This window comes from Mauremys reevesii, linkage group 23 (genome assembly GCF_016161935.1).
Source record: "Mauremys reevesii isolate NIE-2019 linkage group 23, ASM1616193v1, whole genome shotgun sequence".
NCBI classification, from domain to species: Eukaryota; Metazoa; Chordata; order Testudines; family Geoemydidae; genus Mauremys; species Mauremys reevesii.
Window position 1 is genome coordinate 7,602,118 of NC_052645.1, and position 144,179 is coordinate 7,746,296.

General features: G+C 50.1%; 1 non-coding gene across 1 annotated transcript; it reads right to left on the reverse strand.

Annotated features, from left to right (window-relative positions):
- Nucleotides 1–116,250: 116,250 nt before the first annotated feature.
- Nucleotides 116,251–116,358, reverse strand: LOC120389456. Its single transcript, XR_005590930.1, has one exon. It is a non-coding gene; the product is annotated as a U6 spliceosomal RNA (small nuclear RNA).
- Nucleotides 116,359–144,179: the final 27,821 nt, after the last annotated feature.

The window sequence follows — 144,179 nt, forward strand, 5'->3', positions numbered from 1 at the left end:
GCAGTTGGAGCTCACTTGGGTACAGTTGGGTACAATTTCACACACGCCACATGCATCTCTTTCTTCTCACTAGCTGATAGGTTCATCATGGTGAGGCCACATCTACCCAGATACGCCACATCAACCTGCCGCTGCTGCTGGGTCCTGGGTCCTCCTCCCTTGGAATCTTTAACAGAGCAGAACGCCGTGGACTAAATGGCACTTGGATGCTTATGTTTGTCTGACGTCCTGTATGACAGAACCCACCATCTTCACTTCACCCAGAAAATACATTGCCATTGTAGGACAGTCACATCACGCTATCCAGGAGCCGAACTCTGCATCAAACAGCCATTCCTCTCGGAACATACAGGTCTGCTTCACGCTCTTCCTATTGGGCATCAAATGCAAATGCATGGCCTCACTTTTACATCCCCCGGAGTGCCCTTGTGGAAAAGACCTGTAGAATCTAACAGCATTATCCCCAATGTACAGGTGGAGAAACTGAGGCACAGAGCAGGGAAGGGACTTGTCTGAGGTCACCCAGAGGGTCGGTGGCAGAGCTGAGCCGAGAGCCGTGGTCACCATACCAGCTGTCTACCATGGTGCACCTCCTGGTGCCACTTCCCGTGGAGCATCCCTTGCTACACCTGATGTGCTGGGCACCGCTTCCAGAGTCCACAGGGACCCTTACCAATGTCCCAACTGCTTTCCATGGGGTCCCTGCATTGTTCTGCACAATGGACTGTGTCCCCAGCAGCGCTGCCCCACATCCCATGGCCCAGTCCCGTGCTGGGCACTACACACAGAGCACCACAGTAGTGCAGATGGATGTGCCAGGCACGCAGTGCCGTCCGCTCAGGATGCAGCACCCTGGGGGTGGGGGTTAGGTCGGGGTGAAGCAGGTAGAGAAAAGAGTTTGTAAAATGGGACAAGCTGGATGTTGTACCCCTTCCTCCTCCCCCAGGGCTGTCTCTCCAGGGCGGCAGGCAGCGATCTGTGTCCTTTCAGCTCCAGGCTGTGCCCTTGCAGTGTGGGGCAGCTGGGAATGGCCCCTCTGGAGCAATCTGCAATGTGTGCTGCTGTTAATTGGAAAGGGATGCACGCCCACCTGGAAGTCACTGTAAATCTGGCCTCTGCTGCACAGAATGTCCTGAATTTAAGTTGTAATTAGAACTTCTATTGATGGCGCAAGGCCTCATTTTTCATGTGAAGCTGCTCATTGCTCGCAGTCAAGAAATCAATCTGAGTCTGTTGATGAGATGAGGCTGTCAGATTTGCAGAGTGGATTGATGGTAGCAAGCAGGGAGCTTGGTGACCTTAACTCCTCTGCTGCCCTGGTTCTAGCTCGGGTCTGGAAGGAGGCTCTGGGCAGAAAAGGGGACAGACTGGGCTCTTCATGGAGGACAAGTGTCCAAATCCCATGAATCCATTAACCCAAAACAAACATCATGCAGGTCCCAAGGAGCCTAAGGCTGTGTGTGCATGTGTATCCCTGTGCGTGGAAGTGTGGATGCAGAAGGGTGTGTAAGTGAGTCAGTGTGTGCACAGGCATGCGTGTGAGCATATGCATGTGTATCTGTACATGTATTCACTCCCATGTCAGTATGTGCATGCGGTGTGTGTATATGTGTGTCTGAGCACGTGTACGTGTGTGAAAAGATGACTGGGCGACATCACTGATGGCTGAGCCCCGTTCAGCTCTATGGGTAGCGCTGGCCCTTGGGACAGTCAGCGTTCTCCCTCGGCCCTGTCCTGGGGAGCGGATGGGAACGCCAGGCTGGGCCTGGGGCAGAGAGGACAGCAGAAGCACATGGGCCCTTTGAATGTTGTTCTATGGCCAAGCGCCCTATTATCCATACAGCACTGTCTGGCTCTCACTAAAACACCTTGTAGCCGTTTGGCCTGAGCCTGCCTGGAGGGGACCCCCTACCACTGATCCGGGGAGAGGAACATACAGTCGCTGAGACACGGGAGCGTGGCGTCCCTGAGCTGCAGCAGCTCTCACATGCGGCCAGCTCCTCCCCATCAAACATCCCCGCTCAGGACATTCAGGGCCTGGCATTCTTGCCCAGGCCACATGAGTCTCCATCTTGGCCCACAGGCAGGAGAGCTGCTTCCTAGGGTGACTGGAGCTCTTCTCCCCAGTCTGAGCAAGGGAGACCTGAGGTTGAAAAGGATCCTAAGAGGAGCAGGTAAGAACCCTTTGGTCATCCTTCATGTGGGAACGAATGACACTGCTAGATTCTCGCTAGAAAGGATCAAGGGAGACTATGCCAGGTTGGGTAAGACGCTCAAGGAAATTGAGGCTCAGGTGATCTTCAGTGGGATCCTACCTGTCCCTAGGGAAGGGCGCCAAAGGGGTGACAGGATCGTGACGATTAATAGTTGGCTGAGGGAGTGGTGTTACAAGGAGGGCTTTGGGATGTATGGGCACTGGGAGTCTTTTGGGGACAGACAACTGTTCTCATGGGATGGGCTCCACCTAAGTAGGGAAGGAAGTAGACTTCTAGGAGGGAGGCTGGCTCATCTGATTAAAAGAGCTTTAAACTAGACACTGGGGGGAGACGGTTGGGAGAGGTCCTGGTGCTCTCCACGCCAAATTTATACATTGGGAGTGAGAACAACAAGATAACAACAGATATAGCCAGAGGGGGACGGTTAGGTGTAAGGAAGGGGGGGGGGACGGATACTAGATCTACAAGTCACACTGGAAGTACTGTGTCCCTACCGAGTTGGGTGAAAAGAGTGAGAGGAGCCCAACAGGAAAAATTAGGATGTTTGTTCACCAATGCAAGAAGCTTAGGTAACAAAATGGAGGAACTGGAGCTCCTGGTCCGAGAATTGAAACCGGATATCGAGGAATAACCGAAACATGGTGGAACAGTAGCCATGACTGTAGTACAGTTATGGATGGTTATGTGCTGTTTAGGAAAGACCGATGCAAAGGTAAAGGTGGGGGAGTAGCATTGTATATCAATAATGAGGTGAAATGTAATGAGATAACTAGCAATGCAATGGATAATACAGAGTCTGTCTGGGCAATGGTCACAGTGGGGACAAAAACTACCAGAGCCTCACCCGGGATAGTGATTGGGGTGTGCTATAGACCGCCGGGATCTAGCTTAGAGACAGATAGAGAGCTCTTTAATGTTTTTAAGGAGGTAAATACTAATAGGAACTGCTTGATCATGGGGGACTTTAACTTCCCGGATATAGATTGGGAAACAAATGCTAGTAATAATAATAGGGCTCAGCTTTTCCTAGACGTGATAGCTAATGAATTCCTTCATCAAGTGGTTGCTGAACCGACGAGGGGGGATGCCATTTTAGATTTGATTTTGGTGAGTAACGAGGACCTTGTTGAGGAAATTGTTGTAGGGGACAACCTTGGCTCGAGTGATCATGAGCTAATTCGTTTCAAAATAAATGGGAGGATAATCAATAGTGCATCTGAGACTAGGGTTTACGATTTCAAAAGGGCTAACTTTACTAAATTAAGGCGACTAGTTAGGGAAGTGGACTGGACTAACATATTTAGGGATCTAAAGGCAGATGACGCCTGGGGTTACTTCAGGTTGAAGTTGCAGGAGTTGTCAGAGGCATGTATCCCGAGAAGGGGAAAACGGCTCATAGGTAGCAGTTTTAGACCGAGCTGGATGAGCAAGCATCTTAGAGGGGTCATTAAGAAAAAACAGAAAGCGTACCAGGAGTGGAAAATGGGAGGGATCAGCAAAGAAACCTACCTTATTGAGGTCAGAGGGTGTAGGGAAGCAGTGAGAAAGGCAAAGCGACGGGTGGAGATGGACCTAGCGAAGGGTATTAAAACCAATAGCAAACGGTTTTTTAGCCATATAAATAGGAAGAAAACCAAGAAAGAAGAAGTGGGACCGCTTAAAACTTTAAGCGGAGTGGAGATTAGGGATAATCTTGGAATGGCACAATATCTGAACGAATATTTTGCCTCGGTCTTTAATGAGGCTAATGAAGGGCTAAGGAATAATGATAGAGGGACCGATGGGAATGAAGATATGGGGGTAGACATTACGATATCTGAGGTAGAAGCCAAACTTGAACAACTTAACGGAAGTAAATCGGGGGGCCCGGATAATCTTCATCCTAGAATATTAAGGGAATTGGCGAGTGATATTGCTAGCCCGTTAGCGATAATTTTTAATAAGTCTCTAAATTCGGGGGTTGTACCGTTTGACTGGAGATTAGCTAATGTAGTTCCTATATTCAAGAAGGGGAAAAAAAGTGACCCGGGTAACTACAGGCCTGTTAGTTTAACATCTGTAGTATGCAAAGTCATGGAAAAAATCTTAAAAGAGAGAGTGGTTCCGGAGCATGAGGCCGATGGCAACTGGGATAGATTACAGCATGGATTTATGAAAGGTAGATCGTGCCAAACCAACCTGATCTCCTTCTTTGAGAAAGTAACAGATTTTTTAGACAAGGGAAATGCGGTGGATCTAATATATCTGGATTTCAGTAAGGCGTTTGATACGGTACCGCATGAAGAATTACTGGTTAAATTGGAAAAGATGTGGATCGAAATGAAAATCCAGAGGTGGATAAGGAGCTGGTTAAAGGGGAGACTTCAGAGGGTAGTATTGAAGGGGGAACTGTCAGGTTGGAGGGGGGTTACCAGTGGAGTTCCTCAAGGTTCGGTTTTGGGTCCGATTTTATTTAATCTATTTATTGCTGACCTGGGAACCAAGAGTAGGAGTGGGCTGATAAAGTTTGCGGATGACACCAAGTTGGGAGGTATTGCCAATTCGGAAAAGGATCGGGATATCCTCCAGGGAGATTTGGATGACCTTGTAAACTGGAGTATTAGTAACAGGATGAAATTCAATAGTGAGAAGTGTAAGGTTATACATTTAGGGATGACTAACAAGAATTTTAGTTATAAGCTGGGGATGCACCAGTTGGAAGTAACGGAGGAGGAGAAGGACCTAGGAGTCCTGGTTGATCGTAGGATGACTATGAGTAGGCAATGTGATGTGGCCGTTAAAAAAGCTAATGCGGTCTTGGGATGCATTAGGCGAGGTATTTCTAGTAGAGATAAGGAGGTGCTAGTCCCGTTATATAAGGCGTTGGTGAGACCTCATTTGGAGTACTGTGTGCAGTTTTGGTCTCCCATGTTTAAGAAGGATGAATTCAAACTGGAACGGGTACAAAGAAGGGCCACTAGAATGATCCGAGGAATGGAAGGCCTGTCGTATGAAAGGAGACTTGAGGAGCTCGGTTTGTTTTCCTTAACCAAAAGAAGGATAAGAGGAGATATGATTGCACTCTTTAAATATATCAGAGGGATAAATACCAGGGAAGGAGAGGAATTATTTCAGCTCAGTGCTAATGTGGACATGAGGACAAACGGATATAAATTGTCAGTCAGGAAATTCAGGCTTGAAATTAGACGAAGGTTTCTAACCATCAGGGGAGTGCAATACTGGAACAGCCTACCGAGGGAAACAGTGGGGGCGAAGGACCTCCATGACTTTAAGATTAAGCTAGATAAGTTTATGGAGGAGATGGTATGATAGGATAACGGGCTTAGTCAATAGGTCAATTAAGTGCCACACTGGTAAATAGTACAATGGGTCAATGATATGATATAACCTTTTTCCAGAGGGTATGGCTGGAGAGTCTTGCCTGCATGCTCGGGGTTCAGCTGACCGCCATATTTGGGGTCGGGAAGGAATTTTCCTCCAGGGAAGATTGGCAGTGGCCCTGGAGGTTTTTTGCCTTCCTCCGAAGCATGGGGCAGGGGTCGCTTGCTAAAGGAGTGGGTGGATCGGCTTATGTGGCCTGCATCTAGCAGGAGGTCAGACTAGATGATCATAATGGTCCCTTATGATCTTGAATTCTATGATTCTATGATTCTATGACCTCTGGCTCCTGCAATCAGGGCCGGCTCCAGGCACCAGCTAAAGAAGCAGGTGCTTGGGGTGGCCAATACCAAGGGGCAGCCCTCTGGCCACTATAGGGGCAGCATGTCCGGGTCTTCGGCAGCGGGTCCCTCAGTCCCTCTCGGAGTGAAGGACCTGCTGCCAAATTGCCGCCGAAGAATGGAGCGGCGCGATCGCGCTACCGCGGCTTTTTATTTTATTTTATTTTATTTTATTTTTTGCCGCTTGGGGCTGCAGAAAACCTGGAGCCGGCCTTGCCTGCAATGCCCCATCCCCTGCCAGACCTCAGGCCTCTCTGCTCCGGCTGTGAGCAGTGTGTGCAAGGGGATCCTGTCCCCTTCACCCTGCCGCTAGGGCCTGGAAATCACTGCAAACATCCCGCCTGAAGCACCTGGAACTGGGAAGAGAGAACGCAGGGGAGGGGCTTGTGTGTGAATGGGAACCTTGGTGGAGGGAACTCAGGGGAGATGGGGGAGGGGCAGGTGGCTCCTGTACCCCCGCAGAGAGAATTTCTGGGTGCAGCAGTGCTTAAAACGTTGCCCAGAGCCCTGGCCAGCGCCGCACACACTCGTGTGTAAATTGGTAAGTGCACACGTCCCTGAGTGTGTGTGCACATCTCTTTGTGTGTGTGAATCCCTGTTATGACTTGTGTATGTGCATACCGCTGTCTATGTGAGTGCACGGCTCTGTGTGCGATTGTCTCTCCATAGCAGTGTTGTGGTCTGAGTCTGTGTGTGCTATGCGGGTGAGGTGTGTGTGAGGGGAGGGTGAGCTGCATCGGGGGCGGGGCGGGGGCTACTTTTGTAGCTTCCCAACTGCCCACCTCCCCCGTGAATCTCAAACAGCTCCAGGCCCCTGGCATTTGCTGGTGGACTCAAAGGCAGACCCATCAAAGGGCAGTGTTGTGGGGGGGGAGGTTTCGCTGGGGCAAGGCAGAGAGACACCCTCTCCTCGGCGTTCAGGTTGGAACCAGGCAGTTGCGTGTGGGAGAGCGAGGCCCAGCGGCCTGAGAATGAGCAGGGAGCCTGGCTCCGCGTCCACACACGTGGCTGGCTCTGGGAGGGAGACACTAGCCTGGCAGAGTGTTCGCACTGTTCCATCGGGAACAGAGAAGGGCCTAAGCAGCCTCAGACTCTAGGCTGTTTGAAAGCTGAAGCAAACTGTGCTAATGGCCTGTAAGCAGGTAGCGTCCCTGCCCGACTCCTAAGACGCACAGCAGGTGCACACAGCACGTTCATCCACACACAGCCTGCACGCCCACATATACACAGCCCAGCCTGCACACACACATAGCTTGTGCATGCACACAAAACACCCCAAGTGCACACACTCCCCCACGCACAAAGGGTCTAATCCCATCTTACCCTACCCCCACCCCCTGGGGGTTTGCCTTGATTGATAACTTAAGCGACAACAAATATAAACCTCAGCATGAACTGGACTGTTTCTCAGGCTTCTCCCCAAAGGGCCTCATCTCCCTCTCCCTAGTTCCTTCTGCCTCAGAGAGATGCTCAACCCTGTTTTTACTCCTGGGTGCTAATAAGACCTTCCTGTTCCAGCTGCCAGGGGGAGTCAGCAAAATAGTTCTTCATCTCTATTCAGGATCCTAGTACCCAGTGTCCTGTCATATGGGCCACTTGCTTGGACGCTGAGCACGGCACGGAGCTGTGCTGATCTGACCAGTGTTTTCCTGTTGTCTAGAGGTCCCTGTTTCTGAGATGGCCAATAGATCGCCCCCTCCCTTCTGTATTATGGCTGCTTTTGGAAGTAGCTGGGATTCTGCTTCATACAGGACCCAGTCAAACATCCCCAGCTACCAGCAGAGAATCTCTGTGCTAGACTGTGTGTATGTAGGCAGCTCTCCATTTACTGTTACCATTGCATTTGGATTCCTCCTGTAGCTTACAGCTGTTCCCCATCTACTGACTGCACCTTCCATCCACACCCTTCTGGGCCCAGGAACACCAGATCTCTCAGAATACAGGCCTATTCTAGTCGGACCATCCACAGGCATCAGAGGCAATGGCCTACTGGGGCTGTGTTGAATCATTAGCCATATTGTTTGCATTGCAAAGTTGCTACACGCCTGTTTCTTTTCGAAAAGAAGTAATTTCCCTCCCTTTGTCCCCCTTCTCTTTAAATGTCTCCCCCCAGTGCCTCATGCCAGCAGCTCCCTAGGCCTGACCTTCCGCTGACCTAAACCTTGGGTCATCTTTTACACACGTGCAAAGTGAATGTGAAATATGAGCATTGTGATCTGGAAGCCTTGCACACCCACTTTGCACAGGGGTTGTAAATGGCTGCACAAGGTGCAAGGTACGGAAGAATTGGGCCCAAGGGAAGCAGGATTGGTTCGTTAATCTCTTGGATGACTAGGGAGATCTGAATGGGGCAGTCCAAGGCCTGGACAAACCTTCTACCTCAGAAACAAGCTGCTTTGATCATACTAATTAAGTATTATGATTATTATTGCATTCACGCTTTCCATCCTTAGGCCTGGGCCCACAGTACCAGGTGCTGTACGAACACAGAACAAAAAGACATGTTTTGACGCAAGTTTATAATGTAACTCCACCCCTCTCCCGCACACCTGCACATACATGGGGCCTTTCTTCTGCAGGGTCCTGGGACATCCAGGCGTGGGGCAAATCCTGCTTTTCGGCTGCAGAGTCCTCAGAACAGGAGAGAATCCAAATGTTCTTCATATTTAGCTTGTGCCTTCTGGATGGCTCATGTGTGATGATTTCAGCAGGGCCGTGGAGCCAGTTCTGCTATCAATTAGGAAAAAGAGGCCGCAAACACAGGACATGGTGAAATGTGCATATGCAAATGAGGCACTCCAGATAGTAGTTACTGGAGCTCTAAGGGGCTCTGAGCTGGAGACATTCAGTCTGGTGCAGAAGCATTTGGGGGATTTTATAGTACAGGTGTCATAAACAGCTAGTTAAGGGTTAATGTCTCTTTTACCTGTAAAAGGTTAAGAAGCTCAGTAAACCTGGCTGACACCTGACCAGAGGACCAATAAGGGGACAAGATACTTTCAAATCTTGGTGGAGGGAAGTCTTTGTTTTGTGCTCCTTTTTTTGGGTTCGTTCGCTCTCGGGACTGAGAGGGACGGGACATCAATCCAGGCTCTCCAAATCTTTCTAAATCAGTCTCTCATGTTTTAAACTTGTAAGTAGCACAGGCAAGGCGTGTTAGTCTTATGTTTGTTTTCTCAACCTGTAAATGTTCATTTTTTGTTGGAAGGATTTTTACCTCTGTTTGCTGTAACTTTGAACCTGAGGCTAGAGGGGGTTTCCTCTGGGCTATATGAATCTAAGTACCCTGTAAAGCATTTTCCATCCTGATTTTACAGAGATAATTTTTACCTTTTCTTCCTTTAATTAAAAGCTTTCTTTTTTAAGAACCTGATTGATTTTTCCTTGTTTTAAGATCCAAGGGGATTGGGTCTGAACTCACCAGGGATTGGTGAGGGGGGATGGTTAATTTCTCCTTGTTTTAAGATCCAAGGGGTTTGGGTCTGTGTTCCCCAGGGAAGGTTTTGGGGGGACAGAAAGTGTGCCAGACACTGATTTCTGGCTGGTGGCAGCTTTACCAGATCTAAGCTAGGAATTAAGCTTAGAAGGGTCCATACAGGTCCCCACATCTGTACCCTAAAGTTCAGAGTGGGGGAGGAAACCTTGACAACAGGGGAAATGCAAAGAGGTGCGTTACTCAGTCCCAGACCAGGCTGGAGCAAACGAGTGCAAGTCTTCGGGTGCTGCTGCCTCTGCTGACCTAGGGGACTTTGTGATACCAACACGGTCCCCTCAGCACTTTGCACCTGTAGACCTGAAGGCAATTTATAAACCTAGGGAAGGAGAGGGGGCAGGACTGGGATTAATCTGCCTTCTATTCCTGGCTCTGCTAAGGACCTGCTGGCTGACCTAGGGCAAGTCACGTCACCTCTGTGGGGCAGGTGGGGCAGGCAGTTCACCTCAAAGCAGGAAAGCTCTAATTTCAAACCAAGAGCATCAGGCCATGCCAGCAAGTTTGTAAAAGTTGCTCCAATCTGTGGGTCTGCACTGCTGGCCCTGGCTAACAAGACAAGGTGAAGCAAGCTTTCCAGATCCCCTGTATACAGAGAGGGAAACTGAGGCACCGAGAGGTGACACAACATACCCAAGGTTTCAGAGGGAGTGTTGGAATCAAGGGTTTGATCGTCATCAAAGGGAGCCAGCGATCACAGAACTCTCACTGGCTGCTCTTTGGGCTCCTCCTCCCTGTGCATCAATGTCATGCAATGTACTCGCAGTGGGTTTGGCCATCCCCAGGGGGCATGACCCAGGGTAGCCCCCCCACCCACCCCAAGGAGGCCACAGTCTGAAAGGAGCCAGTATAACTGCCTCACAAAAGTGAGTCTTGAAGAGAGATTTGGGGGCGAGGGTGAAGGGGGGCCTGGCTCGTTGGGATGGGGGAGGGTTCCACGCAGAGGGGGCAGCATGGATGAAGGTGCAGAGATGAGAGGGAGAAGGAAACAAAGGGAGTGTTGCAGCTGGCATCACTGGGAGAGAAAAGGGGGTAAAGGAAGTGAGATTAAAGATCAGATCTGACTCCTGGACTGGGACAGAGCTGGCAGAGTCTTGAAGACAAGGAGGGTTCAGGTTTGACACAGTGGGCAAGGGGGAGCCAGTGGAGTTACCCAAAGAGGGGCGTGATGCAGTTAGATCCTCAGCCAAGAAAGATCATTTATGCTGCTGCAGTTTGGATGGAGAGGAGGGGAATGAGCTGGGCGAAAGGCTGGCCAGACAGGAGTGGCAGGGGATGACCGGGCCAGGGCGAGTGTCTTAGCTCCTAGACCAGGAAGGAGCAGATGGATCCCTGAGACGGAGAAGGGAGTGAAGAGGGAAGGTCTAGGGAGAGTGGAAAGCAGTGGAGAGATGGCCAGGCTGGCTGAGCTTGTCTGCAGGAGGAACATTTGGGAAGTGAGAGCGGATGCTGAGGGCAGGGGCCAGGCAGGGTGTGGGCAGCCCTCACTAATGGTGCCTCTTGAGGGCTCTTTCGTTATTGTGTAAGTATCAGATACGGACTGTCTAGCCTGAATGCACAAAAGGAATTAGGCGCCGTCGTCTCAGTTTGGGGACCACTGTGATGCGCCGAACCCTGCAAGTGTTTGAACTCACACCTACATTTTTGCAGTAAAAGTTCCCTCGGCACAGTGTTGTATCCAGTAATATTCAATAGTTTCATTAATAACTTGGATAATGGAGAAGAGAGTAAATTTATAAAATTTTCAGATGATACCAAGCTGGGAAGGGTTGCAAGCACTATGGATGACGGGATTTGAATTCAAAACAACCTTGACAAATTGGAGAATGGGTTTGAATTCAACAAGATGAAATTTGATAAAGACAAATGCAAAGTACTTCACATAGGAAAGAAAAATAAAATGCACAATTACAAAATGGTGGTAGTACTGCTGAAAAACAATTGGGGACTAGAGCAGATCACAAATTGAATATGAGTCAACAATGTGATGCAGCTGAAAAAAAGGCTAATATAATTCTGGGGTGTATTAACAGGAGTGTTGTATGTAAGACATGGGAGGTCATTGTGCCGCTCTACTCAGCACTGGTGAGGCCTCACCTGGAGTACTGTGTCCAGGTCTGGGGGCCACATGTTAGAAAAGACGTGGACAACTTGGAGAGCAACAACAATGATAAAAGGTTTAGAAAACCTGACCTAAAAAAAAAAAAATGGTGTTGGTTTGGTCTTGAGGAGGGAGGAGGGACTAGACCTGTAGTCTAAAATAGGGTAAGGTTTTTTATAAAAAGGATGGTGATCAATTGTTCTCCATGCCCACTTAATGGGCTTAATCTGCATCCAGACCATCTTGTTGAATTCAAACCCATTCTCCAATTTGTCAAGGTTGTTTTGAATTCAAATCCCGTCATCCACAGTGCTTGCAACCCTTCCCAGCTTGGTATCATCTGAAAATTTTATAACTTTGTCTCCCTTCCTGTTCCTTTTCTACATTTGATGGAAATGGAAAATGGGGCCCTATCGAGAGGAGACTGGAAGAGAGCTGGCTTTTTTGTTTAGTCACAAAAAGGCTGAGAGGGGGATATGACTGCTGACTGCCTTTTTTTTTTTTTAAACTAACTGTGGTGGGAAAGCCAGCAGCTGCAGCACACACACAGTTTGGAAAGAAAAAGTAGGGGGAGAGTTTATTAAAGGAGATATTCTATATCCCAGTCAAGAGGAGAGCATAGAAGTTGATAAAGTACAGGTGGGAACTGAAGAGAAACAGTCAAACGAAAAAGAGTCCCATTCAATTACATCACATGAAGGCAGACAACTAAACATTGTAGAAGTCTAAATGATAATGTGGGTGAACTTGAGTGCCTGATATTAAATAAGGCTATTGATGTAATAGGCTTCACAGAAACTTGGTGGAATGGTGATAATGGGACATGGTAATACTAGCGTACAAGATATACAGGAATGACAGAGTAAGTTGCGCTGGTGGGGGAGTGGCACTATATGTGAAAGAAAGCGTACAGTCAAATATAGTAAAAATCTTAACTAAATCAAACTGTACCACAGAATCTCATGCTTGAACAACAAGAATATAGAAGCAGGGATAGATTACCGACCACCTGACCAGGATGGTGATAGAGACTGTGAAATGCTCAGAGAGATTAGAGAGGCTACAAAAACAGAAAATGCAATAATAATGGGGATTTCAACTATCCCCATATTGACTGGGTAGAAGTCACCTCAGGAGCGGTGCTGAGATAAAATTTCTATACACTGTTCCAGGAATGACTGCTTCTTGGAACAGCTAGTCCTGGAACCCCCAATTCTTGCTTTAGTCCTGAGCACAGAATCTGGTCCAAGAGGTGAATATAGCTGAACCACTTGGTAATAGTGACCATAGTGTAATTACATGTAACATCCTTGTAGGGGGAAAAATACCAAAGAAACTCAGCACAGTAGCATTTCACTTCAAAAAGAACTACACAAAAATGAGGAAGCTAGTTAATGGAAATTAAAAGGAACAGTCACAAGAGTGAAATGCCTGCAAGCTGCATGGAAACTATTTAAAAACATCATAAGAGAGGCTCAAACTAAATATATACCCCAAATAATAATAAAAAAAACAGTAAGAGGACCAAAAAATGCCACCATGACTAAACAGCAGAGTAAAAAGAGGCGGTTAGAGGCTTTAAAAATTGGAAGAAAAATCCTATGAGGAAACTAGAAAGGAGCCTGTGGCAAGACAAAAGTAAAGGTAACACTGAGCAAAAAAGAATATAAAGGGTAACTAGCAAAAGACACAGAAAGAAACACCAGAAGCAGGAAGCCTGCCAAACAATCAGCTGGGCCACTGGACAACCAAGGGTCTCAAGGAGCACTGAAGGAAAACAAGGACATTGCAGAGAAGCATAATAAATTATTTGCTTTGGTCTTCACCGCAGAAGATATGAGGAAGATTCCAACACCTGAGTCATTCTTTTTAGGTGACAAATCTGAAGAACAGTCCCAGATTAAGATGTCAACAGAGGAGGTTTTGGAACAAATTGCGAAATTAAACAGTAATATGTCACCAGGACCAGATGGTATTCACCCAAGAGTTCTGAAGGAACTCAGATATGAAATTGCAGAACTACTAATTGTGGTATATAATCTATTACTTAAATCAGCCTCTGTACCAGATGTCTGGAGGATAGCTAATGTGATGCCAATTTTTTTAAAGGGCTCCAGACGTGATCCTGGCAATTATAGGCCGGTAAGCCTAACTTCAGCACCAGGCAACTTGATTGAAACTGTAGTAAAGAACAGAATTATCAGACACATAGATGAACACAATATGTTGGGGAAGAGGCAACATGTATTTTGTAAGGGGAAATCATGCCTCACCAATCTATTATAATTCTTTGATTGTGTCAAAAAGTATGTGGACAACGATGATCCAGTTGATATAGTGCATTTGGACTTTCAGAAAGCCTTTGACAGATGCCCTCAACAAAGGGCTCTTAAGCAAAGTAAGCCGTCATGGAATAAGAAGGAAGGTCCTCTCAAGGATCATGATTAAAATATAGGAAACAAACAGTAGAAATAAATGGTTAGTTTTCACAATGGAAAGATGTAAATAGAAGGGTCTCCCTAGGATCTGTACTGGGACCAGTGCTATTCTACATATTCATATATGATCTGGAAGAGGAGTTTGACAGTGAGGTGGCAAAGCCTGCAGACAATGCTAAATTACACAAGATAGTTAAGCCCAAAGCTGACTGCGAAGAGTTACCAGGCAATCTCGCAAAACTGGGTGACTGGGCAACAACATGGCAGATAAAATTCAATGTTGATAAAAGCAGCAAAGAGTCCTGTGGCACCTTATAGGTAAGTGCACAGTAATGCACATTGGAAAACATGATCCCAACTATACATACAACATAATGGGTTCCAAATTAGCTGTTACCACCCACGAAAGAGACCTCATCACGAATCTCTGAAAACATCTACTCAATGTGCAGCCACTGCCCAGAGAGCGAACAGAATGTTAGGAACCCTTAGGAAAGGGATAGATAATAAGACAGAAAATAACATAATGTCACTCTATAAAGCCCCGGTATGCCCACACCTTGAATACTGCGTGCAGTGCTGCTTGCCCTATCTCAACAAAGAAATATTAGAATTGGAAAAGTTACAGAGGGCAACAAAAATGATATGGGGGATGGAACAGCTTCCATACGAGAAGAGTTTAAAAGCCTGGGACTGTTCAGCATAGAAAAGAGACAACTAAGGGGGGATAAGATAGAGGTCTATAAAATTGTGAGTGATGTGGAGAAAGTGAATAAGGAAGTGTTATTTACTCCTTCATATGACTGAAGAAGCAGGGGTCACCCAAGGAATTTGATAGGCAGCAGATTTAAAATAAACGAAAGAAAGTACTTCTTTACACAACACAGAGTCAAGCTGTGGAACTTGTTGCCAGGGGATGTTGTGAAGGCCAAAATTGTAACTGGGTACAAAAAAGAACGAGATATGTTCTTGGAGGACAGGTTGGTCCATCAATGTCTATTAGCCAAGATGGTCAGAGATGCAACCCCATGCTCTGGTGTCCTTAAACCTCTAACTGCCAGAACCTGGGACTGGATGACAGGGGATAGATCACACAATGATTATCTGTTCTGTTCATTCTCTCTAAAGCATCTGGCACTGTCCAGTGTCAGAAGACAGGGTACAGGGCTAGATGACCCAGTATAGCCATTCTTATGTTATATGTTCTATAAAATCATTAGGGGATAAATACCAGGGAGCGTGAAGAGCTATATAAGCTTAAGCTGAACATAAACTGACCATGAACAAATTCAGACTGGAAATTAGAAGAAACTTTCTGACCAGAAGAGGAGTGAAGCTCTGGAGCAGCCTTCCAATAGGGGTTGGGGGGCACAGGACAACGTCATTCGTTTTAAGAGAGAGCTGGACTCATTTATACTGTGATTGTATGATAGGGCTGCTTGTGAAGGTAGGGGCATAGCTCAGCGGCCCTGGGGCTCACTTCCGGTTTATGTCCTGTGTTCCTAAAGCTCATATGTTGGGGTTTTAGCCAGCCACCTACAGGGGTCAGGAAGGGATTTTTCCTCCCAATGTATTCTGGGTTTTGTTTTGTTTTATCTCTTTCCTCCAAAGTATCAGGGATGGGCAGAGATGGAGATGGGGCATTGGGCGGGGAAGGCCAGGGCTCTGAGGTGGCACCAAGCATCGTCTCTCTCACATACTTGGCTGTCTGCTTCTTGCTCACATGCTCAGGGTCTAACTGATCACCATATGTGTGGACAGGAAGGAATTTCCCCCAAGTCAGATTGGAAGTGACCGGGGCTGGGGGTCGCCTTCCTCTGCAGCGTGGGGTGCAGGTCACTTGCCAGGATTGTCTGGGTATAGCTCACTTAATCATTTCCCTTCCATTGCAGGGACTTCGGATACTGGTGCACCATGGCCCCCACGTTCTCTTCCTGTGGCCCATAACGGTCTAGTCTCCTGTGGGCTGGGAGACTTTGGTCTAATTTCAATTGTTGGGGTTAGTGTGTGGGTGCTGGGTGGGGTTGGCGTAGGGTTGCCAGACGTCTGATTTTAGACCAGAACACCTGGTCAAAAAGAGACCCCGGTGACTCTGGTCAGCACTGCCGACCAGGCTGTAAAAAGTCCAGTTGGTGGCACAACAGGCGCCCGGGGCTAAGGGGGGCTCCCTGCCTGCCTGCCCTGGCTCTGCGCAGCTCCCGGAAGTGGCACCAGGTTCCTGCGGCCCCTAGGCAAAGGGGCAGCCAGGGAGGCTCCGTGCGCTGCCCCCACCCTGAGTGCTGGCTCCGTGGCTCCCATTGGCCAGGAACCACGACCAGTGGGAGCTGTGGAGGCACTGCCTGCAGGCACGAGGGCAGCGCATGGAGTCTCCCTGGCCGCCAATGTGCCTAGGGGCCACAGGAACCTGGCAGCTGCTTTCTGGGATCTGTAGAAAGTGCCACCAGGACCTTGCACCCACGCCCGCACTCCGCCCCCTAACCCACCCAGAGTCCCCTCCAGCACCCAAACTTCCTCCCAGAGCCCTCACCCCCACACATTCCAACCCCCTGCCCCAGCCCCGCGCCCCCACCTGCACCCGAAATCCCTCCTCCCCAGACCCACCCACACCCCCAGCCAGAACCCTCACCCCCCTCCTGCACCCCAACCCCCTGCCCCAGCCCCGTTAAAGGGAGAGCGAGTAACGGAGGGAGGGGGGATGGACCGAGCAGGGGGTGGGGCCTCAGGGAAGGGATGGGATGGAGATGTTCAGTCTTGTGCAATTAGAAAGTTGGCAACCCTAGGTTGGTGGCCTGTGATATACAGGAGGTCAGACTAGATGGTCTTGTGTTGCCCTCTGGCCTTAAACTCTATGACTCTTCTGCATGGCCAGCCTCATGTGCAATATGAGGTAAATCTGTGAGTCCTTCTTCAGTCTAACAAATCTGTGCTGACTGTAGAGGAAGCCTCAACAGCTCAGATGACCTCAGATTTCATCATCTGAATCTCTGGCATGTAAGTTCTACTGCAGCTCTTAATCACTTTTCTGCAATTAACATGCCTTTATCAGGGATCTGTGTGATCTTTAGATCATATTTCTGTAACTGAAGTAGCATGCATTGTCACCTTGCAGGTGCTTTTCCAAGAGGTTTGGTGTATATAGCCTCCAGTGGTTTATGATCACACTGTACCACAACCTGTACACTCCATATACTCCAAATGTACTGTGACATTTTTTTGTGGCAAACACAGTAGTCAGTAGTTCCTTCTCAATTTGGGCATAATTTTGTTCTGCCTCAGTCCGAGCTCTTGATGCATATGAAACAGAGCCTCTGTCTTGCAGCTGACAAGCTCCTAAACATCTTCGGATGTGTGTGCTTGAATGGTGACTGGCTTTTTGGGATCATAGAATATGAGCACTGGTGCATTACAGAGCACTAGCTCTAGTTGTTGAAGTGTCTTGTCATGTTTCCATGACCATTGCCACATTATGTTCTTACATAGCAATTGTCTCAATGGAGCAGTCAAAGGGATGTACTGTGCAAGGAATCAAATCATCCCCAGGATCCTCTGTAATGCCTCTTGTCCTGTGGAGGTTTCATGTGAGCTATGGCTTCAACCTTACTGTTATCTGGCCTGATGCCTGGTGATGGGGATGTAACTTCAGCGCCCTCGTGGCCAAGATGGAGTCTGCTCTGCAGGCAGCTCTGGCCAAGAGAAGGCGCGTGCAGGAAGGCAGCAGGAGAAATCCCTTCCACCCCAGGGGCACCTGTTCCAACCCCCCCAGAGTGAACACACCCACCCACAGGAAAAGTACAATGGCTATAACAAAGGGAGATATTTATTTACAGAGGGATGAGAGGAGAAAAAGAACAAGGGGAAATATAAGGGGAGCAGTAAAACAGGGCTGCATCCAAGCCAAGGCCCCACGGGCCCAGCGGTAGCACAGTCTGACAGGGCAGACACCGAGCAATGTGTCTGCGCACAGAGTTCAGGAGGCCTGAGCAATGTTCCAGTCCAGTGGTGAGTCTTGGGGGCTTCTTGTCGTCTTCGGCGCCAGTGAACTCTCCCCAGCAAACCCCTCCGGTGCCCTCTCCTGCCGCTCTCTGCAAAGCCCCACAGAGCGACCACCTCCCCACTTAACTAGCTACAACCTCCCTCCCTGTTCCCAGTGCAGAGTCACCAGCCCCAGTGCTCCCAGCCCCACGCAGCCCTGGGCAGCCGTGATCCTGGGTCCAGCTCCGGCCTGTCCTTCTCGGACGATTCCTCCCGGCACAGGGCTGCTCCGGGCTCCTGTCCTGGGCTGTCCCCGATCGGGCCTGTCCTGCTCAGGCAGGTTCTCCCTGCTTCCTTCTCCAGGGCCTGCCAACCGCCCCTCCCTCTCCCTGGAGCTCCAGCACTGCCCCCCTGGAGTGTCCTTCCTTTTTTCTTACTCTCTCCTTCCCCACTGGGAAAAAGATTTAAAGGGGCCATGCTCTCTAGACCCCAAAGGGGTTACAGATAGAATGCTTCCCATGCATTTGACTTCATGTAGCATGAGCTGGATTTCATCTGGGTTGAACTTGATATTCTCTGCTTGAGCCTTTGCCATCATTTTCCCCTGCGTCTGATCAAGTTAAGTTGATGCTGCTATTATCATGTTGTCTGCTATTATAATGACCCTGCAATATCTCCAAATGTTTCATTATTCTTTTGTTGAAATATGTCACTAGCTAACTTTACTCCAAAAGTAGATGAAGAAACTTGTATCTGCCCCAGGGTGCATTGAAAGCAGATGACCCCTTATCTAAGGTGGCCTGCCAATTTCCATCTTTCTCATCTACAGTAGTAAATATGCTTGCTACCAGCTACAGCTAGTTGGTATTGAACAGGCTGGAGTAATGTGGCTTTAGTAGAGATTTATTAAGGTCTCTAGGATCCACACAAATCCCAATTGTAATATATGGAGATATACCTATCTCAGAGAACTAGAAGGGACCCTGAAAGGTCATTGAGTCCAGCCCCCTGCTTTCACTAGCAAGACCAAGTACTGATTTTTCCCCAGACCTCCTCAAGGATTGAGCTCACAACCCTGGGTTAGCAGGCCAATGCTCAAACCACTGAGTTAGCCCTCCCCCCACTGCTATTTCTCTGCTCACTTCTCACCAAACTGTTTACCCATCGAGTGAGTATGTTCAATTTGGCTAAGACATTTTCTTTTTCTACCTGCCTAAGTGCATCTTTGAGTTTGTCTGTCACTGTAAAAGGTATATTCGGTATCTGTGTGTGACAGGGATGACTGATGGATTCATAGATATATGGTGCTTCCCATGGAATTCGCCTGGTCCCCTGAAGATCTCTGGTATTGTGCAATCCATTCTTCTTTAGTTCTGTGTGCCTGGGTGTGCAGCCTGGGTTAGCTTCCCTCCGAACAGTGGTGTTGTGGATTCCTCATTGGTGAAGAACTGAAGACTGAGCATGTTCTTGACTGTTGCTGCTGTTAGAGTGACTTCCTTCACAGTGTGTTCTGGAACTGCCTGTATCCGTATTTAGTTGGGACCTGGTATCTTTTTCAAAAGGTGAATTGGTAAAATATTAGCTTCAGCCTCGGTATCAAGCTTGAACTTTATTGGTACATTTCTTACATACAGTGTAGAATAGCAGCGTTTGACTGAGTGTGTTATACAATTTCTATTATCCGGTGATGTTGTATCTACCAGGAGAGATTGTGTTGCATTTAAGTTTGGCCAGAGATGTGTGGCTTTGTCTTTTGGGTTTGTTTGCTGCTCTGCAGATAGAACAGTAATTTAAGTTTCCACATTTGTGACACATTTTAGCCTTGGCAGCCTCTGGGCAGTTGTCTTCCCACAGCCCATGCAGTTTCTTTGCTCTCTTACGTGGCTGGGCCCTGCCCATTGTGCTCTGAATACTCTTTTGTCCAAGAGCCTGTAGGAACTTGTCACGATGTAGCCCAGACATAATCTCTATTTGTGTCTTTATGGCTTGTGTGGCTCTGCAAATGTCTATTGCTTTTTGCAAGCTCAAATCAGATTCTCTCCACAGCCTTTCCTGCAGCCCTGTATCAGTGACACCGACCAGTCATTAGCAGTATTTCCAAAGTCACCACTTCTTGCTTTTTGCCTCAGGTCTATGACATACTGGCTATCTGCTCTTCTAGGTGTGGGGGAGACCAGTACTGGTTTCGTTCAAACACCACGGTTTTCTTAGGGCTACAGTAGTTCCTAGGCATTGTTAAAACCTCATTCAAAGAGGGAGGATTTTCATTTGGTTGCTGTAACAACGTGTGATAAACCTCCAGAGGCTCCTCCCCCACTGTTTGCAGTGAAATGGCTACGTTCATGTCCTCTTCTCCTTTATCTACCCAGATGTTGATATTCTCAGCGATTACCAAGGAAAGAGAAAGGCGGGGGTGGCTTGCAACCCTCACATTCTGAACTAGTCTTACTATTATTTTCTATTTTAACTGCATTCCTTTTGGGTTCACTCTTGAGTACTCACGGGGTCCTGTGTCTCAGAACTGTTCCTTCCGTGTGGCTCCTGCTGCTCTGCGGGTTGCAGTTCTTGTCTGTGTGTAGCCGTTTACACCATTTGCTGGCCCGCTGTTTTCCTGACAAAAGCAGCCACTTCTCGCGTCATACAGAAGGTGGTAACTGCTGACACCATCTTGTGCTTTCTAGCATGGCCCAGGCATGGCGTCCTTGTGAGTATGCTGTAGCCTCTGCACTCCAGGAACCCAGAGGGGGTCGGGGATCGGTGGACCAGGGTTATAAAGTTTAAACCGCAATACAAAACAAGATGGCTTCTACATGAGCTCTCTCATGCTGATGAATATGCATGACTAATTTTAAATAGACGATACCACAATACACTACAGGCCTGCCCCACAAAATCTCTGCTATTCCAGTCCTCAACTGTTCACAGCTCTGCCAATGCACCTTGGTCCCGCCCCCATAGGAACCCTGCCGCTCCAATCCCACACGGTCCATGGCTCTGCCAATAGGCCTTGATCCTGACCTGGTATTGCAGCCGGGCATCTCTTCCAGCACAAACCGTTAGTGCAGCACAGAGCAGCAGAGTTACAGTGTCATTTTTCCAAAATAGGAGAATTTTAAAAAAAGTCACAGAGAAGTGAGAAAACCACCTCAGCCCCTGGAAGTTGCTCATTTCATTGCCCTGAATGGTAACAAGCGAAAAAATGAAAATCTGACATTTCAAAAATTAAACATTATTCACTTTTTTTTTTTTTGAAAAAATGAAAACAAAATATTGTTTCATTTTGCACCCTACAAAATGGAAACAACTTCAATAGTCTGACACATTCTGGCCAATAGTTCTTCCATTTTCCCACTAGCTCCACTCCACCCAGGGCTTTGGTGTTGTGGAAAACAGCCATGATGTGCGACTCGTCTGAGACCACTGAACTCTTTTCACTTGTGACTGAAGGCAGCTTCTTGCCAAGGCCCTGAGGCAATGCTCGCGCATGAGCTCACAGTGCCACCTCCCCTGCCTGCCCTCAGCAAACAATATTACCTGGGAGCTTCTGGAGCTGTCAGCCTTCAGGTGGTGGATACAGATTCCCTGGGCACCAGGAGACCGCCATGGAGAAATTGGCAAGGGGCAAACCAAGGGGGTGTCCCAAAGATGCCCCCTCCTCACACAGCTCCCCCATGTGTGCACTGAGCAAGCACCACGTGGCAAAGTGTTCAGGGGAAAAAGCCCAGCATCCTCCTAGCAACATGGTCCCTGAAGCAGTCTCTGTTGTGGAGCAACCCCAGCCCTGGGGCTGGCTGTCAGTGCTAATGTATCCCCGGGAGGAGAGGCAGAACCATGCAGCACCACTCAGAGCCCATGGGGTCAGGGAGAGCGCTGTCTTTGGGAGCTGGTGAAAGGCCCAGGGCTGGAACTCGGCTGAGACCGTCTCTAATCGGCAGGCTGAGGCGGCTGCAGTGCGAATTCCCTTCCCAGCTCCGAGCTGAGCAGAAAGAGTGGATTAGTCATTCTTTCCTCTCGGTGCTGGGCTGGCTTTGAGCTCCTGCACGCTGCTGCTAATGCATTGGCTCCACGTCGATGTGCTGGGAAATCCCAATTCTGTGGCCTTTAAGGAGCTGAGAGCTGGTGGGGTAGGGGGGGCAGAGTCTAAGGTTGCTGTCGCCAAGCCAGCAATGGGATCCGGGGTTCCCTGGGCACTTAACCCTCATGCCTAGGGGAGCTGTGTGAGCACAATGGTGCAGAGAACCAATGGGGCTTTGCCATCTCCCCCTCAGCCTCATGCCAGGGCAATAATCCCAGGCAGTCCCAACCAGGGGCCCCCGCTGGCAATGCTGCAGGGGGATGGTGAGGGGAGAAGGTGGGGCAGAGTGGGAAGGGAATGAGAGGGAGATTGGGGGAGCTGGGGGGCAGATGGTGTGGGGGGAAGGTGGGGCAGAGTGGGAAGGGAATGAGAGGGAGGGAAGTTGGGGGGCTGAGGAGGAAGTGGTATGGGGGGAAGGTAGGGCAGAGGGGAATGAGAGGGAGGTTGGGGAGCTGGGGGCAGATGGTGAAGGGGAAGGTGGGGCAGATTGGGGAGCTGGGGGCAGATGGTGAGGGGGAAGGTGGGGCAGAGTGGGAAGGGAATGAGAGGAGGGAGGTTGGGGACTGAGGAGGAAGTGGTATGGGGAAGGTAGGGCAGAGGGGAATGAGAGGGAGGTTGGGGAGCTGTGGGGCAGATGGTGAGGGGGGAAGGTGGGGCAGAGTGGGAGGGGAATGAGAGGGTGGTTGGGGGAGCTGGGGGGCAGATGGTGAGGGGGGAAGGTGGGGCAGAGTGGGAGGGGAACGAGAGGGAGGTTGGGGGAGCTGGGGGGCAGATGGTCAGTGGGTGCCCACAAGCACACCCAGCCGTCTTCTCTCTTCTCTGTGAAGGAGGCAGCTGTTCCCCTGGGGCTCTGCGATTGTCCTGGGCTGGGGCACTGGTTTTTGCCTCCCCGTGAGGCGCCAGAGGAAAGTAGCAGGTTGGCCGGCCTCCCCCCGCCCCGCGAAGGGAGCCTGCATCCTGTGCAGGGAAGGGGTTCAGTTACAAGGGGCCCCTCCAAAGGGGTCTGATTTGGGTGAGCATCTGGAATTCACACCTTTGTGAGCCCTGACAGGCCCAGATTAAAGAATTTAGGGGCCCTGGGCACTATATAAATCACCCCCCCATACCTTCCATAAACTAGACAGTAAAGTGCCTCCACCCCATACGTTTCCCAGCCCACACAGACCCCCGAATGCCACTCCTGCCCCTTCCCACACATATCTTACCTCACAGAAACCCCTGAATGTCCTTCCCACCCCAGATTCTCCAGCAGTGCTCCACCAGCCCCCTCTTATCCCGACAGTCCCCCCCACAGCTCAGCTGCCCTGACACCCCCCCAATACCTCAGCCCCCAACATCCCCCACTCAGCCACAACTCCTTGGCCCCAACCCCACCACACCCCAATATCTGCAATTCCCCCCACAGCCCCCACAACTCACCCCACCTCCAACATTCCCCACATCTCATCCCACTACACCTCAAAATGCCCAATTCTCCCCACAGCCCCCACAACTCACTGTACCCCACAACATTCCCCAACTCATCCCACCCCCAAAATCCCCCACATCTCATCCCACTACACCTCATACCCCCAATTCCCCTGACAGCCCCCACAACTCACTTCACCCCCAACATCACCCCACCTCTCATCCCACTACACCCCCCACCCCCAATTCTCCCATAACCCCACAACTCACCTCCCCTCCCCTCCCCAACATCCCCCACCAGGGCTGACTCCAGGGGTTTTGCTGCCCCAAGCGGCAATTCAGCGGGAGGTCCTTCGCTCTGAGCAGGAGTGAGGGACCCTCCGCCGAATTGCTGCCGAATAGCTGAAAGTGCCGCCCTGCTCCGGAGTTGCCGCCCCAAGCACCTGCTTGATAAACTGGTGCCTGGAGCCAGCCCTGTCCCCCACATCTCATCCCACTACACCTCAACATCCCCAATTCCCCCAGTGCCACAACCTCAACCCACCCCAATTCTCCTACAACATCTCCTACACCTCACCCCACCCCCCAATATTCCCCCATCTCATCCCACTACACCTCAACATCCGTAGTTTCCCACACAAGCCCCACAACTCACCGTACCCCACAACATTCCCCACAACTCACCCCACCCCCCAACACCCCCACATCTCATCCCACTACACCCCAACATCCCCAATTCCCACACAGCCCCCACAACTCAGTCCACCCCCTCAACATCCCCACATCTCATCCCACTACACCTCAGCATCCCCAATTCCCCCCCACAACCTCCATAGCTTACCCCACCCCTCAATATCCCCCTCTTCCGCCACAACTCACCCCACCATCTCCCAACTTCCCTCCTCACCCCGGGACCTTCTGGCCACTCACCAGCTCAGCTCCCTGCTCCCACCCTGGGCTAGGGCGGCTCCTCCTGCTCCTGGCGCCCAGGTCCCCTGGCTCTGTTCTCACACTGCCCCGTGCCGCTCAGGTTTGGTGCAGCCGCCCCGGGCCAGACCTCAGTGAGTGGCCTGCGATCTGGCACATGGGGTCACAGCACTAATCAGATTTGGCCCCGCTGCCCTCCATCATGATGGAGAGGCAACCAGGGCAAATTTGAACTCAGGTTTCCTCCCTGTCTCGCACCCCGGTCGTCGGGGCCCCCATGAGATACACAGAGTGCCCACTGGTTAATCTGGGCCTGATCCCAGAGAATTTGGAGCCTGATCTTGAATCCCTCAAATTTCAGGGCATGTTTGGATCCAGGATTTTGATTGGGCCCAGCAGAGGGATAGACACCACTCCCACCCCAAACCATTGGGAGCTGGGATTCTGGCTTGGGCCTGAGTCTACCCAGCCTCTGAGCAGGACATGGTGGCTGAAGTGGCTCTCCCCAGTATGGTGCAGCAAGACCCATCCCTGCTGCTCTCCAAGCCGGTGACCCCGATAGCTAAAGGCGGAGGCTCAGCAGCAGCCCTGTTCAGGCCACCAGCCCCTCGTGGCACTGACTTGTGTGGCACGTGGTGGAGGGGACTGAACCATTCTCTGAACCGCAGGGCAATCAGTTGTTAGCAGAGCGTCCCATAGCACCGCCACACGTCCCATTTACAGCAGCGCCTCCTTGCCGAGCAGCACGCAACGTAACCACCTTGAAATAGACACAAGGAGGGCTTCTTCCCAAAGCCTATTATCTGCCCTGAATGCCGGATTAGAGAGCAAAGCCTTCCTTGGACTGTTAGAACACGCCGCGAAGGAGGGAGAACTGTCTCCCTCAGTACCTCAGGGCACCGCTGCGGAGGAGCCAGGAGCCAGCCGCCACTTCCGCAGCCATTTGACATCAGCAGGAGTTGGGGTGGGTGTGGGTTTGTTTCCTCAAGCACCTTCACAAAAAGTCAAGCAGTCCTGGAGCTTCCCAGCCAGGCGCCCAGTTGTTCAGGCTCTGTGCTCACTGCCATTCACCGTTCACTCCCCAGCCTCCTCAAAGCACTGGCTCATTCCCGTGCTTTCCCCCGGCACTCGAACCCAAGACCAGGGTCATTGCTCCAGCAGAGGCCCCAACTCCTTCAGCCCCAGCCTGTCTGGTTAGTCGCTCACCTTCCCCAGACCGCTCTAACCTCATGCCCCCTGCCCCACTCCCTCACTGTACATCCCCTCTTTCCCGCCCCACAGAGTTGCAATACAAGCACCTACACCACGCTGACTGCATGCCCATTCCTGCAATCATACACATTACCCCTCAGCATTTGCCCAGTGGTCTGATGTGTGATTTTCACCCTACAGGTTCCTTTTGACTATTAACACCGTGCGACTGGTCACCTAAGTCACATCGAGTTTTTCCCACTCATTGATTGGATGGATGAACTGTTTTTTAAACAGGAAAGTGACTCATGAAAGGCAACAGGCAGGAGCTTTCCAGAGAGACGAAGGCCCGTGGTGAAAGTCCTGCGGATTTGGGAAGTGGCTGAGGATCGGTGTATGAGATTAGCTGTAGTGCTGACGGAGAGGAAGCGTGAGCCCAGGCCCTATGCATGCAGAGCATGTGGCCAAGCAGCACCTCTCCCATTTCTCTGGGCCTTGCCCAAAAGGGCGACTGGGCAGCCGAGCCAGAGGGAATTCTAAGAGGATTGAATGCTGGGGAATAGCATCAGGCTGACAGTGCCTGCGTTCCCCATACCACACGCTGGGCAGAAGCAGTATAAGCTCCCAACTCAGCACCTTGGTCAGCCTGGCCCTGCTGGGACCCTCTGGGCTTCAGTGACACAACTCCACAGGGCCTCTCTGGATTTCTCCTGGCGGTGCCTGTAGCTCCCAAAGGACAGATTCCTTTCTCCCCCGTCACAGAGGGTGCTGGCTTGAGCCCAAGGGAGCTGGCATGGCAGCAGGAAGCTGGCTCAATCCACCCCACTGTGCTCTGTTTGCCCCTCATGCCCTGGCACAGTCTCTGCCCAGTAAATTCACAAACCAGGTCAATTCGGGAGGCAGGGGGTGGGTGGAGAAGCAGTGCAGGCGCCCGCACACTCTTTCTCTCTCTCTCTCTCTCCTTGGTTTCTCTTTCAGCCACAAATTGGTGTGTTTAGCCTCCCTGTAGCATCAGCACATTCCCCTAATACCATGGAATAAACAGAAGGCTGACTTATGGACAGGTGGCTTTATTTCAAGTACGGAAGATCCCCTAAGCCAGAGCACATAAGATGTGAGCAAGTTAAAGGAGAATCTCTGCTGGGCCTTGCTAAGCTCATTACTCATAACTCACTCCTAATCATGGGATATTCATGGGCTTTTTGGATTAGATCTCCAGGCTGTGTCAAGCACACGCACAAGGCTGGACTAGACATTTTATAGGTTACAAAGATAGAAGGGTAGGGGGAACCTCAGTCTTTATGGGGTAGATTTCCTGCTGTGCAGTTAATGCACCACATTTTTATTGTCTACAATCCTAAACCCTCTCAGTCCAGATCTGCAGAGGGGCACATGCAGCAGGGACATTGCTATCCCAGGGGGTGCTGGGGACAGGGGCATATTGGGTATGTCTAGGATTAACAGCAGGGGCGGGGTGGTTACTGGGTCCCCATCCACTTTGGACACAAAAGAGAGTAACCCCTTGCCACTCTGGATGAATTCTTCTGCTGGCTCCATAGGAGCTAGAGCTAGGGGTACAGGGAGTGCTGGGGGTGCTGCCACCCCCTGGCTTGAAGTGGTTTTCATTATATCCAAGGTTTACAGTTTGGTTCAATGGCTCTCAGCCCTCCCTCCCGCACTGTACAAATTGTTCCAGTGCCCCGGCTGGCTCCTTCAAGGAGAACAGCTACCGATGCATAGTACAGCCGAGTGAGCAGCCCAGAGGCACTCAGGGATCTCGATGGAGCAAGCGCTTGAAGACAAGATTTTAGGAAGCGAACTCTGGCTGTGGCATGTGGGAGGGAGAAGGTTCATTATTACTATTAATTGATTGTGGTTAGTAAGATGGTGCCTAAGGACCGGCCAAGAACAGACCCCATTGTGCGAGGCACTGTGCAACTGCAGAGAGGTAGGCAGTCCCTGCCCCAAGGAGTTTGCAATCTTCATTAGTCTTAATTACTCTTCAGGACGGATACACTGAGAGCGGGCTGGGCTGGAGCACAGGAACCATCATCCTCACATTGGGGTGGACCTGGGATTTCGGATCCACCTCAACTCAACAACAAATAGGCCACTTGGAAGCCTGTTCCAGACAAATTCTACACTGAGCTTGCATGTTTACGCATTCAGAATCAGGAGCTAACAAAAGTAAGGGTGTCAGGGCAAACCGGACTTTGCCCTTTGTCCATATGCATCATTATGATACAGTCTTCATTTACTTGATCACATACTATTTCCACGTACATTGTAACATATCGTTTCTCAGCTCTGACAATAAAACCTCACACAGTTTGCTTGGCAACCTTTAGATACACACATCTTGCAATGTTTTTTTCAGAATTACTAATTACTAATTCCCTTGCCATGATGGCCCAGTGTATCATTATTGATAGACTTGAATATCCGTTCTCTACTCTCTAAAAGGAATGCATTTTAATGCATTTTCTTTTCAGCCAGCAACACAGCCTTCCAGTTCAGGGGATGAGGCAGTTAGCTGCAAGGCCAGTTTAGTTCGTGCTCCGTACATGCGCCGTAGCTGTGCACAAGTGTGCACTAAGTGAGCTCTGGAGCGAACTGCTTCATCCCAATGAGCTGGGAATGAGGTAGTTAATTATGCAGCTAACTCAGTTACAAACTAAGAGCTTGTCTACATGGACTCTTAGTTAGTGGCAAGCCGGGGTATAAATCTACCCTGCACTACTGCTGCACACTACGTGTTTCTGTGGACCCTGCTGCTGTGCACCAGAAGTCCCCTAGCGTGCTTTGACCTACTCCTGTTTCAAAAAGGGGTATGGAACTTTTCGTCCACATAGACACTTAGAGCGCAGCAGGCTAGGGCGAAGTGGATTGACAGCCCAGCTTGCCGCAAACTAGTTGGCCATGTAGACAAGCTTTAAGGTCCTGTAAGCTCTCCACATGCATGTCTCCCTGCATACCCTCTGAGCCCCCTTGCAGTGGCTGGGACTCCATGAGGATGTAGGGATCCATTGTCCAGAACTTCTGGCCCAACCAGGGCTGTCTATGCCAGTGCAGTGTCACCCTGACTCTGCATAGTGTGCAGTGGAATTATGCGGCACAGTTTGCACAGACATGACTTTCATGCCTCCTGTCTGGCTCACACAGACGTGTGCTCGGTTCTGGGATATGCCACATGTGTATCTAAGCTTGTGATGTGTGCTGCTGGTTGAGCTGTAGAATGTCTATCACGTGAGCAAAGACTGTCATATAATGAGGGATATTCACAAGGGGGAGAGTAGACGCTGAGCATCCAACCTTCATTTTGGGATTTTCTGCCTTTTGAGTGCTTAACCGTGCAGTCTCAGTGCTCCATTGATGTAGTTTTTTGTATGGACAATGGCATGGATCACTCAATAACTGCCCTGTTCTGTTCATTCCCTCCGAAGCATCTGGCACTGGCCACTCTTGGAAGACAGGATACTGGGCTAGATGGACCATTGGTCTGACCGCATGTGGCCATTCTTATGTTATGTTCTTATGAAATTGCCCAGCTACTTTAAGAAGAGACTCCCCCCCCCGCGCCAAAAAAATAAAAAAACAGTTAAAAAGAGGCGGTTCAGCCAGGTTCGCTCTTCGGGACTGTGAAGTCCTGCTAACGTGCCTTCGTTTTCTTTGTACTGTACCTTTAAATGTCTGTAAACTCTCCCAGGTTGCAGAGTTCAGTAGCCACCTTGTTGTCCGAGTTGCCTCAACCTGTTTCAGAGAAGCCACACCAGGGCATGCCGTCTGTATGCAACGTATGCATTGAATGCCCCAGAAATAATTTCTACAAGAATATGAAAGCCTTGACTATGACTTCCTGGCTGGCTGTGCCCATGGCACAATTCTGTGCAGCCCCTGAATATGCATGTAGAACAAAATGGAGTCCTCTGTACAGCGTGACCACGTGTGTACAGTGCATGTGAGGTCATGCCTTTGCATAAGTGTAGACTTGCATGCCTGACTAAAAATGTCACAGCATGCCACTGAGCCACACACACTGCACTTTCTCCTGGAGGCTTTATTTCGATGACGGAAAAGGACGAGAAAGAACTAAAGTAAAGTTAGTTTAGCTTGAAAGCACCTGGTTGATCTTTGCACTTGGAAAATTACAAGGAGGGGTTTGGGGAGGGTTCTCAGTGACTCTGGGAGGTGCACAGGAACATATCACTCTCGTGACTGTAGCACTGGAGCCCACACAGCACAAAGTCCCACCGACCTCAGCACATGGCCGCTGTTGCTGTTCGGTAGCAAGGGCAGCTGGTCAATGCCTGTAATTCCTGGCCCAGTTTTTCCACCTTCATAAGACAAGCACAGCCTCATTGTCCGCAGGGCTCTGAGCCCTTGGTTCAGAGGCCAAGCCACTGAGCACTGCACGGCTTCTTAGGTGGCTGTCACTTTGAGACAGCAATGACGATGCAGCAGCTCAGGAGAGCCATGAACTGGGAGTCAAGTGGCAGATTTTCAGCCCCAGAAATATGAAATGCGAGGGTTTGGATGCGGTTTGTCACTGACATCTCCTTGACAGCAGAATCCACCAGTGACAAGGCAGTTATTGTAAGGGTTGTGCTGCCACCCTCCTGCCGCTCAGCTTTGCCGGCCCTGGGAACTCACTGATCCCTGCTGTGCATTTGTTCCAATGCAGCATGTTTCTCAGGTCAGAGGAGCTTAGCACTTAGTCCTGTCCATATTCCAGCATCGTGAAGGATAACAGGTCACTTAGGTAGATGGATTTATTTATGTACTCTAATAATAAAGGCTACGGAACAAGAGAAGGACAAGCAACGTATTGCGGATATTTATGCTCCAAAGCAAGAACATATTGGACTCCTTTTGAAGTTCCTGGCTGTCTCCAAGATGTGTGCTGTGATGCTAGGAATTCCACCTCCCCAGCAGGGATAGAAAGCACATCCTTCTACCCCACGGGACCAGGCTTCTACACTTGAGCTAAAGGAAACCTCTGCTTACCCCTTGGCCCATAGGATCTATGACACACTGCTTAGCAGTTCTGATCCCATCCAGTAGAGGGCAGTGGAACAAACACACTAGCCAGCACTTTGCAATATATTGGACAACATGGAAAACTAGGATTAAATATATAAGAATGTAACAGTGACCAGACTGGATCAGACCAGTGGTGCATCTAGCCCAGTGTCCTGTCTTCAAACAGTGTCTGGTGCCGGATGCTTCAGAGGGAGTGAACAGAAAAGGGCAATTTATTGAGTGATCCATCCCTGTCGCCCAGTCCCAGCTTCTGGCAGTCATAGTTTAGGGACACCCAGAGCAGGGGGTTGCACCCCTGACCATCTTGGCTAATAGCTATTGATGGACCTGTCCTCCACGAACAGATCTGATTCTTTTTTAAACACAGTTATTTTCTTTTGGCCTTCACAGCATCTCCGGTCAATGAGTTCCACAGCCTGACTGTGAAGAAGCACTTCCTTAAGTTTATTTTAAACCCGCTGCTTCTTAATTTCATTGGGTGACCCCCGGTTCTTGTCTCCTGTGAAATAACACTTCCTTATTCACTTTCTCAACACCCTGCATGTGTCATAGACCGGTATCATATCCTCAGTCCCAGTCTTTTTAATCTCTCCTCAAACGGAAGCTCTTCTATACCCTTAATCATTTCTGTTGCCCTTCTCTGGACTTTTTCCAATTTTAACATATCTGTGTTGAGATGGGGCAAACAGAACTGCACGCAGTAGTCAAGGTGTGGTTGTCCCATGGATTTATACTGTGGCGTTATGATATTTTCTGTCTTAGGAAAATATAAACTCATTCTGGACACGCACACAATGTCGACCAGTGTCTCAGCGTAACCAGCTTCATCCAGCTCTCACCTGCCACACACATCTTCCCTGCTGTGCTTTTACTTCATGAGCATGTCTCTGCTCTGCATCTTCTGCAGGATTCATGGTAGCCGAGGCCCCATTCCGCCCTTCCATGAAGCTTCTTCTTTGCGCTCCAGGTTGCTGAACTCCATCCCATCACAGGAAAACGCAACTTCCTTCAGCTCTGCCTTGATCCCAGCTGACTTCACTTCATCCTCAAAATACTGGAACATTACCTGGCTCTTACCCAGGGCTGGTGCAAGGATATTTTGCGCCCGAGGCGAAACTTCCACCTTGCGCCCCCTCCCTCTCCCCTCAGAGCATCGCTTATTATAAGCTTTCAAAAATGAATACTGCATAATGTGGCATTGTTCATTAGCGTTACTACAGGGGGGTCAGAGGAGATGATCACAACGGTCCCTTCTGGCCCGGGGGAACCTATGAGCAAGGAGGAGGCTGAGAATGCCCCCAGCTTGCAGGGTCTCTAAACGTTCCCAGGCTCTGAGTACTTCTCCCTCTGGGGGGGACCCAGGGGCATGGAGGGCAGAGCCGGGCTCTCCCAGGGAGCAGGTGAGGATCTCCCTGGGGATCAGGGCCGGCTCCCCGCATTGGCACAGTGCCAGCGGGGGCAGGGGGGTAGTCGGTGTTTGGAAGCGGCACCTGCGCCAGCCCTTTCCCCCCCGTCTCTCTGTGGGGTTTGGTTTCACTTTCCCTCGCCCCAGGAGGCAGCTGCGCCCGGCCCCAGGCGCGGCGCGTTGGAGGGTGAAGCTCACCTGAGCTCAGGACCGCGTCCTGCCTCCCCCAACGGCTCCGTCCCTCGGCCGCGCTGGTCGCCGCGCCCGGCCGGCTGTCTCCTCCTTGCTCCGCCGCAGGCTCCCACTGACTGTCCTGCGTGGCGCCCCTCGCTGTGGGGGCGGGTTTGTTATGGAGGCCTCGCTCCCCACCCTACCCCACTCAGCTGACTCCTGTGACGCCGGACACCGGTGCCCCCAAATCTTGGTGCCCTAGGTGGCCGCCTAGTTCGCCTAGTGGTTACACCGGCCCTGCTCTTACCCCTCCCTCTGTCCAGTGCGATAGCTTAGGCTGTTCCCGGGCTGCGTGCTAACCCAGTGCACAGGCAGGGCGTGGGGCCAGAGGTGTTAACATAACCCAGCCACAGTCCAACATCCACCAGTGTTAAACAAGGTCTGGGGTTTGATATACAGAGACCGCAGCCTGCTTGGTACCATGGCAAAAACCCCAATAAAATCCTTTTAAATCTTTTACTAAACATACAAAAAAGAAGGAAAAGCGTGAAATCGTTTGCAATGTGAAGTATTAAGTGAGGCTTTCGTTGTAACAACATTTCTTGTTCCCTTTCCCTGTAGCTGGAGAGTTCTGGAAGGAAACCTCCTGGTCTGATAGTCTCTTCGACGGTGTCCTTTTGGGGAAAAGAGAAGTTAGTTGAGACGGGCTGGAGATGCTGCTGGTGCCATTCCTGTCTCATACCAGGTGGTGCCTGGGATTCAGCTGGAGCTGGTAGGGGTCCCATGGGACCCTCTCTCTGGCCCAGTCTGGTCAGGACACCTCTCAGGATTAGGGTAATGAAGGATTCAAGGAGATGGTGGGGGTAGCAGCCATGATGGTGAAGCTCACCTCAGTAGCATCCCTCTGTTCCTCTATCTGCTCTTTCCCTCCCCACGTCTCTCTTTTTAAAGACCCAGCAGATGCGTGATCGGTGGAATAGCCCATCCTCTTATTACGGTGCCCACCAATTAGGCTTAATATCTAACACACCACTTTTGGTTCATTAATTTCTGGCACCATATCATCTGTTTTTAACATGCATAATTTCAACAGTTTTTGGATTATATCAATGGGGCCTTTTTGGTTTAGACTAATCCAGTTCCTCTGTCTGGTTTCCTTGCACCTAATCCCATCAACATCTGTTATTACAGTTGTGACATTTTGTGAACATGTACTCACTTTTTAAACCCACAACTAGGGTAAAGTTGTAGGGCCACTTATCACAACAGGGATCATTCCTCCTGTGTTCAGTCACCCAGGGTTAGCCATGTAGAGAGCTGAACAACTACACAGCGGATTAAAATGAAGGGTGAACTTTTCAAAGGTGCCTAAGTGATTTAGCACTCGAAGTCCCATTTCCAAAAGTGACTTAGGCACTTAGGGACTCACAAATGTATTCAGGTAGTTAAAGATGCAGATATTCGGGTTTTCAAAAGGGCCTAAGAAGATTAGGTACCTCCCATTGGAAATCAACAAGACTTAGGCTCATAAGTGCCTATGTCATTTTTGAAAATGATACTTAGGTTCCTAAGTCACTTAGATGCTTTTGAAAATTTTACCACAAATGCATTACATGCAGAAAAACCTGTGCTGGCTCAAGGACAGTTTTCTGGGCTGGCTGCAGGAATCACTGGGTGGGAACTCTGGCCTGGATTCTGCAGGAGATCAGACTGGGTGAGCAGAATGGTCCCTTGAGGCCTTGAAATGTAGCAATCTCTGTCATTTAATAAACTGATTGCATGTAAAATACAACTCTCACTCCTGAAGGCAGGCTAAGGTGCTGAATTGCTGTCAGTTCACAAGAGAATATCTCCTAATGGTATACAGGGCTAGCGCAGTTTGTTTATGTTCTGGAACATGCATTTGGAGTTTGGGTTTTTTTCTTTTAATTTAATTGCACCTGATTACGTATTCTTCTGTTTAGCTTCTAACGGTGAAGAACAGCAAATTTCTCACTAAAATACTGCCGTTCATTGCCACACATTACACAAAGCATGACTATAAAAGTGCGTATTGCACTGTTGCTATTATATTTGATTCTGGTTTCTATGTGACCTCACTGGTCACTTATGCAGGGCAATTATGCTGGAGCAACCTTTGGGACTCAATTCAATATTCAAATAACCAGTGTGGAGTGGGATTGCAGGCAACCTAATTGGACAGATCAGGACCATGTGACTCATGCACATAGGCAGATTATGCAATTACGTGATGAACATTTAACTGGAATACACAATAATTTCCTGGCTGGTTGCATTTTCTTGAAGGGAAATGAGTGAGAAGTGGGTCAATATTTTGCTAAAGGATCTGCTGTAGTAATTATTTTGGGGTAGGTCTCTGGCCTGAGCTATACAGAAGATCAGACTAGATCATCACAATGGTCCCTTCTGGCCTTGGAATCTAGGAATCTATGGATCAGCTGACTGAGAATGGGATCTAATCCCATTCACCTCTAGGTCATCCCGGCTCAATTCCTCTTTGTAGTGATTGGGCTTGTTTACAGGCCAGAAGTGCACCAGTTTCATTAAAATCAATGTAGTGTGAGCACTTTACAATTGGCTAATACTGACTTAGATCAATGATGTAACTTTTTAGACCAGGTCTAACTGTTGTTTCCAAGTGAGAGGAGTCATTATCGGAAATGAATACGCAGGTTTCCCAGGCCAGTTCCCAGGAGACAGAAGCCTCTCTCGCAATCCACCAGCCACGCTGACATGGATTGTCACCCTGGCTGACAGCCTCAGCAGAGCTTTGAGCAGGGTTTGAATAGACTTGGAGAACAGACTCAGCCCAGCTAGGCACTGATTGGGGAGGGGACACTCAGAGCGCCATGAAATCCACACACACAATGGACCATTCCCTAGATTCATGGACTCCCAGGCCAGAAGGGACCATTGTAATAATCTAGTCTGACCCCTTGCCTAACACAGGCCAGAGACCTGCCCGGCAATAATCCCTAGAGCAGAGCTTTTAAAGAAACAGACAATCTTGACTGAAAAATTGTCAGTGATGGAGAATCCACCACGACCCCTGGTAATCTATTCCGATAATTAATCACTCTCACTGTTACAAATCTACACCTTCTTTCCAGGCTGAATTTGTCTAGCTTCAGCTTCCAGCCACTGGATTGGGTTAAACCTTCCTCTGCTAGATTGAAGAGCCCAGTATTAAACATTTGTTCCCCATGTAGCCATTTATATAGTGTAATCAAGTTATCCCCTAACCTTCTCTTTGTTACGGTAAATAGATTGAGCTCCACCAGTCTATCACTAAACTGATGGCCTCCCTTTACTCACAAATCTCCTTTGCCTGACGCGTCAGACACTGACTGGGAGGACCCAGCATACTGAGAATGCTGAGGATTGTCCCAGTTGTATCTTTCTAGCAACACCGTGGACCCATGTTTTCTCCTGCAATCTGCATAGTCCTAGTGTTAGCCAATGCCCAGCCAGAATGGCCTCTGGTTCGTCTGTGCCTGGGCTCATTCCTGAGCTAGATCTCCTGCTTAGTATATCACATACTATTGCTAAGCTAATGTTCAGCCTTTTCATTACCTTCCTACACACCCTCGTGTGTCCTCATGACCAAATCCACAATGTGACCATAGGGCAGGAGCTACTGCAAACTCTTATTTATTATTATTATTATTATTATTATTATTATATACACAATTGCTAGGAGAACCTGAAAAGGTCTGGCAGTTCTGTTTAGATACACACTCAACTGTTCCTTAGAACCTTCTCTGGATCTCCACTTACACACCAGACTGGGCAGACTGGATGCTCTTTGGGACAGGAACTGTCCTTTTGTTCTGTGTCTGAACAGCACCTAGCATCACCAGGTCTTGGTCCAGGGCTGGGTCACCTACGTGCTACCATAATTCACCTAATAGCAATCCAGGTGTACAGAACAGAACAGAATGGATTTCCTGGTCCATGACTGGAGCTTCTAGGTGCTACCACAACAATGAGGATAGATCACTCTCCCCAGTGAGCACCATAATTGTTTTATAATAATAATAATTCACTTCTATACCTCTTGTGTCCTGAACATCTCAGAGTGCTTTACAGCATCAGTTGATGAAGCCGAATGACCTGGAAAGAACTTTACAGGAGGGGAAACTGAGACAGAGAGTAAGCAAGATTTGCCCAAGGTGTCACAGCAAACAAGTGGCTTGATCTAATCTATCTATCTATCTATCTATCCCCCCACCACATCCCTCTCTTCCTCTTCCTCCGTCTCTCGCTTGTGCCCATCACTTGGCAGTTAGGTGCCTGCTGGACTAGCTGAGCTCCTAGAATACCAGCGCTCTGTTTCCCAGGCCTTGATCTCATCTCTAGAGGATGGTATCCCAATTTTCAGTGCCCTGTTTTCTGGGGATTTTCCAGGTTATCCCGAGGCCTCTGCCACCATAACCAGAGCCTCTGAGAAGCAAAGCCTGGCTTGGCATCCTTGTACACCAGGGTCTCTGCTTGTCTTGCCATTGTCCACCTCTTGGGGCCCAGAGATGGGAGGCATCACTGGGGCGGTGGGAGGGATTCATCGGCACAGTCCATTGCTACTCATTAACTGGGGACATAGCATCACCTTTGCTTAATGCACCAAATGGCATTTGTGCTTGTGTGTCTTCCTAGGCTCAGAAATGAAGCTGTAAAGGGGAATATATGAGGATAGGAAAGAAATTGCCTCAAGCCTCTGCTCCCTGCCTCGGTGATTGATGGCTGAAACGGTTAACGAAGGCTGAGTCAGCTCCCAGGTGACCTTCGCAGAATTCTTCCAGGTCCCCAAATTCCCCATCTGTTGCTCAGTGTCACTCAGGCTCAGCAGATTGATGGCAGCTCACGGTCAATTTCTCTGATGCACTTTAGCTGAGAGACACTCGTACATCTTCCTGGTGTCGTCTCTCCATATCTGAGGTCAGGCTTTCAACAGGCAAGAAATGTTCCGAAATAAATCACCAGCCGTCCCCCTCCGAGGGCTCTGCTGGCATGGAGAGAGAGCAGCTCTGTGTGGGGAAGGGGCACGCAGAGGGGGGCTAGTGGGGAATGGGACCCCAGGCATTTGAGTACAGGACACTGCAGAGCTGGAACGACACTGCTGGATCTGAGACTTGTGCAGAGCATGAGACAAGTCCCCAGCTAGGGTACATCAGCAGAGCTCCAGCGTAGTCAGTGCAGCTAAACTGATTTCCTCCGTCTGGGGATCTGGCCCTGTGTTTCCAGGGGTTTCTCCGAGGTCCCTCACGTGTGGGATGGGGCTGAGCTAAATGACTGGCGCCCACTCTGGGGCCAGCGACCTGGGGCCAGGTTTTCACACGAGCTCAGCACAGAGGGGGCATGAGGATAAACTGGGCCCCAATTGTGGGTGCTGAGCCCTTGGCCTGAGCTTAGTGTCCACAGCTTCAGTGATGGAATATCCAGCCAGGGCCTCCACTTGGCATATTGCACCCGGCCACTCCCTGTGCTTCTGTTTCCTCCTAATGAAATGTTGGCTGCTTCTGAAGTTCTTCTACCAAAGTCAATGGGCCGGGGCCCTATTTGCCTCCTATGGACCCACAGTCTCATCACTGGCCCCAGGCATTCAAAAATCATGAGTCAGGCCCCCCAGAACATGGGTTTTTTAAACACAGCATGTTGGGGGCTCTTTGTATCTGCCTCCAGGTCCTGAGCTCAGGACGCCTGTTCCAGGGTGACTCCGCTGACACTGCGCCTGATTCACAATGGGGTGAGCAAGAGGGGAATCCAGCCCTGGGGTTATTCTTCGCCAAGACCTGATGGCAGCCAAAGGGCCTAACACGGAGAATTTCCACTGCGTCTTACCCTGCTTCAGGTGCTTGCACGGTCATTAGGCCAAGTTCATCAACGGCCTGACTCCACTGGCTGCACTGCTTCCTGATTGTCAGTGAGAGATTCAGATTTCTGCCCTAACTCCTGTTGCACAGCCCTGGGCCATCCAGTGGCCAGCTCCGGAGCGCGCTAGCCAGACAAGATAAACCAGTGGAGGCCCCCCCGCCTCCCCCCAAACTAGAGATGGTTGGCTGGTGTACGCTGCCCTCCCCCACCCCCCAAGAGGGCCAAAGCCAGGAGTCAGCTGCTCCACTGTGCAGCCAGGAGACGTCCCAGCCAGGCCAGATGGAGCCACTAACCGCGGCTGCTTGTATCATTCTCGGAGCCCCTCCCACCTGCTTCTGTCTCCTTCACTGGTGCTGGTTCCCCCCTCGATGATGACAACAGCCAGTGCAAGGGCTGCCACATGCACCATCTGCCTGCCAGCCTCTGCCTTTAGCTGGGTAGGTGTTTTTGAATGTGTCCAGCATCGTGGCATCTTGGCTCCTTCAAACGGTGGGTGTTTGTGAAGGCTGGCGCTGGCCCCCTGTGGGAGGCTGGGTGCTGGGAACAGCGAGGGGTGCTGGACACGAGAGGTGTGGAGACGGGCAGGGCAGAGGACTGGCTGGCAGCGTCTCCCCAGGAGAGGCTGAGCGGAATGTAGCACCTCAGGAAAGCAGCCCAGGGCAGCTCGGCTCTTCGGGGACAGTTTGCTGCTGTCTGCATTTCTGCTGGAGACGCCTATGTACTATATTGGCTGAAGATGGACCGGCAGCCTCAGCTGGCACCAAGCCCCCTCCCACATCACTCCCCCTGCTCTGCGTGTGCGTCAGGGGGATCCTGGCCCTCCTGGCATACCCCAGGCACGTGCAGTAATTTGTGAAACTTTAAGGAAAAGGAAAAGGACACCCCCGAGAGCTGCCTTCACTTCACGCCGGGGGCTCCAGTGCTGGTGCTGCTGTACCAGTGGCTGACTGTCCTGCAGCAGGAACTGTTCTCCAGCGTCGCACCCTGCAAACACTCCCAGTCCCGCGGGGCCTGGGGCTGGCTGGAACTCAGGAGTGACCAAGAGCAGTGCCCATCAGCACAGTCCAGCCCAGAGCCGTGAGAAGAGAGCGTTCAGGAGTCTCTGAAATGGCCCCCGAGCACACTGTCTCCTGCAGGCGCACAGGTTAGGGCCCGAGCCTAGGACAAGGGAGACGGGTTGAAGTCAGCAAACGGGGGTGGGGTGGCACTGCCCTCCCTCCCTGGAGTGCTGCGAGGCTGCGTGTCTAGAAGATCGGCAGGTGCCCGGCTGCACTGGTGTAAGTATGGTGCACGGGTGTGAGATGCGGTTACCGGGACAAGCAATGTAAGGCATGAACTCCATGGATGAAACACTGGCTCCCACGGGGCTGTTCCTTGCGGCAGGCTTGGCACCTGGCAGTAAGTGCCCGTGGGCTCAGCCCCAGAAAGTAACCAGTACAGGAGGCCTTGTATGTGCTCCAGAGAGCCTGGGCATGTTTGCTGCACTGTCTAAACCCCGACGAATACTTTGCAGCATCTGAGCGGCAGAAGCTGGCTAATCTCCACTCATGGCTGGGAGTCCCAATGGGAGCCACTGAGTTTAGGGAACGACGCCTGTGCACGCAGCAAGGGCGATGCATTGCAGCCCGCACTTTGCTCAGCGTTAGTCCCAGTGGCTGGGGTATGCTCAGAAAGGTGCTGTAGTTTTTGTTCGGGAAGGGGAAGGAAATCTCAGTGCCAGGAGACCATGTGGCTTTACTGCCCATTAAATCTTTGCTGAGCAGCGGGGAGAGGCCAGCAACCCGCCCTGTGGGTTAGAAGGTGGGTGGAGCAGTGCACTCACTCGGGTGTTTAAACCAGCCTGCGGGGCAATGATCCAAGCCCGTGGGATTAGCATGGCAGGACTGCAGGCCTCTGGTGCCGCTGCCATGGGCTGCGGAGGTAGCTGGGGAGTTCCAGCGGCACCTGTTGCTCTTGCGCGTACTCTGAGCCTCAGTCTCTTCCCACTCCCTCCACGTGCATCTGGTTGTTTTGACATGGCAGGTTCTGGGAAACTCTGTGCTTTAAATCAAGGGCTCCTGGAAACCTCCGGCACACGTCCTGCACTCAGCCCTCCGCTGCGCTGCACTCGCAGCTGCCTGCCCTTTTGATACACTCACAGTGCCCCCTGGTGGGGCCAGCTCAACACTGTTGCTTCTCCTGGGCCCAGGCAGCTGGCCCAGGCTGAGTTTGCTCTGAGAGCAGCAGCTGGCCCGGCTCCGGGATTTGCCTTCGTAGTCTGGGCTCTGGGAGCTCATTTCACCCCAGCCCTGCTGGCTGCCCCTCGTCACTAACCCCCCTCCCACCAGGGTGGGAGGCTCAGCAGCACTGGCTGCTGTCTGCAGTGGGGCCCAGACAGCTCGTTTGCCTCTGGCTGGCACCATACCTGCAGCTCGCCGGGCAAGGCTGTATTACGGCTCCATTGCTCCAGTGCTGCAGACTTTTATTTGGGGGTGTCCATCTCACTTCTCCAGCGCCTCAGGGCAGCACCCTGGTCTGAATGGCCTCTCTCCATCCCACTGCCCCCCTTGCTCCTGTCTCTCTTTCCCCCCACCTCCCGTTCTCCCCCACTCTGAAATCCCACAGTGCTGGCTCAGGAATTGCCTGCCAGAGCCCAGGTGGTTTGTACCAGGACTGGATCCGAGAGACAGCTCCTCAGCCAGGTTCCTACTAGCATTGCCTTTTCGTACTCCCCTGCCATAGCAATGAAATCTACGACATCTATTAGGAAAAACTTTTTCACTAGTAGGGTGGTGAAGCACTGGAATGGGTTCCCTAGGGAGGTGGTGGAATCTCCTTCCTTAGAGGTTTTTAAGGTCAGGCTTGACAAAGCCCTGGCTGGGATGGTTTAGTTGGGGTTGGTCCTGCTTTGAGCAGGGGTTGGACTAGATACCTCCTGAGGTCCCTTCCAACCCTGAGATTCTATGATTCTATGACACCTGCACTCGATCTCCCAGATTTAGAGAGTGTCTATGGCCCAAGTGCAGGCTTAGGTGCTCACTCCATGGGTCTGGGGGGAGGGGCGGGGTGGGGTGGGACGAGGCGGAGCGGGGTGGGAGCTCAGGGAAGGGCGGGGTGGGGTGGGAAGAGGCGGAGCGGGCGGGGTCTAGGGGAGGGGCGGGGTGGGGTGGGAAGAGGCGGAGCGAGGGCAGGGTCTGGGGAGGGGGGTGGGGGGGGACGAGGCGGAGGGCGGGCGGGGTCTCGGGAGGCGGGGTGGGGTGGGAAGAGGCGGAGCGAGGCAGGGTCTGGGGCAGGCGGGGTGGGGTGGGAAGAGGCGGAGCGGGCGGGAGCTCAGGGAAGGGACGGTGGGGTGGGAAGCGGAGTGAGGGCGGGGTCTAGGGGAGGGGGGTGGGGTGGGAAGAGGCGGAGCGAGGGCAGGGTCTGGGGAGGGGCGGGTGGGGTGGGAAGAGGCGGAGCCAGGGGGCGGGGTGGGGTGGGAGGGCGGGGTCTCGGGGAAGGGCAGGGGTGGGGTGGGAGAGGCGGAGTGAGGCGGGGTCTAGGGGAGGGGCGGAGTGGGGTGGAAGAGGCGGAGCGAGGGCGGGGTCTCGGGGGGAGGGGCGGGGTGGGGTGGGAAGAGGCAGCACAAGGGCGGGGTCTCGGGGGAAGGGGCAGCGTGGGGGCAGGGCCTCGGGGCCTCGGAGCCCCCCCGGGGAAAGCTAGAAGTCAGCACCTGTGAGTGTGGGTAACAAGAGCAGTGACGACGTGGTGGCACGAGCTGCGGCCTGGGCTATCCGCCCCAGGACCAGCCAGTAGGGACCCTCGGGACGTACTCTGGTTGCTGGTCTGTGCTGGACTCTGTGCCAGCACTATTGCTACGCATGATTAAATGACTCATGCTAGATTAAAGCTATTGTGGGCATGCCGCATCGCTGTTGCCAGCTCTCATGATTATAGCATGAGTCTTGCAATATTTGCTGCTTTTCATAGAGCTGCTGGGATCATGTGATGGCAGCAGACTCTCAGCTTTTATTTAAAATAAGTCACTCCCTAGCCCTCCTGGTTATGGAGAAAAGCTTGGAAATGTGAAGCGAATGAGACCTACCAGCTCAGAAACCCAGGAGGCAAAGGAAAAGAACACAGCATTGAGTCTGTGTTGTAAAAATCTCATGATTTTTAAGCCAATCTCATGATCTTTGGGGCCTAACTCCTAGTTTCTGAATGCTGGGTGTTGGCCATAGAGTAAGTGGAGCCTTTCCTGTGATTTGTAGATTACAGCCAGGCAAATTGTACATCCAGCAATTTCCCCTCTTTTCTGTTATCATCAAAACAGCTAATATTATTCCCATGTGGATTCTGTTACTATCAGCCTTGTACCCGCTGAGACTGGGGCCTCATGGTGCTGGATGCTGTGCAGAGTCAGCCCCTGCCTGGAAGAACTTACAGTGAGAACACAGACACAGGGTGGGAGGGGAACCAGAGGTTCAGAGAGGGGAAGTAACTTGCCCAAGGTCACTCAGCAGGTCAGTGGCAGAGATGGGAACAGAGCCAAGCTTTCCTGACTCTTAGTCCACCTCTCCTGGTAGTCAGCATTATCCTGTGAATAACAAGTGCCCTGCAGATCATCCACAAAGCAGCTCATTGTGAATATTTGTTCACTGAAATTCGAGCTTTGCTGGTTAGTTTTGCCTGGATACAAAGATCAAATGGCATGGTTCTGTTTCTTGGTTGGATAAGCATAACTCATAGGTTTAAATGTCTGGCATGAGTGCTGTGTAATGGTTTGACACCATTTGAAGTTTTTTCTTGCATAGGTATAACCTGTATGGAACAGTTTCTAAAAGAACTGTACCGCAATTAACAATAAGTGTTTCTCCAAGGCCTAGCTGCCTATATGTTCAGTTAAACAGAATGGGACTGTCTGCAATAGTGCCATCTGGTGCCTACAATAATATTACAGAGTTGAATTTACAAATTGAAGATGTACTTTCCTTGTACTATGTTCTCCAGCAGCTGTGGCGCCGGTCGGTGAGCAGTCCTGCCTGTGAGTCGTTGGCTGGCATGTGAGCAGAGGGCAAATACAAAAGGGACACGAACACCATCAAAGTGAGATTGTTCCAATAATCTCAAACAAATGTGCAGAAAACACACTGCAGCTTTTGCCCAGCTCTGGAATCAGAACAGGCAAGACATGGCTGATGCAATAGAGATTCTGTTAATGGGAGACTCAGACAACTAGAATCTCTCCACGAGGTTGCAGTGCTAGTAGCAGCTGTTTGTTTAACACACAAGAGGGAGCGAGCTGAGAAGGCCCAGGGGTGCCATCTAGGCAGAGCCAAGGGGTAGTTGATACCAGAGACACTTTTCTGTCTGTAGTCTTACAGAGGACAAAAGGACTCTGTGTCTGCGGGGGCGAGAGGTGCTTCTCGGAAATCTCCTGAGGGGCTTCTCTTCAGTCAGCTGGAGATGGGATGAAGTGGGGAAGGGCTAGTCACTCCTAATAATGGGTCTGAGCTTGAGTCGAGATACCAGCAGTGTATGGCGAGCAGTCGGCGTGCTGTCCGTGGATGCCCCCAGGACAATGCTGGCATCCTTCGCATGTTCCCATCAATTGGTGTTAGAATTAATGATCATTTGCCCTTTCAGGGCACCTTTCACCCAAAGATCTCAAGGCACTTCAGAGACATTAACTAACGACTCCGCCCCATTTCCCTTTGAAGTAAGCAAAGGTAACAATCATCAGTGACGCCAGCCACTAGCCCCGTCAGAAGACAGAGAGGCAGTGTTGCCCAGTGGCTGGAACTCAGACCCCTGCTTCAGTTCCTGGCTCTGCCACTGATTTGTGACCTTGGGCACGTCACTTCACCTCCGTGCATTGCCCCTTTGCTGGGGATCCAAGGGAAGAGGCAGAGGTGGGCTCCTTCCAGTCAGCTGGAGACGCAATGTCTAGTCACTCCTAACAATGGAGCTGAGCTTGAGTCAAAATGCAGGCTGTGTGCGGAGAACGACTCACCCTGCGCTGCCGAGCTAGCTTAGCCCTGTCCCAGAAGACATGGCGGCGTGGCCTGGTGGAACGAGCACAGTGGCAGGAATTGGGCTGGCCTCAGTTCTGCCTGGGTGACTCGCCTCATTTCCCCATCAGTAAAATGGGGATCCTCCCAATCCCCTCCCTTCCCAGGGTGTTGGGAGGGTTCATCTGCACAGGGCTTTGAACACGTGGAGGCTTTCTGCCTTCTGGGGGGTGTTACTAAGAGAGGGAGGAAGCAGTGTCCATACCGGTGTGGGCATAAGGCCAACTCTTCTCCTGGCTGGCTGTGCGCAGCCGCTGCTCACTCGGGGACTCATCCTTCCCAGCTGTACGACGCTGAGAGACCTGCTGGTGACGGGGGCTCCAGCCGGGCACAGAAATCTCATCCCGTGGGGGGGATCTGTAAAGTCAAAGGATGGTCACAGAGCCCGAGATGCCAAGGCCAGAAGGGGCCACTCTGACCATCTAGTCTGACCCCCCCTGCATAGCACAGGCTGCAACCTGCCCCACAGGCATTCCTAGAGCCGAGCTTTTAGACAAACATCCCAGCTTGATGTAAAGCTGGTCAGCGACGGAAGAGCCACCACAAACTGAGTAGGTTGAATTTTAAGAGTTAGAATTGTATTTTATCAGCAGTTTTAAAAATGGTTTTCTCTCCTGTCTATCGCCCCCCACACACCCCAAACTCTCAGTCTCCCAGAGGTAGGAGCACTCTGCATGCTCCAAACAGGGCATTCTCAGCATCTGTTTGCTAGAGAGCTGATCCCAGAGGTTTTATCAGTGTCCCACAAAATGTCAAAATCTCTTGTTGATTTTCCATTCCGTTATCTGGCTCCCATAGTACATGAGCACCTCACAACCTTTACTGTACGTATCCTCACACCAGCCCCACGAGGCAAGGCACTGCTATTCTCCCCATTGTACAGATGAAGAACTGAGGCACAGAGAGTCTAAGTGACTTGCCCAGGGGCACATGGAAAGTCTGTGGCAGAGCAAGGACCTGAATCCAGGTCTCAGGATAGCGTCCAACCCACTGAACCACCCATCCTTAGCATGCTCATACAGTCCAGGACAAAATGAAAGCCTCCTTGAAAGAGCGCAGTGTGGCTACCTCCTGTATAACAGACTGCAGCAGCTCTGAGAACAACATGGCAGCTGGGTCTGCTCACAGGAGAAGCGCTCAGCAGGGTAAAGCTGCATGGTACAGTAAACAAAAGGTTCATACATCCAACCTAGGGTGACCAGATGTCCTGATTTTATAGGGACAGTCCCAGTTTTTGGGTCTTTTTCTTATATAGGCTCCTATTATCCCCTACCCCCATCCCGATTTTTTACATTTGCTGTCTGGTCACCCTACCCCCACCTAAGCCCGCTTGTATTGGGCACGTCTGAGCTGGTTTGGCTGTGAGCACCAGGACCCTCTGCTGGATGGAATCACACAAGGGCGAGAATGGCTTTGGGCTCTCCTGGCTGCAGGCCAGCAAGACTTCCAGCAAATGGGAGGCTGCTGCAGCTCAGGTGCTAGAGGCCCCTGGTTTTCAGGCAAAGCTCCTGGGCTCCGTTTGCCATCCTGCAGGCTTCCCACCCAGCTCGCGTCTGCGGATAAGCAGCCAATGACTGTGCTAAACATGCCAACAGCACCATCGTGGGGGACCCCGGCTGACAGAGCCAGGACTCTGCCTGCTGAGGCTGATTCACAGCCCATTAGGCAGTTCAGGTTGGGGGACATGCTTCATTCTCCCAGCTGCTGCTTGAGACACGGCTGCCGTTCCGTTGCCTCTGGCCCCCTCCTGTGCCGGGGCCTTCAGTGCAGGATCACTTACAGCTGCTTAGCTCTGCATCGCCCCACACAGCGAGTGGGGAGCAGCAATTGGATTTTCTTGAAGTCACCTTGTGATGATGAGGGGGCAAAGCACCGATCGATAGTTATTCTGGGATTGATTATTCCGCTCCCAGGCTGCCAATCTCTCCCCGAGTCTCTGGGCAAAATGGAATCAAATAAAAAACAGAAGCCCCCCAGACTCCCAGGGTCTGAAGGGTCCAGCCCCACAGCCATCCACTCAGTGCTAGGAAGATGCTGGCCAGAGTGCCATCTAGTGGCTGGTCCTCCCCAGAGGGGCCCACGCCGCTTTCCAGCAGAGAGGCGCCAGGCACCCCTGAGCCTTCGCCCATCCTCCAGAATTTTAACCAGTCGGAGGAGGGTTTTGAAGTTGGTTCAGTGAGACGCTGTGTCTCAGACCTTCTCTCAGGGCCTTATTAAAATGCAGACTGCAAATTCAGATACTGTAAACAAGGTCACTGGAGAATGAAGATCAACAGAGTGCAAGCACAAGTAATGCAGAGTATTAATATTCTGATGCGCGAGCCCGTCCTAAATATTTTATCAGGCTAAGCTTTTTTGTATTGAGGCATCCTTCCCTGGCTCTTCCTCCTCCGGCTTATTCATCTCTTTTCTCTCGCATTCAGCGCCATTTCACAAACAGCACTTTGTACTTCGGCTAAGGCTTGAAATGTATGCACGTAAATAAATAAATAAATAACAGAGAATAAAAACCCCTACCCCTCTTCCGGTGGCGGGGGAAGAGTTCCTGATGGGATTTCTTTTGTTTGTGTCAATGTCTCAGCTTTTCAGAGGGCGACGGGAGTGGGACAATTTACTGAACGCTGTTTGTCTCTTATTGCCAGTGCCCCTCCCTCACAAACTGCAGGGATCCCGCCAGTAACACAGAAGGCGTGTGAGGCACACATCCATTGTGTTTGCATGTCACTGTTAAGGAGGGTGAAACGTTTCATATTACAGTGAGCCGCGATCTGCTCTATGTTATTTTGACACTAGGGGTGAGCCAAGATTCTGTGATCTGGTCTCAGGTCATGGGGTCAGAGTACTTAGCCCAGCTTCTGACAGTTGTTAAAACCCCGACGCTTCAGGGGAATGTGAAAAGAAAATCCCGCCTGTGCAATAGTGTGCAGAGTGGGGAAAGGGTCCTTCCTGACCCCTGAAATGATCACCTTGTGCCCTGAAGCATAAGGTTTGATTTTCCTTATCACTTCTTTAGCTGCACAGGTACAAATATCAAATGGTCATGAATTTATCTTTAAAACTCCAGCTACAATGTTTGTCTCCATTCGCTATGGGCCCAAACTGGGAAACATGGACCTGGATTTCAATTCCCCCTTCACTCACTGCAGCTATATGTGGGAGTTTAGGCTCTAACAGTGCTCCCTGTGTTACCATTTGATTCACAATATTTCCATTCAGTTTGCTGTGATTAGTGCGGTTGTGTTATTTGCTGTTTGCGGTTATTCAGCTGGCGGCCACGGAATCGTGAAAATGTATCCAAAGCCTGAAAGTTTCACAAATTTTACCCCGGACAACTTGATTTATTCATCAAACTATTCCATCAGAAAGTGTATTCGTCCTTATTTGCTGGTCACTCTTCATTAGTTTCTCTTGTTAAAAGAAGGCAATTGTCCAGTCAGGAAGCAGGACTAATCCCATATGATTTCAGTGGTCAAACACACAACTCAGTACACAGCCAAGGGTTGAAGTGAACAGTTTGGGAATAGCCAATGGGTTGAAAGTTATTCATGCAAACTATATGGTGAATTCCTACAAATATCAAATGCATTCCAAGAAAATAAATGCATTTATGTAACGTTAGTTAGTTAGTTTAGTTTAGTTTAAAAACATAAGAAAATGATTACTGGGACTAAAAATGGCAAGATAATTAAAACATATATTTTCCCAGCACAAGTTTCCAGAAAAGTGGTAACATTTTCCCCATAGGTGCATAAACTGCGTTCCTGTTGCCTGGAAAGGATCTCTTGTGCATGAATCAGAAAGGAGAGTTTGGCCCAGAGTGAGCATTTAAAATGTAATTTGGATTTATGGACTGGCTTTTTAATAGGTGAAATGTTGGAGCCTGTACAAATTGACCTGGTCGATCATAAATAATCGTACACATTCAAAATCGCTTTATAATTGAAATGTCCTGGATATATGAGTTTCTTTTCAATGTACAGTGTGGATGTGTTTTTTAAATAAAAAAATAATAAGTGTCCTAATAACATCCCCAACACCTGCTCAGGATGGTGTACAAAATACACAAATAAACATAAACATTAATAATAATAATAATAATAATAGCTTCAATCTGACACATTCATCCCCAGGTCTATGGGGACCATGTAGTAATCTGTGTTTTGCACACTGACACTTCAGCACCTATCACAGGATTTTTGAACATTTCTTAGGGTGAGCATTTCTATAAGTAGCATGTTGATGAGCATAGTATACAGGCTAAGTAAATAAGACAGAGACAGACAGATAGACAGACAGACAGACAGACAGACAGACAGATAGATAGATAGATAGATAGATAGATAGATAGATAGATAGATAGATAGATAGCAAAAGTTTTCAGAAGACGTATAGTACAATGAGAGAGCTGCCAAAAGGGAGACAGGACTCATGCAGGCACTAGGAAAGGGGACGTTTTTCAGACCAACTTTCAGTCCGGAGGAGCAGATGTCAGTTTTTCTGCCACCTTCTGTGTGCAGCCAGTGCATTCCAAGTTCTCCTCTCTCAGCCATATTTTCTTTCCAAACTTCCGTCCCTTGAATGTTGGAATCCAGATTGTCATAGCAGCAATGACGGCTAGCTGGCCAATCTGATTGCTTTGTCATTCAAAAGCTGTCTGCCAGCTGGGCACACACCCTCCCTATCTAGCTCTGAGACTCGTTGATATTGGGATGGCTCCCCTAGGGGGAGGGAGTTGTTCTCATAGGAGGCAGATTTTCAAATACAGGCACCTAAGTTGTGCAGTGAATCATGCAGGTACAGGAGCCCAGAGGCAAACAGGTGTTTATATGCACAAAACCACAACCCTCTCTCTCAATAGGCTCCCTCTCCTTCCCCAAACTTTGAGACAGTTTGGATCCAGATCTGGATCCAAATTTTGCAATCAGAGCTCGACTTATCTTATTCTAGGGAAATGCAACTTAGATGGAGCTACCATAAGATGGGTGCAAAACTGGTTGGAAAACTGTTCCCAAAGAGTAATTGTCAGTGGTTCACAGTCATGCTGAAAGGGTATAACGAGTGGGGTTCCACAGGGATCAGTTCTGGGTCTAGTTTTGTTCAATATCTTCATCAATGATTTCGATAATGGCATAGAGATACACTGATAAAGTTTGTGGACAATATCAAGCTGGGAGGGGGTGCAAGTGCTTTGGATAATAGGATTAAAATTCAAAATGATCTGGACAAACTGTAGAAATGGTCTGAAGTAAATAGGATGAAATTCAAGAAGGACAAATGCAAAGTGCTCCACGTAGGAAGGAACAGTCAGTTGCACACATACACAATGGGTAATGACTGCCTAGGAAGGAGTCCTGCCGAAAGGGATCTGGGGTCATAGTGCAGGGTTTCTCAAACAGGGGTCGCCGCTTCTGTAGGGAGAGCCCCTGGGAGCCGTGATTGGCCAGACCTGCGGACGGGGCAGATAAACACACCGGCCTGGCCCACCAGGGGCTTTCTCTACACAAGCGGCGACCCCTGTTTGAGAAACCCTGTTCTAAGTCGTATGTGTGTTTCCCTCAGCTCTACCCAGTGTTTTTAAAGGGAAATGTAAGAAGCAGCATGTACTGATCTGCCACCACACTCAGTGGGAACCCACATGTGCAGACACAGAGGCCTGTTTGAAGGAGATTCTTGCTCAGCTTCTAGGATGATTAGGCATCAAAATAAAAATCATGCAACTCACCCTTTGCCAGAGGCAGAGCGAACTCAAACTTCCAATAGCTTGCGCTTGCTTCAAGAACCCGAGTGCCCCCCATTCTAGAGCTGGTGCTAATTCTTTCAAAACCAAATCTCTCCTTCCTTCCTTTGCTGCCAGAGGAAGAGACTTCCCTTTGTTCTCCTTTGCAGCCAGGGCGGCTTTAGGAAGCACGGGGCCCAATTCGAACAGTTTCGGCGGGGCCCCAGCAGAGATGACTTAAAAAAAAATGTAAAAAAACACCTGGGGCTTGTACTCACCGGGTGTTGCTCTGAGTTTTCGGCAGCACTTCCACGGCGGGTCCTTCGCTCACTCCAGGTCTTCGGCAGCACTGAAGGACCCGCCACTGAAGTGCCGCCGAAGACCCGGAGCGAGTGAAGGACCCGCGGCTGAAGACCCGGAGCGCCGACAGGTGAGTAAAAATTAAAAAGGCACCTCTAGCCAGGGAAGGGATTCTCACTGGGCACGGGGCCCTCTTAGGCGCGGGGCCCGATTCGGGGGAATTGGTGGAATAGGCCTAAAGCCGGCCCTGTATTGCAGTGCACTCAGAGCTGGCTGGAAGGTGCTGACAGGCAGCTCCTCTATTTATCCACAGAACTCCTACATCAGTGGTGGGCAAACTACGGCCCACGGGCCATATCCAGCCCGCGGGACCCTCCTGCCCAGCCCCTGAGCTCCTGCCCTGGGAAGCTAGCCAAAATGTTTGCCTCCCCCTGTGCTACATCATGGGTAATAGTGCAAGCTGCTCACACGTGCCCGCCCCCTGAATGCATTAGCTGAAGCTTTTTGGACTCAAATAAAGTCTCCTGGTGTCCCTCTCTCCTTACATCATGAATAACCCTGAGGGCAGACAGGGTGAATTCAGTGAAGGCTGCATAGATTCAAAATATAGGGTGTTAAATCTACAGTGTTTCTCTCTACTTGAGCACCTTTTCTTTGGCACATGTATGTGCTGGGGTTCCTAGGAACGATACAGGTGGGGGAGTTCACGTATCATGTTTGCCAGCCACAGGAGTGACATTGGGGCAGTACAAATATCCAGTGGTCCTGTACATCGGACCAGTAAGGTGTTTATAGCCGGGACGCCGAATTGGAAAGACACAGGAGGAGCAGAACGTGGGGCCATGTGAGACCCCACACCAGCAGCTCCTCCAGCGCGGCTGTACCGCCCGCCCCAGCCCTGCCATGCAGCTGCATCTCCTGAGTCCTGTCTGGGGTCTGTACAGGAGCCCTCCCTCCCCCCCCGGAGCACAGGGCTGGGGGTGGTACAGCTGCGCTGGAGGAGCTGCTGGCGGGTGGCCCCATGTTCTGCTCCTTTCGGCTGCTGCAGTAGAAATCTCTGGTGCAGTGGGAGGAGGACAGAGACCCCCCCAGGTAACGGGGTGGGGAGGAGTCACATGGGGGGCCCATGGGGAGCTCACGTGCCCCCTCTTTTAGCTGGTGCAGCGTACCAGTAAGAAATGAATTCTACTTGCACCACTGCAAATCTCTTGTGGTGCATTAGCATTCCAGATAGATAAGGGCAAATCACAATCCGCGCAGGGCAGCTAAGTGCCGCAGATAGACGGGAAAGGGCGTAGACCCACCATGCTCAGCGAGTACTTGATATCGGAGTCCAATTCAGGCTGCTGTCTTCATACAGGAGAGTGCCCCTTTGATATACTATCCCCCGGAGATATGATATACACCTGTGATTATCCTGACTCGCAATCCCATGTCATGCGCTGCCCTGAGCCGGCTCAGTGAGCGGCAGCATTATTTATTGGGCAATAAACAGCCTTCAGCCTGCAAGCCGTGGGCTTCGGCGGGGAATGTAATGGGCGGTTTCAGCTCAGGTGAACCTGGCGAGGAAGGGAGCGTGTCCCCGGATCTGAGTGAGAGATGCCCTGTGACTCCTGCCAAGGGTGCTTTGACAAGACCACGGCAGGGACATGCCAGGCTTGTTCTGCTCTCACAGGAGCAATGAGCCAGCCACAAGGCTGGACTGTTTCAGTGCTGGGCTCATACAGGGACTGTCCTGCCCCATGGACCGCCAGAAAGGGCCACCTAGACTCTCTCTGGGCACAGGAGCTGTTAGCAAGGCCTGGGACTGGCCTCCCCCTCACACTTTCTCCCTTTGTCCCTGTTCTTTCTCCTCCTGGTGCCCTTGCCCCTTGCCTGAGCTCCCTGCCCCTCCACCTGCAGCGTGAGAACAGTGTGTCCTGCCTTGCAATGGGAACTTAGTGGTAGCAGGAGCAATGTGAGCCAGGTTCCCTCCCCCACGGTCAGACCTGCCAGGGGCTGGGCAGCACCTTAGGGACCCTGGGACTTGCTACGGGTGCATCGAACTCACTCTGCTCCTCGGCACAGGAATGAATTTCACCCAGACCTGCAGGGTTTACTCACCCTGCCCTGGGTGGGTCTGGGATGACCAGGCTTGGTTTTCAGCAGTGAAGGGGTTAACACCAATGTACTCTGGGGCAGGAGGCAAGTGGGAGACTTGGAAATCATCAACTGATGGGCCTTCGTGCCATTCCCATTCTGCAAAACCGGGCCAATGGTACTGACCTCCCTTCACTGGCCACAGATGAAACGGGCTATCTAAGAGGTATCGTACTATTACTTACTAGTATTCCCTAGTCAACCCCTTCCACCTTGGATTGCTGCACAATGGAGCTGCTGGAAAAATGTTTCTTTTCCAACCAAAAAGATTGGCTTTTTGACTAAACAGAAATTCTTGCAAGAAAATTTCCATTTTCATTGACCTAAGGTTTCCAGCTGAAAACTGGAACACTTTCCATCCCCCCAAAATGTTCCATTTTCGGGTTTTCTTGTTTAAAAAAAATCCACAAAAAATTTCAACAAAAACAACCCAAACCAGGTCATTTTCCCAGATGTGAACAGCCAAGTATGATTTTGACCAGCTGTACTGGCAAGGAAGCCAGAACCCCATGAACCCACCAGAGAGGGGTGACCCAGCTCAGGGGACAGAGGAAATGACCCAAACTCCACCACTTCTGGGGTCTAGGATTGCTCAGGTGACTTTGCTCACTTGAGGAGAAGGACGATCTGATGGCGAATACACTTGCCAGGGGATCTGGGTCCTCTTCCTGACTTTCTGGGTGACCCAGGCTAAGTCACTGTCCCTATCCATGCAGTGGTGAGAACAGCGATTACCTTTCTCATAAGGCACTGGCAGGGTTAATTAGAGTCGGCTCAGTGCTTTGTATAGGTAAAGTGCTGTCGAAGTGCAAAGTGTTGTGATTAATAATACCCTGCCTGCTAAAGCAAAGCACTTAGTGGGATTCCACAAGGGTTAGACATTTGTATGAATATACGGAATTGCTACAGTTACAAAGTTACATTAAATAGCATAAAAATCTGCGTGGGATTGAAACCCGCATGCGTCAGGGCACTAGCTGCCTGGGGTTAGGAGGAAACTTCTCAGTGGGCAGGTTAGTGCATATCTGTTCACCCTGTTCTAAGAAGCAGCCAGTGCTGGCTGCTCAGGGACAGACCCTGGCCTAGAGGGACACCTGGTCTGACCCAGGTGGGCAATGCCTTTGGTGCTGTTATGTACATTGGTACCTTCCTCATATTATCACAAAACCCTTCCCTGCTCTTCTGAACACATCCACCCAGCACTCACCATCATGGCCATTCACCTGCTCCTGTAGCCCGTCACACCTCCTTCCCCAGGCCGTTCGCTCGCCACCCTCCCACACGGGTGCCACTGGGGGGCACTGCAGCTGCCCTGAGAAAAGCTCCCTCTCACTGCCAGCTGGCAGGTCCCATGCTGACACTCAGTGCCACGTCACCAGGCCCAGCAGTGCTGGGCCAGGAGACACACGGTCCTGAAGGATGGACACTCCTTTCCCCATTGGAATGACAGGCCAGACTAAAACAGGGAGCCCAGCCCCTTTCTCCCACCCGCACCCACGGCAGCTCTCAACAGCGTGGGAGGACGCTGGTGCCTTTAACACATTGCAGCAGCTGTAAATCACTCGTGCACTCATGTTGTTGCTTAGTTCGGAGTCCATCAATAATGATGCCTGGCTGCGTTGGTATAAATACCCCCTCTTCTCCAGGACTGGGTGTATCGCGGGCACTCATTCCTATCAAAGAGCGAATCTTCCTGTCGGGACCTGGCCCTTCCTGGACACACCCCTTGTTCTACAGCCCTTATCCCTCTACGTTCCTCCCAGGACACTTGCCCGTAAACACGAGGTGATCCTGGCTGCTGAGCCTGGCTCTATTTCAAGGACCCTGCCGAGCTCCTCAAAACCCACCAACTGACTTGGCCTCTGCCTGCTGGGTTTGAAAAGCCCTAAACTTATAACAATAACCCTCCCCTGCCACTAGGGAAAGCCTGACCCGACAGAGCGCAGCTGGGTTCCCTTCCTGATCACAGCCTCGCTCCCCAATCCCCGCTGTGATCCAGCTGCCTCTCTCCTCAGGACGATCGTTCCCACTGAACCCACACCCCGAGTTCCAGACGAGCTGTCTGGGTAGTTTCCAGCCCGGAGTCCCAGCCCTGGTGTCTCCATGTGCCCAGCTTTGGTCCTCATCCCACAGCACATCCCATCAGACCGTTTGGCGTAACACATCCTATCACGACAGCTCAGATTAACCAATTTCAGGTGAATGTAGTCCCCTCCCCACACTGTCTGGTGGGTCATTGTCTGCAAGACTTAAGTAGTGCTGAGGCCTGGTGCTGGGCCTGTGTCCAGGGGTGACTTTCATGCTGATTGAGTAACCCTGGGTCTGAACATTGCAAATCTGGTGAAAAAAATCTTAAATTTCTACATTTTTTGACAAGCAGAGGGACTTCCCCCCCCACCCTCCACCTTTGAAAATGTGCACAGGAAACATTCCCATCTTTCAGCTAGCGCTAGTCTATTGTTTGCCAGCAGTTAGCAGCAAATGCTCAATATTCAATTTTTCTTCATTATTTTTACTTTCTCGCCTCTGCATTTCCTTTTGGAAGTGAAAATGCCTCAGGAAAGGCTGAGGTTTATGCTGGTTGGTTTGTGGTATTTTGAGCCCACGGGGTAAGCAGGAAATACCCAGGGTGGGGTGTGAGAGCCGGCTGAGGAGATTAGCCAGGTCATGACACAAGAAAGTTAAAGACAACACATTTACAGTTGGTAAAAAGAACTGTGTTTTTATACCCTGTGTTGTTGGCCTGTGGAACTCATTGCCACAAACCATTTAAGAAAGGTTAGATACATCTGTGATTATCATCATCTGCAGTTACCCTAGTTAAGGTTAAAGATCAATGAGGCACGTCGACGCTCATGCTTCATGACACAGGCTGAGCACTAGCTGCTTACAAAGACATTTCCCATGTCAGCATCATATTGCAAAATTGACCATGAACAAGCCTCCTCTGAAGTATCTGGCACTGGGCACCGTCAGGGACGGGGATCTTCTAGGGCAATTCCTACATTTCTGTGATGTCTACAGCCCAGTTTTTGCAGGCTCAAGAGGCTGGTATAAACACATGGGCCTACATTTCCAAAAGCGCCTCGTGATGTGGAGTGCCTCGGTTTACCTTTACAACAGCCTGCTTTTCAGAGGGCAGGCGCTTGGCACTTTCGGAAAACCAGGTCTCTTTAAAGTATCTCATGTTGGACCCCAGAACATCGAGGCACCTAGAACCACCCCTCACTGTTGAGCATTTAGAGCGAAGCCCAGAGTGAATTCGGACCCCTCTGAGTGTAGCTCTCCGTGACGGGGACATCTGCCCTGCAGCTGGGAGTTGTAATTCCCAGCTTGGCTAGACATACGCACAGGCTTGCCCAGCTCCGTACCTGCGACCTGGGATGGGATTGTACTCAGGTAACTAGCTCAAGCGGCTGCCCGAGCTGCTGAGGACACATTGTTACTTTTACAGCTGTGAATCACACGTCCAGCTGCAGCACAGACACACCCTGAGGATGTATTTCACCCCTACCGGCCCCTGCACCCTCCTGCCCTGCTCTGAGGGTTTAAGTGGGACTTAAGTGGCACATAGGCCTCGTGCTGGTGAATTTGGCCCTCAGAGCTCACTGCCCCTTCAGGAACAGGGGCTCATTGTCTCTGGACAAAGAACCCAGAGTACGTGTGTCCTCTGTGTATTTCCCCTTTGCTGCGCTCCTTATAATAACAGGGGTGTATTTATTCACTGAGAAAGAGCGATGCCCAGTTTGTGTCATTATTACAATGGAGACTCGGCAATCCAGTTAGATAATGGCAGAAAAGGGTGGGGTCTGATTTCACTTGACTTTCCTTGCTCCTAGTGAACACATGCGCAGTCACAGGCTGTCCTGTAGATGTCCCGAGGACTCCCTTGCATCGGTTAAGTACTGGTTAATGTGCACTTAACATAAAGTGGTACCTGAAAAGGCTCCTCAGTAAGATGGAGTAGACACAATGCAGTATCATTTATTTCTTGAGAATAGCATCCTTCATAGGCATTATAACAGCACATTTTGCAGGGAGACAATTGTGAGCTGCAGCAGAGAGGAAGGGTTTAAGAGGAAATTTAAAGAAGGGAAGCCAGTGAGTGTCTGCAAGGAATGGGAGATGAGAAAGACCTGCCCTTCAGCTGTGCAGGGAGCAAGGGGAAGAAGGGAGCCCACGATTTAGGGAAGCCTCAGTCTTCATGGCAGATATTCTCCTTTGTTCAGGGGGCTAGCAGTGGGGGAGAGGGGGGTTAGTTTCAAGATGGGTAAATTTATCATTAACCAAGGGCTGATCCCTCTTCAGGGACCTTCCAGCAGGTTTACATGAAAACTGAGATAAGCTCTACAGGCAAAAGCGTGGCTTTGCTGGTATCTGCCGCGCCTTGCCGGTGTAGTGTACCCATATAACCACATCAGCAAAGTGCTCCTCGTGTAGAGATTTGGGCTAGCTTCCTAGTTTGGCTTGTGGGTACCATTCACCCCTGGGCAAAGGCTATGAACCACTCCAGTGCCACTTGACCCCTCAGTAATAACAGCCCACTGTCATATGGCAGCACTCTGTAGATCTCCGGTGTTGCATTAGCCTGCTGATGGCCCTTGTAAAGGCCTGGATTTCCCTTTGAGTGGGTGACAGCTGAGTGTGAAGGCCTCCAAGCCTATTGTAGAGAGGCCACCCGCTGTGGAGGCTTAGCCGTGGGTGCCTTGCTGAGCAAGCCAAACGAGGGGCGCTCTCGAGGGCACTCAGCGTGTCTCCGACAGAGCGACTGATGACCCGTCTCAGTTTATCAATGGCCAGGCAGGCAGGGCTGGGCCAGCAGGTGACAGCGGAGCTGAAAACATCAGCAAGTGTCCAAAGACCCTGAGGAGCGCGCTGGGGAGAGGCCTAGGAATGGGCGATGAATTTCACTAGCGGACAATGCAAAGCGATGTCTCACCTTGTGCCCATGCAGGCCACTGCAACCCTCATCTCAACATACTCGGCTTCCAATGGCACTTACGCCACTTTGACACCATCGTTACCCTAGCGACTTCATTCTCAATTTACACCACTCGGAGGGGAGAGGAGAACCAGGAATTCATGCCAGAAAACCAGATGAGGAGAAGGAACCCCCCACTGTCCCCATGTCGTCTCCCCTCTCCTCATTGTCCCTGTGCACAAAGCAGGTGCTGAAAGTGTCTGGTAACCTGCTGCTCCCCTCTCCTTCCCACCTGGCAGGAGGCAGCCGCCACCAGCGCAGCTAAAGCCACACTTATAAATCCTCTTTGCAATTTCATTCATTTCAAAGCTCCCTGTTACCAGCTCTAGCCCTTAATCTCACACTCCATAAATCAATCAGCCAGGGAGCTGGGTGGAATAGGAAATCAGCTCCCTTTGCCCAGAGCCCTCTTCAGCTGAGCAGAGCGGGGCAGTGAGTGACAGCGTTGTGTGTGTGTGCATGGGGGGGGGGGTCTCCTACTGCCACAGCCCACCCTTTATGAGAGCTAACAGGCAGTGGAGAGGGAGCAGGGGCACGTGCAGCATCGCTAGAGAGCAGGCGTGGGTTTCTCCAGTCCCCAGAGCCAGTCCTGGAGTTGATTTGCTGAGACTAATTAACTCTCCCTGCTCTTGAAGTATTGATAATTGGAAGGCACTTAGTCATTTTTAGTATAAATTCCATCCCAGCTGAGGTGCACAGGCTGCAGCGTCTCTCCCGCCTGCGAGCAAGGCTGAGCCGAGCGTGCCCAGCCATCAGCCTCCAGAGCTCACCCTTAGCGCTTCACACTTGCTGCGGTGATAGATTTGCTCCAAAGGAAAATGCCCCTTTGGCGCCCATTAAATAGACACATTGTTTAGATATGTGCTGAGGAGTTTTACGGCTAGGCTGGGGCTGGCAGGGAAACAGGGCTGATGGACTTGGTGCGGCTCTCAGAGAGGAGAGGCCAGGTGATTTTCGCTAGTAATGCACAGGGATGTTATTGCAAAAGGGCAAGTGATTCAACGCTCCAGCTGCGAGGGCAAGGCTCACGGTTCCAACACGAGCACGAGCGGGGCAGCGATGCATCCTCTGCATGTTTACTGGGGATGTTCTAGGACATACATGGTGACATACATTCAGCCACAAACATCAGGCACAGGAGATGGTATTTATCTGCAGCACATATGAGTAAGGGGCTCAGTGTTTGTGTTTCTTGACTCTTTGTGATGTTTTCTCTGCAGTGCGGGAATCACCATGTAATTTCTGAGGCTTTGTAAAAGACAGAAAACCCAGTGAAATGCAAGGAACATCCTGCTTGCGAAGGACAAGGCGGGTAGGTCGCACAGTGTGGATAGCTGCAGGCCGCACAGCAGGAGCTCTGAAAAGGCTCTCAGAGTCATGGCGGGTAACAAACTGAGCACTGTGAGCTCCCAGTGTGACCAGTAGGTCTGCTACTATCCATAGCTGTATCTCAAGCAGCAGTGGGGAGGTGGTGTGACCTCTTTATACAGAATGAGTGAGACCATCCCTGCCTTCTGTGCCCACACTTCAAAAAAGATGTTTGAAAAACTGGAAAGAAGTTGAGAGAAGAGCAACAAACACGATTCAAGGTCTAGAAACCTGCCTCCGGTGAGAGAGACTGGGAAGCTCAATCTATTTGCTTGTCAAAGAGAAGGACAAGAGGTGAATCGATCACGGTCTGTAAGTACCTACCTGGGGAGAAGGTTTCTTACTCTATCAGTGGCTGGAAGTTGAAGTGAGGCAAATGCAGACTGGAAATAGAATTCAGGTGTTTAGGAGTGAGGGTGATTAGCACTGGACCAACGTAAATGAGGCTATGTTGGCCTTTCCATCCCTTCGAGTCTTTCAGTCTAGGATGGACGTCTCTTTCTGAAAGATCTGCTCTAACTCAACCAGAAGTTCTGGGTTGGACGGGAATCAATGAGTGACGCCCTCTGGCCTGCGTTATAGAATCAGAATCATAGGATTGGAAGGGATCTCATGATGTCACCTAGTCCATTCCCCTGCACTCATGGCAGGACTAAATATTCGGAGTTATATAGGAGGCCAGACCGGGTGATCATAATGGTCCCTTTCAGCCTTAAACTCTCTGAATCCAAGAAAAGACAAGACCAGTTGCTCTGCTGGTCATGGAACTCATCAGTGTCATGGAAGCTGACTCGGGAAATGCATCTCTCCTCTTATCTCAGTCCCAGTGTTTATATTGTGTGTGCGCGTGTGAGACACGCACACACATCTGTCACTCCCACCTTCACCTACAACACGATGGTCCAGAGAACAGTGCAGCCAGCCTGCCTCCATCTCGCAGGTTTCCCGTGCACAAGGTGTTATTGAGGAGTGCTGCTTTGGAAGCACCGTCTCTATGTTACCATCTCTGTGTGAGCAAATGGCTGCCTGGAGGTGAGTTTAACGCCTGTGAGAGCCGTGGGTGGCCATGGGACAGAGCTTATGGCTCCACTGACCCACATGGGAGCTAACCACGAGCATGAGGCTGAGGTGTCACCTGCTGCCCTCCCCTGGCTGCTGATCCCTAAGGGTTGCACAAGGCTGGAACCATCCTCCTCCCACCCCCACCCCCCTCCTTATAAACGAGCAGCTTCCCCCAGCCTTGTGTTTTGCAGCCTGGTGCCGCGTGTCCTGTAGCAACGCTGCATAGATCATCCTTGCCAGCCACGCTGCTGCACTCGGCGCGCCGATCTGTTCGAGGGAGTTACAGCGCGGCGGCCGCAGCTCCCCCACCCGCCTGCCTCTCGGAAGGGCTGAGCTGGAATTACACTGGTGCCGAATCCCAATTTCAAACTTTGCACCTGGTGTCTGTGATGCGCTTCCTGTGACTGGCTTTGGTGCTCCCTGCTCTCCGCAGCCTTCCCCCCACCCCCATTGCCTCTGCAAAGTGCTCCTGCCCTGAGCTGCAGTGTCCTGGCTGGTGCCAGGGGGGGTCTGGTCTGGTCTCCTGGCCCATTCACCAAGGCGGGCAGGGGACCTGTACTGGGGCCGCTAACTCTTCTGCCCTGGCTCCTGAGAAGCCAGGAGGAGGCTGCAACTTCCAGTCCCGCCCAGCGTGGGATGGGGATTGAACTGGTGACCTGGAGGCAACAGGCCCATCGCCCATTCCCAGTGCCTGAGTGTCGTGGATGCAGAGACCCTCCTCAAACTTAGCACAGCAGGTGGCATTTGGGGGATGTGTCTGCTCGCTCCTGCTTCACATTATCCACCCATGCTGTGGGGACGTCTACGCAGCCCTGGCAGCGAGCTGCCAACCTGGGAAGAGCCTCGGCTAGCAGGGCTGGTGCCAGCGCTCTGAAAATAGCTGCACAGACAGTGCTTTGAAGTTACAGCTGCGGCTGACCTCGGCTCTGACACCTGGGGATAGGGGTGTGCTTCATGGCTCAAGCTCCAACCCGAGCTGCTCTCCCAGGCTCCCCAGGGCTTTCTGCTGGTGGCCTAAATCCTGCTATTCGACCCTAGGCAAATCTTTTCTCCAATACTTGCTGGGAGCAGAACAGCCAGCAGGCATCGTGGCCTCCCTCCCAGCTACCCATGGCATAGGCAGCTCAGCCCGTCCACCGCCTCCACCACTGGCCCAGTTCATGACACACCCACGGGCCCTGGTGTCAGACTTTCTCCACCCACTCCTTTGCCATCCCTCCCCACTCCCACTGCCGGGGGTCTCCTTCCCCCCAGCCCTGTGATGATAAGAGGGAACTGTATTATTGTTTATTTTGCAGTAGCATCCCGAGGTCCTAGGCAGGGCTCAGGGACCTGGGGTGCTGGGCATTGTACCAACATCTGCTGAAAAGGCAACCGCTGCCCCAGGGAACTAGCAGGCTCAGTATAAGATCACTGCTGACGCCAACCAAGTCACTAGAAAATATTCGTTGGAAAAGTTTCAGACCTTCCCAGGCTGTGATGCTTTTCTCGGTTTTGCAGCATCTTGCCTGTACGTGTTAAATGCTGGTTAATAAACAGTTTGCTTTAACAAGCCTCCAAAATACCCCATGCTGATCTGTGGCTGGGGAGTGAAAAACAATCCTTGCTGTGTAGTCTGCACCTACCCTTTGACCTCCAGTTTCAAATCCGCTCTCACTAGCAGGACACGTCATATCTAACTGCTCTGCTCTGTCTGGGGAGGCTGGGAGGTTAATTATTGCTATTGCTTTTATGACTCCCGTCCAGCTGTACTAAAGGGTTAAATTCAATATATGTAACGGCATCACTTACTGCGCTAACTTCTCTTTGGGCTCTAACTTGCTTTGGCTGAATATGTCCTTGGCACATACCAGATGGAAACAGCTCGAGATAGCAGTGTTGGAGCAAGTCCTGAGGGTGGGAGTCACTTTCTTGGGAGATGGGAGGTGATGGACTGCATGCCGCTGACTCTGGGCAGCACGGCTGGACAGAGGGGTGGCGCTGCAGCAGGGGACAGGCAGCTACAAATACGAGCTCACTGAGCTAAGTAAAGTAGCCGGCTTGTGACACAGAAATAACACACTGCACCTGTGACAGCTGCCATGTTGGATCCCGACGGCCGAGGCAAGGCAAGCTACGCATCCGCCTGAGAAGTGTTCATTCTGTCTTTGAGTCTGGGCAGCCATTAAACTATTACACGTGACCACCCTCTGCTTTATCATTCCCACTTCCCTTATGGCCAGTGCAGCGTGCAGCTAACCTGAGCAAAGGCGGGATTTTGTGCTTTCCCCCTTTAGTCACTCACTCACGGCTGTCATCTTCCTGGCCACCCACCCGTGGCCTTTCCCCCTGGAAAGGAGGCTCTGTTCAAACGCCAGCAGCAAGGTCCTTCTGCTGCCCAAATATGTCCCAGAATCCTCTGCAGCAGCGCTTCGAAGGAATTTGGGCAAATGATTCTAGGGTGTGTCTGTAAACAGGTGCCCACCATACACAGCTGAGCAGAGAGAGAGCAGGCAAAATTCATGCCCCTAAATGCAGGTCCCAGGACCTGTTTGCTGGGGACTGAGTAGGACAGTTCAATGGTTTGATGAACACACTGAGAGGTCACATGGGAGTATCTCTTCCTTGACCGGATAAGTGTAACACTAAGGTCTTGCTACACAGGGAATGTTACCAGTCTAATTACCATCCAGTGCTGGTCTGATGCTGCCCCCTTACGTGTGACACCCGGCTTTCTCTGTGCCTAATACTGTCTCTGGTGCTCTCACCTCTTCCCCAGCAGGGAGACAGCCAGTCAGGTGGTATTTTTTCATCAGAATATTTTTTTAATGAAAATGAAAATTTCCGTGGGGTCCTGAGGGTCTGGGTCATGAGTGCTCTTTGGGGTCCAGAGGAACCTAGGGCTGGATAAGGAAGGAATTGAGTAACTGTGTGCTGGGAGGAGATCCCGCAGTCCGGGGTGAGGTTAGCCCACCCTCAGACTAGCCATAAATCAACCAGCAGCCCCCGTGTTCTCACTCCTCATGAATGCTCAGTTGTGCCTCTCATTTGCAGGGAACGACTGTGCATCAGACGTCTCCTTGCCCCTGGCTCCCCTGTCAATCTGACATCTTTGTCCCTCACTGGTGATAGGGATTCAAGTGCAAAAGCTCTTTGGGTTTTTTAAAGGTTTCTTTTGCAGTAACCCTTCTTTATTCCAAGGCACGGAACCACCCAGCTTCTAAATCCTGATTACCCTGGCTCAGAGACTTTGCCTGAAGTATGACTTTGAATTAAGGATCTCAAATGTGCATTCAACTTCAGTTTAAAAGGGGTAGTTAACACATTTTATAGAAAGAGCTATTATTAAATACGTTCGCTGAAGATTAACAACTGCTGAGTGTAATGGATACATGTCTGAGCACTATGATATATACAGAATTTCCCATTATATAGGGGCTGGATGTGTGTCTGCTAGAACAGAGCTAAGAATTCACAGCGAATAATTTAGCAGCTGAGTGGAGCATGTCTTTCTGCCTGTGGAACTGTGTGGTGCCCTCAAACGCATTCTGCAGTTTTCTCACAGAGGCCCAGCCATGCAGGCTGGGGTGTAGTTGGCTAAAACCGCATCACACAGGGACAGCCCTAGATGTGAAGACTCCTGCTCCCAGGCCTGTTGAGCATCATGACTGCCATCATCCTGAAAGATCAAAGCTGCCCCTGGTGTGGCGCTTCCCCTTTGAATTTGTGTATGTCTCTGACCCTTTCCTGCAGAGACGAGCACCCTGACCCCCAGCTGCCAGGACATTGCTGCATCTCTCTTCAAGCCCAGTCTGCCTGGAGCCCTGTGTTTCAGCTGAGTGAATATGTCAGGGACTGGGACATGGGGGGTCTGACCTTGTGGTTAGAGCCAGAGCCCGACTTAGTGGTTACAGACAGGAACAGGAACTCGAATCAGAGCCAGAGGCAGAAATGGGCCAGGGAGCAGGGCTGGAACAAGGCAGGAACAAGGCAGATGCAGGTTTGCAGCAAGGCTGGGAATAAGGCAGGCACAGGAGAAATCACAGCTGTGGGTGGAAGCGTTGACAATGACCTGCCACTGCTGTTGCGCTTAAATACAGACCTGCCGGCTCCTTGAAGCCAATCAGGTGGATGGGCTGAGCAGGCGATTCTGCTGCAGCCCAGCTGGGTTCACTAACCGGGCCTGAGGTGAGCTGGTTAGTCCGAGGCTCGGCTGAGGGAACTCTGGCACAAGGTTCCTGACAGAACAACACAAACTTCTCCCCTTCTGATTTTTATCTAAATTTGCTTCCTGGTGCTTTGCCCTTTCTCCATTTGTCATCCGCGAATGTCTTGGCAATGAGTTCGCTGGAGGGAGTTGGCTCATTTGAAAGGAATTTTGCAGGATGTTTGCAGAAAGCAAACTCTGAATTAGCATCCCAAGCCTATGCATGGAAAACCTAATTCTCAGGGCTTGTCTCCATAGAGAATTTTGCTGTTATAATTATATGGGTATAACCCATTGGGGTGCATTATACCAACAGAGTACACTCTTACTCTGGAATAATGGGAAGTTATATTGTTTAATTACAGCAGCTTAACTACACAGGTATAATTATAATGGTGACATTCCTTGTAGCAAACGCTTTGAGTTACACTCAGCCAGTCGGGGAAGAGATACATGCCTGTTACCTACCTGTGCAGCCAATCGAATCAGCTTGAATTTCAGATCTGGAATAGCGCCGAGCTACAGGTCACGAATTATCCATATAAATGACTCAGCGAACGTATCTGTGTAAAACCAGGAAAACTGTAGCATGTTGGTGGACAATTTGCAAAGAGATAAAGAGATGCTGTGGCTGAATAAATTGCTGTGAAATATTTGCCCAGTGTGGCCTCATACATCTTGTTTTTCACAGTAAACCTGCATTGATTTGTGAGGCCTATGGAAAAGAAACAAATAATCCATCAAGCACCTTTCTGGATCGAGCACTTGGGAAACCTGCCCCAGATGTGCCTGACAGGGCAGAAGGAATGACCAGCAGTATCTCTAAAAAAGGAAGCTTTCCACTCCTGTTACTGCAATGGCAGGAAGCCAGGTCTGTTTGCTAAGCTACCCAAAAACAGTGCCAGGGGCTGCCAGACTCATGGTGGGTTGATTTAGCTGAGAAATCAGTTTCCTTTTTTGTTTTGTGCAACCTCAGATTATCTTGCTGCTCAGTAATTTCTTCCTCTCCTGCTATCCCTGGCTGGCTTTGGCAGTTTCTAAGCTCTCCAATGGGTGGGTGGGTTGGGAGGATGTCTGACGGTTTCTAAAAGCAATTCAGAGATGCCATCGCAGCTTAGTGGGAACATAACACGTCTACCAGGTTTGGATAGTTCCTTCCAACTGGAGTAGGGGAAATAAAATACCCACTTCTCTTCCCCCCCCGCCCCCAAAATAAGACTTAAAAAGGATTTCAGATTAAAATAACTAGCTCAGGCAGGTCCTCTGTGATGAGAAGATCAAGTGCTAACGATGGTTCTGGCGTGTCGGTGACAGTTTTGTCTGTTGTATGTATATATATTTAAACTGTGAGACCACATGGGAGGTTCTTTATGCAGGCGAAGTGCCTATGACAGCCGCTGAGAACACATTGGCTCCTTTCTGCTGGCAAAAGGCTCATCCCATTAAAGGCTGTCGATACGGGGAAGGGAAATGACAAGTGTGCTTGGGAAGGGAGCGAGGCAGCAGGAGCAGACAGGAGCTGCCACCACCAATGTCATTACTGGGAAAGAGAACGAGCTTTGGCATAAATGTACCATGGGTTTTCATTAGCGGCAGCGGGGAGTGAGCCACTCGGAAGAGGCAGCATTTATACCACGGAAGGGAAAAAAATGCCCTACAGTATCACGTGGACACCAGAGGGATTCACTGGCTCGGCATGTGAGCATAGTCCAGTCCCCTTCTTGTCCCAGGCCCGGGGGCTGCTGCACACCTAACCTGCGGGGGAGAAAGCTCCTGCCAAGCTCCAGGCCATCTCACGGGAAAGCACCTTCCTGACGCTTCGCTGTCAGCACGACCTGCCAGCATGGAGACCTCACATTCAGGCCTCACGGGCTACTGGCTCAGGACGTAGATTGTGCATGCGCTTGCTAGGCAGGACTCTCCCAGCCTGCGGCTGGGCTGAGGCGACAACTCGTCAGAAACAAGAGCTGATCAGAGCTCTGGAGACGGGTTTTTGGCCAGGACTTGCGTAAAGGCAGTTCTTCCAGGAAACAGCCTGATTCCCAACTCCTGCTGCAACAAAGACCTGGCTGAGCCTGTCAGCCAGCGTGCACAGATCAGGGTCTCTTTCCTCACACAATCTATTTATTATTGTTGTTGTTGTTATTGTAAGCCCTGTGGCCACAAGCCTTAGAGAGTAGGGAGTTCACTATTGATTGTTGGTGAACAGGGGGAAGAGCAGCCCAGAGCTGCTGCGAATGCCAGATGGGCATAGGCAATGGAGCTCTCTGCTGCCATCTGTTGGTGAGCAAGGGGAAGTGAGTGGGCCAGGCCTCATTTGCATTTCAGTTATGTGACAGTTTGGGCATGTTGATCAAAATATAGTTAAGTTTTGAGTTTGGGGATAATAGAACATTGTCATCCCTGTTGTGTAAGGACAGGGCAAAAGAACTCCACCAACTGTGCCTCGGTTAAAGGGTCACCCTGACCATGACAGTAGGCTGGCTTGGTTGGGTAGCAGAGCAAGACACACAGGCAGGAAGGATGGACTGGACTCATAGGATATCAGGGTTGGATGGGACCTCAGGAGCTCATCTAGTCTGTCTCTCTGCCATGCTCAATGCAGAGTCAATACCCAACTAAATAATTTCACCCAGGGTTTTGTCAAGCCTGACTTTAAAAACCTCTAAGGAAGGAGATTCCACCACCTCCCTAGGGAAACCATTCTAGTGCTTCACCACCCTCCTAGTATAATAGTTTTTCCTAATATCCAACCTAGACCTCCCCCACTGCAACTTGAGACCATTGTTCCTTGTTCTATCTGCCACCACTGAGAACAGCTGAGCTCCATCCTCTTTAGAACCCCCCTTCAGGTAGTTGAAGGCTCCTATCAAATCCCCCCTCACTCTTCTCTTCTGCAGACTATACAATCCCAGTTCCCTCAGCCTTTCCTCATAAGTCATGTGCTCCAGCCCCCTAATTGTTTTTGAGTCTTCCATGTCAACGATCTATCTCTGAAAACATTACAAAGAAGTAGCTTTTCCTGATGCCATAGGGGGCAGTAGTGCAGCTGAAAATTTCTAGTGAGCCCCCATGCTCCCATCCAGCCATCTATAATACCTGCAATTATTACTTCTGGGTAGGCGGTAGAGTCCCCTCAGCAGAGCAGACAGTGTTTCTCATGATCTGGCGATAGAGCTGTCTGACCCCTGACTCTGCCAACCCTGAATGACAGTGAGTGGGGATGCAGAGTGATAGGGGGAAGTGCCTGTTGCAGGAACACGTTGCTGTACGGAAGGACTGCGTTTAAGACTATTGCCAAGACACCTTGGGGCATGGTGTGGGTGGAGTCTTACTTAATAGATATACAGATATTGTTGGTTTGTTATTTCTGGCTTCCCCAAGTTTATTCTGTGGGCCCTTCTTCCCCCAGTAAAGTTTTTTTTTTGGTTTTGTACAATGGACTCAGTGCTTGCTGGAGGGGAAGCATTGTCTGGCAAGGGCACCCAGGGGGTATTTCATCTTCCCAGGTTTCCGGGTTCAAGCCAATGTTATTTAAGTTCTCAGAAGGGACCCCCTAGGTAATTGAACCCAGTCCTTTTAGCCATCAGCAATACCTGGCCAAAGGGTGACATTATTATTACTGGTATCAGAGGGGTAGCCGTGTTAGTCTGGATCTGTAAAAGCAGCAAAGAGTCCTGTGGCACCTTATTGACTAACAGATGTTTTGGAGCATGAGCTTTTGTGGGTGCATCCGACGAAGTGGGTATTCACCCACGAAAGCTCATGCTCCAATACGTCTGTTAGTCTATAAGGTGCCACAGGACTCTTTGCATTATTATTACTGGTAGCTTTGACAGGCCCTAACTGAGATCAGAGCCCCATCGTGTTGAGTATTGTACATGTGAAAGAGACAGTCCCTGCCCCAAAGAGCTCACATTTGAAACAGACAGGAAGAAGAAGTAATATTATCCCTCTTTTACTGAGGGAGAACATACTCGCTGTGACGTTGCACTCCATATGATTTTATGAAAATATGCTAATCATAGAATCATAGAATATCAGGGTTGGAAGGGAATATAATGTAACTGGAAAATGCTTCATGCAAAAGGTCTATTGTAAGGTATCATTACAAAGCTTATAATCTACTGAGTGTGTTCATCCTATTTGTATAAATGTACCACTCTTGTATCTGAAACTAGAAATATGAAATATAACTCTGAGGGCCTATTGTAATTATGCCAAGTGGGGGCCATTAATGGTGGTTTGGAATCTTGATGACTCCCATCAGCCAGGACAATGGACTGTGGCTGGCTCAGTTTGCAGGCAGGCCTTCCTGTGAGTCAGGCTGGGAGGAATGGAGGCTTGGAGTCTCACAGGAAATGTGACCATGTCACCTGGTACTGAAATCCATCTTAAACCTGGGGCTTTTCTATTTAGAGGGGGGTCGGGTGGGGACCCCGAGAGATAAAAGATTCCTGCCTTGTGCCAGAGCTATATAAGGGGCTGGAACAGAACAAAGGTGGTGGCAATCATGAGAAATCCCCGAGCTACCACCTGAGCTGGAACAAGGGCTGGACCATGGGAGAGGATTGTGCCCAGACTAGGAAAGCGTCCAGTCTGTGATAGAAGCTTATTGAAACATCTCTGAGGGTGAGATTTTATCTGTATTTAGTGTTCTTACTGTATTAGGCATAGACTTGCGTGTTTTAGTTTATTTTGCTTGGTAATTCACTTTGTTCCGTCTGTTACTACTTGGAACCACTTAAATCCTACTTTCTGTATTTAATAAAATCACTTTTTACTTATTAATTAACTCAGGGTATGTAATAATACCTGGGGGAGCAAACAGCTGTGCATATCTCTCTATCAGTGTTATGGAAGGCAAACAGTTTATGAGTTTACCCTGTATAAGCTTTATACAGGGTAAAACAGATTTATCTGGGTTTAGACCCCATTGGGAGTTGGGCATCTGAGTGTTAAAGACAGGAACACTTCTGTGAGCTGCTTTCAATTAAGCCCACAGCTGTTAGGGGACGTGGTTCAGAGCTGGGTCTGGGTTTGCAGCAGGCTAGCGGGTCTGGCTCAAACCAGGCAGGGCACTGAAGTCCCAAGCTGGGAGGGCAGGAAAGCAGGGGCAGGAGTAGTCTTGGCACATCAGTTGGCAGCCCCAAGGGGGTTTTTGTGATCCAACCCATCACACTCGCCCCTTCACCTGGTCTCATCTATGCTGAAACTTGGAATACAGTGATTTGGGGGCATGATCCCATTGGCCACCATCATGCTGGAAACCAAATTAGTCCCCCTTTGGTTGAGTCTCCCCAGGGAATTGGTGGACAGCCTATTGCTTGAAGGGTCGAAAAGCTCCTCATATTTTGTAATGGGAGAATGTCCCAGAATGTTGCAATTTTCCGAGTGGTAGAGAAGCTAGAGGAATGGGGGGAGGGGAGGATTTGGGGTGAACTCAGTTAAGGGCTCTGCCTGTTGTGATGTCTGGGAAGCCCTGTTTCCTTTCCTGCTAAGCTAAAGTTGAGTCCACATTTTATTTATGATCCCAAGGTGCATTCACCTAAAAACCCAGGAATCCCCTTGGGCAGCAGGGGGTTCTGACTTCCTGGAGCGTGTGTCGCTGTCAGACATGGAGCTATTCGCTCTGCTGTGCCTGTACCAAGGCGGAATGACAGGAGCGTGCACCCAGGCAAACTCCCTTTCCTTTCCCTTCCCTCCTCTCCCCAGAGATGAATTTACCTAGTTTTTTCTGCCCCATGGCCCTCTGCCTCTTCATCTGATTCCTGCTGGCTCCCCTATTTCAGTGGGTTATGTAGGAATTGTGGGGCACGGCTGGCATCTCTGGATCCCCATGGATTTCAATTTCTATGCTTATTTGGCTCTAGAATCAGCCCTCTCTATATGCTCTTTATGTGCCTCCCTGGGGGAGCAGAGGCCTGTTCCTGCTCCCATTTAAATGGCTAGGAGTCTGCCTCTGAATTCAACGGAAGTAGCTTGCTCTGTTGACATGTGAGGCACACATCTCCCTAGCTCCATAGATTTTAAGGGCAGATGGAACCACTGAGAAGATCATCTAGCTGACCTCCTGCATAACAGGCCATTGACTGTTGCCCAGGAATTCCTGCTGGGGCCAGGTCCAGAGTATCCTGAGAGGATGATATAAAATCAACATATGACTCATTAAATGGATTAAAAATTGGCTAACGGGTTAGGTCTCAACATGTGATTGTAAACAGGGAATCATCATTGAACGTTTCTAGTGGGGTCCCATGAGGATCAGTTCTTGTCCTTACACTATTTAATATTTTTATTAATAACCTAGAAGAAAACATAAAATCATCACTGATAAAGTTTGCAGGTGACACAAAAATTGGAGAGTGGGTAAATAACAAAGAGGACAGGTTACTGCGCTCTGGATCACTTGGTAAGCACAAGCCAACCATACGTGTTTTAATAGCGCTAAATGAAAATGTCTACATCTCGGAACAAAGAGTGCAGGCCATGCCGACAGGATGGGGGACTCTATCCTGGGAAGCAGGGACTCTGAGAAAGAGTTGGGGTGGGGGTGGATAATCATCTGAACATGAGCTCCCAGTGCGACACTGTGGCCCAAAGGACTAATGTGGTCCTTGGATGCATAAACAGGGGAATGTCATGTAGGAATAGGGAGGTTATTTTACCTCTGTATTTGGCACTGGTGCAACCATTTGTTGAATACGGTGCCCGGTTCTGGTGTCCACAATTGAAGAAGGATGTTGATAAACTGGAGAGCGGTTCAGAGAAGAGCCACGAGAATGATTAAAGGATTAGAAAACCTGCCTTATAGAGATAGGTTCAAGGAGCTCAATCTATTTAATTTAACAAAGAGAAGTTTAAGGGTAACTTGATTAAACTCTATAAGTATCTTCAGGGGGAACAAATATTTAATAGTGGGCTCTGCAATCTAGCAGGGAAAGGTCTAACATGATCCAAAGGCTGGAAGTTGAAGCTAGATAAATTCAGACTGGAAATAAGGCGCACATTTTTAACAGGGAAGATAATAAACCACTGGGACTACTTACCAAGGGTCGTGGTGGAGGCTCCATCGCTGGCAATTTTTAAATCAAGACTGGTGTTTTCTAAAAGATCTGCTCTAGGGATTATTGTGAGGCAGGCTCTGGCCTGTGTCATACAGGCCAGACTAGATGATCACAGTGGTCCCTTCTGGCATTGGAGTCTATGAATGAAAAGCTACAGCTGTTAGTGACACAGGTGCCTGTGCTGTTTCTAAGGGTATGTCTACATTACGGGATTACTCCGATTTTACATAAACATTACGGGATTATTCTGATTTTGTAAAACAGATTGTATAAAGTCGAGTGCATGCAGCCACACTAAGCACATTAATTCGGCAGTGTGCGTCCATGTACCGAGGCTAGTGTCGATTTCTGGAGTGTTGCACTGTGGGTAGCTATCCCATAGCTATCCCATAGTTCCCGCAGTCTCCCCCGCCCCTTGGAATTCTGGGTTGAGATCCCAGTGCCTGATGGGGCAAAAACATTGTCGTGGGTGGTTCTGGGTACAGCCTCACCCCTCCCTCTGTGAAAGCAGCAGCCAACCGTTTCGCGCCTTTTTTCCTGGGTGAACTGTGCAAACGCCATAGCACAGCAAGCATGGACCCTGCTCAGCTCAAGACAGCAATCATGGATGTTGTAAACACCACGCGCATTATCGTGCAGTCTATGCTGAACCAGGACCTGCAAAACCAGGCGAGGAGGAGGCAGCTACGGCAGCGCGGAGACAAGAGTGATGAGGATATGGACACAGAATTCTCTCAAACCGCGGGCCCCTGCGCTTTGGAGATCCTGCTGGTAATGGGGCAGAACCAGCCATTGAACACCGATTTTGGGCCCAGGAAACAAGCACAGACTGGTGGGACTGCATAGTTTTGCAGGTTTGGGACGATTCCCAGTGGCTGCAAAACTTTCGCATGCGGAAGGGCACTTTCATGGAACTTTGTGACTTGCTTTCCCCTGCCCTGAAATGCCACAATACAAAGATGAGAGCAGCCCTCACAGTTGAGAAGCGAGTGGCAATAGCCCTCTGGAAGCTTGCAATGCCAGACAGCTACCGGTCAGTCAGGAATCAATTTGGAGTGGGCAAATCTACTGTGAGGGCTGCTGTGATGCAAGTAGCCAAAGCAATCACTAAGCTGCTGCTACGAAAGGTAGTGACTCTGGGAAATGTGCAGGTGATAGTGGATGGCTTTGCTGCAATGGGATTCCCTAACTGTGATGGGGCGATAGATGGAACCCAGATCCCTATCTTGGCACCAGAGCACCAGGCCACCCAGTACATAAACCACAAGGGGTACTTTTCAATGGTGCTGCAAGCACTGGTGGATCACAAGAGACGTTTCACCAACATCCACATGGGATGGCCGGGAAGGGTTCATGACGCTCGCATCTTCAGGAACACTATTCTGTTTAAACGGCTGCAGCAAGGGAATTACTTCCCAGACCAGAAAATAAGAGTTGGGGATGTTGAAATGCCTGTCGTTATCCTGGGGGACCCAGCCTACCCCTTGATGCCATGGCTTATGAAGCCATACACAGGCAGCCTGAACAGTAGTCAGGAGCTGTTCAACTACAGGCTGAGAAAGTGCAGAATGGTGGTAGAATGTGCATTCGGCCGTTTAAAGGCGCGCTGGCGCACATTACTGACTCGCTCAGACCTCAGCCAAACCAACGTTCCCATTGTTATTGCTGCTTGCTGTGTGCTCCACAATCTCTGTGAGAGTAAGGGGGAGACCTTTATGGTGGGGTGGGAGGCTGAGGCAAATCACCTGGCCGCTGATTACGCACAGCCAGACACCAGGGCGATTAGAAGAGCACACCAGGAAGCGGTGCGCATCAGAGAAGAAGCTTTGAAAACTAGTTTCATCATGGGCCAGGATACGGTGTGACTGTTGTGTTTATTTCTCCTTGATGAAACCCCCCCCGATTGACTCATTCCCTATAAGCCACCCACCCTCCCCCTTCGATTACCGCTTGCTTCGTAAGGAAATAAAGTCACTCTCGTTTAAAAACCATGTATTCTTTATTAATTAATTATAAAAAGAGGGTGAGAACTGACAAGGTAGCCCTGGTGGGGTTTGGGAGGAGGATAGGAGGGAAGGAAAAGGCCACTAAAAAATTTCACAATAATGACAGTCTTTTGCTTGGACTGTCCACGGGGGTGGAGTGGGCGGGTGCACGGAGCCTCCCCCCCACGCGTTCTTACACGTCTGGGTGAGGAGGATGTGGAACATGGTGAGGGGGGAGGGTGGTTATACAGGGGCTGCAGCAGCACTCTGTGATCCTGCTGCTGTTCCTGAAGCTCCACCAGACACTGGAGCATGTCAGTTTGATCACGCAGCAGCCCCAGAGTTGCATCCCGCCACCGCTGATCTTCCTGCCGCCACCTCTGATCTTCCTGCTGCCACCTCTCATCTCGAGTGTCCCTCCTGTCCTCACGTTCACTGGCATCTTTCCTGTAATTTGATACCATGTCCTTCCATTCATTCAGATGAGCTCTTTCATTGCGGGTCACTTCCATGATTTCCGAGAACATTTCGTCTCGCGTCTTTTTTTTCCGCCGCCTTATCTGAGATAGCCTTCGGGATGGAGTAGGGAGGCTTGAAAAATTTGCAGCTGCATGAGGGAGGGAAAAAAGGGAGAGAAGTATTTAAAAAGATACATTCTACAGAACAATGCTTATACTCTTTCACGGTGAACAACACTATTCACCTTACATAGCACATGTGATTTCACTACAAGGTCGCATTTTACATCTTAATATTGAGTGCCTGCGGCTCTGGTGTTAGAGATCTCACAGACGCAGGTCCGGGCAGCGGAATTCAGCTTGCATTCTGTCATGATAAGCCATTGTCTTTCGGCTTCTGCAGCCTTCATATATCCAGCACCCTCCTTTACCAAGCAAAGCCCGTTCAGTGCTGCTTCTTTCCTGTTAACATGCAGCAGCAGAACCCCCCCGCCCGCCATCCAATTCTCTGGGATAATCGCTTTACCCCTCCCCCCACTGCGTGGCTGGTATCATGGAAGATCACTGCTAAACACCCCCCCACACACACTGCGTGGCTGGTAGCAGGGAAGATCCCTGCTAGCCAAACGCGAAAAAGCTCAGCGCCAATCACCCGCCCCCCTTCCCCCTGCTTGGCTACCTGCAAGGAAGGATTTCTTTTAAGCAACAGGCAAACAGCCCAGTAGGAATGGCCATCTCTGTCCCCTTACTTAAATTCCTGAATTTCAACCAGGTTACCATGAACGATATCACTCTCCTGAGGATAACACAGCGAGATAAAGAACGGATGTTGCTTGAATGCCAGCAAACACCGGGACCATACGCAGCTAGTCTTTCTCATGCAATGATACCAGATTACCTGCTACATGCATGGCGTGGTCAAGTGTCCTACCATGGAGGACGGAAAAAGGCTGCCCTGCCCAGAAACCTTCTGCAAAGGCTTTTGGAGTACTTCCAGGAGAGCTTCATGGAGATGTCCCTGGAGGATTTCCGCTCCATCCCCAGACATGTTAACAGACTTTTCCAGTAACTGTACTGGCCGCGAATGCATCCCTAGTCCTCAGGGCAAATTAATCATTAAAAAACGCTTGCTTTTAAACCATGTCTTATATTTACAAAGGTACACTCACCAGAGGTCCCTTCCATGGCTTCATTGTCTGGGATAGTGGCTTGGGAGGGCTGGGAGGGTAATTCCGTCAGGGTGAGAAAAAGCTCCTGGCTGTTGGGGAGAATGGAGTGCTGTGTGCTCTCTGCAAGCTCGTCCTCCTCTTCCTCCTCCTCATCTTCCCCGTCCGCAGAATCCTCAGCCATGGCTGCGATTACCACCCCCACCTCGGAATCCATGGACGGGGTGGGGTAGTGGTGGAGGACCCCCCTAGAATTGCATGCAGCTCAGCGTAGAAGCGGCATGTTTTTGGCCCTGCCCCGGACCTTCCGTTTGCTTCTTTGGTTTTCTGGTAGGCTTGTCTGAGCTCCTTAACTTTCACACGGCACTGTACTGAGTCCCTGGTGTGGCCTCTCTGCATCATGGCCTTGGAAATTTTTTCAAATGTTTTTTCATTTCATCTTTTGGAACGGAGTTCTGTTAGCACGGAATCCTCTCCCCATGCAGCGATCAGATCCAGTACCTCCCGTGCGGTCCATGCTGGAGCTCTTTTTCGATTCTCAGGAGACTGCATTGTTACCTGTGCTGATGAGCTCTGCATGGTCACCTGTGCTGGTGAGCTCTCCACACTGGCCAAACAGGAAATGAAGTTCAAAAGTTCGCGGGGCCTTTCCTGTCTACCTGGCCAGTGCATCCGAGTTCAGATGGCTGTCCAGAGCGGTCACAATGGTGCACTGTGGGATAGCTCCCGGAGGCCAATACCATCGATTTGCAGCCACACTAACCCTAATCCGATATGGCAATACTGATTTCAGCACTACTCCTCTCGTCGGGGAGGAGTACAGAAACCGGTTTAAAGAGCCCTTTATAACGATATACCTCATTGTGTGGACGGGTACAGGGTTAAATCGGTTTAACGCTGCTAAATTCGGTTTAAACACGTAGTGTAGACCAGGCCTAAGTGAAATAAGCGTATGTGTTTAGGTGTGTGTGTGAGCAGGCTGGAGCATCGCTGGGTGCTAAGAGGGGGGCAGGTGTGTGCAGGACTCAGGGTCCCATCTAGAGATGTGGGTGTGTGACCCAGACTGCTAGAGAATTTCACAGTGATAACCATTTCGGAGAAGCCTGCAATAACCTCTGTTGCCCTGCTCATATTGTAAAACGCACAGAAGCACTCGGAGAGAGCACTGGGCCAGATCCTTAGCTCCAATCTATTTCCAGGAAATTCAATGTGAAACCGAACAGGTTAAAAATGAGAAACTACAATATTGTAAACAACATGACAAACCAGCGGGCCTGCTTGTGGCCCCGCACCAGAGCCGTCTCCCCTGGCCTGATCCTCCTCCTGCTTACACAAGTTGCTAAAGTAAATGGATACATGTACAAAGGTGCTGACGTTATAATTCATCTGACTTCTAGTGATACAGAAGAGACCTAATCAGGCTCTGTAGTGGGGTGTACAAACCCCACACTGGACAACAAGGGGTTAAGGGATTATTTTGGGCTCATCTAGCCCCCCTCTCCCCCCCACCTCCCCTGCCCGGCCAAACCTGCAGCAAATGCACCTTCTGCTGGAGGAATTAAAAGACACGGAATTAGCGCATTTGGGTGGTAGAGCGGGAGGTGAGGAGAGCCAAGCCTAACCTAACCTGAGACTCTGACACAGCTACCCAAGGGGGCCTCCCTGAGGGAAGGGAGGACCCTCTCCAGAGACTGCCTGAGAGGGAAGTATCCTGTGGAACTTGGACATTGGTAACCCCCTTTACTTACTGTAGTTTGGGTTTCCAACCAGGGGAAAGCCTTGGACTAAGCTGACCCTATGGGGGTGAACGAGAGGAAGAGGCCCAGGGCTGTCGTCTTAAGCAGCCTTGGTTGCCAGACTACGGGTAGCCCAAAGGCCCCTGGGTCAGAGCCCGGTGGAGTGGGAGGGCCCAGGCTCCCCTCCCCACATCTCCCTTGGCAGTCAGCCGTGACCAAAAGGCCCCACTCCCGAAGAGAGGAACATTACAGGCTCCCATTCAAATCAAAGGCCAAACTCCCTGAGTATCTGATTCTGATCTTACTTATACTGGTATAAAGCACCGGTGATGTTGCTGAAGTCAGTGGAGTTGCAATGGTGACTTCAATGGGCTCCAGAGCAGGCTGAAAGTGTCTGTCTTAGCAATATTTAACCACATCTTGTAGCTGAGCACAATAGTGCTTCCAAGGGGGGGATAATTAGCTGTCACAAGGGACACAAGAAATACCCAGGTCTGCAAATCTTGCAAGTTCAAGGAGTCACAGAAGAGTTCCTGCAGAATTAGCTGTTTTTCTGCAGAACCTAAATTTTCATTCAGAAATGACTGGTGCAATTACAAAGCGGTGGTGTAATGAGTTCCCAGCTGGAAGCGGGTCCCTGGCACAGCTCCTGCTGATGTAACCCTGGTTGGCCTCAGGACTGGGAGAACAACCTTCCTCCGCCAAGTGCTCTGCTAGACCCAGGGATCCGGCCCACTGGACCTAATTCTGAGCCCAGTGACACTGGTGTATATCAGGAGTAATTCCACTGAAGTCACAGAGAGCAGAATTTTACCCTTTTGCCCTAGCTCCCACTAAAACCAATGGCAAAGCTGACATCAGTAGGAGTGGGCAAACTCGACGTACAAGAACGGCTAGTTGCAGGAAGGGAGCATGACATATTCTGTAATGCTGCTTTGTAATATTAGTGTAATGCAGGGGCAGGCAACCTATGGCACAGGTGCCAAAGGCGGCACGCGAGCTGATTATCAGTGGCACTCACACTGCCCAGGTCCTGGCCACTGGTCCGGGGGGGGGGCCTCTGCATTTTAATGTAATTTTAAATGAAGCTTCTTCAACATTTTAAAAACCTTATTTACTTTACACACAACAATAGTTTAGTTCTATATTATAGACTTATAGAAAGAGACCTAAAAACGTTAACATGTCTGACTGGCACGTGAAACCTTAAATCGGCGTGAATAAATGAAGACTCGGCACAGCACTTCTGAAAGGTTGCTGACCCCTGGTGTAATGTGTGAGACGTGGGCCAGACATACCAGTATACCACTTGCACTGCTCTGCTGACACATGTCAACTGTTACCTTGGGTTTAAGATGATTTTGCACCATTGGAGCGGCACAAAGCAGCCTGTGTGGATCGGTGAGTCTGGCCCCATAAGGATGCAATCATCAGTCTTTTACTCTGGAAAATCAGCTACGCATTGGCCAAACCAAAAAATGCAAGCAACAACTTTGCCCATTTACAGGGTGAATTTCACAAGTTGTCTTGTCTGTTGCACACGCATGTCAATTTTTTTGGTACATTTTTTCATACACTTTAAAAATTAAATGAATTGATATTTCCTTGTAATATTTTCTAACCCTTTGCAATTACTGAACAGATAAAGCCATATCTCAATAATAATTATTTGCAGTACCAAAGCACCTGCCATCCAAGGATCTTGCAGTGATTTACATGCATTAGGACCCTGATCCTCTAAACTCTAAAGCATGTGTGTATTTATAGGACTGAGGCATAAATGCCAAATGCTGATGTTCTTCATTAAGCAAAATTTCACTGAGATCAGTGAGAGTTTTGTGCAAATGAAAATACCAGTATTTTCCCCAATGGTCTGATTCTGATCTCAATCCACTGAGTTACTCCTGATCTGCAGCAATGTAAGGCTCTGATTCTGCACCTGGTAGCGTGTGGGCAGATCTCTGCATGCATGAAAAGCCCCACAGAAGTCAACGGGGACACTTTCATACAGGCACAGGAGACTGCCAACAAACAGTAATTTGTTGGATCAGGGCCTAAATGAGAGCAAAATCAAAACTTGATAGTGCATATTAAGCAGGGCCAGCTCCAGACCCCAGCGCGCCAAGCACGCGCTTGGGGCGGCATTTTGCCGGCAGGGCGGCAGGCGGGTCCGGCGGACCTTCCGCAGTCATGCCTGTGGGAGGTCCACCGGAGCCGCGGGTCCAGTCGACCTCCCGCAGGCATGACTGCGGAGGGTCCTCTGGTCCCGCGGCTCCAGTCAACCTCCCACAGGCATCACTGCGGACGGTTCGCTGGTCCCGCGGCTCGGGTGGACCTCTAGCAGGCATGCCTGCGGATGCTCCACCGGAGCCGCGGGACTAGCGAATCCTCCGCAGCTGCGGGAGGTCCCCTGGAGCCGCGGGACCAGCGGACCCTCCGCACTCATCCCGCGGCTCCAGTGCACCTCCCGCAGGCATGACTGCTTGGGGCGGCCAAATTCCTAGAGCCGCCCCTGATATTAAGTCTTACAAATCCCCATGCCCTAGGTCATTTTTATTATGGGTGGGAAACTGAGGCACAGAGAGTTTAAGTAACTTGCCCAAGATCCCACAGAGTGAGTCAGTACCAAGAATAGAACCCTGAAATCCTGACTGCCAGTGCAGTGTCCCTGAGACCCTCAGAAGCTCTCAATGCAACTGGCAAAGCATTCACTGCTCTGTAACAGCAACTCATAACAGGCCTGACACATGCACCACATTGCTGTCATAGCAGTTACTTGTAAAGAAGGTTGTGTGAGATATTAAGTGACAGTTGATAGCATACTGATTGGCATAAGCATTGTGAAATGTATGTATGAGTATTATTCAAGAAGTTGCATGTATGTATTAAAATATGTTTGACCCTCGTAACCAGGCAGGGTTGATCCATAAATAAATCTTTCCCAGACAAAGGAATAGTGGTTTACCTGACTGCCTAGGCCCCTGTGTAACTGAACCAGAGTAAGTCAAACACAGTGGGAGGCCATTTGCATTGGAGGCAAACAGGAGAGATGGATAGCAGGTGGGTGAGAAAGCAGCATGGTGCCAACACACCAGGACACAAACAACGGGAGAGAAGGCTCTTATCTGGGGTACACATCACGAGGATACACTTCAAGGTTTGCTGGACTCGAAGAAGGCGGAAAAAGAATCCTGTTGGTTATCCATCGCTGAGGGAGCAAAAGGGACAGCGCTTTTAGGATTCCTGATCACTGAATCCTGGTGTAACCCACACACCTCCTGGGGATGGTGTTCTGTCCCATCTAGTGGCACCAAGACCACTGAGAGAGAGAGAGAGAGAGAAAGAGCGAGCGAGCAAATGAATCTGCTCTACAGCCTTAGCTAACAGCCAGTTGGCTTTTACCTCTTATGGCAGAGGCTCATGCACTAAGCTCCAGTGGTCCCAGGTTTGATCCCGCCTGTTGATGTTACACTGGCCCTGGGGCTGGTGACACCGAGAGGTTGCTTTAGGTGAGAAGCCTGTCTAGGACAAAGGTTTTAGCCTGCTAAAGTCATGATTAGTCTCTTAGAAGAGTGCTAAACTTGTGTTTTGTTTGTAACCATTTCTGTTTCCATGATCCTCGCTTTCTATCACTTACAGCTCTAGCTTTGTTAATAAACTTCTCCTTGTTTTACCATAAGTACAGTTCAGTGCTGTAATATTAAGCACTGAGCTCAATCACACAAGCTGATGTGTGCCCTGTCTCTTAGGAGACAGCAACGTCAGTAATTGCTGCGAGTGTCCAGAGACAGGGGCTGGATCCTCCAGGGGAACGCTCTTCCAGGGGACTTGGGAAGTGGGGTACACCACGTGTTACCTGCAAGGCACAGTAAAGGCGGGCGGAGCTATGGAAGAGATTGGTTGGGTGGCTAACTGAGTGTCAGGAAACTGGTACACAGTTTAACATCAACGAGTCTCAATTTTGCTCAGGCTGAGGGGTAACATATTCCTGGGTGCTCAGCAGACCATTTGCACATGCCCTGTTGCCACTAACGATGGGTGGGAATGGTTATGTGACACCTAATAAACTTGCAGACACGATGATACCTGCTCAGCTCACCTGCAGGTAAATTAGCACCCAGGGGGCCAGGAGACGCTGACAGGACTAAGAAACAGCAGACTCATTAAACTGGTGATGCAACCCAAGCCCTCAGTTACACTGTGTTGGGAGGGCATCCCTCAAAAAGAGGCTTTATACAATTCAAGACACCTGCTGCTGCAGGAGCAATGGGAGACATGGCCTCTTGTTACTAATTTTATGAATCCTAATGAACAGTAATAATCATCATCAGAATTACACTGTGCCATTGACCCAGAGCACATCAAAGTGCCTTCCAAAGTGAGAACACAGAGGAACAATAAAGTAACAACAATAACCCTCAGAATCAACAAGCCTCCCTGCAGACAGAACCATTTGGCCACTGGCTTTCATTGCAACACAAAACGTTAGGACTATGTCGTCTAGAGGAGAAATGACTGCAAGAGGACATGTTAAAGGTAAATAAACCAGTGAGTGGTGTGGAGAAGGTCCATTAGCTTGCTTACTTATCCTCCCTGATAATACTAGAGCAAGGGGACACCTAGTGCAATTAGGAAGCAACACATTTAAAAGTGATAAAAGGAAATACTGCTTTAGTTAGAATACATGTTCAGCCTGTGGAACTCATTGTCACATGGTTTCACTGAGGCCAAAAGCTTAGGAAGATTAAAAAACAATTAGACATGTATATGGATGATGTTCACATCTGTAATTATATTATCATAAACAATTTAGAAGGGTTATAAATCCTCATGCTTCAGCCCCTAATCCAGCTGGTGACTGCCTGTGGTCAGGAATAATCTCCCCCTGGGGCAGGTTAGTCCAGAATAGCCCATTTGGCAGTGGGGTTACATCTTCCTGTGAAGTGTCTGATGCTGATCTTCATTGGAGACGGGGATACTGCACTAGATGGGCCATGGGTCTGAGTTGCTCTGGCAATTCCTGTTTTCCATGTCACATCCCTTCCTGAACTCTGCATGTGTTTTGTCTATTTGGATTGTTAGCTCTTTAGGACAGGGCTTATTTTCCTTGCATGTCTATCCTGAGACCAACCTGGGTACAATAACACTACCAACAACAATGTAAAGCACCACACTTGCCAACAACATGAAACTAAGGGTGGGCCTTCATAAATGCAGCCACCTCTGGATCAGAACATAGAACAGTTTAACAGCACATAACACCACCACCTAGTATGTTTGGAGAGAAGGTGAAGAAGAACAGAGTCTCTAGCTGATACCGTGACAGGACCTGCAGGTTGGCAGGGTGCGATAACCCCCACTGCCATGTCTCCAGCAGAGAGAAGAAAGGATGGAATGAGGGAGAAAGGAGACTTCAGGTCTTGGCTATGGGGATGAAATTTCTGGGATCCAAAAGTGAAAGCACTTGAGCTCCTTCTCGGGGGCCTGCAGCAAAGAATCAGAAGTGTGGTTGGAATGGTAAAGATCACCTCTGGGCTGCCTCCCCCACCATCTGTCAAAGCAATAACTTTATTTTAACGAGGGGCTGAGATTTCAGCCCACAGGGCCAGAAGCAAACAAAGCAGGGACTGCTGCACTGGGAAAGGGGAAAATAGAGGCCACCTCTGGAGCCAGAACTGTGCAGGTGGGAGCCCTGCACTCTGGCGGCATTAGGACACAGGTGGGAATTCTCCTCCCCCTGCCACGTGGTCTTGGGACAAAAGTGCAGAGAGGCACCAGGTGAGTCTCCAGGGTTGGAGCAAGAACAATGGGCCTGCACAGAACCTCCTACTGGGGCATAGCTAGATGTGGAGCTCTGGGAGGGCCTCAGCTTATGGTGGATGGGCCCACCTGTCTCTGGGGCCAGTCTGGGGAATGGAGACCAAACTTCTCTACTCCTGCATGGGAGGCCCTACATGGCAGGGTGTCTTCCTTTTGGTCCAGGGGTGTAGCCGTGCATGGGCAGTGGAGCAGGGAGCATGGGGGGGGGCAGAGAACGGATGTGGAGGTAAGTGTCCTGAGCTGCTGTCTCCATCTGGAGGCAGCTGAAGCACCTGCCCTGCGGTGAATCCTTGCCCTGTCCCCAGGGCAAGTCCAGGGAATGGGAGAGGCTGTGCCTCGCACTTTGCTGCTAAGCGGAGGCTGCACCTTCCCACACCACACCCAAGTGCAGGATTCACCCAGGAGCCAGCATAGGATCCATCCTTCCTGCCCTGGTTCTGCATCTTCCCTGCCAGCCACGCTCGAGAGCTGCCCCGAGCCCAGCCAAGGGGAGGTTCCTGTGCCTGCACTGTAGACAGATGCTCGCTAGCTTTGCTCAAGCCGGTGCAGTGTAGCCGGGGGGTGGCTCGGGCCACCTGCCTGAGTACAAACCCGCCTGCACCCCCTGGGTACGTACGAGGGCAGCTTGCCTGCACCACTGCCCAGGCTCTCCTCGGGCCAGCTCTTTTTAGTGCACTAGCTAGAGCGGAGCTGGCGTGTCTTCCTTTGTGACACCCTCACGTGCCCAGAGTGTGCAGGGACACAGCCTGGTTCTCCTCTCCCCTAGGCTACGCCTGCACTGCCATCAGGGGAGGCCAGGTGGTTGATTACAGCTCATGTAGCCACACCTGAGCAGTGCAGCAGTGGGCAGCATGAGATTCAGCATGGGCAGGCCCTGGGTAGGTAGGCGGGTGGCTGTTGTTGCCGTGTCTTCCCTGCTGTTGGTGCCAAGGCAAGCTAGATTACAGCTAGCCCAGGTGTGTCTACCTGGGCCACAGTCACACCTGGACATACCCACAGACAGCTGCAAATCAGGAGGGACTCCCTTGATAGCAATGGAAATGCACTGGGGTAAGTGAGAGGAGCTTGGACCCAGGTTCCCAAGAGGTGTAAATCAGCACCACTCCATTGATTTCAATAGCATGACACTGAATTGCACCAGCCGAGGATGTGGGCCCTGATTTCAAAACACCTTGGAAATTGTGAGGTACCTTCTCCAAACCCTATTCATATCCCCTTCTCCGCACTGAGCCGCCCTCTTCTCCATAGCCAGTCGGCTGATTAGAGGAGGCAAATTCTTTCATTAGAAGAGACGTTGTTATAATCAGGTGAGAAATTTGGGACTGACATGATGCTGTTTGAAGAAAAGCAACCTTCTGCCTGATTTTTTTTTTTTTTGCCGGCCGTGTGGCACGATTGCGCTTTGTTAACATAAATAAAAATAATCATCATAATTCATTGCAAAAAATGCAAAAGGTCACCGAGATATTTTGGGAGACGCTGGTGAATCAAAACAAATTGCATTTTCAGCAGCTGGCATTTCCAGCTCTCCACACAGTGCAGACTGATAGGCTGGAGGAGGAAATAAATGGAGAGGCAGAAAGATAAATCGAGAGCGCCAGAGAGACGGGTTTATGTGTGTTTTCATGTATCATTGTTGCGTGACACAGTGTGAGTTATCGCTGTAATTTAGGCACTGCCCTCTTGCCAGCTGCCTGCTCCCAGGACCTGGACAGTGCATGTGCCAGTAGCTGCACTGCTCCTGTGGACTGCTCGAGCGGCAAGGCAAAGGGCAGTGATCTCTGTTATTAGGGCTAGTTGGGCTGGGACTGCCTGCTTTGCTAGCCCCTAGGTCCCACTCCTCCCTTTGCTCCTTTAAAGAGAGACGGAGACAAGGATTTAACAATGCAGCTTCAGCCGTAGGGCCTGCGTCTCCTCTTGCCTACCAGTGGGTGTAAATCAGGAGTAGTAACTCCAGGGAAGGCCCTGGGGTCACCCCGCTGTAAAACAGAGAGATGTGAGATACAAATCAATTTCATTTCAGTTTGAAAATTCCCAAGCAAAGACTGATCCAAAATCCCACCCTTGACTCTGGACAATGTACATCAGGAATTTTTGCGCCCGAGGCAAGGGCCGGCTCCAGGCTCTTCGGCGGCGGGTCCCTGAGTCCCTGTTGGAGGGAAGGACCTGCCGCCGACTGCTATAGAGCTGCGTCCCTCCGCTTTGCGCGCCCGAGGCAAGTGCCTCACTCGCCTCGCCCTTGTTACGGCGCTGATACACATCTTTAAATAATCAACAGTAAATCAATGTCTTTAATATTAAATAAAGGAAGGCAGTGTGGGTATGGAACGGCTTCCATATGAGGAGAGATTTAAAAGATTGAGACTTAGAAAAGAGACGACTAAGGGGGGATATGACAGAGGTCTATGAAATCATGACTCGTGTGAACAAAGTGAATAGGGAAGAGTTATTTACCTCTTCACATAGCACAAGAACCAGGGGTTCCCCAATGACATTAATAGGCAGCAGGTATAAAATTAACATGAGGAAGCACTTCTTCACCCAATGCAGTCGAGCTGTGGAACTCATTGCCAAGGGAAGCTGTGAAGGCCAAAAGTATAACTGGGTTTGAAAAAGAACTAGATAAATTCATGGAGGACAGGTCCATCAAAGGCTATTAGCCAAGATGGTCAGGGACACAATCCCAGGCTCTCGGTGTCCCTAAACCTCTGACTGCCAGAAGCTGGGCCTGGGTGACAGGGATGGATCACTCGATAAATTGTGCTGTTCTGGCCATTCCCACTGAAGCATCTGGCACCAGCCACTGGCGGAAGACAGGATACTGAGCTAGATGGACCATTGGTCTGACCCACTATGGCTGTTTTGATGTCTAGTTTGTAGCACTCTGGACTGGGACTCAGAGGATGTGGGTTCAATTCCCAGCTCTGTCACTGGCCTGCTATATGAACTTGAGCAAGTCATGACCCCTTGCTGTGCCTCAGTTTCCCCATCTGTACAATGAGGCTGATAATACTGGCTTCCCCTTGGTAAAGCAATTTGAGATCTGTGGGTGATAAGGCCTTTATAGGAGCTAGGCATTATTACATTAATAATCTATACCAAATATGGTTACAAATCTATTACAAATACAGTTTCATACACCATCACCTCTCCAGTAAAAGCACAGGGAAGCAGATGGATATTACACCTGTGCATTTGATTAAGAAACTCAGGCTCAGGATAGAGGGAAGTGAGTTGTAGTGTCCAGTTCCCCATGACAAACTGGAGATTTGTTCTGAAATCAGTAACATACAATTCAATAAAGACAAGTGCAAAGCACTGGTGAGGCCTATGGGGCAGTACCGTGTCCAGTTTCGGGCACCACACTTTAAGAAAGATGTGGACAAAGTGGAGAGAGTCCAGTGAAGTGCAGCAAAAATGATAAAAGTTTTAGAAAACTTCACCCGTGAGGAAAGGTTAAAAACTGGGCATGTTTAATCTAAAGAAAAGAAGATGGAGGAGGGACTTGATAACAGTCTTTAAATATTTTAAGGGCTGTTATTAAAAGGACAGTGATCAGTTGTTCTCCATCTGAAGAAGAGGTTTTTTACCCACGAAAGCTTATGCCCAAATAAATCTGTTAGTCTTTAAGATGCCACCGACTCCTTGTTGTTTTTGTGGGTACAGACTAACACGGCTACCCCGATAGTTGTTCTGCATGTCCACCGAAGGTAGGACAAGTAGTAATGGGCTTAAGGGAGATTTAAGTTTACTAGCAGGATTTTTTTCTAACCCTGAGGCTAGTTAAGCACTGGAGCAGGTTACCTAGGGAGGTTGTGGAATCCCTGTCACTAGAGGTGTATAAGAACAGGTTGACAAACACCTGTCAGGGATGGTCTACGTTTACATAGCCCCGCCTCAGCGCAGGGGGCTGGACTTGATGACTTCTCCAAAGTCCCTTTCAGCCCTATATTTCTGTCATTCTATGCTGAGAACACGTTGCCAACAGAGCCCAGATGTGCAGGAGTGCCAGGCAGAGCAAATCAGTTCCTGCAGGAAATGGCAAGGGAAGGCATCTCGCAGGTAGGTAGGGCCCAGACCTTATGGGGAAGTACAGCCTGACCCTGCAAGGTTGAGTGTGCTCAAATCTCAGTGAAGCTACTGAGAGGAGAAGGTGCTCACCATCTCACTGGAACAGCCCTGGAAGATCAATGTCAACGGCTAGAATTGCACCCGAAAAGCCAATGCACCCTGCAGAGCAGCAGAGTGGCTAGCATCCCTCCCCATTCACCCTGCTGCATTCTGCATCAACTGAGGCCTCCCAGTGTCCACCAGTGATAACTCCATTTCGGGGATATTGCAATAACCCAGCCTGGAAGTCACAAAGGTTTGGCGTATTGGGACAAAGTCCGCATGACAAGTAAAGGACAGCAAATGCCCAAGCAAGCACAGACCCCAAAAGACCTGGGGCTCTAAGAGTCACAAGGGACCCACAAGTATCCCTTATCTGTGGACTATGGGACAATGAGCTCATTAATAGGAGCAGGCCCCATTCCCAACATACACTCCATGCAACACCATCTCTGGAATGTCGCCCTAGCCCCAGTCTGGGGCAGGCAGGTAATTGGTTTCGCCCAAGGGGCCAGAACTCCGAGAACCAGCCTCCCACATTGGTTATGCAGAGATACACAAGTATTTGGCAAGGAGGGGTGTGTGTAACAGAGCTAGTGGGGTGGTTCTGAGGGGGCTGCAGCCATTTGATCTTTGGGACAGAACGTGGTGGGAGCCTCTTTGCTCTAGACATTCCAAACCAGATGACAAAACAGCATGTGCTGTAGGGAACAATCCTGCAGGGATCAAGATGGACTGGATGGGCCAGTAGCTCTTATCTACCTCTCGTTCTGATGTGCTTCTAGAATGGAGCAGTAGCACATCCCCTGCGCTGCATGTTTTGGGTGGGGGTTCAGAAAGACACAGTGGGGGAATATCTTTTTATTGGACCAACTTCCGTTGGTGAGAGAGAGAAACTTTTGAGCTTCTTCAGGTGAAGGTGGGGGGGAGGGTGCAGGATTGGAAGGTTGAGGCAGATAGACCCAAAAAGGCAGGCTGTTGTACAGAGGACTACAATTGAACAGTGAACCACTTGTCTGCATGGGAGGTGCAGCAGCAACGGACTTGCTGGCAATAGTCCAGAAACTGAGTCTTTGGTGCGAGCAGACCCCAAGCGCTCTGACTGTGGGGAGCAGAGCTTCTGAGGGTGGAAGAGGAATATGCCACTGCACTCTGCAAGGGTGGAAGAACTACTGATCATAATGGTCCAGATGGGCCAATAGCTCTTATCGACTCTCATTCTGATGGAGCAGTAGCACATCCCCTACACATCCCCTACACTGCATATTGAGGGTGACATACTCTTAGTGTTTGCAGTGTATACAACAGAGTATATAACAGCATCTGTAACTGATTATAAAGCAGAGGATGGGAGGAGCTGTCACTCTGGGTGATTGCTGGGATGACTGTTTCTCAGGTTTGCAGGCTGGCAGCTGGCACTCACACCGTGCTCCGTGTTTGGAGAGGCGCTTTTCCTGAACAGAGCAGCAGCTGTGACAGAGGAAGACAAGGCATCAGCATACCCTCCTAGCCCAGGTCAGAGCCACATGTAGAACATGTGAGGATTTTGACTTTCCCCAAACCCTTCGCTTAGACAGTGTGGATAGAAGTCCCCTTGGTCTAACTCTGCTTGCACTGAAGCCAATGGTAAAATGCCCATTGACTTCAATGGGAGCAGAGTCAGGCCAATGTGAGAGCTTCTGAGCATCCCAGACTGGGGAGTACGGTTTGGCTAATGAAACAGCTTGGTTTGGTTATTTTATTCAATTGGCTTGATGTTTTGATGGCTGAGGGGCAGTAGTGACATCTGGTAATTCCCTTGTTCTCAAGTTGCTGTGCAGCACACGCTGTTATATCATGGTACTACCACCAGTTCTAGGTACCTTGGGAGATATAGATGTTTCACCTTCCTTTAAGCATTGAGTGTTGACCAGTGCAGGAAGCAGGATACCAGACTCCAATGGCCTGATCCAGAATGGAAAATCTTGTGTTCCTCTAAAGTAGGTACAGAGCAACATGGAAAGTCAGAACAAACACATAGAGCTAACAGTAACCTCCATCCCTGCATGCCCAGTACACCTGTGCTGCATGTCCCAGAATAGCAATACCATAGACATGCCCCATACCTCCTAGTATTGCACTAGCACCATGGGGTAGTTCATGCACAGAGTGTCAATGTGGATTCCAGAGCCCCATGGACTAATAGAGGAGAAAAGATTAAACACACTTCTCCTGCCATTCAGATCCGTGAAGTTAATGGGATGTTTCTGTTGGCGAGTTAGGTTAGACTGAGTGGCTGACAAACATTCCCTCTCTCTTTTACACATTGACAGGATCTCAGTGCTGTGGGGACAGGGGCTCAGATTCACTTCTGTCTTGCCTGCAATTACTTTACCAGTCAACAACTGAAGCTCTGGAGAAGCCTCCTCACTCTGGAGAAGGTCTGAAGTATCCTTCATGGTTTTGCCTGAGCATCCAAACCTCCGGAGCGGTCACCCAGCAGTAATGTTAGGTGACCTCAGAATAAGACACACTGTTGCATTCCCTATCTTGTCTGCTTTTTGTCTTGGACTAACAGAATTTATCTTCAATCAACCACGTTGCTGTTTGTTGCATTTCCTATGCTTGTTTCCCTGGACACTTCCTCTTGAACACAACAAGCCACCCCCTTTCTTCTAGAGAATACAGCGCTGGACATCTGAGCCCACCGTGAATTGGGAGTCATCGTGGCTGCTTTTAAGTGCAGAAGAAGAAAGGAAGACTCTTCCCAACCACACTAGCTTTCATTCCCTGAAGTCTGGGCCCAGCAGTGTTTCAAGAAGGGAGAGTTGCCATTGCATTCAGCATCCAGAAAGTCAAATCCTTCCAGGAAAAAGTAATCACTTCACATGAGCAGAAAAGCAATGAAGATGAGAGCTCTGCGGCTACAGAGCCCAGAGGCCATATGTGTTTAACAGATCTCAGTGATCTGAATGGAGTGAGAAGCTGGCAGCTTCCATTAATGCTGCCACTTGCCTGAAGGTGCCCCAAGACAACAGAGGGATATTGCAGTGGCCCAAACTCTGCTCTGACACAATTATACCCCTTTGTGCTTGCTAAGAACCAGCATTTTCTAAGGCCTGGTCTACACTAAGAAGGGGGGTTGAACTAGGGTACGCAAATTCAGCTACTCACCCGTCCAGACGCGGCGGGGTCGAACTCCGCGGCTCCCCCGTCGACTCCGCCACCGCCGTTTGCAGTGGTGGAGTACCGGAGTCGACAGCAGTGCTTCCGGAGTTCGAACTATCACGTCTAGATCAGACGCGATAGTTCGAACTCCGAGAAGTCGAACTCACCGCGTCGACCTGGAAGGTAAGTGTAAACCTACCCTGAGACTATCGCCACAAAAACTTAAGTTCTTGAGGGTTGCGATGATCACCACATGCATGATTTTACAAAAATGGAAGAATAGGCTTCTGGCCAGAATAAAGCAGTGGACCTGTCTGAGTTAGCAGCCAAAGAAAGAATTATTTATTGCTATAGAGCACAGTTACCTGAGTCTGAAGAAAATTGGACCCTGTTTCTAGATACATTTGGATAAAAAAAAAAGTTGAGACGGCTCAAAGAATGCCAGACCTCCTAACCACTCCTCTTTTTCAATCCCCCTCGGTCTCCTCCTTCCCTCCTCTCCCAACATGTTCATCTTTTCCTGTTTTATTACTGTTACCCCCATCCTAACACGTTATGTCTGTGTAGTACTGTCTGGTTTTCTATTGTCTGGTATTGCAGCTTTTAAAAGTTGTAAAATGGTGCAACTGCATAATTGTACTGGAGATCCCATGAAGCGTGTGGTATTCAGAAGCACAGAATCATAGAAATGTAGGGCTGGAAGGGACCTCAAAAGGTCATCTAGTCCAGCCCCTTTGCTGAGGAAGGACCAAGTAAACCTAGATTCATAGATTCATAGATTCTAGTACTGGAAGTTTAAGCCCATTGCTTCTTGTTCTATCCTTAGAGATAAGGTGAACAAGTTTTCTCCCTCCTCCTTATGAAACCCTTTTAGATACCTGAAAACTTCTATATTGTCCCCTCTCAGTCTTCTCTTTTCCAGAGTGAACAAACCCAATTCTTTCAGCCTTCCTTCATAGGTCATGTTCTCAAGACCTTTAATCATTCTTGTTGCTCTTCTCTGGACCCTCTCCAATTTCTCCGCATCTTTCTTGAAATGCGGTGCCCAGAACTGGACACAATACTCCAGTTGAGGCCTAACCAGCACAGAGTAGAGCGGAAGAATGACTTCTCGTGTCTTGCTCACAGCACACCTGTTAATGCATCCCAGAATCACGTTTGCGTTTTTTGCAACAGCATCACACTGTTGACTCATATTTAGCTTGTGGTCCACTATAACCCCTAGATCCCTTTCTGCCGTTCTCCTTCCTGGAGAGTCTCTTCCCATTCTGTATATGTGAAACTGATTGTTCCTTCCTAAGTGGAGCACTTTGCATTTGTCTTTGTTAAACTTCATCCTGTTTACCTCAGACCATTTCTCCCAAGTCATACATACAACACTCCCATACATACCTAGACCATTCCTGACAGGTATCTGTCCAACCTGATCGTAAAAACCTCTAATGATGGGGATTCCATAACTTTCCTTGTTAACTGATTCCAGTACTTAACTATCCTTATAGTTAGAAAGTTTTTCCTAATTTGTAACCTAAATCTCCCTTGCTGCAGATTAAGATGATTACTTCTTGTCCTACCTTCAGTGGACATGGAGAACAATTGATCTCCATCCTCTTCATAGCAGCCCTTAACATATTTGAAGACTGTTATCAGGTCCCTCCTCAGACTTCTTTTCTCAAGACTAAAATTGCTCAGTTTATTTAACCTTTCCTCATAGGTCAGGTTTTCTAAACCTTTGATCATTTTTGTTGCTCTCCAAGTTGTCCACATCTTTCTTAAAGCGTGGCATGCAAAACTGAATACTGCTCCAGCCAGGGCCAGCTCCAAGCACCAGCGCAGCCCATGGAAAGGGGAGGCACATCCGGGTCTTCGGCGGCAATTTGGCGGCGGGTCCCTCAGTCCCTCTTGGAGGGAAGGACCAGCTGCGAAATTGCCGCCGAAAAATGAAGCGGCATGGTAGAGCAGCTGCTGAAGTGCTGCCGATCGCGGCTTTTTTGTTTGGTTAGTTGGTTGATTGGTTGGTTGGTTTTTTTATTTTTTGCTGCTTGGTCAAAAAAGCTGGAGCCAGCCCTGAATCTAGCTGAGCCCTCACCGTGCCAAGTAGAAGAAGACAGTTGCTGCCCAAGTCGTACATACAACACTCCCATACATCCCAGAACGATAGGCCATTTTCGCAGCTGCATCCCATAGTTGACTGATATTCAATTTATGATCCACTCTAACTGCAGATCCCTTTCAGCAGTACTGCTGTCTGGGGAGCACCTCTACTGCCTTCATGTGGCGCCCCCGTCTGTAGCAAAACGAAGCTAAAGTAGATGAAATGCAAAATCAGAGCTTGTTTTTGTCGTGAAAAACAAAAGAAAAATGCAGCCTAAAGGAATCATTGTCTAGTGGGGCCTCTGTGAGGGCCAGCATTACAAACCTTAGCACTGGGGCTGGCTCCCAAGGTGCTGCACTTCAATACGGAGGGGATTTCAGCAGCCAAGCGGGACATCCTGCTCCAGCTGGCTGTAGAACATGAAGTACGTGTCATCTTGCTTCAGGAAATACACTGTACTGCTGACACTCTGTGACCCAGGTACCCCTTAGTGCCAGCTGTTGAGGGGCACAGCAGGGGTACAGAAGGGTACAGAGCTCTCCTGGGTCTTGCATGTACATTTTGGTTCACCAAAGAGTGTCATGCGTAGTCTCAAACAAAAGCCGGTGGCGTGTGTGGATATTGTGTAAGGAGTTATGTATATACACTGAAAACTATATCCTTAAGGACTGTGTCTAGGGACTGATCACCAGCAAAGGGGAAGACCAGGTTTTCTGTCAGGCAAGAAGTGTTTCTTTACCTGGCTGAGCACATATAAGTTAAGTGTTGTACAGCTCACCGTGGGCCCCATCTCACCAGTGTGAACCGAACATGAATGAAGGATTGTGACAACTTCAAAGAGAGAGAAGTAACAGAGAGAAGTAAACGGCAGAGGAGGGGGGTCCCTATCTTGAGGTGCACATCAAAGGTTTGCTCTTGTGTATTTGGGGGGCAAAGAAGGCACTCCAGCATCCTTCACCTAGGAAGTAAACAGACAGCCGGTACGCTTAATGAAAGAGGGCTCTGGACCAGATTTGGTTGAATGCCCAGGAGAGAACTTTGGGTGAGATAAACTTCTTTAGACAGGACATTAGTTAAGCTTAGTCTCTAGAAAGTGTGTTTTGATTTTGTTTTATATGTAACCATCTGTCTCCATCTAAGGGCCTGAGTATGGACACAAACCTGATGGCTCTTTTTACTGAGCAAGAGTTCTACCTGGTTATATAACAGTTGCAGCACATCAATTTCAGCCTAACAAGGCTCCTGGTCTAGGTAACAGACACATCAAGTTGGTCTCTCATTTTGGGCCAGTCACCAAAAGCTAATTGATTCAATTTCTGAATTGTTCCCACGATTACAGCATCCCAAAAGTCTGGTGCAGAGCAAAGGTTTTAGCTATTCCCAACCCAGGGAAACCACGGATAGATCCAAAGAGCTACTGACCATTTTTTTCTGCTTGTGTTACTGTGATGGGGTGTGCATACCCCAACACTAGCCAAGACAGGCTTAAACCCACACTATGGACAGTGGAAGTCCCACCCCCTAGGCCGGACTGGGCATACTTCAGATGCTGCAGTAGTATAAAGGGAGGAATCCCAGCTCATTGGGGGCTGGATGCCTGTGCTGGGAGCTCCCTCTGAGAACCAGCTACAGCCCCTACCTGCAGAGATCAGAGGCCCCAAAGGCAGGCTTGGACCCCTGCGACCAACAGAGCTCCAGGAAGTGACCTGTGCAGCGGAGCCTGGAGACCCTGAAGCCTCATGGAACACCACACCAGATAATGGGTGCTGTGGTATACCCTTTCTGGTGGTCGGCACGCATCTGGTGAAGGTCTTCGCTAGGGTGGGGATACCCAAAGAAATCCTGACTGATCAAGGCACCAATGTGTCCTCTAAACTGATAGCAGAGCTGTGCTGTCTCCTGAGTATATGGACTCTCAGGACATCGGTCTACCAACCCCAAATGGACGGCCTAGTGGAATGCTTCAATAGTACCCTGAAGTCCATGCTATGAAAATTTTTGGAGGATGACCCCCCCCCCATCATTGGGATACACTATTGCCAGCCCTACTCATCGCCATAAGGGAGGTGCCTCAAGCCTCAACTGGGTTCTCTCCTTTTGAGCTTCTTTACGGCCGACAACTGAGGGGGATCCTTGACCTCCTGAGGGAAGACTGGGAGGCATGAGAGATGCGAGTCTGTGGAACCACCCATACATGCTACATATCTGGGAGTGACTCCGGACCTTGGGTGCCTTCGCCCAAGAGAACCTGATACAAGCTCCAAAGACCCAAGAACGGCAATAAAACAAGGGAACCAAGATACATAGTTTTGAGCTGGGGGACTGGGTTTTACTCTTGTTACCCTCTATAGAGTCAAAACTCCTGACCAAGTGGCAAGGGCCTTTTGAGGTGTCCAAGTGTGTAGAGCCAGTGGATTATGAGGTCCAGTTGCCAGGACCATGGAAGGAGACTCGCACGTAACACGTGAACCTATTGAAGGCCTGGAAGACCAGGGAGGCCTCATTTATTGCGCCGACACCCCCTGACCCAGAATTAGGGCCCCTAGTGGGGGATCCCCCAGACCCAAAACCTGCTACGCCTGGGGAAGGCCTTACTCCTACTCAACAGGAACATGTACAGTAGCTCATAAGGGACTTCCTGGATATTCTATTGACCCACCCCGGACAAACCAATCTCACGAGCCACCACATTGTGACAACACCAGGGCAGAGGGTGAGGGACGATCACCGCCCACTGCCCTGGAAGATGTGGGCTGCCGTATGATGGGAACTGGACGTAATGCTTGAGATGGGGGTGGTTGAAGAGTCAAAGAGTGAGTGGTGAAGCCCAATAGTTCTGTTCCCGAAACCCAATGGGGCCATCCGGTTTTGTATCGATTTTCAGAGGGTTAATATCATAGAATCATAGAATCATAGAATCTCAGGGTTGGAAGGGACCTCAGGAGGTCATCTAGTCCAACCCCCTGCTCAAAGCAGGACCAAACCCAACTAAATCATCCCAGCCAGGGCTTTGTCAAGCCTGACCTTAAAAACCTCTAAGGAAGGAGATTCCACTACCTCCCTAGGTAACCCATTCCAGTTCTTCACCACCCTACTAGTGAAAAAGTTTTTCCTAATGTCCAACCTAAACCTCCCGCTCTGCAACTTGAGACCATTACTCCTTGTTCTGTCATCTTCTACCACTGAGAACAGTCTAGATCCATCCTCTTTGGAACCCCCTTTTAGGTAGTTGAAAGCAGCTATCATCTCCCATTTCGATGCATACCCAATGCCTCATATAGAATGACTGGGGGGAGACAGGTATCTGTCAACCCTGGACTTAACCAAAGGGTACAGGCAAATCCCTCCTGACACCAAACTCCTGAGAGAACCATTCGGCCTTTTCCACTTCATAACCATGCTGTTCGGCCTACATGGGGCCGCCACCACCTTCCAGCGACTGGAGAATAAAGTCTTGCAACCCTAGTATGCGTCGGCCTATATAGACAACATCGTGGTCTACAGCAGGAAATGGGAGGACCACCTGCAACACCTCGCCAGTGTGCTCCAGGCCCTTCGAGAAGCCGGCCTCACACCAACCCCGCAAAATGCCATCTCAGACAGGAAGAGGTGACATATCTCGGGTATGTGATGGGAAGAGGGAAACTGCAGCCACTAATCACTAAGGTGCAAGCTTTTGTGGACACACCTCTGCCAAAGACAAAGAAACAGGTACACCAATTTTTAGGATTAGCTGGATACTACCGATGCTTCATGCCAGATTTCACGACAATCACCATCCCCCTCTCTGACCTGACAAAGAACTCTCAACCCCGGCAGGTGTGATGGTCCGATCAGCGCGAAGAGGCTTTCCGGACCCTGAAAGAGCGGCTGACACAGGATCCCATTCTGAGACACCCCGACTTTACAAAAGAGTTCATACTCCAAATAGACCCCTCTGAGGTGGGCTTAGGGGCCATGATATCCCAAGAAGTGGAGGGGGAAGAACATCCTGTACTGTACCTGAGCTGCACGTTATTCCCCGGAGAACAGCACTATTCGATGATTGAGAAGGAGGCCCTGGCCGTAAAGTGGGCTATTGATGCCCTATGCCAGGGGTCTCAAACTCAAATGACTGCCACACTAGAGACAATGGTAGGAAGTGACCCGGAGGTTGTGGGTGATGGAGTGGTATCTCCCACCCAGGTAAGCTCAGCGTGTTTCAATAGGATTCCCCACTGAGCCAGTGATGGACTGCTCTGCCACTGCTAGGGCCCTGGGTTGGGGCCCGGAGGAGTCGGGTGGGCCTGGGCCCCACTTCCTGGACCACCAGCCCCCCTCCCCTTTTTCTGGCATCCCCTTGGGTACTGGCTCTTAGGCCATGCTGCCCTGCACCAAAGGGCCACTCTATTGACTCTGGCTACTAGGCCCTTCTGCCCTGGGCACTAGGGCTATTATCTTTGCTCTGGTCCTTAGACTCCGGGGTGGCAAGGTCAGAGACAGACAAGCAGACTTAATGGCGGTGTCCACGTAGCTCCTGCACCCCCCTTTCAGGACGGGTTGTGCATACACCGCCACAGTTACCTATAAACTGATGGAGAGATTAATATTGATGTGGATTAATGAGGGTTTCAAACCTCAGCTGCCTTGCATTCAGGCTGGATTCAGGAGGGCACCATCCATGCAGGCTCAGATACTCTGTCTGACTTGAGACACCGAAAATACATTTGAGTCAGGAAAGAAAGTTGGTGCTGTCTTTATTGATCTGACAGCAGCCTACAACACTGTCTGGTACATTGGGCTGACTGCCAAGCTGCTGCAAGTTCTTCTTTAGACTCATAGACTTTAAGGTCAAAAGGGATCATTGTGATCATCTATTCTGACCTCCTGCACCTTGCAGGCCACAGCACCTCACCCATCCACTCCTGAAATAGACCCCTAACCTCTGGCTGAGTTACTGAAGCCCTCAAATCATGATGCAGCTCATCCCAAAAATGATTAGTAACAAAACTTCATCCTGAAGGTCGAGGAGAAAAAACAGTCACTTTAAGCGCCTCCACAATGGCCTTCCACAAGGGCCAGTTTTGGTTCCCCTTTTGTTCCTGAAAAGCAAGCCAAGAATATGTGTCTGCTGATGACATCAGTATTGCTGACACCGGAAATGATTTCCATAGGATTGAAGGGAATCTCAGCCAAGACATGGATATTTTGACCACATTTTTCCAGCAATGGAAACCAAGAAAATGGCAACTACTTTCCAGCTAAACAACCATCTTGCCAATCAATGCACCTTGATCCACTTACCAGAATGATTACTGCCATTTCAGCCACCTGACACAGACTTCACAGTAAAATTCTATTGCAGCCTGACATATCAGCTATCACGGTTCAGGGAAACTGCACCTGTATCCCCTTCTGTGGTCCCTCAAGGGCACTTGCTCTAGGCTCCTGGCATCTCAGATGTCACCTCTCTTGAACAGAGACCCATGTCTCTATCTTTCCTGACTGAGGTTTTTCCAGGCTGCACAGTTCCCTGCCTATACTGCAATATCCCCCACAAGCCAGACTGCCTAAATAGGCCAGCGTCTGTGCTTTGCTTCTCTCCAGAGTCTATCAAAAGAGCAATTGCTCACAGTTGTAAGTTACCACACGGCTCTGTCTAAGCAAGCACATTTATTATTGAGGTGAAGGTCTTACAGAAAAAAACATTAAAAAAAAAACAATAAAAGAACCTACACACCTCCTAATAAGCTTGTCAGAGATTACTCGCCAACTCCAGGGAGGGCTCTGGTAGAAGTCAGTCCTCCAACCCCACCAAGGGCTTTTTATGTGGTTACACAGTCATAACGGCTGTAGCTTGGAACAAGGACACAGACTGCGCAGATCAGCCCTGTATCTTTATACAGCTTGGGCCTTTGATCTCCAACCTTTGGGAACAGGTGATGAGCAGATAATTGCTCTCTCAGAGCATAGCTTCAAAAAGTTGGGTTTTTGAATAACTAGGGTAGGGGGTGTGTGGAAAAATCTGCATTGACTTCCCGCTAGATATTTCCCAGGAAATCCACTTCATATGTATTGTCCCAAAAGATCATTCTTGTCTGCCACATTCTTCAAATATAGTCTTTTGTCATCCAGGCTCACAGCAATACAGAAACTTTGAGTTTAATACAAGAGACTCCAAAGATACTTAAACTTAATTCAATGAGGTTTTCCAAGGATATTGCAGGAGATTGCCACATCGGTCACATTAGCCTCACCTGAGACACATGAAAATGAAGGAACAAAGAATCCTGTGGCACCTTATAGACTAACAGACGTTTTGCAGCATGAGCTTTCGTGGGTGAATACCCACTTCTTCGGATGCAAGTGGTCATTCACCCAGAAGTGGGTATTCACCCACGAAAGCTCATGCTGCAAAACGTCTGTTAGTCTATAAGGTGCCACAGGATTCTTTGTTGCTTTTACAGATCCAGACTAACACGGCTACCCCTCTGATACATGAAAATGAAGATTTCTTCACATACCACCTTCATACAAAATGAATCGGGAACCTCAAGAGGAGCAGAGCCTTCAATCCTCCATACCTCTGTACTGGCCCTGGGGTTTGCTGCATGTGAATACTGCTCTGCAATCTGGGGATGCAGCTGCCACACTCAGCTTGTTGGCACAGAGTTGAATTCGGCCACTCGTCTTAGTAGATGCTTGAATTCTACACCAACCTCCAGTTTGTATGTGCTAGCGCAGGGGTCGGCAACCTTTCAGAAGTGCTGTGCCAAGTCTTCATTTATTCACTATGATTTAAGGTTTCGCAAGCCAGTAATACATTTTAATGTTTTTAGAAGGTCTCTTTCTATAAATCTATAAATACATAACTAAACTATTGTTGTATGTAAAGTAAATACGATTTTTAAAATGTTGAAGAAGCTTCATTTAAAATTAAATTAAAATGCAGAGCCCTCTGGACCTGGCCAGGACCCAGAGAGTGTGAGTGCCACTGAAGATCAGCTCGTGTGCCGCCTTCGGCACGCGTGCCATAGGTTGCCTACCCATGTGCTAGCGCATAGCTCCACCAGGCCTTGGATGAGATGCCATTATCATAGAATCATAGAATCTCAGGGTTGGAAGGGACCTCAGGAGGTCATCTAGTCCAACCCCCTGCTCAAAGCAGGACCAAACCCAACTAAATCATCCCAGCCAGGGCTTTGTCAAGCCTGACCTTAAAAACCTCTAAGGAAGGAGATTCCACCACCTCCCTAGGTAACCCATTCCAGTGCTTCACCACCCTACTAGTGAAAAAGTTTTTCCTAATGTCCAACCTAAACCTCCCCCTCTGCAACTTGAGACCATTACTCCTTGTTCTGTCTGTTAAGTCTGCTTGCAGAGCAGTGACAGAGGAAACCAACTTATTTCAGCTCTGGTTGACTGATGCTTTATTATCAGACAGGAAACAATGCACAGTGCCAAGCTGGCGGTTGGCTCACATTCATGAGAGGAATCCCACTCTTGCTGACTCGGGTGTGACATGTGACTGATCTCTTGACACCGCTTTGCTATAGCAGCTCACGTACTACTGACAAGAGCACGACTGGCCTTCATGCCCGGATGATGAGCACATTAGGGAGATGCAGAGAATGGAAGCATGGTAGGAAAGACACAATGTTTGGCTCGAGCTGCAACTTCAAAGCGCTGTCTACACAGTTTTTAGAGCACAAGTGCAGGGCCCACTTAGCCCAAGTCTGTCAATCCAGATTGGGAGGCTCACTGCCGGGATGCGTAAACATGCACTAAGTAAATTCATGAGTCCATTGCTGCCTCCTTGTCCACTTGATGGTAGATGCTGGACCAGGCTCAACAGGCTACTCTCTGGCTTTTCCAGAGTTGTGCTACTGGTTTCTTCTCCATACTGTGACTGTGAGGCAGCATCACAGACAATAACTCGTGGTGGAAGAGTGCCCACCATGATCTCTGGAGGGCGGTTTACATCGCCTAACCTCCCCAGGTACAGAGACTATCTTCTGGTTATGGACTGAGCTCTAATGTCTGCAAATGAGAAGAAGAGGAAGTACTGCTGCCTACCCAGTTAGTCCCCAGTTTTAGCTGTGTGTTTGATTTTTCCTTCCTAAGTGCAGTCCTTTGCACTTGTCTTCACTGAATTTCATTTTTCTGATTTCAGCCCAATTCTTCAATTTGTAAAGGGCATTTTGAATTCTAATCCTACCCTCCAAAGTGCCTGCACCCCCTCCCAGCTTGGTATTGGTGACCCACACAGAATCCCAATGCCAGAGGGCAAGGGGCTCACTCGTATCTGGTAATGAGTGCAGTTAGATTGACCAGTTCAGTGTGCCCCCAACTTATTAAAATTATAATCATACTCTCCACTCCATTATCAAAAATGTTGGTACGTGCCACCTAAAGTATCATTGGAAAACTAATCACACACTGATCATTTTTATTCTTGCATGATGTATGTATGGTAAACCCCCAAGGGACCATACAAATAGGACGGAAATGTGGAACTAAAGTGTGTTTACCAGGCTAAACAGGTTTCTCCCAGACAAAAGACAGAGTGATGCCTCCAGCCAGGAGTTATCAGAGTTGATTACAATGTCAAGTGGCCATTAGCAAATACCAGCATGGAATTTCCTTCACCAGCAGACTCCATGTCTCCTTCCTCTCAGTTTGAATGAGCTTTACTTTGGGGGACACCATCAGAAGAATCCATTTCCAAGGTTCACTGGACCATAAAAGAGATGGGCAAAGAACCCCAGGTGATCTTTCACCTAAGAAGACAAAGGAACTGAGCACTTTGGACTTTGTGGGAGATTCTGACCAGAGTGGTGGCCAGCCATCTTGCTGGAAGGTAGATTGATAAGGAACCTACCTTGAACAAAGGCTGTAGCTTGTTGTGTCTTAGCTACTAGAAAGTGTTTTTCACTTTTTCTTGCTTGTAACCATTTCTAACTCTACACTTTAAATTTGAACTCACTTAAAATCCTATCTCCTTTTGTTAATAAAACTTGTTTCACTTTAATCTAAACCATCCCAGTGCTGTGTTTGAATCATAGAATCATAGAATCTCAGGGTTGGAAGGAACCTCAGGAGGTCATCTAGTCCAACCCCCTCCTCAAAGCAGGACCAAACCCAACTAAATCATCCCAGCCAGGGCTTTGTCAAGCCTGACCTTGAGGTGATAGTTAACTCCAGTTACAGTGATAAGCTGTGTATTTTCTCTCATCAGAGGAGCAAGCAAACTTTATTATTCCTGTGAATGGTTCAGGAAAGGGCTGGACATTGCAGAGCACATGGGTTTGGGAAAATTCAGGACTGGGGGTGTGATGGGTTGTCACCCCCGGGGTGCAGTGTAGGAGCTGTGGGAACCCCTGCACCCCTCTAACCACCCAGCTGGGCTGGCCCTGCTCACAGTACTTTGTGGGAGATTTACAGCCAGCCTCACCAGGCCCTGTTATCACCCAACATGAGAAGCAGGTGGCACCACTCACCCAAACTGAGCTACCTGAGAGTTCAAACAGCAGACACCAGCCAATTTCCAGCCATGCACCCGCCCACACACTGAAGTATAAACCCAGAATTGTACTGCACAGAGATCTGTACAATGTAATCTCATAAATAGTGGGAAATGTGGGAAAGATATGCAACAAGCCTGTGTTAACCAAGCTGAGATTTCTCCCCCAGACACTTCATTCAAAGGCTTTGAATGGACTGCACTGCTTTGAGACTCAAATTTCATTAAGTCATCACGATCAGATTCTGACTCCAGGCATGCTGGTGTAATCCTGGGGTAACTTCACTGAATTCTACAGGCTAGATCCTCAGCTGATGTAAACTGGAGTCAATAGAGATGTGTTTATTTACATGGCCAGAGGATCTGGCTTCATCTTTATTCCAAGGTAACAGAGATCAGAATCTTGCCAGATAGATTGTGTGTGTGTGTGTGTGTGTGTGTGTGTGTGTGTGTGTGTGTGTGTGTGTGTGTGTGTGTGTGTGTGTGTGTGTGTGTGTACACTTCCCATGGAAATCTCTGACCCACATCCTGCAGTGACAGAGATGGGTTTACACATCAGGTGTAAGCTGGTACAGTAGCGTAACTTGCACTGGTGTGGCATTCAGACAGCCTGCTGCTTCCCTGCTGTCCCACAGCTTGTGTCATCCTTTACCCTGGGCAAAGTGCGCATAGTGTGAGTGCAAAAGTATCAAATCAGATGAGGTGTGTTTTACCCCAGCTTTGCACTGGTGTAAATGACATAGGTTAGGTGAGGTGCAAGGCAACAGAGGATCAGGCTCCTTAGTGTGTGTGCAAAACACCTGGCACGTACAGGTGCACAAGGAAAGACACAGTTGACAATCAGCTACCATGAAAGGGTAAACTAGACTAGCTCCCTCCTCCCTGCTAAGGAGCTGAGGAGCAGCAGGAAAGGCACATTGCACTCAGTGGGCCAGCTCCTCAGCTGGCGTAAATCAGCACAGACCCATTAATTTTGGTGGCACTGCACTGATTGATGCCAGCTGAGGCTCAGGACAAATGTGCCAATGTCTCATGTCAGGGATGCTGGTGTAAATATGGAGTAACTTGAGCAGCTTCTACGGTGATCCTCAGAGCTTACTCTGGTGTCACTGAGATCGGTATCTGGGGTGTAAGTCTGCAAAAGCAGGCTGTCTGGGGAGGAAGCCTGTCTTCTTCTGGGCCTGCTCCTGCTCTGAGCAGAGTGCACTCTAATGCTATTGACTTAGGCTGGAGTGACACCAGAGGAAACTCAGGGCTAAGCACTCTGCTGGGGCTTAACACAGAAACAGCAAATCCATCAATGACTGTGAGGTGCTGAGATCCTACGGTGACCAGGGCCACAGCACAGACAGACTGACAGTACTAAGAGCCTATTGGTGCTGATCCCGCGTGCACTGGGATCCCCGGCCCAAAGGGGCTTAGCCCTGGATATGTGTCTGCATGGAAGCGCTGGCCCCTACAAGCTCCCCTGTCACTGCTTTCAATGAAACCCCTCATGCAAATGAGCCCAAATCCCCAATGGGCTCCCACCTTCCCCCATCTCATCCAATCAGATCCCCCGAAACGCAAACCCTGTGACACAGACACCAAGCACGCCACCTTTGAAGGGAGTTGCCATAGTTACTGGTGCCTCGCAGCAGCAGGCTGAGCTCATTAAAATGATTCGACTGGCTACCCTATAATCAATCCGCCTGGGGAGGGAGAAGGCCAGTGGGGAGAGGGGCTCAGCCCTGTGTGACTGCAGGGGAAGGGGCCTGTCCGACAGCCACAGGAAAGCCCAGGCCCCAGCCAGGGTCAGTGCAGCCCCCCCAGGAAATGTCCCCTGAGTGCTTAGCACTGATCCAGTGAACCACACCCAGCTGGAGAACACAAGGACCTGGCCTGCCCCAAAGAGCCCTGCCCAGACACCCCAGGGACTGGGGCAGTTCTGGGAATGGCCCCAGAGATCCCTGAAAATATTAGCCTGAGAGAACCATCCCTCTCCGGAGGAGTCCTCTCTCCCCACAGCAGCTTCCCTCCCTGTGATGAATACAGCCCTCTCTCACCCACACCCACGGGTGCATCTTGAGCCCCTGTCTTCTGAGATGATGTCTTTCCGCGCCCTGTTGGAGACACCCCTGGTTGCCATAGGGAATACGGTCCCCGGTGCTGCGGCCTGGCTCCTCCACAGAAGCCCTCCTGACTGTGGCTGGTTGAAAATTAGCCCGCCGAACATTCTTTTCCCAGCCAAAAAGGACTTTTCAGCCAAATCAATTTTTTTTTACCAAAATTTCCTGAAAATCCAGAAACCAAAACCACATTTTTTTTGTTAAAATAAAAATCAGTGTTTGGTATAAATGTTCCGATTTTGGCTGTTCAATCACTACATATTTTTTGCCCCAAAATGCAAAATTTACCAAAACATGGGTTTTGAAAAGCTAACATTTTGGTTTAGTTTTTTCATTGAAAATGTAATGGAAAAGCATGAAACAAACCCAAAGATTTTTCAAAATTGCCTATGCAAAATAATTGACATTTTTCAACCAGCTCTTCCCCAGAGAGAATTCCCATCTGGCCAGGACATTTAATACCACTCTAGAACAGTTCATAGCTGGCTCTTTCTGGCTCTCCTGTTTATATGCTTAGAAAACTATAAAGACAACCCAGAGGGGATGAAGGCTTCAGGCTGCTTGGTGATGGGAAGACATTGCAAAGTCTGCAGGAGCAGGGCTCTCAGGTTGCTGTTGGAGTTGGAGCCGAGTAAATCCCACCAAGCAGCTAATTCACTGAATTCAGTCTCTCTTTCTGCTTGTAGAGTATTTCCAAGGAGATCGCAATACCTCCAAAGCTTTGTTATATGCAGAGATATTTGTTGAATATTTTTATTCTGTGACTTGATTGTGACCATCCTATAATGGAGCTGTGTTTCTGGGTTGTGATTAGTCAAGGCTTTTTTTTCACCTTCCTCTGCAGCATGGGATTTGGGTCATTTGCAGGTTTAAAGTAGAGTAAAAGGTGGACTGTCTGTAACCTGAAGTGTTTACATCACGAGCTGACTGCATGCCAGCCACAGCCAGAGGTTGAGTCTATTTCTGGCATGCAGAGAAGGCTCTGGTTACCTGGGCTGGGGTTAGCCGTGCCCTGTTCCACAGCACAGCCTGACTCTATTTCAGGAGTGGGTGGGTGAGATTCTGTGGCCTGCACTGGGCAGAAAGTCAGACTGGATGATCATGATGGTCCCTTCTGGCCTTAAAGTCTATGAGATAAGTCACATGGTGTTCTTTCTGTTCCGGGATTGGATGAGTGAAGAAGCATTCCCAAAACAAATTCAGGAATGTCATTTGCAACTTGATTTCCATGAATGGTTGTGCCTGGAACCTGGCTGGCTCAAGCGAGTACAGAAATCCAACACAAACAGCCCTGTGGAGCTCACTTCACACTCACAGTGAATGTCTGTAGAGAAGAAGAAGATTTGCAGCATTTTCCCAGCTCTATTGTGTGCTGGCCCAACGATGACATTACGAGCTGGGCAGGCTGTAGTGCCCCTCTGAGTCTGCAGTGTTGATGCCGCACTAGCGCGCACAAGTGCCAGACTCTGGTACAGCTTTAGACAGGGGGAAGCCGTGGGGGGTGCTCTGCCGGTTGCCGCTAGGGCGGCAGGCAGGCTGCCTTCGGCGGCTTGACTGCGGAGGGTCCACTGGTCCCACAGCTTCGGTGGACCTCCCGCAGGCCTGCAGGAGGTCTGCCAAAGCCGCGGGACCAGCGGGCGCTCCGTGCTTGGGGCTGCAAAATGTCTAGAGCCGCCCCTGGGGGGAAGACAGACCTTTTGCTAACCCCTCAATGCGGCGCAAGGCAGAAGCAAGCCACTGTGCAAGTTATGTGACAACCATCATCATAGCCAACCCATTGGGCACTGAACCAGGGATCTCCAGAGCTAAAAGCAGAAGCTGGCTACGGTTTGAGCTGCGAGGTGTGTATGTGTAAGAGACTCACATCCTCAGTGTACTAGAGAGTGAGGGGGACTTGTAACATCTGCTTTCTAGTATATCAAAACTTCTCTTTCTGGCATCTGTAAAGCATCTTATGGAGAAATGGCCTGAGTCACATGGCTTGTATCAAGCCGAGTGCTTAACCGTAACTATGGGGTGTTCATCACAGGGATGGGGGCGGGTTTGGACCCATCTTGAGTTTGATCTGCATACCTGGAAGGTTGTCGGTGGCTTCAGATCACCTTTGGAAAATGCTACAGCGGCTGCTGCTGTGAAATTAAAGGACTAAACCTGAATTAAAAGCTGCACGCCCCACCCTGTCCTGTAGCAGGCAGATCCTGGGGGAGTTCTGCACCAAAACATTCAAAATTCTGTGCCCAATATTTTAAAATTCTGTGTATTTTATTTGTTAAAATAACACAATATAATCACATCCGTTTCAATTATTTTGGTAATTTATTCAAACTACAATACAATGGATGGCGAATGGGAGTGGGAAATTCCCAACCCCCCCTTGTCTAATAGTAATGTAGCTAGGTTTGACTCTTTATTTCTAATTATTAATTAACAAATATATGCAGCTATAGGCTCAATATTACATCATAGGCAACTGAAGAGCAAGTGAGGGCTGGGGAATCAAACTCACAATTTATATTAGTTACTGACCATCAAAACCCAGCAGCTGTCTATCCTCACACAAGTGGTGCCATGTTCAGATTTCAGTGCAATGCAGAGTCAATCTGCAGGATTTATATCAGTGTAAATGAGCAGGAATGATGAATAGGGATTGGGGGTGCTCAGTGACTGGGTAAACTCCTTGTGTGACCATGCTGAGCAAGCAAACCCTCTAGACCAGGTCCTCAGCTGGTGAGGATCAGCCCCATTTAAGACAACAGAGCCACCCCAAGTTACGGCAGCTGGGGATCTGGCTTGCTCTCCCATACTGGCGGGTACCCGCCTGACATCTGGGCTACCATAGGCAAGATCCACCTCCTGAGCCCTGTGTCCTACCAGCAGATAAGCATCAGTGCTGTCAAGCTACTTTGCATGGGGTCCTCTCCTCACCGCCATCACCGTGTCCCCACCCTGTTATCCTCACAGCAGGCGCATGCTGGGCAGACAGCTATCAGGGGATGCAGATAATCTTTTACTCAGTACAAATAATTTATTACATTAAAATAACATTTTTTTTCCCAACGAGTACTTCGGGAGTCATCCTGGCTCTCCTGCGGAGGCATTTTTCAAAGTGCCATAATAAGCACTTAGAAGTGGGTGGTTATTTTTATTCTCCAAGCCTGTCAAGAAACTGATGGATCGAATTGGCTGATGACAAGGCAGCTGAATGCTCATACATGGAGGCCCCAGCGTGAACACAGAGCCCCTTACAAATGAGCAGCCAGTGTAGAGCAGAGCTCCCTGCTCCTCTGTTCTCCCATCACTTCACGGGGAGCGTGATGGGCCAGGTGGGCCGCGGCTAAGCTCTGCACATCCCCCAGCTCCCCGCTGCTAGTGAAGTGACAATGCTTCCCCGATTGTTCTCCCCAGCTCATCCCTTCCCTGCTGCAAGCACTGTTCCCAGTCATCCCTGCTCCTCCCCAAACAAGAGGACATGCTAGCCCGGGTGAGAGCTTTGCCCCACGCTGGCAGAAAAGTGAGTCAGGAGCTCCCAGTCATGTCCCCAGGGACAGCGCATGCTGGACTCTCCGACACCCTCCTGCCATGGGGACCTTCCCCTCCCAGCGGCAGTTCCTCACTCTAGCTGCTTCATGCCAAGGGGTACAGCCCTCCCAGCCACTGCCCCAGCTAACGTGGACAGGCCTCTCTCAGCTACCAACCCCTCGAGAACAAATTCCACGCACAGAGGGATGAGCACATCCCAGCCCCTCCAAGCCCCCCCACTGCCCCTGCTCTGGGCAGGGCACACTCCTGTGCGTTGCTGTGATTAGAGAGACACGGGGTGGGGGAAAAGAACAACCCAGTAACTGGGGCCTTCTGCTGCCACAGGACTTGCCATAGGCTTGAAAACCCTGGCTGCTTATCGGGTGCCTGGAGCTATGTTACACCCTTTCAGTGGGTGCCAGCTCGCAGGGCAGGCTGCTGGGTTGTTTCCTGCATTTACAGATGCAGATCTCAGCTTGCAGCAGCCTCCCTGCCACCCTCACTGAGGTCACTGAATGAAATCTTGTCTGTCTTCCTTGCCCCAATGCGAGTGAGAGCGGCTGTAAAGGTGGCAGACTCAGGAAGCCCAGGTACTACTGTCCTCAGTGCCCCAGAGGGGGAGGAGAGAAAGACCAGCCTGCCACGCTCAGAGAGCCCAGGGAGGACCCATTGGGATACACATGTGCCAGAGGCAATAGGGTGTGTTTAGGAGCACTCTCTCAGTGGGGTTTGCCCTGCTGCTTGCTGAGCATCATGGATCTTCTGGGGAACATGGAGCAAATTGCACTTCCAACCTGTCCAGTGCTTCCTCTTGGGGATCTCAAAGAAGCCCACAGATGACACCTCACAACAGCCCTGCCTTAGCCGGGTCTCATTATTCCCATTTGGCAGATCAGAAGCGGCATCTCAGAGCATCGACTCGAGCCAGGACCTGACAGTCCAGAATCCTCACCCAGTACCGTAACCACACCACCACCTTCTTCCTTGGGCTGAGCTGCCAGCAGAAAACTAAACCCAGCCAGAGTAACAGACCCACAGCTCCCTGCCCTTCTGCTGTGCTGCTCAGACCCCCACAGCAGCAGTGACCCCCTAACACCTCTGGCCTTTGCCACCCAAGCTAGCAGAGAATCACCCGTTAATGCGGATCAACTTAGGACCCATGCCCCCAGCAGGATGCAGTGATGGATACACACTGGTTCATTAACGTTTCCCAGGAGTGGGATTTTTGCTATTGGCTTTTATAAGGCACGTGTATGAATGCAGAATGCCCCAGTTTCAAAGATTCAAAAGCTGAAGCCTGAAAGACCTTCCTCCTACAGGGCATGGGAAACAGAGATTGAAACTGCCCCTGCAGGAGTCGGCCTTACCCATGCAGGAGTCGGCCATGCAGGTGAGTGAGAATCAGCATGAAGGGGGTGCAGAGAGACCAGGGCTATGCACCGTGTGCAGTTATTGACACCAGTGCAAAGTGAGTGCACGCTCCTCTTGTGCTGATGGCTGTGCAAGGTGCAGGGCAATGGAGAAGCACAGCCCCAGCATCTTGGCCGAGTCAGCCAAAATTCCTTGTGGGAGTATTACCAAGGCACATGCTCCTGATCCTCAGCTTTGTGAAACATGGGACCAGATCCTGAACTGGTGCCAATCCAAGTAGCACCATTGGAGTCAAAGCTGAGAACGCAGCCCTAGGACAGAGCTCCCCATGCCTGAACCCTTCCAGGCAGCTGGCTCTCACATGGTGGCTGGCAGGAGCATTGCCCTGCTGCACTGGGACTGGCATGCAGAGAAGGCTCTGGTTACCTGTGCTGGGATTAGCTGTGCCCTGTTCCACAGCACAGCCGGGAATGAATTCCCTCCAAGCCCAGGGGCACTCAGTACATTTCAGCTGCTTTTCAAAAGCTTTTCAAATGGGAAGCATCCAGCTGATCACTTTACCTAAAAAACCTGCCAGCAATGCTAAGGAGGGAAATCAGCGCTGGGTGAACAAGGGGGGCTGGGGCACGAAAACAGAGACTTTGAGCTGTATAAATAACTGAACACATGTTAAAAGGTCTTGCTCTCACGCTGCTCAGCCCTGGCATCAGCCCAAGCCCAATCTAAACCCCCATGGAGTATTTTTCCCAGCCAGTAGTTCTCACCTGCTCCAACCAGATCAAGATACTGCAAATAGCAGATCCCTGTGCCACCTGACCCAGGTTGGCCTATGGATTGCGGCTCTGGGTTGTGTACAGACAACATCTCACACCTGCCTTGTCTTCTTTGGAGGATTCATAAGAGCCAGTTAGGTGCAGCCTTGCCCAGTTCAGAGCTACTTTTCTGCACAGCAGAACCAGACCTGCTCTCACTCTCACGGGTGCGTTTCCACTGGGACACAATCCTCCCTGCACTGTGCTAACAGGGGTGCTGGGCTAGAAGGGAAGCAGGCTCTGAGGGTTTGGGGGACACACACTCCACCATAGCTGTTCAGATTGGTGCTGCTTCAGCTATGACTTTTTTGCCCAATTAATTAACTAATGTGGCTATCCCTACATATTTATCCTGCCTTGTCTTCTTTGGAGGATTCATAAGAGCCAGTTAGGTGCAGCCTTGCCCAGTTCAGAGCAGAGCTACTTTTCTGCACAGCAGAACCAGACCTGCTCTCACTCTCACGGGTGCGTTTCCACTGGGACACAATCCTCCCTGCACTGTGCTAACAGGGGTGCTGGGCTAGAAGGGAAGCAGGCTCTGAGGGTTTGGGGGACACACACTCCACCATAGCTGTTCAGATTGGTGCTGCTTCAGCTATGACTTTTTTGCCCAATTAATTAACTAATGTGGCTATCCCTACATATTTATCCTGTGGTCAGCAAGCCCTGACCCAGAGGGTGGAGAGAGGCACAGAACTTAGCAGCAGTGCGTGGGGAGGTGTGTGCTGGAGGGCACTGGGGTGTCTGGGGGCTGCTGGGCAGAAAGCTGGAGTGTGACTGGGGGAAGCTAAGCGAGCCTGAGGCCAGCTCCTCCCTCCCCTTTCCCTGCTGCCTCTAGTGTTCACCTGCACAACCTGGCTGCTTCTTCCACCTGGCCTTCGGCTCCGGCATGGGGAGCAGGGAGAGGGAGGCTGAGGACCTTCTGCTCAGTGCACACCACAGCAGCTGTTCCTGCAGATCGGTTGGGTGTGCGAGATCTCCCTAGGCTGCAGGAACACATGCCTGGGTCTGCCCTGTGTGTGACTGTCACAAGATGCCAGACTCACAGCCGGCCATCCTGCCGGTGGCTGCATCCCATCCAGACGGCTCAGCTCTCTCCCACTTCCACCCCCAGGCCAAGCTTCTGTCCTCCTTAGTGCAGAGGTGTCCCAGCCACAGCCAGACCTGGCCAGAGGGCCAGAGAGGCCTGGCCACTTCCAGCTTTTGAGGCCCCTAGCCATAATAAACACAAAAAATGATGACACATGAAAATAAAATAAGGCACCAAAAAAAGAGTGAGACATAATTTGAATTTTTTTTTATTTTAACAAATGCTTTTCTAGCCTTTTTCGGTGCAAATGCACTAATTGAGGAAAAATCTAGCTTTCATGCAATGCCACAGTTGATATTAACAGGACCGGCTCTACCATTTTTGCTGCCCCAAGCCAAAAAAAAAACCAACCACCAAAAAATCGCTCAGACTGCCGCCGCCCGAACTGCCGAAGCAGGGGAGGGGGAAAGCCCGGACTGTGCTGCCCCAAGAATGGACGGAATGCTGCCACCTCAGGCACGTGCCTGCTCCGTTGGTGCCTGGAGCCGGCCCTGGATATTAAGCATGGCGAGCCCATTCAAATGCTCTTGTCCCATAGCTGAATGGTGATAGTTCTCTACCTGCTTCATCACGTGGAAGGTGTGCTCACCTGAAGCCACTGATGCAGGCAAACTGACAAAACTACACAATGCGATTGTGATATTAGGAAACACCCCAGAAAGTCCAAGTTCAAGTATTTCTTGAAGCAATTCCTTTGGCTTGCAACCCAATTTAAAGTTCGTGGAATATGTTCGTTTGAGGAAGATGACCTCATCAGTGAGCTCTTTTGAGATTTCTTTGTTCTATTGTTGCTGAAATTGTTCAGCTGCAGAAAGTAGATCTTCATTATTCTGTCTGTTGAACTGCCAAAGAAACCCCAAACGGGTACAAATTAGTTACAGTGACTCAAATCAATGTGTAAGACCTGATTGCATAGAGTCAAAGATGACAAGGAAGACATGGACCTTATAATGCGGCTCAGTATTGGGTTTAGTAGGTAAGTTGTGATTGGTGGACAACTCAGATGAAATGCCAATATTTTGTGCTACTAATTTGGACTCAGTCATGATTACATCCCATTGTTCACAAATCTGCCGAATGTCATTGATAAGACTTTCAGTGTTATCCCCCTCAACATCAAATGTAGTATTGCGTGCTTCAGTTACCAGATTCGTTTGGTGGATCATTGTAAGTAGCCTCATCCACAAAGATGACATCAGAATGTATTCAAATTTGGACATGTGTTTCTGAATAGACTGAAGTTCAGTTTCAGCCTGTGAGATTGAGAGATTCAAGCACATTTAAAGCCTTTCTCACTGAATTCAAATGCTGCACAACTGGTTGAACACCGTCCATCCGTGCAGACCATCTAGTTTTGGACATCCCATGCCGTGAAACAGGAAGATATTGCTTCAGAATTTCCCACCTTTGTGGACTGCTACTGAAGAGATCGTACATTTGCTGAACAGTTCCAAAGTAAGTAATTGGCTCCTTGCATGATTCAGCACAGTCAACACCTACAAGGTTTAGTGTGTGGTTTCCACAGCTGGAGAAAATACAGTTTGAATTATGCTCAAGCAGGACTGCTTATACACCTTTGTACTTCCCGGTCATATTAGATCCATTGTCATAGGCTTGACCAATGAAGACTTGAAAATCTAACTTAAAACCTTCTAGAATTGCTAGTACTCGAGCAGCAATTTCTTTTCCAATTTTTCTCGTGAAATTATCAAACAAAATAAACCTTTCTTCAATTGAAAATTTTGATCTGTCTACAATCTTAACATATCGAATAACCATAGTAGTCTGTTCCTTGTGAGAACAATCTGGAGTGGCATCAACAATGATTGAAAAATACTTGGCAGTGTGAATCTCATCAAGAATTGTTCGTACAAATGACCCACATAGCTCAATAAACTCGTTTTGTATGCGTGTGGAGAGATAATGGACTTGCACGCGCTTTTGACTCTCTTGCGATTCTCGAACACGTTTAACATGCTCTGATAAAAGTGGGTCATATTTGCTGAGGAGCTCAACTATGCCTGGAAAGTTTCCATTTGCATGATCACCAATACATTGACTGGAACCAAAGAAAGCCAGAAAGAACAAGGATGATATTCAGGATGCGTTCAACAAGTTTTTTCCAGTTATTAGTTTCTGTAGAGAGTTCAGTCAAGAGTAAATTCTCAACTGAACTTTCAGCTGATGCTGCTACTGGCTGATTTCCATGCAACATAGTTTTCTTTGTGTGACACTGAACTCTCATGTGATGGTATTCGGTCTTTCAGCTTCCTCCAATCTCTGTTGATGCTCCATCCTGATTGATCAGAGAGAACTGATGCATTTGCCGCACTTTTGTTCAAAATGAAGCAGTACAGAGATTGTTTTTCCGCACTCCAGCATAACCAGTCTCTTGTGCAGGTCTCACCATTTGGAAGAGTTTTTGTCAGCAGACGAGTAGGGAAAGCGGGATTATCAGCATTTCGTGGAATGTTACTTGGAATTTCAAAACATTGCTCTTGTCAATAATTCCAATGTCAGTCACAATCAAACCTGTAGTACTCATGAATTGCTCTTGCTACATAAGATCTACATCTTCCTGTTGCTGTTGAGTTTCTTGATCGTACACAGGATTTTCTGCTACATCTGTTACTGTTGGCACATCTCCTTCTTGACTACTGTCCTCATGTTCAGGTATTGTCATTGAAATATCACCTGTTGCAGCTGCAGAGTTTTCATTATCTGTATTGTTTGTTGGGTAAGGTGTGTTTTCCAGTGGTTTGAGAAACAAAGTTATTGGCTTTGAGCGCTTAGCTGCTGCTTCACTCAGTTGTTTTCGCCGTCTCTTGCTTGCACTACTTTCAAATCTCCTCTTCCTAGTGATCTATCTGGTCAATAAGTAGCCTATCCACACTTGAAATAGTCTGCTGTAAATAAGTAGGTTATCTACACTTGAAATCTTCTACTGTAAACCATGTACACAAATGCTGAAAAGACTTAAAACGAAGGAATACTAATTAAGAACACAAAATGAAACAGTCAGACAGGTTATTATAGACTCATAGACTCATAGACTCTAAGGTCAGAAGGGACCATTATGATCATCTAGTCTGACCTACTGCACAACGCAGGCCACAGAATCTCACCCACCCACTCCTGTAACAAACCCCTAACCTATGTCTGAGTTATTGAAGTCCTCAAACTGTGGTTTGAAGACCTCAAGCTGCAGAGAATCCTCCAGCAAGTGACTCATGCCCCACGCTGCAGAGGAAGGTGAAAAACCTCCAAGGCCTCTGCCAATCTGCCCTGGAGGAAAATTCCTTCCTGACCCCAAATATGGCGATCAGTTAAACCCTGAGCATGTGGGCAAGACTCACCAGCCAGCACCCAGGAAAGAATTCTCTGTAGTAACTCAGATCCCATCCCATCTAACATCCCATCACAGACCACTGGGCATACTTACCTGCTGATAATCAAAGATCAATTGCCAAAATTAATTGCCAAAATTAGGCTATCCCTATCCTTATCACTAAATCAAAACTCAAGCATGCAAGGTATAATATAACAGGCTGAGCTGAAGACAAAGGGATGACATATATATAGTAAACACAGACACAGATACAGACAGAGGGATAATGTCCAAAAATTTCAAACATGTGTCTTCGCGAAACTCACTGTACAAGATTGTCCTCACAAATTTTCACCTTGAATCTAGGTCTATACATTATAAAAGCCTATGATGATGCCCAAGCTACCAAGCTAGGGCTCAACCAACCAACCAGTCCCCTCTTTTAGCTACCATATGAAGATAATAATGAGGAATTCTCACACATAAACAATTCCTTAGTCAACTAGATGTAAAACTATAAAGACACTAAACTGTAACAATTCTCTACCTTTCAACACGCACCTGATCCTGCACCAGCCACTAGCTGACATAATCAGCTGATCTGAGAGAACGCGTTCATCACGGTCTAATCTTGTGCCATCAGAACCGATATATTTTTATTAATATTTGTTAACATTTTTAACTCTTTAATATGACAAAATCTATATCAGTTAACAAAAAAAATTATGTCTTTTACCAAATCACGTCTAATTTGCTTAAATTTGCAGCTCTAAGCTGCGCGAGTGGGTCACATTTTGGTCCCATAGGGATGCGCATAAAAACAAGTTGCGAAACTTATCAAATGTCTAAAAAAATAACAAGTGTCTAAATTTGAGGCCCCCTTTGAGCTTGAGGCCCAGGCCAAATGGCCCTCCTGCCCTCCCCCGATTGGCGCTGGCCGCAGCCCCTGTCTCAAAGCAACAGCCGGACTGCTCCCTGCTGGCTTCGCTCCAGCCAAAAGCTGAGGGAGAGGGAGACAGTGTCGCCATTTCCACTGCCACAGCTGAAGGCTGTGGGGTTTATCCCCCTGTGCTGGCTCTCTAAAGTTAGGCAGTTACAGAGGAGAGGAGAGGCCTAACGTTAAGCAGCCCTGAACCCTAGGAGCCCCAGTGACTCCAGTGACTCAGTCATGCGATGGGCTGCAGGCGGGGGAGAAATGCATTCTGATCTAGCGAGGGGAGTACATGGTGCCCTTGCCGTGGTATCGAATTTCCTACCAGCGGATCACTCCCCCATTGTACACAGCAGGAACTAGAGAGGTTTTAGTGACTTGTCCATGGCCATGCAGGGAGTCAGTTGCAGAGCTGAGATTCAAATGCAGATCTCCAGAGCTCAAGGTCAGCCCATTACCCACAAGACCAGCCTCCGCCAAATTTAGTCTCTCACTGCCTCAGTTTCCCCCTGCCAAGTGGGGATAATACCCAGGAGTCAAATTAGGGAGAAGAAATGAGCAGCGATAGTCTTCCAGCCTCTGCTTACAAACCAAGCTCCCCCAGCTGAGATGCCACTTGGTGCTCAGCCTGGATTCCCCTTGGGGATCTGGCTCACCCATTAGTGGATGGGCTGCTTCTGCCCTCTGGCCTGCTAGCCCCATGGGCTGGGGTTGGAGGATAGGTAATGGAATTACCAGCTCATCTATCGAACAGGTCTTAGGGTTTTATCCTGCCACCCATCACCATAACCGAGTGCCTTCCATAAAGTCGGTAGCAACAGCCATGTCCCTAGTCAGCTCCATGGAGTCTCTGGCACATCTCTCTTAATGGGGGTGGGACTCACCACTGCAGGCACCCCCGCCTGGATGTCCCAGGGATCAACTTTGCTAGCCAGTATGCCCTCTTCTGGTGGCATCTCACTGCCTTCACTTCTGCTCCAGGGACCCTTGTCACCCCCAGGCCCCCAGCATCCTCTTCATGACACAGCCCTCTGGCTGTGCCGCACTCTGCTCCCACCTTCTGTGAGGCCTGCAGTCCACTGTCCAGCCACTTCCTCAGTGGCAAGTGCGGCCAGGGGGGGAACCAGGCCCGCCCACTACTCCAGGTCCCAGCCCAGGGACCCTGTAGATGGCCACTGCTTTCAGCGCCCCCTCCAACTCCTCTGTAGATCTCCCTGGGCCACTTCCCCACAGCCCCAGCACCCTCTTCACCCCTGCCTCAGGGCCTCAGGCTGCAAATCCCTGCAGCCCGCCAGGAGCCACCTTTAGCTCCCTGGATCCCTGCCTGCAGCACTGCTCTGTCCAGGGTACTTGCTGCCTTCAGCCTCCAAGACAGCCAGTCCTCCTCCCTCCTCAAGCTCCAGGGAGAAATTGAAGCTGCTCTGCTCTGCATCCCTTCTTATATGGGCCAGCCCAGCCTTGATTGGCTGCTCCACACAGCCTCTCTCTAATTGGCTGCCTCCTGCGCAGCCTCCCTAGGGCTCTATTAACCCCTTATGGGCCAGTGTGGGTCAGACTCCCCATCACAGGGAGTAAAAAAAATCAGCTTGTGGGAAGATTTGTGGGTTTGATTCTTTAAATTTACTTGTTGGTTCTGGTTCAGTATTAGCTGGTTGGAGTTTGGGGGTAGCAGACAGGTCAGTGTTGGTACTGTCATTCTCATGGAGGAAAGGCCATTTCCCACCTAGGAGCAAACTGGAGTGGCATCTGGAAGAGATTGCACCAATCTTCGCCCCATTAGCTAGACAAAGCCTTGCTCAGACCAGAGCTCATGCAATATCCAGTGTGAAACCGTGCCCTGGGGTGTTCCTGCAGTGTTAACGGATCCCATTAGAAAGTGCATGGTCAGGGGCCAGCATTCTGCCTTCCCTCCCACCATCCCGTTAAAGCGAGCACAGCACTGATGAGCAGGAAGAGCCTGGCTGGAGAGGGAGCTGGCTGTCCTCCGCACTTGATGGGATTATAACCTCTTCGGGTGAAAAAGCAGCAGGAGAGTCTGGAGACAGGTTAAATATCAGTCCCCCAAAAGAAGGATTGTTATAGTCCAGGACCTTGCAGCTCTGTGTCAAACTGGGACTGTCTGTCTCAGAGTAAGACACCTGGCTGCAAGAAAGGGCAGAGCCTCAGTGAGTTTAGCAGCCTGCAAAGGGATTATTGGCCAAAGAGAATTTGCGTGTCATCCTTGTGCAGAGGCCATGCTAATCTTCTCTGTATCGTTCCAATTTTAGTATATGTGCTGCCGAAGTGAATACAACGGCAGGAATTACGAAGCTGAAGTTGAGTACCAGTGCTGAAGGGAAGCTATTGCGATCATGAGATGCATGAGCCCATTGCCTACAGGTGAGCTGGAGCCGGTTCCCACCAGTTCGCGGGAACCGGTTGTTAAATTTAGAAGCCCTTTTAGAACCAGTTGTAAAGGGCTTTTAAATTTAACAAAAGCTCCAGCAGCTGCCTGCCCTGCCCCCGGCCCCAGCTCACCTGGCTCCAGCTCTGCCTCTGCCTCCTCCCCTGAAGGCTCCCCTCTGGGCTTCCCGCCAATCAGCTGTTAGTGCGGGAAGCCTGGGAGGGCTGAGAAGGAAGCAGCAGCTTCCTGCAGGTGAGCTGGGGTGGGGGGCACAAGGAGGGCTCTAGGCGCCGCGCGTCTCCTGGCAGCCCCAGCCCTAACTCCGGCCGGCCGGGCAGCATGGCTCCGGGCCAGCCCTCAGCCCCCAGGCCCCGGGGCGGCCCCGGCCCTGACTCCGGCCAGCCGGGCAGCACGGCTCCAGGCCAGCCCCTGGTCCCAGGCCGGTCCCTGACTCCGGCCCGGCCTCTGGCGAGGAGGTGTTGGATAGAGGGCGGGGGGTGGATTAGGGTCGGGACTCGGGGCGGTCAGAGGGCAGGGAACAGAGGAATTGAATGGTGGCAAGGGTCCTGGGGGGGCAGTCAGGAAGGACCGGGGTTGGATGGGGCGGTGGGAGGCAGTCAGGGGCAGGGGTTCCAGGGGCAGTCGGGACAGAGAGAAGGGGTAGTTGGATGGGGCAGGGGTCCCGGGGGGCCATCAGGAATGAGAGGAGGGGTTGGATGGGGCAGCAGGGGGCAGTTAGGGGACAGGGAAGGGAGGTGGATGGGGCAGGGGTCCTGGGGAGCGGCACGACCTCCTCGTGGGGTGAGGAGGAGGGAACTGGTTGTTAATATTTTGGCAGCTCATCACTGCTTGTGCAAAAGGTAATAAGTAGCCTCTGGCACCAAGATGGGTCCCTTCCCTGGCACCAGGTGCAGCTCCCACTTCTCTGGCTCCTGAGCTCAGATCCTAAAGACGCCTCTCCGTTTGGCTAGATCGTGGGTGCTCACAGCAGGAACCTTCTCCCAACAGAACTAACGAGCTCTGACACTGCAGGATTCCCAGCAAGAAGAGACGACCTAGTAGGTTATAGGTTTGTTTTATCTGTAACTATTTGTTTCCAATATTCTTATCCACTCTCACCTGAACCTCTGTTCTGTGATAATAAACACGATCAATGTATCTAGGTGCTGGGTGCTGGGCAGAGCTGAGTTCTAAGCTCTAACTACAAAGCTGGGCTGTACTTTTCCTTTGGGGCCAGCAGGCCTGGTAATTCTACGAGGGTTCAGTGGATAAGAGGTGGATGCTACAGGGAACACTTGGTGGGGCCAGTGGTTGGTGTGCGCCCATCACTAACCTGCCCAGAGAGAGCAATGCCACTGCCTGTGCATCCTTCTCCCTCTCCCAAGACACAGACGGCCTTTTTCTTAGCTACCCCCGCCTTAGCCGCTTTAGGAGCTCACAGCCACTGGAGAGGTCTCAGAAAGGCTTCATCAGCCATTGCAATAGGAGCAGCCAGTGGGGAAGGGGACGGTTTGCTCCTGGCACTTGGAAGCGATTAACAGAAGAATGATGCGGCAGGGAGCAGCAGGTGTCAAGACCTTTCTGCTCCATTTGTGTCACAGGCACTCACCCAGCACAAGATTCCTAGGCAAGAGAGGCAACCACCCCCACCAACTTCTCCTTCCGAGCACTGCTCCTAGTCGGTGCTATCAGAGCTGGGAGCCTTGGCTGGAGCCCAGTGCCAAAGCTGGTGTCACAGGGCCTCTCTATGCTAACACAAGAAATTCACATCCCTCGCCACAATGAAAGAAGCTGCGTCAGTGGAAGCCTTGGGCAGCCCCTTCTCAGAACTGGCTGCCTACCCTCTGTATACTCCCAAGCTGAGATAGGCGACAATTAATTGCAACAGATCCTCTGTTCAGATACCAAGCTCAGAATTCACCCGAGAGCCTTACCAAGCGCTCTGCACTCTGCACTGCCCAGCCACGCCACAGTGCGGGTCCTTGGACCTACCCTCTAGCCAAGGTGTTTGTAAAGTGCCACTCAGGGGAGGAGGAAACCAACCAAACTCAATGGCTCCTCTGAGGCCAGGACCTGAACCCAGGCAATAGCAATGAGAGCCCTGAGCTGCAGTCACTAGAGCAGGGGTTCTCAACCTTTTTCTTTCTGAGCTCCCTCCAATATGCTGTAAAAACTCCACGGCCCACCTGTGCCGCAACAACTGTTTTTCTGCATATAAAAGCCAGGGCTGGTGTTAGGGAGCAGCAAGCAGGGCAATTGCCTGGGGCCCTGTACCGCAGGAGGTCCCGTGAAGCTAAGTTGCTCAGGCTTTGGCTTCAGCCTTGGTTGGTGGTGCCTGGGGCCTTCAGCCCCATGTGGTGGAGCTTTAGCTTTTTGCCCTGGGGCCCATTAAGTCTAATGCCAGCCCTGCTTAGTGGACCCTCTGAAAGCTGATCATGGTCCCCCAGAGGGCCCCAGACCCCTGGTTGAGAACCACTGCACTAGAGCATCAGAAATGAACCAATGAGACTGGCTTATTCAGGCTGCGCTGAGCCAAGAGCCCTTGGTGAAGTGCATCACTGTCAGTGCAGATCTGGATTTGGGAGTGGGGGTATTTCCTAGGATTTAATTGTAAGCAGGATCTGAATGAATTCTCCCCTAACAGCTAGCTGGGATGGGGAGAGACTTCAAGAGTAAATTGTATTTACATGAACACACCTACTCTGCTTAGATATCCAGCAGAGCAGTGTTGCTCAAAGTGATCAACTTTGGCTGGTGTTGGGTTACAAATCACTTTAGCACTGAATGCAGAGGTAGAGAAATGTTGATATCAATGTTGTTGTCTTTGTTGTATGAATAAAGGGGAGCAGAACTGTGCTTAACTTGTCCCAAATGAGGGGGTCACCCTCAGTTGAAAGGACCTCATTAAGCCAGGGGCTCGAATGCCAGAGCCCTGTGAAAGTAAGACAGGAGGGGACAGGTGTCTAGGGTTCCCAACTGTCTAATTGCACAAACCCAAACACCCCTATCTTGCCCCTCCCATGTTCCAGTCCCCTCCCCTCCCTCCATTGCTTACTCCTCCCCAACCTCACTCGCTTTCACTAGGCTGGGACAGGAGATTGAGATGCGGGATGCAGGCTCCAGCCAGGTGGCACTTACCTCAGATGGCTCCCGGAAGTAGCAGCATGTTTGGCGGTGGCTCCTAGCTCTGCACGCTGCCCCTGCCCACAACTTAAGCACCGCCCCCTCAGCTCCCATTGGGCATGGTTCCCCGTTCCCGGCCAATGGGAGCTGCAGAGTTGGTGCTGGGGGCGGGGGCACCATGTAGAGACCTCCTGGCCACGCCTCCTCCTAGAAGCTGCTGCTGGCCATGTTGCCGCTTCCGGGAGCGGCATGGAGCCAGGGCAGGTAGTGAGACTGCCTTAGTCCTGCTGCGCTGCCGGACTTCTCATGGCCTAAAATCTCCCAGATTGGCTTGCAGTAGCCGCTGGGAGATCGAGCCCGATTCTGGAAGACTCCCGGACAAACCTGGAGGGTTGGCAACCCTGCAGGCATCCCAGCCAGGAGATGTGGACTCTCCCTCCGGGTCCCCAGTCTGGTTGAACCTGTTCCTCCCCAGTGTTCAAAGATAGAGCTAAATACACTGCATTCAGAGCCTTTGTTATTTTAAGAGCTTAAATGAGAGCTGACATCACTTGTGGCGGGAGAGCGTTTCTGCCCAGCCTTCTAAAAGCTGAAAATCACTAAGAGCTGACAATCACTAAGAGTCTGCCCTGCAGAGGTCACAGCAGAGAGGCAGATGGCAGCGGAAGGTAACTGACAGTCAGCCAGCGGGAGCAGCGAGCAGTCAGCTGGTGGGAGCAGCGAGCAGTCAGCTGGTGGGGCGGCCAGCAGAGAGGAACCGCGGCTGGTGGGGCAGCCAGCCAGAGCAAGTGCTTGAGTGGTGACGCAAGCAAGGTGCCTTCGTCCCCAGGTGGGAGGGGAACTCACACAGCTGCACCTCTGAACCCTGGGTCCTCACTGACCAAGGACAACCACTGTGAGTGGGGTATGATGACGGGGAAGAGAGGGGCACAGCAAAGGAACTTTTGGTTGTATAACTCAGTAACACGAGGCGGAAGGCTCTGCTCCACGCCCTTTGGAGTGGGTGTCCTCCTCACAGTTTTATAATTACGAATCCTGCTTGCGGCGTTTTACCTATTTAATGCTGGGTGACTTCCCTCCTTTCACTAAAAGTTTCTTTTCTACACTCAGACTCTGTGCGTGCAGGTGGGGAAGTATTGCCTCTCAGAGGTGCCCAGGGGGTGGTGTGTAATTTTCCCAGGTTACTGGGTGGGGGCTCGAGCTGGTTCTGTGTTGTACTGTTGAAAAGGAACCCCTGGATATTGAACCCGGCCCTGGTTGCTGTCGGCTCCACATGGCAGCCGGGTTACAAAATGAAACACAAAACTCACTAGTTTTTAAAGCTCAGATACTTAGAATGTTGAGACTTTTAGTCCTTTGGGGGTTTTTTGGTTGTTGTTTTATCTTTCACCCTCCATCTTAGTCCACCTTGTTGTTAAGATTGGTGCCCTTTTTAGGTGCCTATTTTTCTGATTGATTAAAATTTAAGCCTAATCTACCTAGCAACAGTAAAGGCGGGAAAGGGTCATCTGACTCCCAGTTATTCTGCCTAGTGGCAGAGTCTATATAAGGGGGTTTCATACTCCGTCAAGTGCTGTCCACCCAGGAGGCAGCCCGTGTTCAGTTCAATCCACGTTTGTGTTCGGTCGTGCGATGGAGGAAGAGGAACATCAACAGAACACCTGTGCTTACCTGGTTGTCCATCGTCGGGGAGGATCTCCTGTTCAATCTCCAGTTCCTGATTCCGGTAGCTGTCCTCAAAGTCCCAACCTGAGGTACCTGAGTATTGTGAGCCATCTACACCTGAGCTCCTGTTACTCCTAGAGACTGAGTAACATTGACATTTTATTTGTTTTGTGCCCATATTGGCTAGGGGTTGGGTCTGGGCTCCAAGCCCACTGTACTTGGAAAACCACCGAGCTGTTTTCTGCTGAATCTGTTTCATGCTCTTTTATTCTGTTTTAATATTTTCTTCCCCTTTCCCCTATATTATGTTACTTACACTTTAATAAAATCCTCCTGCCCGTTTTCACCTTTTAAAATGACTAAGTTTCATTTGACCTGCGACTAATCGGTGATAGACCCTACAGGGGAATCAATCCTTTTTGAGAGGTGGTGTCCTTAAATCAATTCCACCAGTCTCTTCTGGTGACAGTAAGATGTCTGGCAGCCAGCGCTGAAACACTTGCATTGTCAGGATGGAGGCTATTTGCAAACTGGCTGATCAGAAAGACAGCCAGTGGCTTAGCCATGGCAGAAAACTTTATCCCACAACAGTCCAGATAGAGCAAAAGGTACATACAGATATCTGAGGAGGGGAGGTTCAGGTTTAACTCTAATTGTGGAATTTGGAGGCTTATGTAACTTATTATGGTGGTGGAGGTGCTTGGGGGAGGTATAGCCTTTGCGGAACCTGGTAGCATTTGGGGTGGCTGTGAACTCGCCTCAAGGCATTTAAGCCAAAGTGATGCCCACACAGGGAGGTTAGATAAAAACATAAACTACTCTTACTAGAAGGTTGCCACATAACAATACTTTATTTCTTAGAATTCAGAACCTTAACACACAAAAACCCAAAACCAGAGAGAGACAAAGCAGGCTGCTCCCTAGGGCAGCAAGGCACAACTCAGCCTACAGTAAGATGGGGTATATGTCTGCTGACTACCTCTGCTTGCCTGCTTCCCTACAGAGCCAGCTGCCTGCAAGAAGGACCAGGAAAATGCCTGAGAATGTAATGATTGGAGATATACCAATCTTCTAGAACTGGAAGGGACCTTGAAAGGTCATCAAGTCCAGTCCCCTACCAGGACCAATTTTTGCTCCAAATCCTTAAGTGGCCCCCTCAAGGGCTGAACTCACAACCCTGGGTTTAGCAGGGCAATGCTCAAACCACTGAGCTATCCCTCCCCCCACTGATTGATCATAATTATAACACAGTTTTCATTATACCACACTAAATAATGGCACCTCAGAGTGGGCAAGATTTAACAGGATGCTCCTGGGGGGACTTTAGGGAAAGCCACTCCTTCCCCATGCATGCAGAGAGGGCCAGCTTTGGTTCCTAAAGCTGCTACAGACTTTGAAATCTCCAAATTAGCCTCACTAGGTAACATACAGATGTAACAAGGATGGGTCCCCCTTGGCACACATAACAGCTGCAGTGATTAAAGGGGAAACTGACAGGGCCAAAAGCAAGTGCAAGAAGGGACCATTCCCATGGACTGGTAGGGAAGACAGGGAGTCCCAACCGCAACTGGTCAGGAATTTTTTGACAGATGTTTTTTCTTCAGAAAATGCCAATTCATCAAAGCCAAAATTGTTTGCAGGAAAAGGGTTGGTGTTGCTGAACTCCCTGTTTTGGAAACAAGTTTCGAGGTTGTTGAAGTATCCTGGTTTGATGTATTCAGAATGAAAAAAGTTCCAATTTCTGGCTTGAAGTTACATTGTTCTGCAATTTAATTTCTAGTAAAAAAAAGTCAAAATCAGAACAAAAGATTTGATTGACCAGATCCAGTTTTTAAATTTTATTTTTGGTTTGCAAAAATTTCAGCTGGGTTTTTCCTCCCAGCTGAGACAGGAAACGTTTTTGAAAGCTCACATTCTCACAGGGCAAGAAAAGTGTTCCCCACTCAGCTCCAGTCTCAACCATTGCAGGATAGGAGTGCCAAGAGTCTGACTCAGAAATGGGCATTGCATCCAGCTCCCAAACATCTGGGTGTTAGGCCTCAGGAACTCCTCTCTCCCGCGATCTGAACAACCAGCATCCCCCAGTGAGTCACTCACCCCCTCACCGGCACAGGCAGGCAAGTAAAAGAGCGCCCAATCCCACTGCCAGGGTTACCCGGCTATGCACTGATCAAGCCAGGAGTGTGCAGTGGCCACCATTACCACCCGATACAGTACTGGCAAAGTCTGTTGGGAGTCACTGGATCTGAAAGCTTGTTCCAGCTCAGCAGCCCCGCTGCACTAGAGAGCTGTACGGATTAGCCCCTCGGTGATATGACCCAGCTCCGAATGCTTAAATGAAGGATTGGCAGTCACCCCACCACAGCCCTTTCTGAAGACACCAGATGACAGCTCCGGGAGAAAGGGACAGCAGCCACACATGGGGCTTCCCGCCTTAGGTCATTTAGAGCCAAATTTAAAACCCAAGTTTAAGATTTGGGGTAGAAGAAAATGAAAATGCCTCTCGTGGAAAAACCAAGTCAGCCAGAAAAAAGATACGAATAATAAAATCCTCTCCTGCTGCTCCTGGGGAAACAGGACCCAGCTTTTCCTTGGCAAAGAGTAATGGGCAGCCTTTAAATCATTTAGTCACACCAAAATTCAATGAGAAATGGTTCCCAGCTCCTAGAGCAGGCGATGCTAGGAACAGAGCTCTGCCTGAGAGAATGGCCAGATGGAACTTATGCCCAAACACAGCCTGCCCAGCCCAGCACAAACAGACAAATGTACCCCTAAAACCTCTCCTGTCATTCCCTCCCACCCCTACTCACAGCACACCCAACATGAGCCAAGCACCTTCTCAAAGCACTCCCCAAGCAAGCCCGCCAAGCACAGCTCCTATTCATTTGCAATAGGGTTAGGGGGGCAGTTGCCCACCCCCCCGACCTTTGTTTGCCCCCTCCCAAGTCTGCATGCTCCACTTTTGGGCTCTCCCCTGACTTTGCAGGATATAATATAATATAACTGCATAGTAGTGACACATGATACTCCTGACCCAAACCATACTGAAATCCTGGGAAATTTTATACAGTCCAGTTAACCCAGAATTCCCTTCTTCAGTGTGATGGGAGCATTTTTGGCCAATCAAACACTAAGGCTGAGAAGTCTGTTGCTCTGGAGTTTGGTTATGAACAGGTGTCCTTTGAGTGGCAGTGTCCTCACTCAATCAGAATTCTGATTGGTTGAGAAACTGTCACTCAAAGGGTAACTGCTGTGACTCCTCACCTTCTGAGGTCCACCGGTTATGATCTGATTGGCTGACAATGTTGTACCCGAGCACCATGTGCATGTGCGGGATTCTGGGGAGGCTGCTACAAGAGTTCTATAGGGCAGAAGTCACGGCTGAAGCTGAGCAGAGTTCTGCATGTAAAGCAGAATTCAGCCTCGGGAGCTGTGACTTTCCCCATGGAGAGCTGAGTTCGGGCTTCTGCCACACGACTCTCTCCAGGTTTGGCCAAGGTTCCAGGAGGACTCTAATCATAGAGACCATGGGTGGAAGCTGATGCTAGATTCATGATTCAAAACTGAAGCTAGCTGTGGCAGGGGGGTCTAGTCTAGGGGATTAGCCTCTAGTCACAGAGCTTGGTTCCATTCCCTCCTCCACCCCAATCTGGTCTATGTCACTGAGCCTTTCTGTGCGTCACTTTCCTGTCTGTGGGGATGATGCTTTACAGCTTGGGAGGTGCTCTGATAGTTCGGTAATGGGGCATATAAGTGTCACAGGTAGAGAGAAACTCAGGCTGGCAGTAAGGTGCAAATAGGCAGCAGCAAGGGGATTAACCGTTAACCAATCTACCAGCTGAGGGCAAGGGATTCGCCGTCCCGTGGAATCTGTAAAGCAAGGCTGGAAAAAGCATTCTCCAGCTCAGCCACAAGTTACGAGGCAGGAGTCACTGGCCTGTGCTCTGCAGGAGGTCAGACTAGATGAGCCCAATGGTCCCTTCTGGTCTTAAAATCTGTTCAATCTGAGCATTTAGCCATTTGGATAAAATCTCCACATTTCTGCGCCATCCCCCTTAGCGGTATCTGTAAATGGGACAACGATAGCTGCCCCCTGAGGCAGGGGTCTGGGCCCCTGCTTATGAAGAGTTATGGGATGCACCTGACTGTCCCCTGCAATCCACGGCAAACTGGGGTTAGCACACACCCCCTTTGCTTTGCCAGTCAGGGCCCTTTCTGCCCAGGCTAGATGGTATGTGACTGGTGTCTCCCTTCTCCCCTCCCACTTGTCCGGAAAACCTGCCAGCGGTGGGAGTGTCACATGAGGTGCATGATGCTGGGCAGGTACAGATCCCTCAGGGCTGCCCTTTCTTGCTCTCCCCACTACATAGCACTCTGGCCATGCGTGACACTCAGCAGGCAGCCGTGTCTCCAGATGTGCCCTCATCTCAGAGCACTTCCTGCTCCGGGGAAAGGCTCAGAGCTGGGGGAACTGGCTCAAGCCTCTGGCAGAAGCTCCCTGCCGTGATGTTAGCTGGTTTATGACTCTTCTGCTCCAGCATAGCCAAAGCAAGGGAGCCATAGGACAGCTCCCAATCTGGCTCCCAATCCTGAACTGATAGGTGCCTTTCTAGTCTCACAAATACAAACCTGTCACGTGATTTTCACCGAACTTCACTGCAATAATCCGCATGGGTTATAATTCATGCCGGACAACATCTGTCTTTTCCCCAGGTCTGCAGCAGAGAGGGCAGTACCGGGGTCTCTCTTCTTAGTGAGATGTTGTTTCTGACAAAACCACTGCAGCGCATCCATCAGCCCATTATGGAGAATTGCTGTAAATAACCGAGACCCTGTCATCAAATCAGTGAGCAAGCCCCATTCGGTGATGCACCATCCATGCTTTTTCCTTTCTCATCGTGTTTATTCACTCACTAATTCCCAAAGATATAGTCCTTCACCATGGGTCTCGCAGTCACTAGTAGGAATTAGCAAGATTCTAGTAATATATATATACTGCTTCCTGTATGTTCCACTCCATGCATCTGATGAAGTGAGTTTTAGCCCACAAAAGCTTATGCCCAAATAAATGTGTTAGTCTGTAAGGTGCCGCAAGGACTCCTTGTTGTTTTCGCAAGATTCTAGTGCTTCTCTTTGAATGAGCCAAGAGACACTTCATACCCTTTGGAGACTGGGCATAGAGATCGATAGATGTTCTCCTAAGCATATGTAAGTCTGGCAGCCTGGAAAATGCCAGCATCCTAAGGGTTAATACATTCATTCCCCTCTATCTAACATTTCCTTTGTTGCCAGTTCACACACACTCATCAGCAACTGATGCTGCTTCATTGGTTGATTCTGCTTCCCCCTAGTGGACTTGAAGGTTTCTCTGTAAAAAAAACCTTTCGAATCTTTCCCTGGTTTGCCCTTATTTTAGCCTTTCCTAGTTGCTTCCAAGGTTCTCAGATACCGGGCTGATGAGCGTGAGACAGACACTACAATGCACAAAGAGATGCTTTCAAATAGATTTTCTGGAGGACAGGCCATGGCACCTGGAAGTTTGGGGTGAAGGTGCCATCTCACTGTAATTCCTCAGCTCCTGACACCAGAGCAAAGCAAAGCTTTGCATGGCTCAAGAGTAACTCTATTGCCAAGCTTTTGTGGCTTCACACAACTGGAGTTTCTTGTTAAGATTAGGTCCTGGAAGACATGTCACGTGATCAGATGTGGCAATTTTGTTATATAATAAAAATGAAATTACAACGTTCATAGAGCCATAGATTCCAAGGCCAGAAGAAAGCATTGGGATCATCTAGTCTGACCTACTGCAAAACAAAGGGAACTGAGTATCAAACAGTTGATGTCTCTTCGGGGACGTGGAAAATGTTTTGCTCTCTGTTGCGGTGAAAGATTTGGAGGGTGCCCAAAAATCCAAGGCTGGTTTTGTATCCATCCTGGCCCCCCAAAGTGGCTGTATTTTTGATTGGGGGTTCCCTGAGATAGGTTCCCCTCCACCTGCTTGACAGTGCCCTCCTGTCCAAAAGCCAAAAAGCCAGTAGGACACGGAACTGACCTTCAGTGTTAGCCAAGGGCCCTAACCACAAGCCCAGCCTGCCTCTGTAGAAGTCTTGCTCTGTTGGATTTTAATGCCAGGGCACCGCTGGTTCACCTCCTTTCCCTGTGACAGTCAGAGGTCTGACAAAACCAGCCAGGAGCTTCTCAAACCACAGGACACCGGCAGTTCTCACCGTTTTTAGAAGCTGAAGTTGTAGACAGCGAAAATGATGAGTTTCTATAAGCTAAAAATCTTGCTTGTAGGAAAAGATCTCTGGGATGCTGGGTTCTGGGCATTTCATTGTCAGCAATCTGCAAATAACTCTCCTAATGACACAGGAAACATGCAGAGCTATTGGTATCTGGACCAGAATTCACTGGAGAGATTCAAAAATCCCCCCTGCCTGGGAGTTACCATATCTCAGACTATCTCCTGGGAAACGTGTTCACTAACAACTGTATCGGAAATCATGAAAAGGGAAAGTGCCCTGGTTACAGGTTTCCAGATGTGCTCTGTCGTGCTGGGTGACTTTCGCTTTCCAGAGAAAGAAAGACCAAGTTGCCAAGAGAGCGAGAAGGAAAGATGGGCTTCCCACTTGCACACCAGCCACTTTGAAGGAGCTCAGTGGGCGTGTTTCTGCAGACAAGCTAATTTAACTTCTAAAGGTGCACGACCTAGAAAACAGCCCTGTGGATACATTGCTGCACGATCGGGTTGGGGTTGGTGGGAGAGCCCTCCTGTGTGCGCTGATCCTTTGCCGAGTGGTGGGAATATTAAGCAAGGCACTATGGAAGCTCTGCTTTTCCTTCACAGTTGTCTTCATGCATGTCTCATAACGGTCTGAGCCCCTCGCGCCTCAGGCTTTCCTTAGATGTTCTCTCAGCAAGCACCTGCTGTGCTGTCTCCAGAGCCCTCTTCAAGGTGATAGGAAGCTACCACCTGGCTTTGCCAGACCTCTGACTGTTGCAGGGAAAGGGGCTGTATAATGTACAGAGGGGGATGGAGGAGCAGGCGGGTAACTGGGAGAGGAAGGGTGCCTCAGTGGCTAGGCTGACATCTCGTGACTCACAAGATGTAGATTCCTTTCCCTTCTCTGCACAGACTCCACTAAGCCTCTCTGTGCCTCAGTTTCCTATCTGTACAATGGGGATACTAGCGGTGTTCTGAGGATAAATATGTTGAGGACTGTGAGCCATGGGGGCCATATCCATACCAGAGATTGATAGGGACAGTGGTGAAGGACATTCCCATTTTGGGTTCATACTATCTCACAGTTTGACCATTGGTCCAAAGGAGTTGCTCTGAAGTGTGTGAGCCAGAGACAAATGCCAACTGTGCAGACAACTCACCATTGCAAAGTTCCCTCACACAGACATGGCACTTACTAAATGTCATTAGCTACTTCCACCATCACCACCAGAATGGTAAAGAGAGGCCGGGGCGGGGAAATGCGGCTCCTGGCCTGGCAAATTTTCTTGATGATTTTGCAAGGCTGATCACGCTTGATAATTAACGCTGAGAGCAGTGAGCTCATCCACTTCTCTTAAACTCAGCATTGTCCTTGTCTGGCTACATTACTTTTTGGCAGTGGCCCAGCCAGCACATACGAGATATTGAACTGACCTTATAGCTAGGCAATAAAGCACATCCAAAATAGCAACACCTCTCAGCTCATTTCAGACCCTCCCAGCCCCTAGAGGTCAACGGGTAGCTTCCCAGGTCTCGGATCAGCCCCAAAGTCCTGAAGAAGAGACAGCAGCTTGCCTTGGGTGGTTGAGCACAGCCCTGTGGGTGGAAGAGCCTGAGAGGACCATGGAAGGAATTGCAGAGACCCGTGGCTGCCATTTTGGATTCACTCCATCATGGAGTCAACGTGTCTGGCCACTTTGGAAGCTTTAAAAGTTTAGCCACTCTTAGGAATGCGATTTGCTAAAGAGATCACTGAGCTTCTAATCTGGCTCCCTGCCTCCTGTCACTGCTTGATGCGTCCAAGGAAACAACGCACACTATTGCAATGCTCCTGGCCACTTGTACAAAGCTGAATCTGGGGCAAAACGTGTTTTCTAGGCACAAAAAGCAACTGCAGGTGTTTGCTTGAAGGACTTTTATTTTAGAATAAAGGGGGGGGGGAAACAAGAAAAAAACCCAGCCAAGTTTCCATGAGAGAGCACAGTGTGTGTGTCTCAACTGTAGCACGCTGCATCTGAATTGCACACAAACGGGCCCCTGCCTGCAAAAACATCCCCCCAGATGTAAAGGTGCCAGCCTCACGAGTCATAATGAGAGCAGCTGCAGTGTTAAACGTGCCATCTGGTGGGAAGCATCAGAAGGGTTAAAATTCCTTCCTGACCCCTGTGGTGATCAAGCACATGCCTAGGACCATGAGCTCTGATCACTTTCTTAGCACATATAGTGATACAAGTATTGCTCTTAAAATCACCTAGCTCCTTGTTAAAGCCCAGTGACAGGATTTGCTGTCTCATCTCCTGGCTGGCTACCTGCTGCAGGAAAATCAGTTTTCTTTGACCTGTTTCAGATCTCCTAGCAGCTGCCAATGTCCTGGAGTGATGTGGCCAAGCCTCGCTTTGCTGATGGACAGTGTTCTCTGATGCCTGCCTTGTTAATTGTTGCAGCCGTGCAATATGCTGCTCTAATGGTGTGACTTTTAGACATCTTGGCAGGGGGTGAGACTAGATGACCCTTGTGGTCCCTTCTAGCCCTAGGATTCTACGACTTTGCTGCTGACCAGCTGGGCGCTGGGCCATCGCCTCGCCCTTCTCAGGCTTCAGTCATTCTTCACTGTGCCTGCTACACTCTTCCTCTGACCTTCTCCCCCACCCTCTTCTGCCCTGTGAATTCACCACCAGCCGGCGTCACTCCCATCTCCCCTGACACTCATGCAAACGCCATCTCACCTCTCCCAAGTCCTCTGCTTTGTCCTGTTGTATTAATTTAGATGGACTATATGGGCCATAGGTGCTAACAGAACCCAGTCACGGTCCAGCATACAGCAGCGTTAAACAAGAGTCAGAGGCTGGTGTACAGGGACCTCAGCCTGCTTAGCACCATGGCAAACACACCATTAAACAGCCTTTTAACCTGTGATTAAAGATAAAGAAAAGAAGGAAGAACAGGGAAAACATTGGAAAAGTGAAGTATTAATAAGACTTTCATTTTAACCATGTCCTTTCTTCCCTTTCCGTCTAGCTGGAGAGAATTTTTAAAGGAGAAACCCTGTAGTCTGACAATCTTCTAGATGGTATCAGAGATGGTAAGAACTGTGGTTCTGGGGGAAAGAGAAGCAGGGAGCTGGAAGGGGCTGGGGCTACAGTTGTTGTGGCTGCTGTTGAAATCCGTTCCTGTTTCATGCCAGATGGTGTCTGGGACTCAGCTGGAGCTGGTAGAGATGGCGAGGTCACCTGGGTCCCTCTCTTCCATCCAGTCCGGTCAGGACATGGCTCAGGATTAGGTTGAAAAAGGCCCATGGTCCATGGGGATGGTAAGGGTGGCAGTCATGATCGTCAAACTCACTCCAGTAGCCAATTTTTCTCCCCCTCCAGGGAGTGGTGGGTGGAACAGCCCATCCCCTCGGTATTTTGTGTCCCAATTAAGTCTAGTTTCCAACACACCAATTTTGGTTCACTGATTCCTGGTCCCACGTGATTCTTGTTTACAGGCATGATCTTAACACCCTCCTTGAGTTCCACCAGGAGCCTTTTTGTTTGCACTAATTCAGTCATTCTCCTTTTTATCCTTTTCCCCATCAACATTTGTTATTATGGGCTAGTCTGGCATCTTATGAAATTGCCTGTACTTTTTATAGTTGAGCTCGCAATTAGGGTAAACTTGTAGGCCCAATTATTACAATGGGCAGGAGCCAGTCTCTCCTTCCTCCCCTCCCCTATCTATCCCACACACCCTTAGCCCTGGGCCTGTCTCCTCCTCCCCCTACATCCCATCTGCTTTATCTCTGAGACACTCACCTCCCATCCAGCAGCACTGTGGGGCTGATGCAGAGTCACTGCAGGGCACTGGGAGGCAGGGAGCCTGGATTCTTCTAGTCTTAGCTGTGCCCACTAACTCACTGGGGCATCTTCATAGAATCATAGAATCTCAGGGTTGGAAGGGACCTCAGGAGGTATCTAGTCCAACCCCCTGCTCAAAGCAGGACCAATCCCCAACTAAATCATCCCAGCCAGGGCTTTGTCAAGCCTGACCTTAAAAACCTCCAAGGAAGGAGATTCCACCCCCTCCCTAGGTAACCCATTCCAGTGCTTCACCACCCTCCTAGTGAAAAAGTTTTTCCTAATATCCAACCTAAACCTCCCCCTCTGCAACTTGAGACCATTGCTCCTTGTTCTGTCATCTTCTACCACTGAGAACAGTCTAGATCCATCCTCTTTGGAACCCCCTTTCAGGTAGTTGAAAGCAGCTATCAAATCCCCCCTCATTCTTGAGCAAGTCACTTCCCCTCTCTGAGCCCTGATTTACCCATCTGTAGAATGGCTAGAGATATCTACCTCACGGGGCAGCATGAAGGTCAAGTACAGCCTGTGCAGTGGTCTGAGGTCTGCAAGTGGCAGGTGCTGTATAAATGCAAAGTGTCATTAGCACGTCCCTTGCTTATTAGAGCGCAGGAGTGGCAGCATTAGAAATAAGCATTGAGTGCACAGGATTTCTGCGCAGGGTGCTGCTGATGGAATAACCACACACACACACACACACACACACACACACACACACACACACACACACCCCTCCCTCCCGGTACTAACCAGCAGGTGTCACTGAAGGCCAGGCTGTATTTTTACAATTTCTCCTTTGTTCCCAGTTTCTATTAGAAAATCTAGAGCTGGAAAAAAATCCCACCCGCTGTTCTCTCCAGCTGTAAAGCAGAGACTCCAGAAGCTGTGATAAATGAAGGAGTCCCAGTGTGCCCCCAGCCCCAGTAAATCCCTCTGGTTGTGTCAGTGACGGGGAAATAACAGTACAGAGAGTTGCTGTGTGGACTGAGAGATTTCCATCGAATCTGTAGGGACTTTCTCCTTTCCCCACCCGATCAGCCCCTCTCCAGACACTCCTCCATGTAATCCCCCCTACAGCGATCCATCCATCCAGCCTGCATATCCCAGACCACGTGGGGACACACGGCACTGCCTAATCCTCCCAGAGCAGGGTCACTGTGACATTCTAGGAAGAGATGGGGCTGTGAACAGGGGATTGTGATGAACTCAGAGGGGTGGGAGTTAGGATACTGTAGGCTGGACCAGACGTTCCCCTGTTTGTGGTCAGGCCCAGGGGAGCTGGTCTGATGTTGGGCTGCTTTTCTGTTGACTGAGAGGTGAAGGCATTCCGGTGACTACATGCCCTAGGATGGGAGCGGGACAGATTTCTTTTCATGAAATGGTCCCATCCAGCAATAACCCTTTATAACAGCTCCATGTCTAGTTGGCAGCCGGTATCAAGCGGAGTGCCCCAAGGGTTGGTCCTGGGGCCGGTTTTGTTCAATATCTTCATTAACGATCTGGAGGATGGCGTGGACTGAACTCTCAGCAAGTTTGCAGATGACACTAAAATGGGAGGAGTGGTAGATACGCTGGCGGGTAGGGATAGGATACAGAGGGACCTAGACAAATTAGAGGATTGGGCCAAAAGAAACCTGATGAGGTTCAACAAGGACAAGTGCAGAGTCCTGCATTTAGGATGGAAGAATCCCATGCACTGTTACAGACTAGGGACCGAATGGCTAGGCAGCAGTTCTGCAGAAAAGGACCTAGGGGTTACAGTGGACGAGAAGCTGGATATGAGTCAACAGTGTGCGCAGGTCATCAAAACTACCATCACAATGATCCCTGGGTGCCCCCACCTGCTGGCAGGCTCAGCAGAGAGGCCAAGGACTGAATGACCCATGGAAACCAAGCTCCCTCCTCAGCCCTAGAGGTGTCTGGGAGTGATGGGGAAGCAGGTGCTGCCAGTGTCTGGGCCACATGTGCCCAGTAGGAACAGAGGGATCTCCAGGACTGGCATTGTGGCAGGGGCTCACACTATCATAGGGTTCCCCACAGTTCAAGGTACCCCATGACAATGGGCCACATATGTGCCTCCCACCATCCGGGTGTAGGTGAGCTCACATGCCCCACCGGGACATGACTTCAGCACCTTGAATCCACACCTCTGCCATGCTGCTTCCCAGGCCAGGCCAGCTCCTCGAGGAGATGTTCTGTCCTGGCCTCTTGGGGAAGCTGTGAGCTCCAAAGCCTGGGTCTAATTCCAAACCCTCTGGCTGGGCCACTGGAGGCTCCATTCTCTGATTGTTTCCATCACACCTGGGAGGCCCAGAAATATCAAGAGAAAACCCATTACGGGCAAGATTTCCAGAGCAAAGCAGTTCGGACATCTCTCTCCCTGCAGAGTCACAGGTTATGTCCGAGGCACACAAATGCCATGGCTATTTATTTGGCAGCAAAAGTGTCCTGTAGGTGATTGGTTGGAAGGGAGGGCGTCAGAGGGCAGGTGGTACCAAGGGATGGATCAGCTGAGATACATTAACACTTGCAGGTATCCTCAAAGTGCTCTACTGGCATCAGCCAAGTGAACCTCTGAGAAGCAGATATTGTCACCACCCCCTCCCGGATATGGCAACCAAGCCACAGAGAGAAAGCTCATGCTCCAAAACGTCTGTTAGTCTATACGGTGCCACAGGACTCTTTGCTGCTTTTACAGCTCCAGACTAACACGGCCACACCTCTGATACAAGCCACAGAGAGTGTAAGTGGCTTGTTTCAGTCTGGAGAGGCCATAGCAGGACTAGAACCCAGGGTCCCTGCCTCCCAGTTCCACAAGCCCCACTAGAACACAACACCTCTCACAGGAACCAACCTGAAGCAAACAGGAAACCTCTGCTGTAGCCTCACTCTCACACCCGCCCAGGTGTAAGGGCCCAGGCCTGTGAGGCACGGAGCAACTGGGGGGAGTGGAGGACACTCAGCACCCTGCCCGTATCAGGCACTAGACCTGCCGCTGGGGCAAACTGGCCCAGATCCTTTGAAGTGAATGGCGCTAGCTCGATTTACACCAGCTGGGGTGACCAGACAGCAAGTGTGAAAAATCAGGACAGGGGGTGGGGGGTAATAGGAGCCCATATAAGAAAAAGACCCCAAAATCAGGACTGTCCCTATAAAATCGGGACATCTGGTCACCCTAACACCAGCCGAGGCGCTGTCCCACTGAGTCAGAGTCTGCACTGATACGAGTGTAAATCAGGAGTATCCCTGTGGAAGCTCCCCTGGTGTGATGTGTAAGGGAGAGGAGAAGCGCTGACACCACGAGGTGAACTAGGCGGTTGCCTAGGGCGCCAAGTGGCTGGGGGCGCCAAAAAGCGGTGCCCTGGCTCAGCAGGGAGGAGCCGCCTTCTGGAGGCACCGGAGAGCCAGAGCGTCAGCTTGCGGGGGTGGGGGGCCCCAGCCATGGAGGAGCCGGCGTGGTGCAGGGGGGCAGCAGCCCTGAAAAGGGGGCAGCGCCGCTAGCAGGGAGCATCCCCCCCGCCCCTCCTGCCCAGGCTGCGGCTCCTGCAGGCTGCAGTAGATGCATGCGGACAGCGGCCCCCGTGCGCCCCCCCAGCTCCCTCCTCGCCACGCTCGGGCTCCGTGGCTCCCAGGCATGTGAGCCGCCACCGGGGCGCGGGGCCCTGAGCCTGCTCCGGGAGGGGCAGCAGCCACGGCGGCTCACACTCCCGGGAGCCACAGAGCCCGAGCGCAACAAGGGGGGAACTGGGGGGCGCACGGGGGCCACCACCCACATGCATCCGCTGCAGGAGCCCCTGGGGGGCGGGCGCCGGGCCGCAGCCTGGGCAGGAGGGGTTGGGGGGTGGCGGCTGCTTCCCGCTAGCGGCACCGCCGCCTTTGCAGGGCTGCTGCCCCCGTGCACCACGCCGGCTCCTCCATGGCTGGGGCTCACTGCTGCCGCAGGCGGGACGCTCTGGCTCTCCGGTGCCTCCGGAAGGAGGCTCCTCCCTGCTGAGCTGCTGCAGTGGCCCAAGCCTGGCAAAGCCAGTGAGTGGACTCAGGGTGGGGGCTGCCGGGGTGGGGTGGGGAGGGCTCATGGGGGGGCTGTGCACCCTCCAGGGGAGTTCAGGGGGCAGGGAGGGGGGAACCTGGTCTGGGGAGCAGCCCCTGGGCACGGCTGGCCCCTGGGGTCTATAAAGGCTCATTTGCCCCTCAATGAACCGATGTGAGCATGGGGGGAGGGGGACGCAAGGTGGAAGTTTCTCCTTGGGTGCAAAATATCCTTGCACCGGCCCTGACTAGACCTGCCACTGGGGCAAACTGGCCCAGATCCTTTGACTTTACTGGAGCTAGCTCGATTTACACCAGCCGAGGCGCTGTCCCACTGAGTTAGATTCTGCACTACTAGCGTAAATCAGGAGTATCCCTATGGAAGCTACCCTGGTGTGAAGTGTAAGGGAGAGGAGAAGCGCTGACCAGTGTCAGGTGTTGGAAATCTGTACTGGTCTGTGCAGCGTGTGTCCCTCAATACGGAGCCTTGAGCCAGGCCTGAGCCTTCTCTCACTTATAGCCGCTTTATACCAGTGTAGCTCTGTAGACTGCAGTGGAGTTACTCCCGATTTACACTGGGAGCTCTCAGTGTTACTGGCTAGTCCCTATCAGTCTGGTCTCTAACTAGAGCCAGGCAGGGTGCCTGGCTGCGCATGCGTTTGGTCTGGTGTCAGCCCTCGAAGTGTCTGATCCATGTTTCTAATGAATTTGTGATTACCGAGCCAGATGGTAGGGGTCCAACCGGCTCAGGAGCCTAATCGAGCTGCACATGTGAGCAGCACTTCGGGGATTACTTGACAGGGGTCAAATAAATTTGTAGCTGCTGGAATTGCTCTGCAAATAACCACGGGCATCAGGGAGCAGCGCATGGAGGCTCCGTTTTCTGACGGCGTGGGCAAGACACACACCTGTGCCTGCTAAACCCCTGCAGTTTCTTTCTCCACTCGGAGTCTGAAGCAGACATTATGCTCCTCGCTCAAAGGAGTGCTCCTCCGGGACAGGCTTCACGTCAGTCTGAGGTTAGCCTCTGTCCCTGCTTCAGGGACGTCTGCGCTAAAGAGATCCCCATGGTTTAAATATTTAACTTTGTGGCCCAGTTAGCCACATAAGAAATGGCTTTGGCACCATGCATCAGTCCATTGGTCCATCTAGCTGGAATCCAGCCTCCAGCTGTGGCCACTACCTGATGTTGGGGAGGAAGCCATATTGACACAGTGGAGCCAATGGGGCAATGTGTGGCCATCACTGTCCCCTGGCTCCCTTGGAGTATGGAATGAGATTTGGACGCCGCACCAGCCAAATTCCCCACATAGCTCATAGAGTCAGAGAGTTTAAAGCCAGAAGGGACCATTAGGTCATCCAGTCTGACCCTGCCTAGCACAGGCCAGAATCCCACCCATGTACTCCAGTACCAAGCCCAAGAACTTCTGTTTGACTAAAGCATTTCTTCCAAAAACTTCTCAGCCTTGTGTGTCCTCTTTATGAATCAAATTCACTGTAACTTCTCCTACAGAGAATCCCTGTGATTCGTGTGATACCGAAATGTCTAGATTAAAAAAAAGGAAATTCTCCCAGGCCTTTTTTCATCCTCTCACACAGCTATCAAAACAGGCTGCCTGACACAATGGATCTTGGTGTAAATTCTTTGAACTCGCAAGTCCTTAAATTTAATTTGACACTAACTTTTATTTGTTAATCACGGCTTTATGGCTGTGCCAGTTTGGGAAGGGCTCCCTCTAGTGCTCAGTTTAACACCTGCTCTCAACATTTCTCTGCAGCTCTGCGGATCAAGATGAGGCTGGAATATTTAGCTCCTCCATAAGAGCCTGGTTCCTCCAAGCTGCTGAGGACACACAGCTCCAGCTGAAGTCAGTGGGAGCTGCATCTGCTCAGCTCTTCGGAAAAGCAGGACCATCTGGTGTTCCAAGGTCACTAGTTCAAATGTGACCCAAAATGGTAGTGGCTGGATGTCACCATCTGGCAGCTGGTTTGAGGGGAAGAGGGATGGCTCGGTGGTTTGAGCATTGGCCTGCTAAACCCAGGGTTGTGAGTTCAATCCTTGAGGGGGCTACTTAGGGATTGGTCCTGCTTTGAGCAAGGGGTTGGACTAGATGATCTCTTGAGGTCCCTAATAATCTATGATTCTATGACCATAGCACTTGTCCTGCCTTGGTCTCCAAGCACTTTACAAAGGGGAGGTAACCTCACTAGAAGTTGCACACTTTGTTGTTTACATGGGTCGAGCTGTACACCCCCATCTGGGCCTTTGTCCTTCCCATACTCCAGCCAGGCCCCTTCCCCCCACTCTAGTCAGACCCTGTTGACTTTGGTGGAAATCCAAAAACCATAAAAGCCTGATTTCCACTAAAATCAGGCTCAGAGAGTGCCCCTGTGGTGCTGCATGCGAGGAAGCTCTGTGAGCCCTGTCCCTAATCCTGAGGTCACTGCCTCCCCCCTGCATCCAGAGTGACTCTGCTCCCCCCAGCCTCTGCCAGCTCACTGCCTTGCCTTTGGATCCAGTGACCAAACTGAGATTTTATTGGAATTTACAGGTTTTCACCCAAAGTCATCATAGAATCATAGAACTTAAGATCAGAAGGGACCATTATGATCATCTAGTCTGACCTCCCGCAAGATGCAGGCCACAAAAGCTGACCCACCCACTCCTGAAATAATTCTCTCCCTTGACTCAGCTGTTGAAGTCCCCAAATCCTGATTTAAAGACTTCAAGTAGCAGATAATCCTCCAGCAAGCGACCCCTGCCCCATGCTGCGGAGGAAGGCGAAAAACCTCCAGGGCCACTGCCAATCTACCCTGGAGGAAAATTCCTTCCCGACCCCAAATATGGCGATCAGCTGAACCCCGAGCATGCGGGCAAGACTCTCCAGCCAGACACTCAGGAAAAAGACTTTCAATATCCCAACATTGACCCTCGGTACTAATTACCAGTGGTCGCACGTTATTGACCTATTGACTAAATCACGTTATCCTATCAAACCATTCCCTCCATAAATTTATCAAGCTTAATCTTAAAGCCAGAGAGGTCCTTCGCCCCCACTGTTTCCCTCGGTAGGCTGTTCCAGAATTTCACTCCCCTGATGGTTAGAAACCTTCATCTAATTTCAAGCCTAAACTTCCCGACTGCCAATTTATATCCATTTGTTCTCGTGTCCACATTAGTACTGAGCTGAAATAATTCCTCTCCCTCCCTGGTATTTATCCCTCTGATATATTTAAAGAGAGCAATCATATCTCCTCTCAACCTTCTTTTGGTTAAGGAAAACAAACCGAGCTCCTCAAGTCTCCTTTCATACGACAGGCTTTCCATTCCTCGGATCATTCTAGTGGCCCTTCTTTGTACCCGTTCCAGTTTGAATTCATCCTTCTTAAACATGGAAGACCAAAACTGCACACAGTACTCCAAATGAGGTCTCACCAACGCCTTGTATAACGGGACTAGCACCTCCTTATCTCTACTAGAAATACCTCACCTAATGCATCCCAAGACCGCATTAGCTTTTTTAACGGCCACATCACATTGCCGACTCATAGTCATCCTGCGATCAACCAGGACTCCGAGGTCCTTCTCCTCTTCCGTTACTTCCAACTGGTGCGTCCCCAGCTTATAACTAAAATTCCTGTTAGTCATCCCTAAATGCATAACCTTACACTTCTCACTATTGAATTTCATCCTATTGCTAATACTCCAGTTTACAAGGTCATCCAAATCTCCCTGGAGGATATCCCAATCCTTCTCCGAATTGGCAATACCTCCCAACTTCGTGTCATCCGCAAACTTTATCAGCCCACTCCTACTTTTGGTTCCGAGGTCAGTGATAAATAGATTGAATAAGATCGGACCCAAAACCAAACCTTGAGGAACTCCACTGGTAACCTCCCTCCAACCCGACAGATCACCTTTCAATACGACCCGCTGCAGTCTCCCCTTTAACCAGTTCCTTATCCACCTCTGGATTTTCATTTCGATCCCCATCTTTTCCAAGTCAGTCGGGTTCTGCTCATTCGTACCGAGAACATTCCCGGAGATGTCAGGACTAACCAGATGAGGTTTTCAGACGTTATCACATTACTAGGTGAGGGAAGGGCCTGGCAGAAGAGACGTCTCCTCCCTCCGACCCTGGTGCTCTACTCACTAGGCTGTGGGTGTGAACTCACTTAGAACAGAGCCTCAGGTGCTATGTATTGCCACAGCTCCACTGACTTTAATGGGGCTGAACTGGCTGGCACCAGGCAGGGATCTGGCCTGCTAGGTGCAGCATATTTGCCCACAGTGCAGAGTGTTCTAAATATCGCCAGGTTATAGGGCAGGAGATGGAAGATATGGCCTGGGGGCTGGAGCAGCAAGTGAAGTTGTGGATTTACTGGATGGTATTTCACAAGCCAGGGAGCTTTTCTCTCCCTCGCTGTTCCTTAATCCAAGATATTAGTCTCTCCACTTGTGGAGACAAATGCTACCTTGGGGCAGCACTCTCATGCTCTCGGGTGAGGTTATTGTGCAATTCTAAAGCAGCTGCACTAAAACTAAGGGACAATTATCTAATAGCGAGATAGCAATTAATTCTGCCAAAGGGAAACGTTTACCCGTTCAGGTCTAAATGGAGCATAAAAGGGAAAGGCATTTACAGAATGAGAAGGGAGAGGGAAAGCGCTCAGTGACGTTCTCCTTAGCTTCTGCTGCTCCCTCCAGACACAATTCATGCCCCGTGCCTCTGGCTCCCGAGCAGCTGAAGTAGGATGTGCCTGCTGGGCTGCTACACATTCCAGGTACAGCCAGGTAGAACCCACCTCCACCTGCCATGCTGCTGAGTGCCCTAGGCAGCTCCCCCCAGCTGCTCTCCCCAGGCAGCTCTGGGTGCCCCAGGCTCTCCCGCAGGCAGTTCCTCCTAGGCAGTTCCCCCCAGACAGTGCTGGGTACCCCTGGCTATTGAATGTCTCATTCCAGAGGGATGCAACCACCCAGCAGGCCCATGAGAGGAAAGGGTTAAAGTGATGCAATTCCCCGTTTCACTGCAAATAGGTTTTTCTCCCCTCCGGCTGTAACACTGTTTATCAGCAATTGCAGGCTTTAAAATCCGCACTTTACAAGTGCAGCAGAACCTGCCAGTTATAATTGGTTGAATTATACCTCATCCCTTATGCAAGTCCTGATGACTCTCAGCCTTTGCCAGAAAACTGATGGGAGACAACTTTATAGCTCTCCCAGAAAACACAGTTATAAACTGCAGCTGCCCCACAGGCCCTGGGAAAGGTTAACTCACTGCAATGCTCTGTGCAGCCAGCTTTTACTGCGAGTTCTCTGCCGGGGTGGGAAGAGTGGAGGGAGAGAGAAAACTCTTTGCTGCATCAATTCAGTGGAACCCATTAAAATCTATGGGGAGAAAAAGATGAACACACTAGGCCTAATTCTCATTTATACCAAGGCCCCTTGTGCACCCCTCTAGCAATGTGAAGGCCTGAAACCAGGGGAACCCCACATTGACACTGCCAGAGTGACGTAGCGGGGCCTGGGTGTCAGTGAGAATCAGGCCCACTGGGTTTTAGCAGGACCTACAGAAAAGAGAGCCCCAAGCCACGTGCTGATCTAAGACCTTGCATGGACTGGGGATTGGCCCTGATTTCAAGTCCCTACTGAACCTAGTGCAAATCCCTAGTGTGGTCCCTAGGATGCACCGCTGTACAGTGTAATCTGCACGGGGGCTGCTTACCCCATTTTCAAGCAGCCTTTTTTCTCCAGATCAGGGTTGGAGCAACTGCAATGGCAGAAATTGGAACACCTCCTCAATGCAAACAAAGCCTGTTAGTCCTCCCCACATCTCCACCATGGCGTAAGCACACTCAGTAACACACAGGTCCTTGTGATGCATTTGCTGTTTGCACTTTTGTCATGGTGCTTAGAGTTGTCTTTCAGGATTAAAATCTTCTGTTAGAACTGGACGTGACGTGTAACTGAGGGTATGGCTACACTTGCGAGTTGCAGCGCTGGTGGAGGCTTTCCAGCGCTGCAATTAGTAAGTGGCCACACCTGCAGGGCACTTCCAGCGCTGCAACTCCCTGGCTGCAGCGCTGGCCGTACACCTCACTCAGCATGGGGAATAAGCATTGCAGCGCTGGTGCTGCAGCGCTGGTCATCAAGTGTGGCCACACACCAGCACTGTTATTGGCCTCCAGGGTATAAGGGTGTATCCCAGAATGCTTTTAACTAAATTACTCCCTTTGTTTTGTTATGCAGCCTCTCTTTGTTTTGTTGTGAACCTCCGGAGCTCCGGTGCTACCGGAGCTGCTCTACCGGAGCTGCTTATCAGCTCCTGTTTGCTGTGATCAATCTGTGAACAATCAAATGAGATCCTCCTCCCTGCGTGATTCACAGGGGTTGAGTGTTTGCATTTTGCTTGACCAGCAGCAAGAAAAGGAGTCATTCACAGGGGTTGAGTGTTTGCTTTGCTTGAGAGAAACGGGGGGAGGGGGCAGAGGGGGGAAAGAGAGTATGTTGGATGCAGGCTGTTTGCAGTTAACAGTAAGGGGGTGGGAAAATTTTCTGATTTTGCACAGTGTCAGTTCCAAAAATCCACCCCCCCCCCCCCGGTCCCTGTCACACTGCCCCACGCCCCCCTCTTTTGAAAAGCACGTTGCTGCCACTTGAATGCTGGGATAGCTGCCCATAATTCATCACTCCCAACAGCGCTGCAAATGTGGCCACACTGCAGCGCTGGTAGCTGTGAGTGTGGCCACACACCAGCGCTGGCCCTGCACAGCTGGACGACCAGCGCTGCAACTACCAGCGCTGCAGATTTGTAAGTGTAGCCATACCCTGAGAAGTTAACTGAAACACTCCAGCCTAGTGGCATTAAATCATGGTGCCCTCTAGTGGCGGTGCACAGTGCTTGCAACTAGAGTTGGTCAGAAATGTTTCACTGAAATGGTTCTTCGACAAAAAATGTCATTTTTGTCAAAATAGAGATTTTCAAAACCACTGTGAGTTTCAATTACATTTCATTTTTTAAAAAGAAATTCAGCATTTCGGGAATGTCCAGCCATCCTGTTTCAACAATTTCAGAGTAGAATGTTTCCATTTTTCATGTTGAAATGACTTTTTGAACCAAAATGTATCAGTTTTATTTCATTTAAAAAAAATAAAAGGTTGAAATTGGAATGAAATGTTCCAGTGTTACCTAAATGAAATGTTTCAATTTCATCAACCTCAAACTAATTTTTTTTAAAATATTTCCAATGAAATTTCGGGGGGGGGGGGGGCTTGTTTTGTTTTTTTCTTTTTGTTCCATTTCAGAATGGGAAAAATTTCAAAATCACAGAGTTGCCCAGAAAATGGCTATTGCCTGCCCAGCTCTAATTCTACCAGCCTGCCCCTTCCTCACAACTAGCCGAGGTAGCTTTCATCCTGGAGCTCACATGGCTGGGGCATGAACTTTTGGTGCTAAAGGGCTCAGATTCTATGTCAGCCGTATCTGCTGGTGCCTCCATGGTTTGTTATAAACACTCCTTCTCTTTGGGAAAGTTTGACTCTGATCCGCATTTGAGGTTGGGTCCAACATATCTAATAGGCTGATCTGAGAACACTCTAACCCAGGTGAAGCCAGGATCCAAATATGCTTTTACAGATCCAGACTAACACGGCTACCCCTCTGATACAGGATCCAAATATGAATCCCAAGTTGGCGGCTTGGGCCCAGCTCTGCTTTTTATGGGGAGGTACAATGGGATGATGAGGGAGAAAGGACACACCTGAGGATACAAAATGCACACGCCTAAAATCATCATCAGACCTAGACCCACAAGAAAGACCAGCCTTTCAGTGCTAAGGGATAGGTCAATATTGTATCTCTTCACCTGCATCTCTTCTCTCCTTAGCACCCTGAGGGGAAGAAAGAAATCCAGCATTACCAATTGCTTCAGTCACCGAGCCATGTAAAGCTGGGTGGACACAGAGCTGAAGGACAGACTGTAGGGACAATCCTGGCCTGGCCTGCAGGATGAACCAGCTGACCTAGCAGGTCTCGTCTGCTGCTGACAGAGCATCGCCCTTCGGTAAGGTGGGTTATGTCCCCGTGTGAAAAGCAGAAGAAAGCCCCCTTATTGCACGGTGCCTTGCGACAAATGAATGTGGCCTGTAGCAAAACACTTCTAGGAATAAATCTGATTGAACTGCGTGGTCTGATGGGCACACACTGGACCTCAATCCGTCCTGTGGCGCCGACGAGAGCGGGAGCCGGAAATGGCTTCGAAGGAGCCGTTCTTGTGCCCACGATGACAAGCCAGGGCAATGGCACCAGCTCAGCCCCTTCTCCCTGACATTCCTGGGTTGGCCGGGCTGGATCTCTTTTTGCACATTGACCTTGTATCAAAGCCTGACAAGTCCACGCAGCCGGAGAAGGGAGCCATCTGTTGGCTTCAGAGACAGTCACTGGGTGCCATCACCAGCGTGTTAGGCAGCTGTGTTCACGGAGATGGCAGAGATGAAATCTTCAGGCCATGTGTGAGATCTCTCTGTGCAGGAGGCCTGCGCTGCACAGAGCGACTCCTATTCCCTATCCCTCATCTCCAGAACATGAATGCAGCCGGCACCCTTCCCCGTGCATTGCTGCAGGCACCCCGAAGACATTGCTCACACCAAGCCACTAGAAGTGCTGATCCATTGGCGTTAACAGGAGTGGCAGGTGCCCATCACCTCTCAGGATTGGCCCTCTTTTTTTCCCTCTGCTTGGCAGAGGAGCTCCCTTCATGCCCCAGTCAATGCACCCAAGGGTCCTCTCCTCCCACCGAACCCCATCCATGCTGCACGTGCTTGTCATGGCACCAGCCTCCCAGCTCTGGAGG